Source organism: Setaria viridis, chromosome 1 (assembly GCF_005286985.2).
Source record: "Setaria viridis chromosome 1, Setaria_viridis_v4.0, whole genome shotgun sequence".
NCBI lineage: Eukaryota > Viridiplantae > Streptophyta > Magnoliopsida > Poales > Poaceae > Setaria > Setaria viridis.
The window spans coordinates 30,141,999-30,255,190 of NC_048263.2; the positions used below are offsets into that span (position 1 = coordinate 30,141,999).

At 45.1% G+C, this 113,192-nt stretch overlaps 12 protein-coding genes, 2 long non-coding RNA genes, 1 other non-coding gene and 3 pseudogenes across 21 annotated transcripts; 8 read left to right on the forward strand and 10 right to left on the reverse strand.

Moving 5' to 3' along the window:
* Window positions 1-942: 942 nt before the first annotated feature.
* LOC117843422 (uncharacterized) lies at window positions 943-1,818 on the reverse strand. Its single transcript, XR_004637725.2, has 2 exons — window positions 1,409-1,818; window positions 943-1,341 (listed from the first exon to the last, which is right to left on the reverse strand). It is a non-coding gene; the product is annotated as an uncharacterized lncRNA (long non-coding RNA).
* A 4,795-nt stretch (window positions 1,819-6,613) lies between these two features.
* Window positions 6,614-6,749, forward strand: LOC117841779 (small nucleolar RNA Z247). Its single transcript, XR_004637363.1, has one exon. It is a non-coding gene; the product is annotated as a small nucleolar RNA Z247 (small nucleolar RNA).
* A 4,586-nt stretch (window positions 6,750-11,335) lies between these two features.
* On the forward strand, window positions 11,336-15,607 carry LOC117865925 (uncharacterized). Of its 2 annotated transcripts, XM_034750452.2 has the most exons (6): window positions 11,341-11,536; window positions 12,531-12,562; window positions 14,084-14,275; window positions 14,695-14,745; window positions 15,063-15,127; window positions 15,220-15,607. In XM_034750452.2, exons 1-6 carry the CDS (start codon window positions 11,484-11,486, stop codon window positions 15,295-15,297), a joined length of 471 nt encoding a protein of 156 aa, XP_034606343.1. In that variant the 5' UTR covers window positions 11,341-11,483; the 3' UTR covers window positions 15,298-15,607. The 2 variants fall into 2 exon arrangements, with proteins under 2 accessions (XP_034607027.1, XP_034606343.1); XM_034751136.2 differs by lacking the exon at window positions 14,695-14,745 and having other exon boundaries at window positions 11,336-11,536.
* Window positions 15,608-18,599: 2,992 nt separating this feature from the next.
* LOC117861192 (uncharacterized) lies at window positions 18,600-21,091 on the forward strand. The gene is made up of 7 exons (XM_034744709.2): window positions 18,600-18,907; window positions 19,016-19,110; window positions 19,332-19,452; window positions 19,544-19,662; window positions 19,751-19,943; window positions 20,050-20,196; window positions 20,630-21,091. Exons 1-7 carry the CDS (start codon window positions 18,671-18,673, stop codon window positions 20,918-20,920), a joined length of 1,203 nt encoding a protein of 400 aa, XP_034600600.1. The 5' UTR covers window positions 18,600-18,670; the 3' UTR covers window positions 20,921-21,091.
* Window positions 21,092-22,639: 1,548 nt separating this feature from the next.
* Window positions 22,640-24,815, forward strand: LOC117861139 (uncharacterized). Its single transcript, XM_072291404.1, has 4 exons — window positions 22,640-22,654; window positions 22,713-22,832; window positions 22,976-23,041; window positions 23,118-24,815. The coding sequence occupies exons 1-4, from the start codon at window positions 22,640-22,642 to the stop codon at window positions 24,558-24,560; spliced, it is 1,644 nt and encodes a 547-aa protein (XP_072147505.1). The 3' UTR covers window positions 24,561-24,815.
* Window positions 24,816-25,473: 658 nt separating this feature from the next.
* On the reverse strand, window positions 25,474-27,064 carry LOC117861182 (protein PIN-LIKES 2). The gene has a single exon (XM_034744700.2). It carries the CDS (start codon window positions 27,062-27,064, stop codon window positions 25,709-25,711), a length of 1,356 nt encoding a protein of 451 aa, XP_034600591.1. The 3' UTR covers window positions 25,474-25,708.
* A 4,757-nt stretch (window positions 27,065-31,821) lies between these two features.
* Window positions 31,822-36,965, reverse strand: LOC117838021 (wall-associated receptor kinase 5-like; annotated as a pseudogene).
* Window positions 36,966-38,443: 1,478 nt separating this feature from the next.
* LOC117862003 (wall-associated receptor kinase 5-like) lies at window positions 38,444-42,303 on the reverse strand (annotated as a pseudogene).
* A 6,909-nt stretch (window positions 42,304-49,212) lies between these two features.
* LOC117855703 (F-box/kelch-repeat protein At2g43270-like) lies at window positions 49,213-50,779 on the reverse strand (annotated as a pseudogene).
* A 146-nt stretch (window positions 50,780-50,925) lies between these two features.
* LOC117861237 (la protein 1) lies at window positions 50,926-56,880 on the reverse strand. Its single transcript, XM_034744764.2, has 10 exons — window positions 56,669-56,880; window positions 56,488-56,566; window positions 56,234-56,386; window positions 55,548-55,690; window positions 55,024-55,172; window positions 54,172-54,252; window positions 53,722-54,085; window positions 52,516-52,663; window positions 51,814-51,892; window positions 50,926-51,279 (listed from the first exon to the last, which is right to left on the reverse strand). The coding sequence occupies exons 1-10, from the start codon at window positions 56,732-56,734 to the stop codon at window positions 51,171-51,173; spliced, it is 1,371 nt and encodes a 456-aa protein (XP_034600655.1). The 5' UTR covers window positions 56,735-56,880; the 3' UTR covers window positions 50,926-51,170.
* Window positions 56,881-61,165: 4,285 nt separating this feature from the next.
* On the forward strand, window positions 61,166-62,769 carry LOC117861258 (zinc finger protein CONSTANS-LIKE 3). The gene is made up of 2 exons (XM_034744792.2): window positions 61,166-62,002; window positions 62,145-62,769. The coding sequence occupies exons 1-2, from the start codon at window positions 61,316-61,318 to the stop codon at window positions 62,466-62,468; spliced, it is 1,011 nt and encodes a 336-aa protein (XP_034600683.1). The 5' UTR covers window positions 61,166-61,315; the 3' UTR covers window positions 62,469-62,769.
* Window positions 62,770-63,424: 655 nt separating this feature from the next.
* Window positions 63,425-68,261, reverse strand: LOC117861269 (serine/arginine-rich splicing factor RSZ23). Its single transcript, XM_034744801.2, has 5 exons — window positions 68,101-68,261; window positions 67,821-67,919; window positions 66,176-66,264; window positions 64,954-65,203; window positions 63,425-64,011 (listed from the first exon to the last, which is right to left on the reverse strand). Exons 2-5 carry the CDS (start codon window positions 67,907-67,909, stop codon window positions 63,726-63,728), a joined length of 714 nt encoding a protein of 237 aa, XP_034600692.1. The 5' UTR covers window positions 67,910-67,919; window positions 68,101-68,261; the 3' UTR covers window positions 63,425-63,725.
* Window positions 68,262-69,861: 1,600 nt separating this feature from the next.
* Window positions 69,862-73,516, forward strand: LOC117861306 (uncharacterized). Of its 4 annotated transcripts, none has more exons than XR_004641743.2 (5): window positions 69,862-70,708; window positions 70,807-71,194; window positions 71,279-71,387; window positions 72,150-73,112; window positions 73,283-73,516. It is a non-coding gene; the product is annotated as an uncharacterized lncRNA (long non-coding RNA). The 4 variants fall into 4 exon arrangements; XR_004641741.2 differs by having other exon boundaries at window positions 69,863-70,708; window positions 70,807-70,981; window positions 71,102-71,194; window positions 71,279-73,112; XR_004641742.2 differs by having other exon boundaries at window positions 69,863-70,708; window positions 71,279-73,112; window positions 73,280-73,516.
* Window positions 73,517-74,533: 1,017 nt separating this feature from the next.
* On the reverse strand, window positions 74,534-76,867 carry LOC117861289 (uncharacterized). Of its 2 annotated transcripts, XM_034744831.2 has the most exons (5): window positions 76,625-76,824; window positions 76,153-76,228; window positions 75,710-75,823; window positions 75,035-75,136; window positions 74,534-74,836 (listed from the first exon to the last, which is right to left on the reverse strand). In XM_034744831.2, the coding sequence occupies exons 1-5, from the start codon at window positions 76,744-76,746 to the stop codon at window positions 74,792-74,794; spliced, it is 459 nt and encodes a 152-aa protein (XP_034600722.1). In that variant the 5' UTR covers window positions 76,747-76,824; the 3' UTR covers window positions 74,534-74,791. The 2 variants fall into 2 exon arrangements, with proteins under 2 accessions (XP_034600722.1, XP_034600714.1); XM_034744823.2 differs by lacking the exon at window positions 76,153-76,228 and having other exon boundaries at window positions 76,625-76,867.
* An 87-nt stretch (window positions 76,868-76,954) lies between these two features.
* On the forward strand, window positions 76,955-79,128 carry LOC117861279 (protein TAB2 homolog, chloroplastic). The gene is made up of 3 exons (XM_034744812.2): window positions 76,955-77,809; window positions 77,895-78,038; window positions 78,713-79,128. Exons 1-3 carry the CDS (start codon window positions 77,017-77,019, stop codon window positions 78,970-78,972), a joined length of 1,197 nt encoding a protein of 398 aa, XP_034600703.1. The 5' UTR covers window positions 76,955-77,016; the 3' UTR covers window positions 78,973-79,128.
* Window positions 79,129-93,525: 14,397 nt separating this feature from the next.
* Window positions 93,526-97,088, reverse strand: LOC117861413 (cytochrome c oxidase subunit 6b-3). The gene is made up of 4 exons (XM_034744970.2): window positions 96,928-97,088; window positions 95,760-95,848; window positions 95,555-95,636; window positions 93,526-93,817 (listed from the first exon to the last, which is right to left on the reverse strand). Exons 1-4 carry the CDS (start codon window positions 96,934-96,936, stop codon window positions 93,764-93,766), a joined length of 234 nt encoding a protein of 77 aa, XP_034600861.1. The 5' UTR covers window positions 96,937-97,088; the 3' UTR covers window positions 93,526-93,763.
* A 1,895-nt stretch (window positions 97,089-98,983) lies between these two features.
* On the forward strand, window positions 98,984-100,660 carry LOC117861405 (S-adenosylmethionine decarboxylase proenzyme). Its single transcript, XM_034744958.2, has one exon. The coding sequence runs from the start codon at window positions 99,148-99,150 to the stop codon at window positions 100,348-100,350; it is 1,203 nt and encodes a 400-aa protein (XP_034600849.1). The 5' UTR covers window positions 98,984-99,147; the 3' UTR covers window positions 100,351-100,660.
* Window positions 100,661-101,449: 789 nt separating this feature from the next.
* On the reverse strand, window positions 101,450-110,632 carry LOC117861385 (histone-lysine N-methyltransferase ASHR3). 2 transcript variants are annotated; one of them, XM_034744932.2, is made up of 12 exons: window positions 110,032-110,625; window positions 108,436-108,582; window positions 107,836-107,997; window positions 107,451-107,477; window positions 106,370-106,487; window positions 106,136-106,235; window positions 105,860-105,907; window positions 105,113-105,206; window positions 104,274-104,352; window positions 103,195-103,366; window positions 103,039-103,119; window positions 101,450-102,041 (listed from the first exon to the last, which is right to left on the reverse strand). In XM_034744932.2, the coding sequence occupies exons 1-12, from the start codon at window positions 110,491-110,493 to the stop codon at window positions 101,696-101,698; spliced, it is 1,836 nt and encodes a 611-aa protein (XP_034600823.1). In that variant the 5' UTR covers window positions 110,494-110,625; the 3' UTR covers window positions 101,450-101,695. The 2 variants fall into 2 exon arrangements, with proteins under 2 accessions (XP_034600823.1, XP_034600830.1); XM_034744939.2 differs by lacking the exon at window positions 105,860-105,907 and having other exon boundaries at window positions 110,032-110,632.
* Window positions 110,633-113,192: the final 2,560 nt, after the last annotated feature.

Consider the following 113,192-nt stretch of genomic DNA (forward strand, 5'->3'; position numbering starts at 1 on the left):
AAACAGAGGCTTTTGCCTTACCCCACCCCTAGAGCACGCCGCCAACCTTCCAGGCCGCCACCACGCACCAAGGGTGGGCTACCCCTCGGCAGTCCCTGTTGGAGGAGAGCAGTCACCATCCACCATGTTGGACAGGTCCGTCTCCTCCAGATCCGGCAACGGCGATGCCCCACAGCGAGGGTAGCTGCCGAACCCACCGCGACGAGGTTGGGGCGCCACCGAGGCCCCTCCGTGCGAATCTAGGCACAACGACGACCGATGATCCCTCGTTGATGTGGCCACAACAGCACTTGACAGACCCACGGCGGCGGCCAGCCAAGCGGGCCAACGACGGGAGCAGCACGGACCGACGGTGCGGCGCGTGGTCGAGCGGTGCCCGCTGAGCCTCAGCCAGGGGGCAGCAGGGAGCACCACCAAGGCCGTAGCGGGGTGCGGCCGGGGCAGTGACCCGCTGGGCTAGCGTCGGATGGCCTGCCCAGGAACGCGAGGGCGGCGACAGCGCCCGGCTATGGACGGCGGGCGACCAGGCCATGACGGCGCTGGTAGCGACGCATCCATGGCGGCGGTAGGAAGGAGCAAAGACGAGGTCAGCACGTAGATATGGTGGTGGAGAAGGTAGATCCGGCCATGGGAGGCGCGGATCCAACTTCTAGCAGCCGGCGTCGGCAATCCAGCAGGGAGATGCGATCGGGGTTCACCGGGATTTAGGGTAGAGGGAAGGGGTGGAGAGGAGCAAGGAGAGTAGAGGAGAGGGGGCAGAGGGCGGGGCGCCGCCGCCGCCCGCTGGCCGGCAGCAACGGTGCCGACCGACGAGGTCTAGTGGGGGAGGGGTTGGCGGCGGCGACGCCCGGGTCACCCCCGAGTCGCCTGGGAGAGGTATATAAAGCAGTTCTTCTGTATTACTGACTGCATATGACTGTATGTAGCATGACAACATCTGCGTCATGAGCACATCAACACACGCTCGATCTGTACGTGACCAAATCTTGTTACAAAAGAGCGTGGAACCTCAAATAGGTCTCTCTGTCAATAATTTTGGGGAACAAATTAAAAGATATTCACAGTTCCAACAATATCTCAGATGATGACGATGGAGCGATGAACAATTTTCCATGGAGTGAAGAGCGTGCAAGCGACAGAATAACTCGGATCTCCGTGAAACAGACACCGCATCTGCACTGCACACACAAAACATACGCGAAACCGAGCAGCAAAAATTCAACTGATGGCAGAAGAGATTCGGTACAGCCACCTTTGCTATCTCCGGAGGAGAGTAATGCTGAAGGAGCTCGAAACACGCCATGCGTCTTCGCAAACCTTCATCGTGGCCTCTGGTAATTTCTGTTCAGTAGAGATCAGTTTGCTTTTTTGCATGTCTCGTGAACATGTTTGCTGATGGTCATCTAACCTTTGCACGATCGAGATGAGGTCATGGACATGATCCGTGCACTAACCGGAGCATGGTTAGGTGACCACCAACAAAACAAGTTCGGAGCTGCACTCGCTAGCTAGCCGAAGGAAAGAAATGGTGGATGTATAGGTATGAAAAAGGGTAGCTTCTGCTTGGAGAGAAGAAGAAGAAGAAAGCGTCGCGGTCGCGCGCCTATCTGAACCGAGGTGGAAGACGAGACCGGCGGGGGAGGATATAAGCTGCGGATGAGATGCCAGCGAAGTGAGGGCATATTCCCGAGGAATAAACCCTCCAACAATGATAGAGGGAGGGGGTCGCCGATCGAGCTGACGGGCAACAGCTTCCTTCTTCAAGTCTCCTCCTGCAGATGCAGATTAGATGGGCCAGCAAGTAACAACACTGCTTAATCTTCTGAAAAAAATAACAGGAAATAAAATAAATGGAAGCGAGTAGTACTCTTTTTTTTAAGGCCTCCCCTACTGTGTTAAATATATTTAAATAGTGTTAAAAAACTGTATAGAAAGAAAGAAAAGAGGTTAGAACCGATCTACAGAGGAAGTTAGTTAAGTGAGTTAGTTAGCATAAGAAGTCTATCCAAGCTAGCGAGTGGTGCTCTATGTCGATGGAGATGCTTTTTTTTTTAAAAAAAAATTACAATTGAGTAGTTGAACATGTTGGAGTTGCGGTGCGGCTACTGCTGGAGCACGAGGTTGGCTCTTCATTGTGAGGGCACAGGGCAGCAGCAACACTGGGCACGGGCAGCAACATCGTCTGGCCATTTATGGAACTTTGACGATCCGATCCATACAAGAGAAAACAAGTAGCAATCACCAATCAGGCTATTTCCTTTGTGTAAATCGTAAGTAATCTTGAGACCGGAGGGAGTACAATGTGATGCCTAGAACAGGACAGCATAATCCGTCGTCTAGAATTCATTGAAAGAGCTTGGAACAAAACTACGTGTAATTAAAAGGAAAGTACTCCATTCAGAATTATAGATCGATTTAGTTTTATCATAAGTCAATTTTATCGAACTTTGATTAACTTTATTAAAAATATATAATCCATGTACTAATCTACGTCTTAGGTGTAGCTACACCCAACTGAATTATTTAAGGTCCGTTTGGATGTAGGTATTGAAGCCTAAAATTCGGAATTGGTATTGAGTTCACCCAATATCTTGTTTGGATGGTTTAGGAATTGGAATTGGAATTGGAATTTTTCTCTAATACCGAGCGGTATTGAACATGCCGCTGCACCCTCTCCCGCAATACAAACCCGAAGGAGTAACTGGGTTCAGTAATTCGGAAACTATTTCACTGAACGTGTTTTAGTGGTACTAATTCACTTCAGCAATTTCTTATCAGTTTAGTCGATAATTTGGCTGCTGGTGTAGTATAACCAGCTTTCTGTTTCAGCAAGGAGTTGTCGGAAGCAACCAGCGACGCCTTACTGATTCTTGCATCAATTCTATTCTGTGTATCATCTCTCTGTGCATCGTTCTTCTGATATGAACATGACAGAATGCTAACCTCAACATTTTTATAGTGTTTGTGTGGCGACGAAAAGCTCCGTTTTTTTCTTTTCTTTTCTTTAAATGAAGTGTCTATAGAACACCCAATTGTTTGGTCGCTTAAGAAAATCCCTTGAGTGTTTTAGGGCTTTGTTACAAAGTCTACGAAGACTCAGTTTTGTTTATTCGTCTAAAGGGGTTGACCTACGTTAGGTCTGTAGAAATACGTGATGTATAGGAGTAGAAGTAGGACTCCTTTTATTTCCAACCGTACTTGATACAGTCTTTAATCTTATCTGTAACTATATAATGAAGTACCTGGTTAGAGGCGGGCACAAGATTTGGACCATGGGTATTCAAATTCCAGATCACAAGAAAAAAAAATTTGACAACCTAAATTAAAGTTTTATAACACAGAATTAAGTGGCAGCATCATTGATTAATAAAATTGATCACAACTTGAAATTGACCAGCTACTAATGATCAACATATCAAAGTGGCAACATGTGAAATAAATAGAGGATAAAACAGCAAAATGGTAACAAAGCTTACAACTTACAAGATACAGGACAACTTTTTCGACCCTTAATGCTTTAAAAAGAGTGATGATGTCCTTATCCTTAGCTTGCACGAAGAATTCCCTTTCGATCAATGTGACCAAGCAACCATTCAAATATTTCTGCCCATCTTGCTTCTTCTCTTGTTCTTTATCAAATTCATTATAGAAAAGACCCTCTCAACACCAGCAGTTGCAACAGGGAGAACAAGCACCAATTTGAGAAGTTTATAAACAATTTCATACCAAGGAACCTTTCCTTGTTTAACTAGCATCATAGACAACTTTGCTAGACTTCTCAAATTAGTTTTCATCGTTTCTGACATTATTGATATAGTGGTGCAACTGAAAATGAAGCTAGTCATTTCTTCAAATTCAAAGTCATGTGGATAGAACCCAGCAAGCTTAACCAAGTTCTCAACATTAAAAGCAGAAAAGGAATTGGCTGGACTGAATGATGCCATACATCTAAGTAGCTCTGTGTTTACCTCATCAAACCTATTATTAAGCTCTTGAACTTGCCTGTCAGTGACACCCAAAAACATATCAGCATGAAACCGGTGGTAATTAATGGCACCTCTATAGAATTGCTTTGATCTTTGCATATGAATACACTTCCCATTCATGTCAACAACTTTAACATTATGCTTCTCACAAAAAGAAGTGACCTTGGTAAGGAATTCTTGCCATCCAGAATCTTATCTCAAAACATCCAGTTCTACCTTTGTGAACTCCAGAAGATCTATTGCATTTACGATATCTTGCTCCCTCTTTTGCAAAGCATTACACAAGTCATTTGTGTATTCAAATATTTCAGTCATCAAGTGTAGCAGGAAAATAAACTCAAAGGACTTAAATACTATGAGCATAGTTTGAGCTCCATTAGCCTCAGCCCCTTTACTTTCATTCCCAATCCTAAAGAGAACTTTCTTGATTGAATGATACAAGAACATAACATGAATTACAGTTCTGTAGTGAGATCCCCATCGTGTATCACTTGGCCTTGCTAAGCCCATCTCTTGATTCAATCCTTGCCCAGTTTCAATTTCACCCAATTTCAATGCTTCAATCATGTATTCAGCTTGAGCAATGCGAAGCATGCGGATCTTTTTACAAGACATTCCTAAAACATTCAACAAATATGAAAGTTGCCCAAAGAACCAACCACAATCAGTATTCTCCTTAGCAACTGCTACAAGTGTTAGTTGAAGTTGATGGACGAAGCAATGAACATAATAAGCAGAAGGGGACTCATCCATAATTAGTTTCTTCAAACCATTAACATGACTCTTCATATTACTAACATGACTCTTCAAACCATTAACATGACTCTTCATATTACTAGCTCCATAATTTGTTTCTTTAAGAGTCAATGATGTAGTATCTTCAACTTGGACAAGACCTAGAAACCGCTCAACTGGTTCTCCTGTTTTATTGACAAAACGCAAACAAAGAGCCAATTGTTCCTGTAGGTATGCATCACTTGACTCATCAGCAAGAATTGCAAAACACCCATCACAAAGTTCATCTATGATAAATTTGGTTGTTTCATGAGCACAAGCATCAATGAGTTGTTTCTGAATCTTGTGGTCTATCATCTGACAGTTTTGTGGTGCATTATCTAGTACCACCAGATTAACCTCTTCAAAGTTTCCTGCCAACCATGCTAAAAGTTCTCGAAAATTTCCTTTGTTGAGTGAATCCTTTGTTTCATCATGACCATGAAAAGTCAACCCTTGACGCAACAGAAATCTTATGCACTTAAGTGACCATGTCAAGTGAGCTAGATACTTAGCCTTGATCTGTGCAGTGTTTGATGCAATGGATTCACGGATTGATACCTTAGGTCTCATGAACAATCTATATTTCTCTTCAGCTTCACTATGAGCACTATTGATAGCACCAGCATGCCTACGAATTCTCCTTTTCATATTCCAACTTCTAAACCCTTCATCAACAAAAGCATGTCCACCAGCAAACTTACAACTATCTTTGAATAAATAGCAAACGAAGTAATATGTAGCATCTTTTTGCACGCTATACTCAATCCACTTGAATTCAGCAAACCACTTATGTTGGAAGCGGCGCATACCTCCACACATATGTTGCGAAAAATTCATCATGTTTGGTTGACATCGCCCCATTGCAATGTATGTTCTTGTAACTGAACCTTGGTCATTGATAGGATAGCTTGGGATAGGAGCCCTCAGTCCAACCTTCCCGCCGGCCACCGCTGCCGCCTGCCGGTCTGGCGCCGTTGCCCGTTAGGGTTGCAGATGAGTGGAATCAAATGACCGGATGAGGAACAGAGGAAGAGGACTGAACAGAAGATGAGGGAGGAGTCGACCAACTAGGCCAATTGGGCTATTGGGCTAGCGGCCCAACATGGGGTACATGGAGTTGGCCAACTGGGCCAATTGAATTGAATTTCTTTTTATTTTTTGATGCATATACATAGGATACACTATATATAGAAAAAAAATTGCAAAAATAATGGGTATTCAGTTGCATACACTTGAATACATGTGGGCCTGCCCCTGTACCTGGTTCCCCTTGAGGGTTAAGCCGTTCCATTGTTCATTACATGGTATAAGAGCCTCCTTCTCCGACAAGTCATCTAGTTGGCGTATTCATTTTTTTCGTCGACGATCATGGCGTCGACAAGTTCCTTGGCGGCTTTAGCAATCTTCTCGATCCCTATCTCAGAGAAATTGAACCGAGACATTTTCTTGTGTGGCGAGCATAAGTTCTCCCGGCGATTCGCGGCTCACGATTGCTAGGAATTTTAGATGGGTCGGTGGCGGCACCCCCTGTGATCCTCCGTGTTGAAAAAGCTGACAAGATGGTGGAAGAGTCTAAAAATCCGGCGCATGCAGCGTTGCTTGCACAGGATCAACATCTCCTTTCTTACCTCTTGTCGACAATGACCAAGGAACTCTTGGTTCATGTTTCTTCACATGAACACGCCGCACAGGTGTGGGCAGCAATTACTAAGATGTTTGCTTCACAATCTCGGTCCAAGACCTTGCAACTTTGATCTCAGCTATCTCAGGAAAAGAAGGGTGACCTATCTGCATCTACATATTATAGCAAGATGAAAGGAATTGCCGATGAGATGGCGGCATCAGGGAAGAAAATTGATGACGATGACCTCATTGGTCATATTCGGAACGGGTTGGAATCTGAATACAATTCGTTTGTCTCCTCAATTTCAGTCAAAGACTCTTTATCCCTAGGTGATCTATATGCTCAGCTCCTGTCCTATGAAGCTCATCTTAATCAACAGAGGGCCGATGAGGGCCGGTTTTACTCCTCTGCCAATTCTGCTTCTAGGGGTCGTGGCCATGGTGGCGGCAATCCTCGTGGATGTGGATGTGGAAATTTCTCTAGACGTGGCAACTTCAACAACGCCCTTGAGACTTCAACTGGTCGTGGTGGTGGCGTATCTACTCCTTCTGATCTAGGTAAGGGCCCGCTTTGCCAATTGTGTGAGTGCTATGGACATACAATTCATGACTGCTGGTACCATTTTAATATGAGATATGTGCCTCCATGTAATGGTGGTGCTCGACCACTCAAATAAGGTCCACAAAAATTTGCTTCTTGTTCCTTCCTATGGGATAGACACTAATTGGTACTTTGATTCTGGCTCCACAGATCATATCACCAATACTTTGGACACTCTGACATCAAGGGAGTGCTATATTGGCCAGGATCAAATACATGATGTGAATGGCAAAGGTATGAGTATTAGTCATGTTGGTAATACTACTCTTCATACCCATCATTGTGATTTTTTGTTTAACAAAGTTCTTCATGTCCTTGCTGCCAACAAAAACCTTATTTCTGTTCACCAATTTACAGCCGATAATGATGTCTTTTTTGAATTTCATCCATCTTTCTTTTGTGTCAAGGACTTGGGTACGAAGACAACTCTTCTTCGAGGTAGCTGTCGCAATGGCCTCTACCCTATCCCGCATATCTCTGAAGTTGATCATGTTAGCCGATCCACAACTTCTAGGTGGCACCATCGCTTGGGCCACCCATCTTCTACTATAGTTAATCGAGTTCTTAGAGAAAATAAGTTGTCCTTTAGTAGTGATCCTACATATTCTATTTGTGATGCTTGTCAGAAGGCCAAGAGCCATCAGTTGCCTTATCCTAAGTCTACTAGTGTTTCTTCCTTCCCGTTGCAATTAGTGTTTTCAGATGTTTAGGGCCCTGCACCCACTTCAGTTGGTTGTTATCAATATTATGTAAGTTTTATTGATGACTATAGTAAATTTACAAGGATTTTTCTTCATAAGAGCCAATCTAATGTGTTCCAAATGTTCCTTAATTTTCAACAATTAGTTGAACGACTCTTCAATAGAAAAATTATTACTCTGCAGACCGATTGGGGTGGTGAGTACCAGCATCTCAATTCCTTTTCTCAACAAGCTGGCATCTCGCACCAAGTCTCTTGTCCTCATGCTCATCAACAAAATGGTTTCGCTGAACGCAAACATCGTCATATTGTCGAAGTTGGCCTTTCTCTTTTAGCCCAAGCCTCTATGCCTCTTAAATTTTGAGACGAAGCTTTCTTGTCAGGCACGTATCTTATAAATCGCACTCCTAGTCGTGTCCTTGATTTTTCCACTCCTTTGATGTGCCTATTTGGTGAGAAGCTCAATTATTTGTTCCTATTTGGATGTGCTTGTTGGCCTAATCTTCAACCTTATAATAAACATAAACTTGAATTTCAGTCCAAACAGTGTGCCTTCATTGGGTACAGTAATATGAGGATACAAGTGCCTAGATATTTCCCGCGACGTCGTCTTAATTTGATGAGAATATTTTTCATTTTTCTGAGCTTCGTCCTAATGCTGGCTCTTGACTACAAGAGGAAATACTTCTTTTATCCCCAAATTTACTAAATCACGATGGGGTTATGAACTCTAGTATTACTAATATCACTAACCCTCTAACCGATGCATGTGAGCAGTCTGATGTTGATCCAGGTTTAGGAACTCCAAATATGGTGTGCTTTCCTTTTGTGGTCACATATGATAATGACGCCTTCCCTTCTTCGCTTCCAGATGAGCCCGCTGCCGATCCTCATGCTGATACGTGCGTGGCTACTGATGCTGATTCGGTACCGTCGACGGCCGGGCTAGATTCTGCTTTGACCACTCCTACCGAGTCACCTATATTTGCTGCTCCGCTCCCGCCCGACACAGCTGCCGGATGTTCCCTGGCGCCGGATTCGACGACGTTGTCGCCTCTTGGCGCTGCTGCTGGATCTTCTGTGGCCTCTGGTGCTGCTGGTTCGTCTGTGCCTGCCGCTGGCTCAACTATACCAGTTGCACAACCCAACTCAAGGCGCTTGCCGCCTCCCCCACCAGGTCCTCCACGGCCTATTCATGGCCCTATTCCAGTTTCTCCTCGCGGCCTCAGGACTCGGCTGCAGAATAATATTCGCACTCCAAAGATTTACACTGATAGCACGGTTCGGTATGGTTTACTTACAGAAATTTCTGAACCAAATTCGTTACATGGTGCTCTTGCTTCTAGTAACTGGAAGGCGGCTATGGATACTGAATTTGCTGCCCTCATGAAGAATAATACTTGGCATCTTGTCTCTCCTCAGAAAGGTCAGAATGTTATTGATTGCAAATGGGTCTATAAAATTAAGCATCGTGTTGATGGCACAATTGATAGATATAAAGCTCGTCTTGTGGGTAAAGGATTTAAACAACGTTATGGTTTGGATTATGAGGACATATTTAGCCCCATGGTGAAAGCTGCCACTATTCGTCTTATTTTATCTATTATTGTCTCAAAACAATGGAGCATTCGTCAACTAGATGTTCAGAATGCATTTCTTCACGGTGTTCTGGAGAAGGATGTTTACATGAAGCAACCTCCTAGATACGAAGATAGTCATTTTCCAAATTTTGTTTGCAAACTTGATAAATCCCTCTATGGTTTAAAGCAGGCCCCACGGACATGGTATTCTCGCTTGAGCAGCAAACTTTTGGAGCTTGGTTTATCTGGTTCGAAGGCTGATACGTCTTTATTCTATTATCAACATGATGGGGTGACCATATTTTTGTTAGTATATGTTGATGACATCATTATTGTAAGTTACAGTAATCTTACGGTTGAGAAGCTTCGAAGCTTCTCTCTCAGCTACGTGCTAATTTTGCTCTTAAAGATCTCGGTCCCCTTCATTATTTTTTGGTACTGAGGTCTCTCCTTGTTTGTCTGGTGAACTTCTTCTCAGTCAGCGTAAATATGCTTAGGAGCTGATCCTTAAGGCCGGTCTTAAAGATTGCAAGGCATCTCCTACGCCCTTGCCTGTTTCTGAGAAACTTGGATCCGACATAGGTGATCTACTTGATGCTGCCACCACCACTCGTTATCGAAGTCTTGTTGGTGGACTTCAATATTTGACGCTTACATGTTCAGATATTGCTTTTGTGGTGAATAAGGTTTGTCAATATCTCAAGGCTCCTACGTCTGTACATTATACAGCTACCAAACACATTCTTCGCTATGTCAGTGGTACATTGAGTGTTGGACTGCGTATTGTTCGATCTTCTTCTTTCATTGTTAGTGCTTTTTCGGATGCTGATTGGGCAGGCTGCTCTGATGATCGCCGTTCTACAGGCGGATTTGCTATTTTTTTAAAGCTAATCTTATCTCTTGGCAAGCCAAGAAACAAGCTACCATTTCTCAGTCTAGTACTGGAGTTGAGTATAAGGCACTTGCTAATGCAACTGCTGAGATTATTTGGGTGCAATCGTTGCTTTATGAGTTGGGAATTCAACAATCTAAAGTTCCAATCTTATGGTGCGACAATATTGGTGCTACTTATTTATCAGCTAATCTGGTCTTTCATGCTCATACTAAGCATATTGAGGTGGACTATCATTTTGTTTGTGAATGAGTTGCACAGAAGCTTCTTCATATTCGCATTATATCATCAGATGATCAGGTTGCCGATGGTTTTACCAAGTCTCAACTTGTGCGCTGGCTTCATGACTTTTGTAACAATCTTAACCTTGCAAGTGGCTGATAGCTTTGCACGTTAAGATCGAGGAGGATGTAGAAATACGTGATGTGTAGGAGTAGGAGTAGGACTATTGTCCCAGTAGGACTCCTTTGTTTCCAACCGTAGTTGATACGGTCTTGTAATCATATTTGTAACTATATAATAAGTACCCAACGTCCCTTGAGGGTTAAGCCGTTCCGTTCTCAACTCTTTGAAGGTTAAGCCGTTCCGTTGTTCATTATAAGGTCCAGTGAGGCCCTCACTTAACATTTTGAAGCAAACACGACCACTATTTTTTCACCGTGTACAAGCTTAGTGAATCTAAGTTTTCTTATGTTATGTTGTGCCCCCGCACAGATCATGGCCTGGGTCCGCCCCAAGTGCTATTTGGGAGCATGAGATCGGAACATCAGAAGTGGCTCAAACTACGCTGCACGCAATAGGACCATTCCATTTGACTTTTTGGTTCTCTGGGTACGAAGTTCAATTGGATTACCTTTTGTTTTTGTTTATTATTGAGCTGCTGACTTACTGCGTACCATTTCATTTCATAAGTTGAGTGTTCACTTCCACGAAAATATTAGATACCTCACTCAAATATGTGATTAGAAGTTAAGAACATTTTGCAGCGCGATGTATGCTTGTGATTTTTTTTGTTCAGACCACCGTTAAAACTTGTTGAACTCCATGACGATGGCAGCCCTTTGGGCCCATTTGTCGGGTTCACTCGACAGTGAGTCAGTGACATCGGTGAGCAGAGCACTTCCCGGTTTCACACCCAACTCCCGGGCCCACTGATCAGCGCCCCATCTCAGCCCTTGGTCATCCTCCTGACCTCCACTTTCCTCCCTCTCGCAACTCTCATCGGGGGCAGCAGGCGAGGAGGCAGGGCAAGGAGGAAGGCGCCGCACCCACCGCCCCTCTCTCCTCCTCTACCTCCCCCCGCTAGCTCGGCGGCCTCGCTGCGATGGCGGACACCAACCCGGACGCCATCAAGAGATACACCCCGCCCGTGCACAGGTGAGCTCGCGTCGCGTCACCATGGGTTGGTTGGGTTTCCTGCAAGACGCAAGCTGAGCTGATTCGCGGGGCATTTCTTGGTAGCTTGTGATGCTTGCGGAGAGGGTAGGATCCCGTTGGATTCGACCAGTTCTTGGCATTTCTTGGGCCGTTATGCTTAGATTTGGGCGGTCAGCGGTGTTCTGGCATATCATTTTGAGCAGCTTTGATGGGCTTGATCTGAGGTAGCACCTGAGAAAGTGTGCCTTGCGAATACTTGCTGTCACATAGACTCCATAGATAAAAAAAATCCTTCTTTTTGTTTCCTTTGGCCTTTTTGTTGTTAGCACCTACCGCCCGTCTTTCTGTTAGCTCAGAGAGGATGTAGCACGAAAGGAGCTTTTGTAAACGTGCAATCTATGTCACTAGCGAGAGAGCTACCATTTTCAATTTGCTCGTTATCCTTTACCATGCTGATCTAGCCTAGCAATTGAGCATGTGAGTAGAGGAGCAGCATGCGTGACTTGTATAGTTTTATCCCCATAGGCAATTTTTTCAGCTTTGCTGAAATTTTCATGGCTCTGTTCAGTTTGTGGTTCATGCATCTATTACTTTATCAGATATCTGGCATCAAAGGCACCATCGTATATTTTATTGGTAACTGTAAACTGCTGCATGTTGTCATTGTCCTTTGTCCATGCATTTGTGATCTCGCATGGCCACAGTTAGAAGTGGAGTTCAGTGTAAACTCTAAAGAGCAAATCAATTTTTTGTAGCAATCTTGTGCATTGGCTGATCACTCTTTTTTTTTCTCTCATCAGTTGTTAATTGATATAGCAATCTCAGCATTGCTTCTCATTATCTGGATGCTGTTTGAATGTTGAAATTATCAACTAATGCTTGGAACCTTGTTTTGTTGTATAGAGATCAACATTTTCGTTAGCTTTATATCTTTGTATATGTCTCTGCTTATGATTATTTGCTTATGGCTGTCTTTATTCTCATTATTGTTCAGGAATCGCGCAAACAATCGGCGGAAGTCTGGAGGTACATCCCTTCCAATGCAAATAGTTACATTTGATTATGCTTTTTAGGAACTTGTCTGCATAATTTTCCACCAATTTAGTCGATATGATCTGATCCATTTACTGGGTTTTATGGTGCATCTGTTTAGATGCAACCAGTTGCATTTGGAGATGGCACATGCTCTTTTGCTTTGGGGTCTGTTGGTTTGATGCATAAGGTCCCACCATCGACAAATTTAGCCAATATGATCTGATTCAGTAGCTGGGTGTTCTGATATCAATTACTGTCCTAAGAGTAAATTTCACGGGCGGTCCTTAAAACTTGTCCTGAGTTCTCATCCCGGTCCCGGTACTCTCAAAATGCACATATCAGTCCTTAAACTTATCCTGAGCTCTCATCCTAGTCCTGGTATTCTTGAAATGGACATAACAGTCCCTAAACTTGTCCCGACCTCTCAACTAGCTCCATAAACTTGTCCCGAGCTCTCATCCAGGTCCATAAACTTGTCCCGAGCTCTCATTCACTAAAACTTTGAGTTGGATTTAAACTTGGTTTCAAATCTTCATGAATTTTTTTGCCAATTTTGAATGGGATTCGAACTTGGTTTCAGTTCCTCCTGAATTTTGGATCGATTTTGAGTGGGATTTGAACTTTTAGGATTTGAACCCCACTCAAATTGATCCAAAGTTCATGAGAATTTGAAACCATGTTCAAATCCCACTCAAAGTTTTAGTGGATAAGAGCTCATGACAATTTTATGGACCTAGATGAGACCTCAGGACAAGTTTAGGGACTGTTATGTACATTTTGAGAGTACCGGGACCGGGATGAGAGCTCAGGACAAGTTTAAAGACTGTCATGGGCATTTTGACAGTACCAGGACCGGGATGAGAACTCGGGACAAGTTTAAGGACCGCTGGTGAAATTTACTCCTGTCCTAACTTAGTCCAGGAATATGTTTAGAAATCTCCACATAGTCTAACATCTGTGTGACTGTGTTTTCTCTGCTGCAAATGGACAGCCATTACATAGTTTCTGCTTCCAAATTCATAAGAATGGAAGGATCCTTTAACAAACTAACATTCTTCTGTGAACCCACACACACTAACAAATTAACCAATATGTTTCTTTACAACAGTAAAAAAAGAAGTAGTAAAATTGAAGTCACCTGGAACCATAGTATCTATGGGGTTACCATTTTAAGAGTAAAGTTTATATTTTTGTCTTGTGGGAACCCTCACACACCAACAAATTAGCCAACGCATTTCTTTACGACAGTAAAAAAATGTAAAATCGAAAATTCACATGCAAACATAGCATCTGTGGCTACCATTTTAAGAGTAAAAGTTGTTATTTCTGTTCTATTGAATGATCATCACTGGTAGCTTTTGAGAAACCTTATGTTTGCATTTTGACTTTTCTGGTTCCTATAGTTTTTGTATTGGTTTCATGTCTCTTAATATGCTATTGCTCTATGTTAAGTTGTTAGGCAGTTCTGTTCAGGTTACTTATGAGACTTGTTATTGTTATTCCACCAAACAGATAGGGCCGATAAGACTAATTACTCCTACAACAATGATGGAGAGAAGAGCCATGTTCCTTCATTAAAGAACCTTCCCCCAATTGTTCACCACGAAACATTCTTCAGCAATGTTCAGAATGACTACAATCAAACACGATTAGTGCCTTTGGAGGGATGTTCTGCCAGTGAGGCTTCACAGCTTCTCAGTGACCGTATGTTTCTCTGCAAAACTGCACATTCTTACTAGAAAATTTCTTTGATACAAAGTTCTTACTTTTTGACTGCTCATAGTTGCTGCATGCTACTGCGTAATACATGTATTTAGGGTGGATACTAAGAAAGTTCAGGCGGTGTTTCATAAAAAAGAGAAAGTTTGAGCGTCTATTGTTTCCCTTTGCTTCTTTGATTACCTAGGAGGGTGCTTACCCAGTATCCATATATCCTCAAATTCGCCATATGCAAGACAACTTATGGAACACCTGTAACCTTTCACATTTCATTCTCGTTTTTCTGCTTGTGTGTTGGACATGTAACAATATCAAGTTGGGTGCTTGTCCTGTAATCCATTATTGTTTCTTTTATTAACTTAATAATTGCTACCTCATAGTAAACCTTCATTATGATTCTGTAGGTTGGACTGCTGCAATGAACTTGTACAATGATCAAACAATTGACTCCTCTGGTGAGTCCGCATGTTGCTATAAACTTTACATTTCTCCACAATAGCTGATAAAGCAAATACTTGACTCTTGATTAGGCAAAGTTGGGAACACAGTTCTTTTAGGGCATGTTACTTGCTAGTTGCTACCTGGAAAGGTTTCTCTTGATGAATTGGGAATTTAAATAGCATGTTATAAATACTATATTCTGATGAACTCAGTTTATCAACCTGACACGTCAAACACTGGTTTGTCCATGTCAGTGGTGCCGTATGAAACAACAAAACAAAAAAGGACACATGTTAATGCCGTTAACTTCGCTATCTTGATGTTTGTCCAGATAAACCAGTAATGTATTCTGGATCTACTAGCTCGTCATGGGGTCACCTGAAGCTTCCTCATCAGGTATGAATTGGAGTAAAATTCTTGCCATGATTTCCTCCTACATCTCCTTTTGCTTTATTCTAATTTCCTGCTGGGGAGTATTGGCATTATAGATGAACTTCCTTGAAGAGTTGCGGCGCGCAGTTGACGCTCATACAGATATTGCATCGCCTGTCGACACCTGGAACTAATCGAAGTCAGCATCTGCATCATTACGGGTTATGACTATTTTACGGAAGGCGGGATATCTTGCCAATTCTATTTATTCTGTATCTCATGCACGCATGCTGTGCCAAAATGCTTTCGTCTAACCTGTAGCTGCTTGGGTTTCTTCTGGAATCAGCATTTGTAAGATTGTACCAGTTTATATACTGGCCTTGTGGATGAAAAGCAGCTTGTTGCATCAGGTAAATGACACATCGGGTACTCACACAATCGAAGCAGCTTGGTTGTTGTATTCTAGTTGAAGAATCGGTGGTTATCATATGTCCATTTTCTCGACATCGAGTTTTCACACTCAGTATTAAGTTTAATGGTACTTTTCTCTGCACTTAACCACCCAATGTTCTGAACTTACGATCGGGGCATGGTTAAACAGCACTGGCAAGTGTCAGTAGGATATGTTGGTGTTAACTGAGTGGTTGTTTGGAAACGAGGAATTCATAGGAAATAGCTCGATCCTCAATACCGGCGAAAAGAGTCCTGCATCGCAACCGATTTTTAAAAAAAATCTCAACACTGTCCCAAATTGGGAACATGAGCAGTGTAATTTCCAGATATTGAGTCTAACCAGAGACGACTAACCCAGCTCTTACGAGTCGTATTTCTTTTGTCCGTCCATATGATGTTCCGAGTACCGTTGTTTCTTTCTTTTCTTTTTTTTTTTTTTTTTGGGGGGGGGGGGGGGGGGGGGGGGCATTGCTGTCTACATCCTGTCCTTCATTTGTTTGGCTAATGACTCTACTGTTGCAAAGAAACTTCTTTTTGAGTCGCTCTGGTGCTCTTGCGAGGGCAACATTAGGGGATCCTGGTCAAGCACAACAATGTATTTTTTTCTTAAAAAATAAAAAATATATCCAGCCTCTGCGATAAACCCACGTAGTTTATACTAACATCTGTTTCCAAAATACTCGTCACTTTCGACCACTTTATTTGTTTCAAAATATTTGGCACTTCATGTTTCTCAAAATACTCTTTCCCATTTTACCTTTATAAGAATATTATAGAAATGTTCTAGAAACACTAAAATAGCTTTACAAGACTATTTTGGTCATTACATCCTTAAAAAGTGAATTCCCTTGTTAATGGTGATTTAAGTAAAGTTGCCAAGTATTTAGAAACGGTGGTTGGTAGTTCATAAGGATCTCAATCAAGAACATAAAGAACATGAGACATTGTCTATAATTAGTTAGAAAATGCATGTTTTGTATTAGTGCGACATGATGCCCACCTCAATGGATGAACATTTATACGTAGTTTAACTAGGTTGCAAAAACAACCAAAACACAATACCCAAGCAATAAACTGGCATCATGTTCTATTGAAAAGTACCATCCTTCCAGAATTAAATAAGATTATTTACAATAAATCTATCAAGACTCAAGAGCACTTTTTTGAGATTGAGCTTTTCTCACAACCAAATCATCTCGAGCACATAGTGATTGTTGAGAATTGAAATGAATAAATTTCCACCTGTTTGATAAATTAATTATGAAACAAGAATTCTAAGCTTAATGGAACATGGTAAAATTGTAAGAAAACAATAGATCAAATCTCGAAAGATGGAACTTGTACTTGCGCAGTGGCCAGTGTGTTGCTACCTGACTATGTGTCTATGCGTAATGGGCATTGAGGATACAAGCAATGTGAGTTGGTCTGCCACGCCGTGCCACCGTAGCCTGTGGGAGACGGTCAGATGAACAAGTGGTATCTCAACATCTTATGCATTGTGGGGAGACGAATATGTGGACGAATGACTTCTTCTGTCGCGACTGTCACACTTACCGAGTCTAAATGCGTAAAGATGTCTAGGTCTAACCACGTAAAGATGTCTAGGTCTAACCATGCACGTACCCTATCGGCTAAAGTTGCTTGTTGTATTGGTTTTAGTGGGTCTTTCTTTTTTTTATAGCTAAGTACATAATTACCTAACCTAATTACAAGATTTGGAACCCCGTGTGGGTGCCATGCTAATATACAATCCTGAGTATAATTTAGAGTCCTGAAATTTGGAGGTCCTTTACGGTCATAAGAAAGCTTTGCCTTAGCTGAAAGAAAGAAAAATGGTGGGCGCAAGAAATCCTAATTCGTGAAGTGTTTAGTAAAATATACAAAGTCTTTGCATACAAAGTTGAATTTTGGATTTTTTTTTCTTATGAAAGAATAATTTTAGGCTGACATGAAAAATGCATTTTTGATTTTCATTGTAACTTTCACTACTCCAATTGGCGAAAATCGTTCTTTGCCTTTTCAATTGACGAAATTGGTGTATTTTTGTCGTTCATAATACCGATAATTGATTCACGCTATAACCAATTTGTATCTATGATATATTTTTTTATAATTTTATAATTTACACGAGTTTTTTTTCTACGATTGCTATATATGATGCATGACTATAGATGGTCAGACGAGCTAGACCCAACGGGCAGCTTGAAACATGGCCCTAAAAAGCACGACACTAACATGGTTCGACCCTGGGACTATATGACATAGGGTAGGGTAGTGCTTTGGCGACCATACTGGCCCATAGTGCTGGTCTAGGCACGTAACAGTTCTTGGTCAGGCATTATGTGGTACAATTACCCCGACTTATAGTGCTATAAAATAGATGTATATTACTCTGTTATGATAGATAGAATGTATATATCTCTAGATGAATTTATGATGGAATTAATCTATCTCTATATGAGTTTATGATGAAATGGATGAATCGATGTATATCTATATAAATTTATGATGAAATTGATGAAGTTTTGAGTTGAAGAAGTGTTGCATAGTGCTAGAACTGGCGCGACACTTTGAAAATGGTATAGTGCAATGTCTGGGCTGGAAGTTCAACACAACATCCCGACACGACACGGCGCGATTAGACGATAGTGTCTGATAGTCCAGTGCCTAAGAGTGCCGAGCCAAATAGTACCAGAGATGAGCTAGTGCCGGGCTACCCATCTGACCATCTGTACACACGACGTATATATATGACGATGGGGCTGACACAGATCTAGATACGGGTGATTAAATAAGCAACATATAACTATTCTTGTCTACTAAGTATATACAAGCTGCTCAATATCTATCCATTCAGTATTCGATTCATAGCCTATAATCGAAATTTGAAATTACATCTTTTATGGGAAGACGTAATCTCAATCAGGCCCCAGGAAATACGTTTTCCAAATAAAGTGGTGTACCAAGTGAAATACGTGTGCTGGGTAAACTGGCGCCTGAGCATAAAATAAAACACAACTATTTCGTCCTCATCACCCCTGGGTGGGCGATAAGGCTTAACCCGTTAACCGAACACAACAACAGAGCACTCTGCCGCTTCCCACTCCACTCGCCATGGCGGAAACCTTCGCAGGCCTCCGCATCGTCGCCTCCGCCGTCCCTCAGCCTCGAACCCTCCACTGCTGCCTCCTCCGCACAGCGCTCCGCGGCGGCCAGTTCCGGGGCGGCCGGCTGCGCGCCCGCGCCGCGGTCGCGGGGGCGCCAGAGGTGGACGACGACGATGCAATGAGCATCGACAACCTTCACAGGTTCTTCGACCTCAACGTCGGAAGATGGAACGGATCCTTCTATGTACGCCCCTCTCCCCCGTCACTCCTCTGACCATCAAGCCTGGCTTCCTGTTTCCCGATTCGTGATTGCGCTGAATGTTGCTTGCGCGTGCGACTTTGTTTTGCTTAGCAATTCGACGCGCATGGGAGGGTGCTGCAGGGCATTAGCACGCGCTTGTCCGTGAGCACGTACGGAGAGGACGACCTCATCAGCCTCCTGCAATCGTAATGCTCCCTCTCATTCTCAGTGATATTTACTACGCAATCATGTAAAAGATGTGTTTGATTCGGTTATCACACTCCGATTCAGTCTCCACATATTCATATGTAATCAGTAATGTTTTAATCTTCATTATGTGTGCTATTTTTTTGTCTATGTCCTTTGACCAACCATTATATTCTGCTCTAAGGCCCTGAATGATGTATTTTAAATTGTGTGATTGCAGGCTGTATATTAAGCAAGCTTCCTCTAGGATATCAATTGTTGACGAGGAGGATTCTGAACCAGAGTGGGTAGAGTACAAAATCAAAGAGACAAACATGTTCACTGTGGACAAGTATCAGCAGGTGCACTGAAATTTGTAGGCCTCTAATCTTCCTTGTAAAAATTCTGTACGTCTATGTGCTTAGTTAATGAGTGATATTGCTTAGTGTACAGATAGGATTCTTTCCTAAAGAGAAGGCGTTCGCACTGAGGTACCAGACTGCAGGAATGCTGGAGACTGTACTTCGGGTTGGTGTGCTTGGAGAAGATGATACTGGTGAAGACTCCCCCAAGTAAACAATACTAAGCCACAAACTTAGGAGGTTACTAATTTGTGATGCTCTTCTAGGAGGTGTGACATATCTATTTTATCTTCACCAGAAACTTGAAGATACCTTCTCGTAAGCCATCTATTGTATGCGAGAATTGTCTTTACTCCCTTGAAGCCAATGGCCGAGTGAGGGCTTTCCACATTATGGACCCGAAGGGAGTGGTCGATACCCTTCTGGTTTTCCATGAAAAGCAGGGATCTATAGTGTCACAGCCACTTTTCGACTCATCAGTTGATCCTGAGGTAAGTTCTTTTACTCAATTGCTGAAATCTGTGAAAACGATCTTATATATGAAGGGGTACAGGATCATACTGAATCAAGCCCAATGCTGTATTCCTTTGTCACCAGAGTGCCAGCAGTAATAGGATAAACGCACTACTTGGAAGATGGGAGGGGCATTCTGTGACTAAGAGGAGCGGGGTATATGGAGCAACCCTTGCTGAGGCAGATACAGTTGTTGTCCTTGAAATGGATGGCAATGGCAAGCTAATTCAGGTATGCTTCATAGTTTTGATTTGATAAATATATATACTTTGCACTTTGGAAATACTCCCATTGTTTTAGTTTATAGTTCAAACTAAAATTTGGGAAAATGGAATTAATCAACCGTCCCTGTATCACTGTGTGCACCAGAATGCTTGTGCTCTTACTGTTTCTCTGCCTTGAACTGTGCTGTACCGACCTGGTTGTTTCCATGAATGCAATATAAACGGGAGTCCCTGTTTCAAAAAAAAATCACACTCATGCTTTTTCTTTTATCTTATCCAAATTTGTTATTTACAAAAACAGAAAAACGTCTAACAAAGTTATATATGCTGCGTGCCACCTTTTATACTATAAAAAAGGACCTTAATGATCAGTTGATCACTTTCAGTATTCCTACTTTTTTCAACTAAATTTAAATATATTGCTACTCCTGTGCATATAGGATACTAAATCAACGAAATCTGGAACTAGCACAACAACAACGGTGAACTGGATAGGATCAGCAAACAACAATTTGCTTCAGTTTGATGGAGGATATGAAATCACATTGCTACCTGGTGGAATGTACATGGGATATCCATCAGACATCAGCAAATGCGTCGCCCAGTTAGATTCTTTCCACTTGGAGTTTTGTTGGATGGAATCGCCAGGAAAGAGGCAGCGGCTTGTGCGGACTTACGACTCCGCTGGTCTGGCTGTTTCGTCAACCTACTTTTTAGAGAGCAAAGTATGAACCACAGGTTCCACCCCCAAAACGTGTGGAAACGATTTTGTAAGTTTCCTGGCAACCTCACTGATTAATTTTTCTTTATATTGCTCGGTACACGATAATTGAGTATATATTGTCATCTGTCAGACATCGCTGTACATGCAAAATACAGAAATGAATCAGGTGGTTCATTAATTCTGCCGAAATTCTCGGTTGTGTTCCATTCATCCCTTTCCAGTTGGCCTCTTTTACTTCATGTTTGTGTGATCGTAGTAGATAGATTGCACGTTCGAAGTTGCAGTTTGCCTCTCCCCATTGAAGTGCTGATGTACTATAATGTATTGCCAATGACTGGACCGTGATCTGTATCTAAACCAAACGTGAAAATTATGGTCACGACTCATGATATTCCTCTCAATTTTCGTTCCAAGACATTGGGAGTCAGAATTATTGATTAAAATTGGTGGGTGTAGGTGTGGGGTGGGTCTGTATGGCCTACTCGGTGCTGATCATGCCTGTATTGCTTTCACTCTTGCTGCTCTGCACCACCGTTTGCTCAACGGTCCATGACCACATCGATGGCTTGCTCTCGCTCACTCGCTGCTTGGTTCCCGCTGCCATCCAGGACCGCGCTTCGTCTTGGATTCCTGACACGACGCTTGACACTAGCTTGCTTAGTCAGTTAGTCTGATGGTTGAGGACCCGGTTGTCGCGCTCCTTGCAAACAACATGTACTGAAGGTGACGATTCACAAATCACAACTCACAAGCAACAAGCAACTCTTGTTTGGAAGCGAAGGTGACTGCACGAGCGCGCGGCTGCGAGTGTAGGCGAGACGGGGGCGAGTAGTACGGGAGGCTAGAAAGCTGGTACAATTGAAAAATGGGTTGGAAAGCTGGGAAATCTCCAAGAGAATAATTTCATGGGGACAATTCCATCGTCGATTGGCAATCTTACTAACCTGGAGATGCTGTTTCTAGCAGAAAATGCATTTAGTGGTCACATACCGAGCACCCTGGGAAACCTTCAAAACCTCCGGAGGCTGAACCTCAGCCACAACAATCTCAAAGGTGCAATACCATCCAACTTGTGAAACCTTGGTCAACTCAACCACTTGGATCTTAGCGACGACAAACTCCAATGTATCATATGTATCTTAAGAAGTCGTTATTGTATCTGTATGTCCAATGTGTAGACCTACATCATTGTAGAATGATTTAAAGGTCCAACATGCATAGAATTAATTTCTTCCGGCGATCGTACATACCATGCATGGCTGGTCGACTTGACGCGACAAACATAATACCACAAGAAGATATGCACGCATGAGATCGATGACGGGTAACATTTAACGGATGACACCAAAAGAACTCATTCTTTATAGTATTGATTGATGATGATGACATTTAACGGATGACACCAAAAGGAACTCATTCGTTGCTAATCGAAAAAGGCACTATCCTTTGGGCTATAGAAGCTGGGCCTTTATATAGCCCAAATCGAAGAAGGTTGCCGCTTCAGCGCAGGGATCACCATCACTCCCGTCGAAAAACACAGAAAAATCATGAATCAGGTCAACTTAACATTTAAATTGCACCATCTTCCGCAAAAGATATATCTCGAATTGGACCAGTCTCTAGTATTAGTTGTGACGCCCCTACCAACTCAGAAAATTCGATGGGTCAAAGATAGTCGCTGCTTTAGCCGTCAAGAGATGCGGCGCTGCGCTAAGACTAGCAGCGGATGAATGAATTGGAGGTGTGGATGCAACGAACATAGACCTCTTTAAAGTGCAGAACAGCTGACCTCCGAGTAGCAGCTGCTCGGCTTCCATCGGCGGTCGAGGCTGGCGAAAACCGAGCACGAACGACCGGCCGAGCCGGCGTCCCTTCCTTGCCTCTTCCCTTGCGGCTGGAGATCAATTCCACCCTACCAGGTAAACAATCTACCGCTCAGATGTGGGGGATTTAGTTGGAAACGGTTGTTCAACTTAGATTCCGGCAAATCCATGAACACGCTCATATGTTTCCACTTCCCCTTCTCCTATTTGCAATTTCGCATTGACATGTTCATATATAGTACTTCGATCACCAGGCAAATGGAACATGTGGAAATGCTTTTGATCGGCAGCGGATCTTGTTGCAGGTACCGGGCTGGTGTGCCCATGTTGAGTTCCTCAAGTAGATTCTGAAGGAAACTCACCATGCTTATAACCTTGCAGCTACTACTGTTTCTACTGTGCCGAGGAATCGGGGGCACCCATGGCTCAACCGTCCATGGCAACAGCAGCGACATGCTCTCCCTTCTCGACTTCAAGAAGGCCATCGCCGGCGATCCAAACGGGGTCTTGAGGTCGTGGAACACAACCACCCCTTTCTGCCAGTGGAAGGGCGTCATGTGCTCCTGGAAGTACCCGGGGCGTGTTGTAGCGCTACACCTCGGCAGCCATGGCTTGTCAGGCTCCATTTCCCCCTCCCTCGGCAACTTGACCTTGCTCAGGGAACTCAACCTCTCCTCAAACACATTCTCTGGCCTTTTGCCTCCTCTAGGCCATCTCCACAAACTTGAGGTCCTTGATCTGGGCAATAACTCGCTGCACGATAGGATCCCGGTTGCACTCACAAACTGTTCCAGCCTGAGGACACTAATCCTCCGTTTCAATCTTATATTCGGTGAAATTCCACCTCAGCTGAGTCTCCTCTCGAATCTCTTGGTCTTAAAGCTTCGTCAGAATGATATCTCAGGAATCATCCCCCCAACCATCAGTAACATCACTCGTTTACAAATAATCTCTCTATCAATTAATCAGCTCACAGGAAGCATTCCTGAGGAGCTGGGCAAATTATCGAATTTATCTCACTTGAGTCTTGATAGAAATAGACTTTCGGGCGATTTACCGCAGTCCCTCTTTAATTTGTCCTCTCTTGGATACCTAAGCTCGGCGTTCAACCAGTTAGGGGGAGCGTTGCCACCAAACATTGGCAATGCCATCCCTAATCTCTATTATTTTTACCTGGACAACAACATGTTCCATGGGCACATCCCAGCTTCCCTGGGCAATGCTTCCAGGCTAGAGTTGATAGGTTTAGAATCTAACAATTTTGCTGGCCGAATTCCTAGTTCTCTGGGTAAGCTACCAAACCTGTATGATCTTTACCTTTGGGGTAACAGTATTGAAGCGAGCGACCAAGAAAGCTGGGCATTCTTGTATGCCTTGGCAAACTGTACTTCTTCATCGTGTAATAAGTCTACAGACCTTCGAGTTCTATATTTAGGAGAAAACCACCTATCAGGAAAAGTTCCCCCAATCATACAGAATCTTCGTGGCTTATTTGCTCTAGGGCTAGACGGAAACGATCTCACTGGTACAATTGAATGGATTGGGAAGCTGAGGAGTCTAGTGCATCTATATCTCCAAGAGAATAATTTCGTCGGGACAATTCCATCCTCTATTGGCAATCTTACTAACTTGTCGTCACTGGTTCTATCAAAGAATGCATTAAGTGGACACATACCGAGCAACTTGGGAAATCTTCGACAGCTCCAGATGCTGAACCTCAGCCACAACAATCTTGAGGGTGGTATACCATCCAACTTGGGAAACCTTGGTCAACTCGATCACTTGGATCTAAGTTCCAACATGCTCCGAGGTATCATACCTTAAGAAGCCATTACAGTATGTCTTAGAATATTGACCTGCATCATCCTATCCTACGGTGATTTTGAAGGTCCAAGCACACATATCACAAGTTTCTTGCAGAGATTGCACCATGCTTGCTGAACTTGAAGCAAACCTTCCACAAGAAGATACCACATTTACTTGTGAGCTGAGGTGTCTAATGTAAAGATTTCAGAATCCCTGGTACATTTTCCACGAATATTTTACCGTACCTGACAAAAATGTACAGATTTGCATAAACCTGTTTCTCCAGTAGCACTCATGTGTTATGTGATATTACACAAATCAGAATACCTGCACCACTGCAAAGAAATGAGGTTGGAGCCTCTTGAAGGCCGCACCTGTATGCATATGTACAATTTTCGAATTTCAATCAATTTTTCAAAGAAATAAATAAAATATATAAGAGTAAGTAACATGCTTCAAATAACCACCCCGATATTAAACAAACAAATGCAACTATCGCATGTGTTATCGCAACTTTAATCAAAAGAATGTATAGAGAAATCTTCCATGCTACAATCAATGAGATTTTTGCTTAGAGGCAAAAAGGGTAATCTATCTACAGTTGGGACGATGGCTCGCGAGAAATTCCTGTTTAACACTTGACATTCTGGATGGATATTTCAAACTTATTGCCTCAATGGACAGCACAAAAAGAGTATTTGTCCAGAAAACATGACTGCTTTGCACCAGGAGGATGAATGCACAATGATAAAAGTCAAATGCAACACATAATCAATCACACCATTGTTGTCAATAGCAAGGTCGCCTGATGATTGAGTCTTTCACAAGTGTGAACACAGATCACCTTCGTTTATTAAGCATCAGGCAACAATGTAATTCACTACCATACAGTTCAACTAATATTATCCAGGCAATAGTTTGTATCTAGCAATAGTATCATGAAACTCACAGCAATATATTGACCAAAATGAACAGACAACAAATGTATCTCCTGTTCTCAAACAACACATGTAACTGAAATATAAATAACTACCAAATTATAAACACTTATCACTGATACGAAACGAGGCCGAAAAAATCATTCTTCTAGCACTCCTTTTCCAAGCCATCGTTGCCCCAAGACAGTTGCTATATATATGCCATATTAGGATAGATGGCCATTGTCTTCAAATGAAAGACATCAACTTGAAGTATACAATCAGGTAGAGGGAAAGAGAGAACACTGCACAAATATGCTGCCAGAATAGAAGGGCAGATGCTTCCTTAACACCATATCCTCTCAGACTGGCAATTGCTGCAAGCAAGATAGCGCTTGGCGTGGAGTACTGAAGCGAAAGCACAAAGCGGTACATATGGTCTTCCTCAACAAGTAGGTGCAATTTGTCTGCTAGCGTCACAACACCAATGCCAATGCATGGGAGCACCAAAAGCCTTGCCACAATTATACCGATGGTAGTCCTGATACCCAAGGCATTATCCTTTGGGCCTTCTGCAAGCATGCCCCCTAGAATTAACATCACCGAGGGAACCACTGCAGCAGCCAGGATATCCAAACTATCAGTGAAGAACGAGAGTGGTGCATCAGCCCCAAACACAAAACCTTTCAAGACAGGAACCATGCCGATGATAATGGCAAGTAAAGAGGCGATTGTCGGTGGCTGAAGGACGTGCTGAATTGGAGTCTTTTCAGCTACAACCCTGATCCTTCTGACCACTCTTGGCTCTGCCAAACATCTGATAGACTTAGGACTGCTTGGTCCAGCACCAGAAGTACCCTCTTCAGTAAAATCAATATCAGGAAATGTATTCTGCGAGGAACCTGAAATGCTCATGAAAACTCTGGCGATGAACGGTGTCTTTGAGTGCTCTGTTACTTTATCAAACATCCCTGGCCATTCCGCCTCATGAAGCAGAGACCTGCTGTAGTTGCTGACCTGCTCAGGTTCTTCCTGTATCTCATTACCCTCACCAACAATCTCATAGAACTGCATAGGTGGCTCCATCATGTGGTAGACCAAAGTGTAGACAAGAATAACCGCAACCCACTGCGCAAATGAGACATACGCGATGCCCTTGGTGTCGCATGCAGGACCAAACGGGTGATCACTGGTATGGCAGACCGACCCGATGATCGCAATCGGGAGATTCCCTGTGTTGCCAAACCCAGTCATGATCACAGTGAACCGGAACAAGTGTGGGGGTGGGCGGCAGATCAGGGCCACTATGTACCCAAGAATGCACCCGATGACAGTGCTGACGAGAACGTTGACAGGGATGAACCACCAGTGCAGGATGTTGTCGAAGGTGACCGATTTGCCGAGGTGGACGAAAATCAGGCAGGGGAGGAAGAGGGCAAAGACGAGCTTGCTCAGGAGCTTGAAGGTGGCCCTAGGCACGACCTGGACCCGCGGGTTGGCGAGGAGCAGGCCGATGACCGTCAGGCACAGCAGCTTCAACTGCGGCGCCACGGCCGACACCCAGTCGCCATGGATGTCCACCTGCGGGTCCATTGACCAAAGCATTGCCGCTGCTAAAGCTTCTAGCCTTTCTCCCACTTCAGTTCTCAAAGCAAATATTCCCCTATTTTAAACTCTAAAACAACACTCCCTCTTTTTGTCTGTACAACCAAATTATCTTTCACGCGCAGAGACAACGCCCAATCAGATGCAAAGGTCTGATATTTCTGCACACCAATCAATGGAAATGACTCAGCAACGGAGAAAACTACGAAATGGTACTGTACAGGATTAATAGCAGGTGAGAATAAATCCAGCCAGGAACCGGTGCGGATCTTGCAAAACACTCGGTACTCAACTCGTGCTCTAAACTTCCTACTCTCAAATTTCAGGCCTCGGCAAGATTCAGGCAATCAATCAGCAAGAAAATCGGAAACGGCAAAAGATAATGGCAACGGAACCAAACTTCGCTAGATTCACGGCGATACTTACATGGAGTTTCGATCTGGGAATGAACGAGGGGGTGTCGGTGACGCCCTGTGCTCTCCCTCTCCGCGACGCGCCGAGGCAGGCTGGAGCGAGGGGAAGGAGCGAGGACGACGGCGAGGGGAGGAAGAGAGAGCAGAGCAGAGTTGCGGCGTGAAAGGAAAAGGATTAACTGAGGGGGGGCTTTGGCATTTTCCCCGTGACTTTGTGATAAACTTGGCGCGGTGGGGCCCAGGCAGATGCGTGATGTGATCTCGCGATTTTTTTATTTTTCCTCCAGAAGGCACGTGAATTTGGGGACTGTGATTGGGGCAGCAGCCCAGCATGTGGCCCTGATCAGAATCAGATCGCCAGATCGGTGATCCCATGTTCCCACGTTACTCAGCCAAGATGTTCAGCCAATAATCAGATCGGCTCTGCTGTAGGGAAAAAAAATAAATTTGGGGAGGATGGACTGAGTTGGACCTCCAATCCAAATGAAGGAGAATTGAATTGTTATCTCATTTTTTTTTTTGTTTTTGCATTTGGTAGAGGAACACTGTAACATGGAATTTGGGGTGGGGTGCACACGTCAACTGAGAATTTGACACGGCTGCTTCCTCTGCCAGCCGCCATGGCTGCCCCCAACCAAGCTCGACTGTTCTGGTCAGCATCATGGCGGACAACCTCCTGTTGATCTCTCCACCCTGAAGTCTTGAAACCGAAGCTATCAAAACAAACATGGCCCGATTCATCAAACCCAATGTTTCAATTCACCATTCCCTTGCCCAATGCGTCAAACCAAACAGTGCTCAATGATAGTTTTTTTTTAATAAAGCGCTCAATGATAGTTGGACCAGCCGTAATACTGATACATGCATGCGATTTGTATGTACCAAAAGGATTGAATATTTTTTTTGCCAGGGATAATTTCGAAGTTTCCACGTTTGACCAGACAATCACAAGCATCCGATAGGCGCTTTTGGTCTAAAACCTTGGGCGGCCTCACTCCATTGTGGTTCAAGCGACCGTGATTGATTGATAAAAATCTACATAACGCCTAAACCTATTGCATCTGGACTACGTGATGCCCCAACCTTTAAAATTGGGTATTTTACCCTTTTACCTTTGCAAAACCATTTACTTGACCCCCTCTCCTGGTTTTGCACAGTGGTTTTGCCACGTTGTCACACTAAGGTGGACTAGATTGCTAATGTGGGCTGGCTGACATGTGGGTCCCGCTAGTAAGTGGGCCTCGGCTCCACCAGGGTTTCTTTTCTTCCCCAACTTACCGCTAAGTTCGCTCGTCCATGTCCCGCGCCCGCCCACCCCCGTCAGCTTCCACTACTGGGGAATGTGCCATTAGTACCGGTTGGGAACCCCTTTAGTACCGGTTTTGCAACCGGTACTGGTAGTTCGTTACTAAAGGGGGTTCTTTAGAGAGAAATCCCCGCCCGCACTCCCCTAGCCCCCCCCCCCCCGACCGCCGGCCCCCCGCTACCCTCTGCCCCGCCTCCGCCTCTCCGCCCGCCCTGCCGCCCTCCGCCCGCCATCGCCGTCACCGCCTCACCTCGCCCCGCCGTTGCTCCTCACCGCCGGTGAGGGGCGAGCGGAGGGGGGAGGGAAGGGGAGGGAGGTAGAGGAGGAGATGAAGTGTGAGGGTGAGAGAGAGGAGATCAAGAGAGATAGAGAAGCAGACAGACGGGAGAGAGAGAAAGGAAGTGTGAGCTTGAGGGAGATGGACGGGAGCCTGAGGATAAGAAGCAGCGGAGAGAGAGGAGAGGTGTGCGTGGAAGCAGCTAAGAGAGAGAGGAGGAGGGGTGTGCATGGATGAGAGCTTTAGTACCAGGTGGGAGCTTCATCCGGTACTAAAGATCACCCTTGGCACCCGGTACTAAAGATGCTCATGGGGCCATCTGGGGCACTTTCCGTTAGACTCGGTACTAATGTGAGCATGTACCGGAACGGATCAAAATGCAACCGGTACTAAGCTTCGAGATGAGTGCTCAGTTTTCTAGTAGTATTCCGACGCCGCCGTTCCCCAAGGCCGCCATGACCCGCAAGTCCAATCGCCGCCGCACCCCCACCGGCTTGTCGGACGCATCTGCCGGTGCCGCCGCTGCGTCCCCGCAATCTACGGCATAGGAGCTAAGCTAGGGGATGTCGAAATCTGTCCAAGCTTGCTCTTTCACGCGAGGCGACTCCTAGAATTCACTGTCGTTGCCTATTTGTTAGTATTGAACGGCGACCTCGCAAGAATCGATTGGTCCTGCTACATGGTCCATCAATTTAATGATCTGGCTGCAAGATCTGTCTCATCCTCTCTTTATTGTCTTCTTCCCTCAATCTCTACCCTCTTGTTCTATTTCTGTAATTCTATTCTCTGATTTGGTTTTATATTTGCAGTTTGTATTTGTCATCTTCCAGTGGCCGTCTGTGACCATGAATGTCTTTCGCTTGAGTTCCTTTGCTGGCTATGGCTGCTATCGCATGAGGCTCACCATGCATATGCAAGTTTGTTCGCCCAACGCTGCGCCGCCAACCACCGTCTGCTGGCGCGTCATCCGAGCCAAGCAACCCCGCCCGGTGCCCGAGCTTCACGCGCTGCACCCCACCCATCCCCGCTCGCATCCTACAAGTATAATCTTTGGTTAGCTACAGAGAGCAGAGCGCAACACATGGAGGTAAGAGTTTTGTTAGTAACACATGAACTGGATCATTGATCAGTTAATGACGGTTTAATGGTACAAGCTAATCAATTAGCATGCATAGTACAATAACATTTTGTATCGAGTCATGTAAGCGGTTTTCACACATACTCCTAGTTCCATATGATTGATGTAAAACTGTAAATGGGCAGCAACAGTGAGAGGCCTGGCTTTATTTAGGATTGCAAGGACAGGCTCCAGTATTTCGCTTGTGACAATAAAACTTTGTTTATCTGCCTTCTCAAATATTATAATCCATGCAAGTTGAGATTGAAATTTGATTTAAAAATATGTTAATACAATGGTGGAACTAAATATGTTTCATAGTTGCGTTTAAAGTTAGTCAGTTATATACTTCCTCATACTGGCATTATATTTCATTATTCAGCTCTACCATTTGGAGTTTTATTTAGAATTGAAAGTGATTGTTATAACTATTTATTCACTCTTCAGTGCCTGTGTTCTAGCTTATATAATTTTTCCCCAAGCACCAATTCTTAAAATGCTAAGTACTTATACAGCCATATTGTGCCCAGTGCACAACCCAAGCGAAAAAAGGACACAATGCAATGTAACCTGCAGTAAGGCATTATATTTCAACAAGCAAAGGGTACGCATGAGGATACATTGAAATTAGAAGCAACAATACACAGCTATGAGTAGATTAAAAGGAGAATACTGATTTAGTACACACAAACACATATCACGACATGGATAATGCTAGCAGTGCAAATGAGCTTTAATTAATCGAAATAACACTCATCACCAAATCTACAATTCTACATGGAAATGATACATCAGTGAGCCAATTGTTTTCTGAGGACATGCATCTAAGTATCTAACACCTGATGTGCATACTGTGCTCTATGATGTCAGATTATCTAAGATAGCTGACCCTGACCTACGTCTAGTTACTGAAGGCAGTGGCTGGGGAATGGATCAGAGCATACAGAAACAGGTTAGGGAGCTGCGCCGTCTTCTGGGACTGCAGGGACGAGCAAGCACACCGCGAGCCGGTGTCGTGCGATGCGAGCGAATGCTCCGTCAGCGTGGTTCCGCTAGCCACGAGCAGGCGACGCGCACCGTGCGCCCAAGCTTCGAAGCGCCGCGCGCGCTCAGCCATGGCCGCACGCCTCACCCTGCAGCGCGCCGCGCCGTTCCTCTTCCTTGCCCACGTGCTGCGATGGCTGCGGCCTTGTGGGAGCAAGGAGAAGCAAGGGTGTAGCAGATAGGGTCGCATTCGCATGCAAGGTATGGGAGGGGAGGGTGGGCCGGTAGCAGCGAGGAAGTGAGGGGTGACGGAGATGGCTAGCGGGCGGAGGCAACCGGCGCGAGGACGAGCGCAAAGGCGGAAACGGCTGGTAGCAGCTGGAGACCACGCGATGTCTCTGGAACGACGACGGCCGAGAGCAACGCAATTGATCGGAGCAAGATCAAGCTCGCTAAGATCGAACGGATCTTGATCACAAATTCAAACTTGGGCAAAAGTAGCATGTTCCAAGCTCAGAAAATAGGGAGCCGATGTATGTATTGCGACCAAATAGCATACTATCGTCTAAACCGAACAATATTACAAATTTCTTTGTGGAAAATATACAGCAACTTAGGTTCACCCTAGACAGTAAGTTATTGACCATATGTTTCATATAGTTAGCGCGGCAAACTGATGGAGGATGCAAATTCTTTCTCTAGGCTGTAGCCCCGGGAGGTCTCTTCAGAAGGCAAACGGGCAGCATTGACAAGCTCAGCTCGAGCTGTGCGTCAGAGTTTCTAGCTTGTGGGCACAACAGATGCTCAATCTCTCCATTATGTCCTGGTAAATTATGTATTTTCCTTAGCCTCTTACTTCTTAGGAACTGCAGTCTCATCTCAACTTCTTTCATAGTTGGTCTCTCTGCTCCTTTTGTCTTTAGGCATGCTCGTGCTAGTGAAGCAATATCATCAATTTCTCCGCGGTCTGCCTCTTCCACAATCTGTGAATCTATAATTTCCGTAAGAGCTCCTTCTTGAAGTCCTTCAACGAAGTAATGAGACAAGCTTTGTTTCATACCAGAATCATTGATGAAAATTGGCTTCTTTCTTGTCATGAGCTCAACCAGTAGCACTCCAAAACTGTACACATCACTTTTCTCAGTGAGTTGGCCAGTATGGTAATATTCTGGATCTAAGTAACCGAATGTGCCTTGAACAATTGTCACGACGTGGGTCTCATCAAGTGAAACAGATCTTGAAGCACCAAAGTCGGAAACCTTTGTGGTGACGGTGGCATCTAAGAGTATGTTGGAAGATTTCACATCTCTATGAAAAATTGGAATAGCGGCAGCTGAATGCAGATAAGCAAGTGCTCCAGCTGCTTCTGCTGCTATCCTAATGCGATCATCCCATGACAGCAAGCAGTTAGCACTAGTACTAGCATGAAGAAGGTAATATAGTGTGCCATTGGATATAAACTCGTACACGAGCAAGGGTACCTCAGTTTCCAAGCAGCAACCGAAGAGCTTCACTACATTGCGGTGAATTATTTGAGACAAGATAGCCACCTCATTGATAAACTGGTCTATCTCATTTTGTTCTACAATTTTGGATCTTTTAATTGCTACCACATTCTGATCAGATAGAATTCCTTTATAAACTGTGCCATGTCCTCCACGACCAAGAACAAGAGTTGCATCAAAGTTGTTGGTTGCTTTCTCTAGTTCCTCTAAGGAGAATATATTTGTTTTGTTAGTGGTGCTATCATCTGAGATGAGCTGCTCCAACAGTAGGCCTTGATTTTTCTCGAAATATGCTCTTCGAATCCTCTTTTGTATCCATTGCTTCCACTTTCTGGCAAGTATAATTACACAGAGTGCAATAAGCACGGAGCCAAGGCCGCAACTAATTCCAATTGTAATACCTAGACACAAGTTTGCATAGTGAATCCAATGCCATTAATTCGACAACCAGACCGTCCTGCATTTTGAAAAATGAAATGTGGATGACTCACCTGAAAGAAGATGGTGTGTGCAATAATATCCTCCTAGAGTGTTGTGACATACTCCATTGCAACCATTTGGCAGTAAGCACTCATCAATGTCTGCAAATAAACTTGAATGAAGTGAGCCATCATCATGTTCTTTAAAATCTCTGTAATGGTAACTATTTAAATTGTTGGTTAGAGATACGTACATGCGTATATGTAATAAATTATTCATGGATATTTTTTTATATATTTTATTATTGCTTTAGCATTTGCTTAAGGAGGTAGGTATTTGATCAGGCGAAAATATACCTGTACGACAAAAGGCAGGCAGTCAGGTGTTGGTGACGGTTTCTGAAATTTAAATTGATTTTGAAAACGATGGCAGAGAGAGAGAGAGAGACCTGTACAACCGTAAAAACCTTTGACGTATGGATTACCGTCAAAGCCACTGGAGCACTTGCAACAGTACCCAATATATAGTGTGCCATGTGTGACAATAACACATTCGCTGTGATCACTTATGCACGCATAAGTTGTGCTTCTTTGCGAGGCTGATTCGCAGGTTAAATTGGTGACAGCCCACCTCATCCGAATGTTGAATTCTTGAGAGAACTCAAAACCTATCGTGATGGCATCTTTGCGGGAGCTGATATGAAAGTCGCCATTAATGGTTTGAACTATTAGCAGATCGCTGTTGCTGCTGCTTGAATCGTTCAGTATGCTGGTTACACCCAAGTATCCATCATTTACTGATAATGCGGTCACCTGATATTTTGTGCCGTCTCCTTGGTCAAGAACAGTGAACTTATCTGACACACAATGAAGCTGGAATTTCTTGTGTGCAAAACAACTTTCTTCCAACCCAAAAGGGAAAGGGATGGACATGTTTCCACATGACCTCGTACAATTTCCTCTAGGATTGGGGCCAAATCCTGCATACTCCAAGAATGAAAATGGTGTGACACAAGAAAATTATGAGGACCAGATGATATAAGGGAATAATATGAAAGTACTAGTTATATTAGCTATCAGATACTCCCTCCGTTCCAAATTATAGGTCGTTTTGGTTTTTCTAGGTATATAGGTTTTGCTATGCATTTATAATGTATGTCCAGATGCATAATAATATCTATAAATGTTGAAAAACCAAAACCACCTACAATTTGAAACGGAGGAAGTAGAGCCTAGGAGTACTATATGAATCGAGTGATGCAAAACCCTACCTATAATATTGATTAATTATTAGCTATAATCTTACTATTCTATTACTGCTTGGAGACTCTTTTTGAATCCACCACATGAAGCCAACTAAAATCCTAGGTGCACACACTAGAAAAATAGAGAAATTCTAGAAATTCACTCAAAAAAGTAAAACATCGTAGCATCAAGAATCAATTCATTGTACGTATTGGATCTATTATATTTACTAAAAAATCACCCACCTCTGTCACTATATAAAATAAACTAATATAACCCCTTAATTATGCCATTATAAAAATAATTTGAAATAACTCCTAAATTTGCATCTAAATTGCCCAAAAATACATTATAAAAAAGAAAAATAAATTAAAGTAACTCTTAAATTTGCATCTAAATGACCCGCATATATATGCTATTATTAAAAGTAACATGAGGTAATCCTAAATTTGAGTCAAAATCACCTTAATTAAAAAATTTACCCAAGGTATACCAATATATGATTCTAAATTGTCTATTTCTTACACTATCGTGGTTTGAACTCCAAAGTCATTTACACCCTGTATTTCCTTTGATTCTTATAGCCTTCACATAGAAAATAATAATCAAGTATAGACACATGATGTGTGTCACCATTTATAAATATATAGAGGAAGTGATGAGAATATTAATTTTCATGTTAAAAATATAGCTCAAACTTAGGGTCCATCAAACAAATTCAACTATGTTGCATAGTAAAAAAAGAATATAAATGTAGATGAAAATGTTATAGAGTATTAGTAATTTAAGTATATCACAATCATTAAAGGGCCTCTAGCCTAGTGGTTAGAGCACCTAAGTAGCATCTAGTAGGCCTAGGTTCAACTCTCCGTGGGAGCAAATTAAATGGATCTGGAATAAAGATTATAACAATAGGTTGGGGTTTCCCCTACTGACTTCGTTCAAAACAATATATCACAATCAGATGAAGATAATAAGTATATATTTATATAAGTATTGTGTAGGAATATCTAACAATTTTTTAGGGCTGAATATTTTAACAGTTTTGATTATTAGCTATGTGCCCTTTTTTAATTTGGGACCCTGTTTAATTCTCACGAGACGCACTAGGAAAAAAAAGATAAATCCTATAAATTCTCACGTAAATTAGAAAAATACGAGCATCAATCTTATGACTCTAATAATCATAACCATTTATTTTTTTATTTTCTAAAAGTTACCTACCACTATCATTATGAACATATTCTAAAATAAACCCCTGCACCTATATCTAAATTATCCACATATGCTATTATAAAAATAATCTAAAAAGCTTCATCTAATTACTCATACATGTCATTATAAAAACTAACTTAACATGCACTTCTAAATTTATCTAAATTATCCACGTCGTTATTAAAAATAACATAAGTAAATAGTTGCGATATTTGAAGAACAGTGGCATAAATACCTCTCAAAGTTCCAGTCCGTCGTAAGTTTGGGCACTAAAATTTCTAGCCCTTGTAATATAAATCTAATAAGTAGGGTGTCAGGACAGACGGTCGTGGCAGTGTCACGAACCTTTTTTTTATGAAACAGGAGGATTTTTATCCCTCCTGGTTATATATTAAAAGGAGACGAATACAAAGCAGTTTGTAACTAAGAGAAGAAAAAGGTTAAGAAAAGCAGTGTCACGAACCTTCGACGCAGCCATCCAAAATGTAGGGATTACTGCCACGTACGCCCGGACTGCAGTAGCAGTAGTAACCTCCCGGCTCTACAGTCTGGCATGAGCTGCCGTTGCTGCATGCGTAGGTTCCTTTATTTGTAGATGCAATTTCACAACTTGGCTGGTCTGTGGCGACAATAATAATCAGTGCCCAAGTACTTCCGTTTGTCCAGCTCAGCTCGAGTAATTGTCGCTGGTGTCAAATTGATAAGCTTGTGCTAAGAAAACCTTGACGATGGAGGGCTCTTCATCAGATCGTGCTACGATGTTGTTCCTGCGGGACAGCGTGAATCGGAAGCCTCTCATGTATTCCGGCAAATAATAGATGATACAGCAGAGCCCAACCCATTGCAGTGCCCATCGTCCCTAGCTTCCGCCTCGTCGCCCAAGCATATGCTTATGCAAGAACCGATGGTCAGGTTCGTCCCAGTATCGAACAGGACGACCTCGACGTTGCAGCCAACAACATAGATGTAGTTGTTTCTAGAATCGATCAAGAGGCTCTTGGCAGGCGGCTCCCATGTCCTGGTGTAGGTGCTCGCGCCTGGTGTCATGGTGATGCCGAAGCCGATCCAACCATAAAAGGCGAATGGCATGTACCTCGTGTCAAGGATCTGAACGGTGCTATTGGGCCAGAAGAGCCTGGGAGGTCGAGTGCTGTCGTCGCAGGTGAGCTCGAAGCCTTGCCGGTAGCAGCCGGGCTCGGTCCCGAACGGGTAGGAGAAGCTGACGTTTCCGCAGCTGGTGGGGCAGTGAGCCAGGGAGGCATTGGAAGGGACAGACAAGATCCCCCCTCCGGCGGCGACTCGCGGCAACAGCAAGCACATCAGTAGGAGCTTGATGCCGGTGAGTATTGCTGCGACGACAGAGCTCATCGTCGCTGCGTAGCTGTGGTTCTTCTTGGTGTTTCTGGAGTTCAAAGATGGTTAGTACGGTACACCGTTGCTGCTACTGGATGCATATAGCAGATCAAATGTTCAGGTCGTTGCCAGAGTCATAGCCCTCTATTTTGATTGCATGATCTAGTCTCTATTTTTGGCTGTAGACATCCAATTGAGGGTGATCGAGGCCGGACAATGTTCCTTAATCTAAAAAAATGATCTAGTCTCTATTTTGATGCTAGTAGTGGAAGCTATAGGCTAAAAATTTTAAGTTAGCCTAATTCACCCCCTCCCCCTACTAGGCTACGAGCACCAATTCCTTACAGATGGTGAATGAACTTGCGTTCCGTGTGCAAGCCAAACCGACAACACTCCAGCGATCTGCAAGAGCTGATGATGCGATCTGCTTGTTTTGTCGGACAGGGAACAGAAGAGCGAGGCAGAGGCGGGGATCAAGCAAATGTGTGGGAGAGTAAAGCTCAGTCAAACCACGTGCAGAATACATTACAGCGTCATCCAACAGTCACGAACCTCTAAATGCAGCCATCCGAAACGTAGGGATTTCCACCTCGGAGGTACTCCGGCAAGGTGACGTTGCAGCATCCCAACCCATCGCAAAAGTTCCAGCCAAAGCAACCGACTCGTTGCGTTACCCATGGTCGCTCTGCCGCCCGGGCATGAACTCACGCAAGAACCGATGGTCAGGTTCCCCTGCATCGAACAGAACGACCTTGACGTCGCAGCCAAGAGCCAACAACGCCATTGCTTGGATCGATCTGCGCCCAGGGTTTAACCGGGAAAGGACTGTATGGCTGTTCGGTCCAATTTAGATCCCGGCACCGGCAGTCGTCTAAAGACTCATCATACTGAATCAGAGCTAGTCTCCTGGTGGATTCAGAACAGGAAGGAAGTAACCAAGGACTTACAGAGTTATGGTGTGGCTTCGACTTGCCGGTGATCTTGACTTCCTGATGCATGTGGAAGTAGCGAAACCGGTGTGTGTTCCAACATTCAGCAGCGCAATTCCTCAAAGAAAAATTCAGCAGCACAGCCAGTCTTTCTCTCGCGTATGGTTCAGAAGGAAATAGCTAGGTTCAGCTGGAAAACCACCAGTTCATGTCTCAGTAGCATGATAGGGAGTTGCAGGGCGTTGTTTTCATTTGAGTAAAACGTTCCTTTGTCAGCCGTTTAGGTTAGCCTGGATGATTTTGGGTCGCTTGTATGTTTTTCTCCTCTTAATAATAAAAAACTTGCCCATGCACGTTCTCGAAATAAAAGCCCTGAATGGTTTGCCAAGGGGAAATACTAAGCAGGTCAATGGAAACTTGACGAATAGAATTTATACGGCTGCCCTGTTAATTCGGCCCGGTTCAGCTCAAACCAGTTTGAAATCCCTTCAAACACTGGAACTGTTCATGTGAGATTGTTTTACCATGCAAATGTCCAAACAAAACTAGCTAACCTGCAAGCTAGCATATCCATCACAGATTCTAAATTTGAAAGGTAGTGCTGTCTAGTCTAATATAAGCTCTAACCATATATGTATTGACCAAATGTATATGTACATTGCATTGGCATATTGCAACCAAATAGCAAATACTCTCTTCTGATGGGAGCAATATTACACAATCTTTTGTTAAAAGATATACAGATCGGGTGGGTCCTAGAAGTACTGATTTTCTTTTATTGACCATTTGTATCATATAGTTAGCGTGGCAAACTGATTGAGGATGCAAATTCTTTCTCTAGGCTGTAGCCCCGAGTGTCTTCGGAGGGCAAACGGGCAGCATTGACAAGATCGAGCCGTGTGTGGGAGTTTGTATCTTGTGGGCAGAACAAATGCCCAATCTCACCATTGGTTCCCGGTAAATCATGTACTTTCCTTGGCCTCCTAGTTCTTAGGAACTGCAACTTCATCTCTACTTCTTTCATAGTTAGTCTCTCTCCTCCTTTGGTCCTCAAGCATGCTTGTGCAAGTGAAATAAGATCACCAATCTCTCCTTGGTCTGCTTCTTCGACAATCTGAGAATCTATTATCTCCATGATAGCTCCTTCTTGAAGTTTTTCACTAAAGTAATGAGACAAGCTTTGTTTCATACCAGAATCATTTATAAATATTGGCTTCTTTCTTGTCAGAAGCTCCACAAGTATCACTCCAAAACTATACACATCACTCTTCCCGGTTAATTGGCCAGTATGGTAATACTCTGGATCCAAGTAACCGAATGTTCCTTGGACAATGGTCACCACATGAGTCTCATCAAGTGAAACAGATCTTGAAGCACCAAAGTCAGAAACCTTCGTGCTGAAGGTGGCATCCAAGAGTATGTTTGAAGATTTCACGTCTCTATGAAAAATTGGTATTGCAGCAGCGGAATACAGATAAGCAAGTGCTCCTGATGATTCTACAGCGATCCTAATGCGATCATCCCACGACAACAAGCATTTGGCACTAGCATTAGAATGGAGAAGGCTGTATAGCGTGCCATTGGATATAAACTCATATACGAGCAAGGGCTCCTCCGTTTCCAAGCAGCAACCAAAAAGTTTGAACACATTGCGGTGAATGATTTGAGATAAGATAGCAACCTCGTTGATAAATTGATCTATCTCGATTTGCTCCGCAAATTTTGGATATTTTAATGGCAACCACATTTTGATCAGATAGAATACCTTTATAAACTGTTCCATGTCCTCCACGGCCAAGAACACGAGCAGCATCAAAGTTGTTGGTCGCTTTCTCTAGTTCCTCTAAGGAGAATATCTTTGTTTTGTTAGTGGTGCTTTCATCAGATATTAGTTGCTCCAATAATAGGCCTTGATTCTTCTTAAAGTATGCTCTTCGCATTCTTTTTCGTCTGCCTTGTTTCCACTTTCTAGCGATTATAGTTGCACAGAGTGCCAAAATTATGGAGCTAAGGCCACAACCAATTCCAATTGCAATACCTACACAGTCGATTGTTTTGCATATCAAATGCCATTAATTCCACAACCAGATCATTTTGTATTTTTGTAGCTGAAATATAGACAAGTAGGGTATAACTCACCAAAAAGAAGATTGTGCTGCTTAGCTGATGTAACACATTTCCTTTTTGTTGGTACAAACACTTTACCATGAGGACAACTTGAGCAATAATATCCTCCAGGTGTATTATGACATAACCCATTGCAGTTATTTGGCTCTAAGCACTCATCAATGTCTGCAAATAAACTAGAATGAAGTAAGCCATCATCAAGTTATCTGAAATCACTATGATGGGGCTATACAGATCATTGTTAGATGGTTGGAGGTACTGGTACAAAAATGTAGGAAATGGATCAGGTGGGATGGTCTCTAAATCCGAAATATAGGCTCAAATTCATGAATTCACTCTCCATCAGCAGTCATTAACGTTAGCTAGTGATGCAGCCTTTGGTTGTTAATGGTCCAAATGCTTACCCCTATATCCTTTCTCAAAATTTGAAATATCAATAACTTCTAACCTACATCCTCATGCATGAATACGGATTCAAACCTTGATGAAATGTCAAGTTAGTTAGGGTGCTACTTTTAACATTAAACTTCATATGATTTCTATAAGTTTTAGTAAGTCCTATGAAACTCATATGTTACAAAGATCTTAAAGAGACTGACCTTTACAACCATCTTGGACATATGGATTCCCATAAAAGCCAGGCAAGCATTTACAACGATATCCTAGGTATAGTGTTCCATGTGTGACATTAACGCATTGGCTGTGGGCGCTGATACATGCATAAGTTGTACTTCTTTGCGAGGCTGTTCCGCATGTTAAGTTGGACACAGCCCACCTCATCCTGATGTCAAATTCTTGGGAGAACTCAATAAGATTCCTCATGGCTTCTCTTGGTACCCTGTAATCGAAGTCACCATCGGTGGTATGAACTACTACCACCTCGTCGTCGCTGCTGCTCGAATCATTCAGCATGCTGGTTACACCCAGGTATCCATCATCTACTTGCAATGTGGTCACCTTATATTTTGTGCCATCTTCTCGATCAAGAACAACGAACTTATCTGACACACAACTAAGTCGAAATTTCTGGTGTGCAAAGCAACCTTCTTCTAACCCAAAAGGGAAAGGGATGGACATGTTTCCACATGACCTCTTACAATTTCCTTTAGGATGGGGGTTGTAACCTGCTCCACAAAGGAGTGACACGGGAAAATTATGAGCGTACACATGTAAATACAGCAGAAAGAAGTAGTACAGTAATTAGATGGTTAGATCTTAGTGAAATAAAGAGGGAACAAGCAATGTTCTATATTTTTTAAGCATTTATAAGGATTATATAAGTTGTTCCAAAAATATAAATTCCTTACTTGCAACTGCAATTTTGGTGGAAAAAAACTAGTTGTGTCACTGACAATTAGTAACAACGAACCTTCGATGCAGCCATCCAAAATGTAGGGACTGTTGCCATTAACACCAGGGTTGCAGTAACAGAAGTAACCTCCCCACTTTCCAGTTTGGCATGAGCTGCCGGGGCTACATGCGTAGGTTTCCTTGTTTGCAGACGCAATTTCACAACTCGGCTGGTCCGTGGCGAAAATTTCCAGGCTTGTATGAACACTTCTGTTAATCCAGCTCGAGTAAAGGTCGCTCGTCTCAAATTCATAATCCTCTGTTAGAAAGACCTTGACATTAATGGAGGCCTGCGCATCTGATCGTGCTCTGATGACTCCATCCCTTCTGGACAGTATGAACCGGAAGCCTTGGAGGTAATCCGGCAAGGCGATGCTGCAGCAGCCCAACCCATTGCAATTCCCGGCGATAGCTACCGACTCGTTACCCATGGTCGCCCTGTCGCCCGGGCACGAACTCGTGCAAGAACCGATGGTCAGGTTCGTCCCGGTATCGAACAGGAGGACCTCGACGTCGCAGCCAACAACGTACATGTGGGTGTCGGAGTTGATGATGAAGCCCCTGGCAGGCGACTCCCAGGACCTGGTGTAGGTGCTCGTACCTGGGGTCATGGTGATGATGAAGCCGATGGAGGCGTAGGCGAACCAGTGGTCTGTCCTATCGGTGCCGACCATCTGGTATGGTGTGTTGGCCCAGAAGAGCTTGGGAGGCTGGGTGGTGGTGTCGCAGGTGAGCTCGAAGCCCTGGCGAAAGCAGCCGGGCTCGGTGCCGAACGGGTAGAGGAACTCGGCGTCCCCGCAGCGGGTGGGGCAGTGCGCAAGGGAGGTGGCGGAAGGGACCGACAGGATCCCGCCACCGGCGCCGGCGACTCCAGGCGCTCGCGGCGCGCCCTGCAGGCACAGCAGCAGCAGAAGCTGCACGATGCAGATGAGCTTTTCGGCGGCAGAGCACATCGTTGAGTTGCTATGTGCATGCGTCATGTGTGTGTGATCTTTTTGCTGTGTTCTTGGTGTTTGGAGTTCGTTGCTGTCATGATGCAGTTCACTAGATGCCGGAGTCGTCACGCATTCTGTTGATAGCTGATGGCGACACAAAACGGGCGTATATGTATTAAGATCTAGTTTATCAGCGCACAATTTTGAGTGACATAAGTTTCCGAACTTTAATTAAAAAATTAGAACACACTATATCTATAAAAATCAAGATTGTTTATCTTTCTACCCTCTCTCTAAATATTCTAACACAACGCTCGTATAAAATATCCACTTATCTTTATCTTTATCATCTTGCAGTTGAATCTAGTGCGCAATTGCTAGTGTATCCAATTTTTCATCCACATTTGTGGTTTTCACTTAGGATGCACCTTCATATTTTTATATGTGCTTAATTCAATCCTTAGTCTGAGATATGTGTTTAACATGGAACTCTAACACAATACTCATACAGATTTAACATGGAACTCTAACACAATACTCATACAGATTTGTGCTTATCTTTAATTTATCCGGTTGCTATAGACTTTAGGTAGCCATTAGTATTCTATACACTTTTTCGTCTGTATTGACGTGTTTGACATATGTTTAATTGAATCTTTAATTTAAGCTAAAGTTTGACATGAAAATTGTTAACACACATCATTTATGTACACCTTAAACTAGTATTTTTCATGTTAGCAATGCATAAATATGTAATTTAGAATTATATATTGGTGTATTTTAGAATATTTTATTATAATGATATATGTAGGTAATTTAGGTTCATATGTTATTTTAGATTATTTTTAATAATAGCATAATTTTGATGCAAATTTAGTGTGTTACTTTAGATTATTTTTGTACAATAGTATAGGTGGGTAATTTAGATCGATATCAGAAGGCTACTTTAGATATATTTTATTTATAATAGCAGATGTATGTAATTTAGATATGGATCCGTTTATGACACATATACTCCTATATCAAGGACCCGTTTGTAGCGAACATGGCCCCATTAGACCATAGTTTGTGATTTTGGTGATTGAGTGACAACATAGTCATTGGGACTAATACTTTGTCTAGCATGTACCTTGCAGGTTTTCTAGATCCCAAGTATGCAAACCAAACCATGGCAAGGTCCAAATCATGGTGTTTAAGTATCCAAGCTATGGTGTTCTTGATATCCAAGCTATGGTATTCAAGTGACCAAGCCATGGTATCTAGGATTATTCTATGGTATTCAAGCATCCAAACGACGGTATCTTTGGTGCTTCCATTGGACAAGTTGGTCAGAAAAATGCACCATCGGATGTTCCGATGGTCACCAGAGAAGTGTCGGAGCAACCATCAGAGCAATTGGTACGCTGTGAAGAAGTCAAGTCAAAGTCAGACCATCGGATGTTCCGATGGCCCCTTTTCGAGTAGCTTCGGACAAATAACGGGGAGAAGGATTTGAAGACAAAGAAAACCCAGTAGCACTGGATGATCCGATGGTAGGCTAAGGGGAGCGTCGGACGAAGCATATATACTTTGCGAAGTTCCAGAGAGATTTTGGGCAAAAACCCTTCAGCACCAGATGTTCCGACAGTACCATCGGATGAAGCGTCAGATGAATTTTGAATGAGCCAGTGAAGAACTTGGGCGCAGGAAGGTCAACGGCTAGTAGCACCAGATGTTCCGATGATACCCAAATTGATACCATTGGAACATCCGATGGTCTACTTTAACTAGCCGTTGGAACAATGGCTCTTTGAGTCCTTAGGCTATTTATACCCCCTCCACTCACCCATTTGAAGTTGCTGGAGTGTGCAGAAGTCTATTGGAGATCAAGACTCATCAAGAACATATCCAAGCCACCAAAAGTGTTTAAGTGATTATTCAAAGGCTTAGCACAATCTTGGAAGAGTGATTAGTGATAGGATAGGCTTAGAGAAAGGGAGAGTGCAAGGTGTGCCTACCTTGTGATCGGTCTAGGAGTGAACCACAGTTGTACAAGGTGTGCTGGCGCCTTGGAGCTTTGGTGGCTCGCCAGCAAATCTTCGACCCTCCGGCTTGGTGTGGAGCTGCGTCGACGACCGTGTGCGGGGGGACGTGGAGACCGCCTTCCTTCATGGAGAAGCTCCTTAGTGGAGACGGCATCAAGGTGACCGGGGAACTTGGCATGAGCCTTAGTGGCCAAGCCTTTGTGGCAAGTTAAGGGGTGTCCGGGAAGAGACTTGGTGACCGGAAAGCAATACTCTTGCGTGAGTGCTTCAACAACGTGCACTGGTGGTGGCTTAGCACCTACCGATACCACGGGATAAATCATCGTGTCAAGAGTTCGTTTCCCTTCATCCTCACATCTTACGTTTCCGCATTTCATACTTGCAATTTGTGTGCCTTTACTTTCTTAGTGTAGTATCTTGCTAGGATTGGCTCTAGGTTGCAAAACTTATTTTGGATAAGGATTTCACATTAGATCAACCTTAGTTGCACATCTTGATAGTATGATCTAATATATGTTTTATGCAAAAGTAGTGGAAGCCATAGGCTAAGGTTTTAAGTTTGCCTAATTCATCCTTCCCCTTTTAGACTACGAGCACCGGTTCCTTACGCCGTTTTGTAAGGGTTTATACTAACTTCAACTTTACCTAGTTTGGGCACTTTAGCACGAGCTATTTTGCAAATCGAGGTAAAAAATGGAACTCCGCTGAAGCCGATTTTTAATCTTTATTAGTTTTACCGGTAAGGCCGTTTGAAAGAAACACTCGCAACCTACTCTAACTGATGCGTTCGTCAATGTCGGTGATTGTGTTGGGTCTTGTATCCTTTGACCTTTCTTCCTGTTTTTAATTTATATTTTCACCTATTCTGAACGATATTTTTTTAAAAAAAATATTATATTTTTGCATCACAAGCTCATTTGAGTTTCAGTTACTTGGAACTTGATCTTTTATCACAGTCAACTTTGTACTGCAAGATCAGGTGCCAAAAAGATACTCGCGAATTCTAACTTTGAGTAGTTGTCACGGTATGCATGCACTCCGCGTGTCCTGTGGCTTAGTCCAGAGACCGGGATGCATCGCGGGAGCCGGGAAGCGAAACGCCGGTGAGTATATATGCCCGACCCGGATGTGTCGTCGATCGGGTCGGAAAGTTTGACGCATTGCAGACAACGACGGCACACCGCTGCGTTTGACGCGTTCCGAGGTCACCGGCTCGCCGCCGTATGCAACGTAGCAGCGGCCGATGAGCTAGCCGTGGAATGAACGACGGGGAATCGACACGCAGAAGCCACGTAGTCCTCTCCACCGACGACCCGGCCGGTCACCGTCCACGCCTGGACAGGTCGCGCCTGCGTCTCCTCTCCCCCTGGTCCCGCGCCCCTTCCGCCGGTCACGCCAGCGCCAGGACTCGTTGCACGTCCTGCTCCAGGGACCAGGGCCACACCTCACGACGTGGTGATTGGTGACTTGAACTCGCTCCGGCATACAGTCTCAGTTGAACCTGCGCTGGGAACTCGTGTCTCAGTTGACACCTCTCCGTTCCTCGTGTCTAGTTTCTCTGTTCCTAGGCCAGGGAATCACCGCAAATGTCTCATTTTCTAGGGAATCAGCGCAGCGCGTTGGCTAGCACCAACTGGCGTGCTTGGTCAACGACGGCAAGTCTCGGGTCTCGACTCCCAGCCGGCGGTGCCAACGTCATGATGGCAAGTGTATATTCAAGCATATAAAGTCCACTGTGATGAACCCCACAGCTTGTCAGCGTGTTGGGTCGTCCAAGCTACTCGCAGCAGCATGGTAATTCTCATCGAATGAACGTGTAGGTCAATTTCAATGGAAGTTTCATGTAAAGTTTTATGGGGCATTAAATTTTATGCCACATCAACAATTTTGTTGACTTGGCAAGATTTTTATGAGGAGAGAGAATGCGAGGTTTCATCATGTGTGAGGAATTTCATCCCCATAACACTCAACAGGCACAGTTACCTAGTTCACAATCTTAACAGGTAACAGTGTAATGAAACTGTACAGAGACTCCTATCATCTCATGAAGACCGTCTCGGATTTTGTAAACCTCTCCTCTCCTGACAATGTCGGTTTGTTAAAAAAAAAAAACCCTTTAGAGTAGGCACCTCGGGCATGGTAGTGATGTTTTGCTATGTGCATTTGTCATCTGAGCTTTCACAGCATCGTTGCTCTCAAAGATGGAGATCGTCTCGCCTACCTCTTACCATGTGTTGATGTCACTTCATGTTCCGCTGATCTTCTTCGTGCATCAATGAATGAGATCCTAAATTCAGAGTTCTCGCAATGACGAACCTAAGTGACTTGGACTTCTTCCTTAAGCTTACGCGTCCCTTTGATGTGCTTATTTTACTCTACCTGATTCATTTGGTACTGTAATAGCTTTTGAAGGAAACATAGAATTCAGATGTAATATTTTTCCTTATTGTTTCCCCTCCCCTCCTTACTGCGGCAAATCGGCAAACGACCCGGCCTGAACAGCACTACACAAGTGATGAAACGGGCTCCTGCCGTTCTAGTACATGGATTGAAACTTCAACTCATTTGAGGTAAATTAGAAAAATAAAAAATAAAATTGGATTCCCTTCCCATGGATCGATGGGATATCTGATTTAGCCGCTTCCTGTTGCACGGTATCACGTTCAGTAACAGCTCAAAAGAAAGAAGCAAAAAGGAGCTGCAAAATAGGTTGAACGAATCAAGAGGTGCCATCCATGGTTCTGAATTCTGATCAGACTATACCATATGGTTCAAGATGAAAGTACCGTACAGAGATTGACATTCACTAGCCAAGCATAAAATTTTTAACTCATTCCATATAATATGGTTCAAAAGGTACAACACGTGCAAATAGCGTTTGGCAACAATTTCCAATACATAGCCGATCATTTGCAATGGTGAATGCACAAAAGAAGATACACGCAGCACAAGCTGCTTATTCTCATGCCATCAAAGCTATGATCAACTGTTGGTGATCCGAACGAGACTTTCCGGGCCTGACGTTGAAGCCAAAGAGATTCTTCCACTTGCGTACCCGCTGGTACCTCATGCGATCTAATTCACATATTGTTGTCAGCTTGGAAGTTACCGGATCGTAGCAGTAGACAGTACCACACTACGGGACACAGAAAAATTACCGAGTGCCAAGGGCACTCGGCGAAGGGCAAAATACACTCGGCGAACCGTTTGCCGAGTGTAACACTCGGCAACGGTACACGGTAAAAATTCACTCGGCAAACACGGATTTGCCGAGTGTTTTGTGTCGCACACTCGGCAAAGTCTTTGCCGAGTACCCAGAAAACACTCGGCATCCAACTTTTGAAAAAAAAAATCATGTTCCGCCGCCACCACCACCACCGGCCGCCAGCTCCGCCAGCACCACCTCCCATGCCGCCATCACCACCGACCACCACCAGCACACCCCCACGCCGTCGCGGATCCGGCGAGGGAAGGGCCGGCGCCGCCGGATCCGCCGGAGAGGGTGGGGGAGGGGCAGGGGTGCGCCGCCGCCAGGCCCCCTCCCCTCGATCCGCGGCCGCCGCCCGGATCTGGCCGCCTCCGGAGCCCCCTCCCCTCGAGCCGCCCGGATCTGATCGGCGGCGGAGGGAGGAAGGGAGGAGGCCGTCCCGGCCGCCAGATCTCACCGGTGGGGAGTGGGGCCGGGAGGGGGCGCCGCCTGCCGGAGAGGGAGGGGAAGGGACGCCGCCCGGCCGGGAGAGGAAGGGCCGGAGGAGGGGCGCCGCCCGCAGGAGAGGGAGGGGAGGGGCGCCGCCCGCCGGAGAGGGAGGGGAGGGGGCATCGCCGGCCGGGAGAGGGAGGGGAAGGGGCGGCGCGTGGGTGCGGTGGGGTGCGGCGCGTGGGTGCGGTGGGGTGCGGCGCGTGGGTGCGGGTGGGGGGCCGAGGGCGCCGGGTGTTTATGTGGCCGGCCGGGCGGGCCGCGTCCGTGGTGTGGAGTTTGCCGAGTGTGAAAAGAATAACACTTGGCAAACTCCTTTGCCGAGTGTCCCAGATTTAAGCACTCGGCAAAGATTTTTTTTTCATTTTCCCACATTTTCCATAACAGTTTCTACTGATATTATTTGATTATATTATGCGGTGATAGGTAAAATTCACTCAACAATATATATTTGATTATTCTACTCATATTATTCCATTATTTTATGCGGTTATAATTCAAATTAAATTTCTATCAATTGAATTCTATAATTGCACTTAATACATTAAAAGTATCTGACGGTTCCAAAAAATTACAAAAATTTCACATGAAATAATATATGTTCTCTATTGCCTATACAAAATTTTTTGTAGTCAAAATAAAACTCGACCGTCACTCTAACTCTAATTCTTATCGAATCCTTCTCAACGCTACTATTCTTCTTCTGAGATGTTTCAGTTTGTAAACATCGTACGTGACGACATGTGCGAAATCTTCTTAATTTTTTACCGCAGCCTCCACGTATGATATCATCACATCATGACAAATCTCATGATTTTCAGACTTCGCATGCTTTTTTTACAATTAAAAAATCATTTGGCCACACATTAATGGTCGTGTTTCCTGAACAAAATGTTCAAAATTTCTTTTCATTTCATGGGTAAGGCCTCAAACTTGGCTAAATAATATGAATATCATTTTTCTACTCATTTTATTCTATAGTTTGAATCACTTGCAGTTCAAATTTGACATATACAAAAAATTTCCTTAAAATGCAATTAATTAATTAAATATAGCAAACAAATCCAAAAATGTACCAAATTTTAACATGGAGTACCAAATGTTGTATGTGGGGAGTAGAAAAATTTTTAAGGTGAAAAGAGAAAAAAAAACTTATTGTTTTGCCGAGTGTCATAAAAATACTAGGCAAACCCCCCTCTTTGCCGAGTGATTTTTTTGACACTCAGCAAACCCCCCTCTTTGCCGCAAAGAGGCGGGTTTGCCGAGTATTTTTTTTCTTGACACTCGGCAAAGACCCGATTTGCGAGTGTTTTTTCTTTGCCGAGTGTTTTTGGCTTGGCACTCGGCAAAGAGCTTATTTGCCGAGTGTTCGAAAAAAACACTCTGCAAAGAAAAAACACTCGGCAATTTTTAGTTTTTCCGTAGTTTCAGTTTCCCACAAGATATGATCCCATTGCTGAAAGGAGGAAGAGACATCGTATGGCAAGGGAACGAGCTCGAGAGCTCGATGGAGTACCGCCGCTGCCATAGCGAGTTCATCAAAGCCCTCACCCGCTACGGCCAACGTCCATATGGTCAGCATCGTCTCGCTGGTGCAGGCCGCGTCACGCACAGATCCCGGCCGTACAGCACGTCCAATATGAAATCATCGTCAAGCGAAGGGTCCAGAGAATCCGGCAGCTTGGTGATGCCGAACTCCTCTTCTCCCAGACTAAGATGCAGGATACCACGCGGAGGCTCTGGGCACCACTTGGCGATGCGCCAGAACAAGAACCCGTTAATAGTCACGGCAGCCCTGAAATTTCTCGACAGGGTACGGAGGATCATTCCTGATCTCCCTCCAATCTTCACCGTCCTCGCCGGCGATGGTGAGCACCTCCATCCCCATGACTGTCCGCAGGTTCGTGTCAGGCTCCCATGACCGGTAGAAGCCCTGGACTGCCTTGTACTTGCCGGTGCGCGGATCCAGCCCTAGACCGCCGCAGTAGCAGCAGCCTCTTCCACCTACTCGCAGGAAGTTCCGGTAACCGTCCGGCAGTGTGATGGCCTCCCTGGTGGCTGGGTTGAAGACGTAGAGCCTGGTGTCGGTGGGGGCGAACACCAGGCCATCGCAGTGCGAGAAGTAGCGCAGCGAGTTGAACTCGCCGCCGAAGTCCTACGCGTGCAAGAACGTCGCCGCATTATTCTTCTTGGGGGAGTTGCCGCCATTGCCGCGTTGCTGCAGCTGCCACTGGTAGAAGCGGAGGTGGTTGGAGAAGGTGCTCAGCCAGCGCTCGTCGGGGATGACTTCGTCCAGGGTGTGCGGGCTGATGATGAAGCGAGGGCTCCGCTCCCAGTTGGAGGCGGGGCGGCGGAGGTGTGCTCGGATGAAGACGGGGTCGGAGATGATGGCTCGCCAGGCCTTGCACACGGACATGAACCGCAGGAGTGGCTTCACGGGCAGGCGCGCCAGGATCTCCGTAACGATTTCTTCCATCAGCTGTGCGGCGGAGTTCGCCTTGGCGCGCTGCTCTTCTTCGTCTTCGTGCTCGTCTTCTGCGCTTTCATGGCGTACGTGCAGTCGAAAGAGGAAGACTCGTGACTAATGACGACTCGACACGTGTGAGCGCATAGATACAGGTATATAAATAATATGGGCAACAGTCGCGATGTTCCACTCCGAGTCCGAGGAAGACACGGCGACCGTGTCCTTCTAAGGAAACTCTCGTCTATGATTTCTTTGTAAATATCAGACGAAACGAAGCCGTGTCTGATGACGCTTGGGTGCAGGGCAGCAGGGCGACATCCATTTTGTGAAGGCTCATTCTGATGACGGTGTGATCCGATTACTTGGGACCCAAAAAAAAAAACAGCAGGTCACGAGATCTATTTACCCTCTGTAAACAAGTCACGTACAATCAAACACTATTTCTGTGTTTCTTTGTTTACAATCTGCAAAACCCAGCGAGCATTGAGGACGGTATCAGAAACAGAACACCTGCAACAGGAGCTCATGAGGCCAGTTTTGATTTTATACACGATATTAGTTGACCACTCGTATCACAATAAACTCAACCAAATGTTCAGAATTTGTGCAAGTAAACATCGCAACAAACCACCAAAAGAACCAAAATGGTAAGAACAAGTCTCTGATGCTTGGAGACTAGAGGAGATAAGCAGCATGGTGCATGTTACTTCCTAGTCGAGGTACTACCGGTAGCTAAATTAGTCTCACGCGGCAGCTTCAACCTTCTGGGCCTTATTAGAATTCTTCTCAGCATCAGGGTTTCTACCTCGCTTCCCATTGAACTGCTTTCCTCCCCTGTAGTTCTTTCCGGCCCTACAAAAGTTACAAAAGGAAAGTGAGTAAGCCCAGTTAACTTCTGCATAACAATGAGGATAGCTTGTGCGGAAGAGCACCTGATGAGAAAGAATCTTTTCAACATAATCAAATAAGAAATTGCAGCATCAACAACTTGTCTATCCAAAACCGTCAGATTGCATCATTTTGCACATTAAAATTACCGTGCAGTTTGTATTTATTGTTGAATCCACACCAGATATAAAAACAGAGCTAAAAGGTAGGGAGTTTTCAATTAAAAAGTGGTAAGAACTGTTACATTAACAAGACTGCAAATTACTATATTAATTTTATTGGGTAAAAAAGCGCTTTGGTGTTATCACAACAGTTGGCATGGGCACCAGTTAAATTAGTGTCAGATTCCACAAGAGGATTTTTAGAAATAGCATAGCATACAGCGTGTGGTGGATTTTATTTTATTTTATTTTTTGTAAACTTTCTCATATAATACAGTGCAGAACAAGATATAAACAGATAAAATAGAAACAGAGTCAACCAAGAACAAAATATTACCTTCCTTTGTAGCTTCTATTGTCCTTGTAATTTTCTTGAATGCCACGAATTTTGCTCCAGTAATCCTTCTCTGCTTCACCTGCAGAAACACGAGTAAGAGCCAGTTTATGGACACAGTGCACTGTGCTGTGCTGCACTAAGGAATTTGTATGGGAATATCAACTAGTAAGATATTTCATTATGGATCTAAAAGAACATGTTCTGAAAGTAGCTCTCACATGACACACCACAATGCCAACAGAGGCTAATACCACAAAATATAATTCCTATCTGGTGAATTACACTGAAAATTAATGAAAAACTGATCCCACCAAATATTGCAACATCAAATGGAACTACAACTTCTACAGCAAGCATGATATTCGTTAAATAGCTATGAGAATAGAACCACCCATCAAAATCATAAACAATTATGTAGCTGAGTCAAACATAAGTGTGTTCAGCCAAATTATTTGAACTCTTACAGATAATATCTTTATGAATATCAAGATCAGCCATACAAAAATGATTTTAGCCTGTCCGGAAAATACTTTCACAATATCACAATTTTATTAGCTTTACAAACACAATAGGCTACTTTCTCGAGCCTCATCAATGACCAAATAAACACTCGTTTCTTACTAAAGCAAAAAAAAAGGGGTAAAAAAACACATTCAAGCTTCAAGAAATCAATGAGAAATAAAGGAAAGCTAAAATTCTTACCAGTCACAGCCTCCAAAGTAATGATGTGGTCTTTTATTATCAAGCCACCTTCATCAGCTAGTACAGCAGCCACGCGAGCCTTTTCAGCTGCCTTAGAATCTTCAAAACGAAGGTATCCTGAATCATCCCCGATGCTGAAGTCCACATACTAAGAGGAAAAACATGGTAAGGAAATATATTGCGCCGACAGGTTCAAACTAATAAGAAAAACAATTCACCATGCAGGAATCTATGCTCTTTCCAAGATACAGTGAAATATAAATTTTCATTCAGTACCAGTGTGGCCATAAATTGTCAGGTTAACGAATTTCAGAAGCATTTCCCAGTAAATAGTCAACTGGTCTGAAGGAAGTACATCTTGAAAGGAAAAAGAAAGTATATGGAAAACATAAACAGTCTATTATTTGGCACCAAATAACTCAGTTCCATGACCTGCCACTAAACAAGTGCCTACTCATTGCACTCCAACCGTTTTCCAAAGTTTCTTCCTCCACGCTATTGGTATCATCTTATTGTTCGACTGCAGCTGTTAAAAATTATCCTCATTGGTCTCCAGCCATTACCATGATGAGCAAACCATGTCAGCAAGGGCAATGGTGAGGTAGCCAGTACGACACCACCTATCAGTCAGCAGGAGCTACCAGTCCGAGAATAACAGAAGTGCAAGAGAAAAGGAATACGGGGAGGGAGAAGAGAGATTCAAGCAGCACCAAGACAGCAGTCACAGATTGAGTAAGACGGTCTATATATTAACTTGTGGTGCATTCATTAGTCCCAACAAAAATAGATAGAGCTGGACGAAAGAATAGCATGTAGGGGTATGGCTGTTATTCACATGTTAATGGCAAACTGTTGACCAGATGGCTGGTAGCGAGACATGAATTGAACAGATTTCCTAAATGAATGGCGTCGGATGAAGCACTTTATTAGAGGTGGAACACAATCACATAAGAGGGAATTATTCAGTGGCAAACAAAGATTTTTCCTGCAGTGTAAGTTTGTAACCCATGAACTGAACTTTGAGCTATCGGCTTCATTTGTGGAGCATATATGAATTTGAATAACTGGTATACTTGCAACTTATATTATAGGCTACAGGAAAGCGAAAAGAGACCCAAACTATTTCATTTAAAGGTAATAAAATAAAACTACCACTGATGTTATAAAAACAAAAGCAAAATCCTGAAAGTTGTGGATTATTATTACCCGAACATTTCCAAATTTCTTGAGTGCTTCTTTTAGATCCTCCCTCGAGATTGGGTTCTTCACATTGCCAGAAACACTATTGCCATCCCTGCTCAATGATTCACTATCTCCACGCTTTTCGCAGTCTTCCAAGGCATCACCAGTGCACTTCTCAGATTCTGTAGCTTCCTTAATGTTTACCTCTGTCTCCTTGGTCATGTTGTCCGAGGACTTGTCATCCTTTGAATCAGTATTATCTGGGATCCTCTCAGATGCCTCGCCTGATGGATTCTCCACAGAATTGGAAGTTTCGTTAGTTTGTTGAACCGCAGACTCAGCCATATCCTTCTTCAATTTGAAGGCCACAATTAGGCCTTTTGGAAAGCTGCAATTAAATTTCAGGGACTCTTAATTTTTATTTGAACTAAAGAACACAACACCAGTAGTCTAGAAAGGATGTAAGAAACTCACCCTTCATCCTGACTATCCTTGACAGGGTGCGCCTTTTCGTATTCTTCTCTTTTAGATTCCTGTTCAGCGTCAAATTCCTTCCTTCATAATTCAGGCAAAGATTTACATGTTACAAAATGAAAGATATAGGTTAATTTGTATATCATGAAAACATGTAAACAATTCGGATGAACAATCTGGAAAAAATGTTTTCGAATTCAAAATAGGTAAAAAAATGGTAGTATCAAGATACTTTGGATTATTTAGCACAATTCATCCAGAAACTTGCACTTGTCAACTCTTGGCTAGACAGTGGTATTGTATTTATGGCTATTGCACACGTTGGAAAACTTTGTGCTGATTCTTCTGGTGCATCACAGTCCACTTTACAAATGCCTGAAAGGATTTGTCTGGCTTATGATTGGTCAACACTGATAAATTTCTCTCTTGAAAACTCAAACAACCCCAACATTAAAGATGGCTCCTAGTTGGCAGATCTTTAACGATAATTATACTGCAGCAACCTTATAATATTTCACTTGATCAACGTAAATTAACCTGCCTTGCGTAGACTTTCATGGTGAGAAAGAACCAAGAAAACACTTAGTCCTTTTAGGTACAGTAAATATCAAAGTGCCTTATAGTCTATGACTAAAAAAATACATGTGAATGCAGCTCATTTCACATATTTTCATACCAGTAGCACTCAAAAGAAAGGAAGGCAAGTTCCTAACAGCAGCTACAGGAGGTTTGATCATTAGTCAACAGAGGGGACAAAGATCAAAACTTAACAAATTTGATGAAGGTACTGATAAAACATGCATTTTGTGCACATAAAGGAAACCATGCACCATGATAAGCTAGTGGGCTTACTTTGGTCTTATTTCCAGGTTTACCCCAGCAAAAACCAAACTATTCTCTGAAACTTTTTTTGCTTCCTCTTCTTCAGAAAACTCGACTAGAGCAGTGCCACAGAAGTGCTTTTTGTTTGCAATATGACGTGGTAGTCTCACACTGTTCACCTATGAGTTTAGACAGAAGCACATAAAAGAAATGTTACCATAATAGTTATTTGTGTTACATGTACTGCAGTATAATAGCTTCAAAAGTACATCATAACATCTAAAAAACTCCAGATAACTATATCAGTTCATAAGCTAACAGTAGGGGGGAAATCCTAATAGAATTGAATGCATTCACTCCGTTTGAGGACCTGAATATCAAATAATACAACGGCAATCTGACCGGATACTGGTATTGATTGTATGCTAAAGCAGTCAGTCATGCTTAACAACATTTTGGCACTAGAAGTTAAAAAATCTTGTCGTATTTCAGTACATTTTTTTTACCAATCACTAGCAGATTGACTGCAGTATTTGAATGAAAAAAGAACACACCTTTGCATATTGTGCAAAGAAAGATTGGACATCTTCCAGCTTTACATTGTAAGGCAGTGGCGATGCAGCAACTGTCCTAGAATCTACTTGCTCTATGACCTCATCTGGCTTCAACAACTCACTTGCTCTACCAATCTTCTTTCCTGCATTTGAAAAATATTGCAACAAAGTTACTATACATATTATGTCAGATACTCAGATGAAAGTTAAAGAGTGCAATTCATCCCAGTTCACATCTGAAAGCAATTACCGCTCTGTGGCATCATGTCCCATGACATAATGAGACATCATAAGTAGTTTTGTCTCTATCAGTAAGTTTGATGTCATGAGCTATTCCTTTAACACTATAATATAAAAAATACAGAATAAATGACATGGCTGTCCACACTGAATAGCTGCTGTTACAAGTGCAGCTTATCAATACAGCTATAAACTTTGCATTAAAGCATTTGAAGCTAAAATTAAGCAACAGACAAGAAGGTACAATGATCTTAAGCAATCCAAAGGCACATCGCCTTATTAGATGTACATGTACTATAAGGTGATAGCCACAAGCTTTATGTTCCCATATTTAGCTCCAGAAATCTATCTCCTTGCTACTGTTATCAAGAGTATAACGAGGAAACACCACCACTGAATTGCGAAGCACCAAGTTTTAAAGAGGAAAGGGGAAGGGATTGGATTACCGTCCTCTGATACGCGGAGCACAGGAGAACGTCGCAGCACCTCAGCCACCGCGAGCACAGTCTCCTCCGGCACAGTCTCAGGCTTCACCGCGGCGTCGAGCCCCAGGTGGGACTTCATCCGCGAGAACGAACATATCAAGGCCAAGCTCACCACTGCACAGTTCCCCAAAAAAATTTAAAAAATCAGCAGATTGCCGACAAAACAAACAAAATACTAATCAACGAGGAGATGAAGCGGCGCGAGAGATCGTTACGGCCATCGTCGCTCTGCTCGACCGTCTCCCTCAAGAACTTGTCGCGGGGGAGGTTGCTGTCGCTGAAGTAGAACTCCACCTGCATCAACGAACCGAAAACTTCTCAGAACAGTTGCTCAAAAAAATGACCAAAAAAGAGGATAAAAAACCGCAGCGGGGGCAGCAAGGCTGGATCGCGGACCTGGCGAAGGACGCTCTTCGCCTTGGCCTCGTCGAGCGGCGCGGCGGCGGGGGCGGCGGCGGCCATGGATGGCTGGGCTCCGACTGCGATCGAGCTGGAGATTGGTGGAGTCCGGAGAGGAATCGGGGGTTAGGGTTTACGTGGTTTTAGGAGCGGCGCCGGTTGCGTCGGCGAGGAGCTGCGGCGGCGGCGGCTGTTCTCACGCCTCTCAGCAGCAGAGTCCAGTCCACAATGTTCTTCTAACGGGCCCGGCCCATAAACCAAGGCGACATTTCGAACCAATGGGCTGGCTGGCTTACAAAAACGGGCCGAGACCAAAGGCACTTGGGCTGTGAGAGAGGCCTCCGCGCGAATTCAGCGGCGCCCCCTTCGGCCACTCGCTTCCCCTCTGTGTTTTCAGTCGCAGAGCCGTGGGAGAACTGAAGTGCTCAAGCACTGCTCAGTCGCCAGTCGCCACTCAACACCGACGCGTGACGTCGACGTGCCAACTTGTCCTGATCCGTACGTGTGTTATCTCTCTCTCGCCGTGTCCGTGTGATCCGGATTGAGGATGCGGTCTCCACTTACGTGGAGGACCGACCGTCGCCGGGGCAGGCTCGCTGCAATCCAAGAGCAATCCTTTTTCCCATTTTTTCTTTCCCCATTTTATCCATAAAAAAATTTAGGGGAGAAAAACCTCCTCCAACATATCCACTTTCCATTTCCTCTTTATTTTTTCTCAATCCTCTTTTATCTTCCTCCCTCAACCCTCTAAGGAGATTTGCCCCTCCATTTCCTTCACCCCTTCCTACTATCTCTCCCAAGCCACACGATCTGTTGCCCCAGGCCGTTTCCTGGCCGCCTGCATGTGGGCCAGCCTTGCCTTGGCTATCTTGCTGCCCTCATTCGCCCAGGTAAGAAAGGGGAAAGGGAAACATCAATCCATCCATTGGAATTGCTCTAATCTCCGTGCCAGTACTTCCTTCCTCGGCGTCCAGTCTTTACCATCTCAGCAGCTTATCTGGATTTCTGAAAGGAACGGCCGGCCGGGGCGTTCTTCTTTCCCAAAACAGACAGGAACCGGATATCGTATCTTTTGGGATAAGCTGGTGACTGCTGCTTGCTCGATCGGAGCTGAGAGCCGTCACGCTCACGCTCCGTCGATGTTTAAGTCATCCGTTGGTTTATTGGCTTCGGTTATTAGTCTATTCGACTTGCTTACGTCTCTTGTTTCCGCACTCGACGGTCGTCATCATGCTTTGTGGAAATCCAAAAGCTGTCCTTTTTGCCTGGGATGATAGTGGAATATAGTAGTATTAGTACCAGAATTTCCAGTAGTTTGGTCTTCTAGACTTGCCAAGATTGGCCATCCGCCCATCTCGTGTGCTGCCCCAGAGCAAGAGCACAACGCATGCTTTCAGTACTTGCTAGTGGCACACGTGCGTCTGGTGCAGACATTTTTCTATGCCGAGCAATGTCCGTATTTGCTTAGGCTAGTGGCGCGCGCACTTGTGTTTTCGTGAAGCCATTTTTAAAAGCACTTTTTTGTGCTAGCGTAGAGAGACAGGGACAGGCGGCAGAGAAAGAGACGGGTGTTGGGCCCATCGGTACGCCAAATGGGCTGGCCTGGACGGACAGCGTTGCACAAGCGCGCTGGCGCGCTGCGAGAGTGCGAACCCGAGGGCCCAGGCCCTAGCCGAAGGATCTAGATCTCGCCTGTGATTCGCCGGCTGGCGGGGGGGCCACCGTGCTGACATGTCACCCGCGTATCCGCAGGGGATAAGCGCGATCGCGCCGGCGGCCAACCACGACGCGCCAGCTGGCATGGGGCGACCGCCCACGGGTGAAGGGGACGGTCGGACAGGGAGGGCCCCGGACGCTGTCCCCGACTCCCCGTCGCGGTCGCATCCGGCATCGGGGTCGCGCGCTCTCGTGTCGCACAGCGGCGCGACGGCGAGTGACACCAACCGCCTGTATCCAAAGCTTTTTCCGAGGGGAAAGAAAAGGACGTCCAAGTGTGAAGGGTATCTGCGTGTGCACAGGTAGCGTGAGCGCACACAACTTGTCACCGGACGAAAACTTGGGCCCCAGACCCACTACTGTTTGTTTGTTGAAGTTTACTGTGGTGGAAAGTGAATCTAATAAATCCCTCGAGTGTTTATAACATGCAGCTCTCCACCCGTTTGCTCAAAAGTAAGACCCTATTTGGATAGTCTGGAACTAAAATAGGACTAAAAATTAGCTGGCTAGTAGTTAAAAATTAGTCCAACTTGTTTAGATACGTGGACTAAGGCTCCGTTTGGAGATAGGGATTAAAGTTTAGTCCCTATCCTATTGAATGTTTAGATACTAATTAGAAGTATTAAATATAAATTAATTACAAAATTAATTGTATAAATGAAGACTAATTCGCGAGACGAATCTATTAAGCCTAATTAGTTCATGGTTAAATATGTGCTAATCATGGATTAATTAGGTTTAATAGATTTGTCTCGCGAATTAGCCACGGCTCATGCCATTAGTTTTATAATTAGTCCTTCCAATTGGTATACAAACATCCGATGTGACCCCGGACTAAAAATTAGTCCATGGATCCAAATACCCCCTAAACATTAGCCGGGTACAAAGCAAAGACTATCATGCCCTTCCTTTTGGAATGGTCCCACAGCTATGGATAGGGTTGGAGGTGGGATGTTTGGATCATTTTCCATCCTTTGGCTACTTTTAGTTGCTTTTAGCAACTTTTAGCTGCAGTGAAAGAGCTAATTGACTAATATCTAGCTAATCTTTAGTCTACCTTTTTAGCCCTCCCATTTGGAGCACCTAGAGTTAATTTTTAGTAGCTAAAAATTAGTTGGGATCTCCATACAGGCTCTAAATCTCTTAGAGTGCTGAGAGCCCGAAACACTTGGCTAATTGGGGAAAAAGAGATGTCGTTTGGCGAGGCTTCTTCAAATTACTAGGCTCAGAGAAAAAGTTATAGTGGCCACAAGATCGTGTTGGATGTGGAGTGGACAACGAGGTTGTTGAAATACCATCAACTACAAGATCTGGCTACGCTAGAGTAGAGGTGGTTACACATCTCAGCAAGTTAGCACGGTGATAAATCTAATTATATATAAAATTATCTCTTATGATGAATCTAGAAATAGAGATGTACCAGAGAGAACTGAAGCAGGAGGGTTTCAGAGAAACCACTTGAGTTAAGAAAGAAGATGATAAAGATACAAAGAAGAAGAAGTGGTGAAAGGATGAATAAGCCGGCTGAAAAGCTGAAACGGCTGATTTATTGTGAGATAGAGATGTACCTCAGGGTCTGTTCGCTTCAGCTTATAAGCCGGCTGAAAAGCTGAAACGGCTGATTTATTGTGAGAGAAAAACACTGTTTGGTGGCTGATAAGCCGGCTGAATAAGCTGAAGCGAACAGGCCATTTGGAGTTGGATTGAGGTTGAAGAGGGCCAGGACAACAAGAAAATTTGTGTGCACTCAGAGAAAAACTCAAAGTCTCTATGGACGAACACTAACAGCCTGTTAGGCGGTGCTGCAGTTGCAGCAGCAGCAGCCGAGTTGCAGCTGCTGCAGTAAAATGTGTACAGATGCAAAATGCTCAAACTGAATGTGAAGAAAAAAAAAAGGAGTACTTGGCTGCAGCCGAGCGGCTGGCATGCAGCAGCTGCTGCAGCCACAAACATGGAAAAAGTAGAAGCGAGCGGGGATGTTTATTTTAACAGCATCAAATTTACTTTCAAGAAAGATCAAATTACATCTCTTTCTATTGAAAATACCTTTAAAATTAGGTTCATCATGTAGGAATAAATAATTTATTGCAAAGTTCAAATTACATGGAATTTATTCAAAATACCTTTTAAAATAATGTTGATTTTAATGACAATTAATAATTTATTGAGAAGAGAAACTTTGATCATAATATACTTTTGAAGATTTCCTCCTTTCGAAATATACTTTACATGCAGTGGATGTGCTGTTCAACCAATGACTTAATGTGAAACATGAATTAAGAGGAACATAGATTAAGAGGAAAAATCTTTAATAGGTGTTGATACTTCCCCGGCGTTGGAGCTGCTCTTAGATTGAAGGCGTCTTACGTTGGTATCGAATTTAAGGTCAGTTTGGTGCGGCTCCAAACAACTCCAACTCCTTCTACATTACATTGTCCACACACTGTAGCAGCAACACTATTCATAGGAGCTATTCTTCTCTCTCCTCTCCTTCCCTCTCACGGATCAAGGAGGAGCCGATGGAACCAGTTTTTTCCTTCTTCAGCTCTAACGCTACAGGAGCCTGACAGTGGAGGCGGAGGAGGAGCCGCTTACCTTAGAGGTCATTTTACAGTGACGATTAGCAACTCCGCTAATCTAGTTGCTAGCGAAGTACTCGTATCTAGCACCATCGGACAAACGAACAAAGGTGGGTGGCCCGGCGAGACAGCGACGGGACGCCGGTCCACTGGCCGCCCAGCTCGTGGCCGCCAGCACCTCCACGTGCCGGCCGACCCCTCAAAACGCCCGCTGCGCCGGGCGGGCACCTAACGCCCCCGAGACCAACCATTTCCGACGCAAAACCCCCCCAAGACTCCGTGACACCCGCAGCAGTGTCTCGCTCGTGACGCACCCGGAGCGGAGAAGAGCAGAACCGTGAGCAGAGGCATGGACGCCGCGGCGGAGCTGGAGCTGGAGCTGGAGCTGGAGCAGAAGCCGGCGGTGGGGTACTGGGGCGTGGTTGGCGCGCGGCCCTGCGACGCGTGCGCGGCGGAGCCGGCGCGGCTGCACTGCCGCGCGGACGGTGCGTTCCTGTGCCCCGGGTGCGACGCCCGCGCGCACGGCGCCGGGTCGCGCCACGCGCGCGTCTGGCTCTGCGAGGTCTGCGAGCACGCCCCCGCCGCCGTCACGTGCCGCGCCGACGCCGCCGCGCTCTGCGCCGCCTGCGACGCCGACATCCACTCGGCGAACCCGCTCGCGCGCCGACACGAGCGGGTCCCCGTCGCGCCCTTCTTCGGCGCGCTCGCCGACGCGCCGCAGCCGTTCCCGTCCCCGGCCTTCGCCGCCGCGGCCGCCGCGGGGGCCCATGCACAGGGGGAGGTGGGGGCGGACGACGACGGGAGCAACGAGGCCGAGGCCGCCTCCTGGCTCCTCCCCGAGCCCGACAACAGCCACGAGGACAGCGCCGCCGCCACCGATGCGTTCTTCGCGGACTCCGACGGGTACCTCGGCGTCGACCTGGACTTCGCCCGGTCCATGGACGGCATCAAGGCCATCGGCGTGCCGGTCGCGCCGCCCGAGCTGGACATCGCCGCCGGCGGCTTCTTCTACCCCGACCACTCCATGAACCACAGCGTAAGCCTCGCGGCTGTGCTATGATTTCTAGATCCTCAGCAAACACCGCGAAATGGTTCAATTCGAGATTCGTCCTCCCAAAAAAGTGGCTTCTTTGAGTGGACTTGGGGATAATGTGGACGCCTTCAACCGCTTATTGCAGGTCTCGTCGTCGGAGGTGGCGGTTGTGCCGGACGCGCTGGCGGCGGGCGGGCCGGCGGTGCCGGTGGTGAGCAGGGGGAAGGAGCGGGAGGCGCGTCTGATGCGGTACCGTGAGAAGCGCAAGAACCGGCGGTTCGACAAGACCATCCGGTACGCGTCCCGCAAGGCCTACGCCGAGACGCGGCCGCGCATCAAGGGCCGCTTCGCCAAGCGCTGCTCCGCGGAGGCCGAGGACGAGGCGCTGGAGCACGAGGAGGGGGCGTGCTTCTCCCCCGCGGTGTCGGCGCCCGCGGCGTCCGACGGCGTCGTCCCGTCCTTCTGCTGAGGGAGAGACGGACGGCGACCCGGCGGCGGCCGCCCCGACCCCTCTCTTCCGCTCCCCGGCGACGACCTCGCTAATTTTGCCGACTCTGAATGGATCTGAACGCATGCGACGCGCGCGCTCCGTGTAGCATGAATAATTGTACAGTAGTTCGATGCACTGCACGAACTCAATCGCATTCGCACGGAACGCATGCAATCCTCCTCACCGTCTCTGTAATCCAGCCTTGTACATTATCCATCTAGAGGTGTTTGTGTTTCTCTTTTGCATGAGTGCATCTTCAACCTGAAAACTTCGTTGTTCATGCGTCAGTGCCCCCAACAGTGCAGCAATTTGACCTCTCATTAGGAAGATTGTTCAGTTTCTTGCGAACAAGGGGGAAGGTGGAGCAATGAATCGACACGTCAGAGCACGTGAAGTGAAACGGTGAGGTGCGGAGCAGTTACCTTTCCCAAACGAGATCGCAGGTAAACTTCTGATTTGGGCAATGGAATTAGGCTGGATGAATGGATCCTTTTCAGCCGTCAGTTGGTGCCTGTGAAGTTGCGGCTAGCCGCCGAGCCGGGGTTAGGACAACCACTGTGCTGGACTTTTCCTTAACAAGTGGCACGCTCGACACGGGCGCACATCCAAAGTCCTCCAATGCGGGTGCGGCAACCTTTTGGCAACTTGCAGATGGAGAAGGGCCATGGGCTGATGGGGCAGAGTCCTGGAGCGCCACCCGTGACTGAAAGATCTGCTTGTTCCCCGTGACTGCTGGTGCCATGCCGAACGGCGACACCGGTGTCTCGTCGCTGCCACCGCTAGCTACCGGTACCTGCCGTGAGCAGCGTCAGTTTTGACACAATCTCCCGCTGTTCCTGCCTTGCTAGTTTGCTACCACATGGCAGTGACCCTCTGAAATCACGAGCCAACTGCTGGGCTTCAGCTCCAAACATTTGTTAACACATCGCACAAGATAAGCAATTTGTCCAAATTCCAAGCAATCTAGGAATACAAATCTCATAGGAACCAGATCTTTGTCTTGACAACTACAAGCGGCCAGAGTCATGCAGTCAAAACTCGAAACAGAAACGTTATAGGCTCCTGCCTCCACAATTGTATCAGCAGCGGTGTCCTCCCAGGAAACGAAAAACACTGAAACGATAAAAATGCAAGACTTTGAATCCTATAGAATTACATAAGTTGTACCGATGCGCCCGGGCAAAAACATGCTGGGGCCCCTAACATTTTCCCAGCATCTTGGAGCAGCTAAGGATCTCACGCATCATTGCCATTGCCGTATGGGGACTCATCGCGCTGGGGCTGCTGGCCTGGGGACCTGCTATAGCTCCTCCTGGCAGGAGGTGGTGGTGGCGACCTGCTCAGGTCACGGGCTGGCGGTGGCGATCTGCTGTTGTTCCGCGGAGGTGGTGGAGGTGGCGACTTGCTGTAGCTGCGCGCTCGAGCTGGTGGAGGTGACCTGCTGAGACTCCGTGCACGAGGTGGCGGTGGAGACCTGCTGTCACTCCGCCTCCTAGGAGAACGATCCCGTGGGCTGTAGCTCCTGAAACATGCAAGTTTCTTTTTCAGATATGACCACAAAATTAACTCGTTGAAAAGGCAGGTAATGTGGCAACAAGACATCGTGCAATACAACGTTACGACATTGGCCAGCGTAACAGCTGCAAGAGTACCAATGCATGATAAAGAACCAAACTAAGAATGCATTGTTGAACATGATACAGCAAGTCAGGCTCTGTATTGAAGTTAACAGAGCAAAGAAGCAGCCTTTGAAGCTTTGGATCAACATCATGGTAGCCTTATGAAAGAATGTGACGAATACATCTAGTCTAGTCTAGTCATTTAAATTCAGAAGCAACAGTATCCCTAGACATACACTTTTCTAATCTCCATGCTTCTTCCCACATGCCATTTTTATTTTTCCTACTATCTTATTAAAATATCAGTGAGTACAAGGGGCTAGTTGAATCGCTAAGCAAATTGCAAAAAGCGAAAACATAGCTACGACTAGGCTGGTCAGAAAACACAAAACCGGAGATGTGCAGAAAACCCTTGCACATCTCCACACAAATTGTATTAGTTGAATTGCTAAGCAAATTGCAAAAAGGGGAAGCATAGCTATGACTAGACTGGTCAACAAACACAAAACCGGAGATGTGCAGAAAACCCTTGCACATCTCCACACAAATTGTATTAGTTGAATTGCTAAGCAAATTGCACAAAGCGAAAGCATAGCTATGACTAGACTGGTCAACAAACACAAAACCGGAGATGTGCAGAAAACCCTTGCACATCTCCACACAAATTGTATTTGAAGCCATTACCTCATATTCCCTCCGTTATTAAACAGATGCCGTTTAGGAATTGGGTTTTGTGCTCAAATAGACATCGTTTTAGATTTTCTAGGTGGTGTTTTTCTGAAGAATCCTTATCAAAAGCTATTGAATAGTAGAATGAATGCATAAGGTGGGATTGGTGTTATGACCTTCTGCCGTAGCTTGGGCTCCTCCGATATCTTGGGCTGCGGCTGCGGCTGCGGCTACGACTGCGATATCTAGGACTTCGGCTGCGGCGCCTTCCAGTACCCAAGCCTCCGGAACCAATCCGTAAGCGACATTCGCGAGCAAAGTGACCAGTTTCACCACACTCATAGCACTTCATATCAGAACCATTACGGTCCCGGCCACGTCCACCACCAGCTTTGGTTGACAGCTCAACCCTCCATCCATTCTTACCTATCAAACACGAATTGACAAAAGTATATGCACAAAATCATGAATTGTTGAAATATATGACTATAACAGTAGCTAAAGGGTAAAAACTAGTTCAATCACTAACAGAAATGAAAATGGTTGAAACATTCTTCTCAAGAGTAGTAGATTAGCAATTTAAGATAACTCAAGCAGCTTTTAGAGTCACGCAATTGTATTCATTTTGCAGGACAGGACATGAGTGTCACTAGTAAACACATGCATTGGTAATATAGGCAGCACCAAGATATAAAACATCCCACTCATGCTATAAGTTTGGCTTGTTATCACTATGTTTTTCACTAAGTTCATATAATGGATACCAGTACATTTCCTGGTAGAAATATAACTGCCAGGTATCATAATGCAGGCACAAATATTGCCAAAGACAATTTCCTCCCATGTCATGACATGAGCAACAATTAACTTCTTAGAAGGCAACAAAGCAGAAATACATATGGGACCATCAAGTATAGATGTATAGTAACTGAACAGTACAGATTAAATTTTGTAACAATACTATTTACTTGCTAGCTGTTAGAAGAAGCAAGGAACCAAAGGACCCAACGAAAAAATCACTTGCTAGAAGAAAAGACTATACAAGCAAATTTATTGTAGCACCCCAATGCCATTAGAACCCACAAAAGCAGGTGCACTCAGTATTTTTTCAGAACTTGACCTTGCATAAGCTACCACTTTATTGGAGATGCAACTTCCTACCAAAGAGTGATAAGTGCTGGAAATCACATGCAGTTACCCTATTGTCTAAGTTTTATCATATACTACAAATAAGTGAGGAGATAAAGGAAAACATTTTAATTAAAATTAAAAAGTGTTCTTCATAACAAAACTACCTGCTGCCAGAAAAATGGAATAAATTAACCATGAGAAAGATGTACAGCAAAGGGCAAGGTCTTTATAAAATACAAATAACAAATAGACATCCTTGATTATTACCATCCAATTCACGAATGGCATCTTGTGCATCCCTACGGTCATCAAAGTCAATGAAGGCAAATCCTGGTGGTTTTCTAGCAACCCATACACTGCATTGAAAAAAAATCAGTACAAGTGAATTCCTCTAATCATGTAACGTACAAAATATCTAATACTGAATTAAGATAAAAAATGGCATACAAACAAAAAATCTTTACAATCGAAGTTTTTGACTTAGTATACTCTCAATCAACAGCAACCAAGAAATAACACTTCGGCATGCAAATGCAAGAAAAACTACCTGATACATTTAACAAGACATACATAACCCTTTCATGGAATCCTCCCACTCTGAATATATACCTATCGTTGCATAAGTCAACATATAACCCATCTGCACAGAGGTACATATCACTCTGTATAATCATAAGTAACTATTTTCTAATATGAATCTAATGACATCAATTCTGTGTCACAAAAACTATCAATTAATAGAGTAATTGTTGGTCAATGGCTTGCCCTAACTAAATGAAATAAGTCTTGTAATTTCAAGTGGAGGGAGTATTGAGGAAATGTGATTCTGGATTAATTTCATGAGAGGAGTATCATCTATTATTACATCAACTGCAGTTTACTTTTATTTATAAATTGTAGGCATAAATTCCTAGGTCAAAAGATAATGTTGTTATGTTGCCATGTTGGATGCACTCCAGAACTACTAGCCTACTTGCACAGTTCCAACTTTTGCCCTATCATCGTAATTCAAGTTCATTCCACCTTACTCGTAATGTTCACCTAGTACTTTCTACTATGTTCTTTTTATTCACATGCAGCATAACAATAACTTTAATGCTAGCTCACTGAATGAGCAAAAGGTGCCCTCTAATCTTTAAAAAGGAGCCCTAGCATTACATAAAAGGACAATCACAAGCCTCTTAAAAGAAAAGAAGCTCAAGTACGTCTGCAACTCAGTAACTGACTAAGGAAGCAGCAAACATGAAGTGGGTTTGCAAGTCTGCACTGAAAGTTCGTCTTAAGCTTAGTACAACCTGAACGGAGCTACTAGCGAGGCTAAATAGATAAGGCCAAGCCCCATATGTACTGATAAGTTAAAACCGCACTTGCTAACTTATCATGCAGAACCCTCAAAACACCAAGCCCTAACAAACTAGGCCTTACAGGTGCTCCATGTGCTTCACATGTGCACATAGTAATCCCACTTTTCCCTTCTATTTCTCAAACAGTAGATATGCATTACTGAAAAAAGGTTCATAAGAAACAGCCTCAACTCTACTAAAACATGTTCTACTCAACAAACTAAATACATACGCAACTGGTGTTGAATCACTCCACCACATTAGCCTTACTTATTTCTATATCACATAAGTGGGCAACTGGCTGCTGTATTGCTGTTGTACCACTGGCACCCTCGGTGCAAAACTATATAATACCCAAAGCCACAAACTACTTATCATCCTTGTAAGGCAAAGGAAAGAACAAGGAAGCTCATACAGTCCTATAGGCTATTAACAGTACTACAGTAGTACAGTACCATATAGACGACTCGGGAAAACCATATGCGCAGTAGCACTAGCTTAGCACTTCCGCCATCCAAAATTTAAGAAAAAGAAGCTTAGCACTTTCGAGCAAAGGCACTGCATCTCACCTCCTCAGAACCCCGAACGTGCGGAACTCGTCCTCGATCTCCCGCGCCGTGACGCGCGGATCCAGGTTCCCCACGTAGACGCGAGCCATGAGCGAAACCCTGCAGGGGCAAAGAAATTTCAACAAAAAATCTCTCAAATCCGCTCCAAGGCGCAGCAGCAACCACTAAGCTCCACCGAGGAAACCCCCAAATTTCTCATGGATTAGGTCGAAACGGAGACGAAAATCGAGAGGCGCTCGCCTAGGAAGCAGAAGCAATGGGGGATCTGAAGCATACTTGCCTTCGAGCGCGTGCTCCCTCCGGGTGATTTGAGATTTGGGGTCGCGAGGGCGGCCGGGGGAGCGGCTCTAGGGTTTAAGTTCGAGCCGCAGCCAGAGGAGAAGAGGGGAGGGCAGGGAAGCGTAATTTTAGGTGGATTCGGGTTGACGAGTCAGGGTCATTTTCGGAATTCTGGGTTTGGTGGGAAAAGATGATTTCCTTAGCCTTTTTCACTTTTGCCAGCAGAAAAAGGAGAGTAAGTACAAGGGCTGATCTGCATTTCAACGAGAATATAAAAGTTCAAAGTGTATTATAACAATTAGCAATTGTACATTTTTCATTTAAAAACTATACAGACATTTAGCAGTAACCAATTCATATTGAAGGATCGTGGAAAAACTTATCCATTTTATTATTAAATAAGTGATAATATTGATCAAACCCTTGATTTCACCTCCATTTAGTCAATAAAAACATTTAAATTCACTGGAGTTACTTTTTTCTTTCATCTTTCTTTTTCTATTGTGCGCCACTAATGCTTATTCTCGAAACACCAGTATGAATCACAATCGGTCGTGAGTTTGCAGTGGACCACTAGTTGGATGGTGCCATGGAGTGAGAAGGTTAGCCAAGATCTGTGTTGGGAGCGTCATAGTAGGATTAGTTACTGAGTAGTAGGATTAGTGACGAGCAGACGACCTTTGCCACCTTGCCTTGCGGTTGTCTTGTCATAATACCCTCTCTAAACTCAACAAAGTCCTAAACCCCATTTTTAACATGCCACTCATTCCTCTTCTTTGTGTGTTAATTGAGCAAGGGATATCCAATTGCTTGAACACATGTTAGAGTTTATCAAGAATTTAACATCAAAGTTCCTCTAAATTTCAAAATTTCATGCAGGTGATGTTTTAGGAAAAGCTCCATACTACGGAACTAAGATAGAGATATCAATCTCGAAGCAGAAGGAACAACGAACCATGTGCTAATTTAGATTAGCAGCAATATTTTATCTGTGTTTAGTATGTAATATTTTCTAGTAAAAGTGCTGCCCTGTGCCCACTTAGACTTGGTCTTGCTAGAGTTCGCGGGTTGACGTGACATCCCTAATTGAAATTTTCCGAAACAAGTTGTTTAGCACCCTCATTGCTCTTGCTTACACAATATATGCATTCCTTCCAAAATATTTCAAACTCTAGTCTTGAAACGTAACCCTCGTAATGATACGCAAACCTATTACTAGGTATGTTTCAAAGAAATCTTTTCTAATTCTGGATGAGTGGGATCATTATCTAGGGGTGATTGGTTGGCTTCCCCAGTGAGCCTGGCTTGCACGAGAGAGCCAGGCCATGGTTGGCCAGTTCCGGCGCATGCAATACCAGCGTGATTGGTTTGCTGGTTCGTTTCAACTGGATGAAAGGAGACATTGATTGGTTGCCTTCATATATGTACGACGAGTTAGTTTTTACACAGGTCCATGCGCCCGCTGCTCTCGCGCGAGCCTGGGTGACAAAAACGCTCATTTCTCTTGTATCTGCGGAGCCGCTGGGAGATCCTTTTTACACCCCATGAGCTAGACCAAAGACCAGTCCGGACAACCAATCATCAACACCTTGCATCTGGAGAACCAAAGGCCAATACGAACAAACAATCATCAACACCTTGCATCTGAAGAACCTGGTTGGCCTAGATACATGGAACCAATCACACTCCTAATGGATTCATTTTCCCTGCAGCTTAAAAACCTGGTAAGGCGACAAAACATCGCAGTATCACGTTTCGGTCCGCCAAAACGAGATCGTGAGCCGTCCGATACGCTCCTCCCTCCGCTCGCTTCCTCTCCTCCCCTCTCCGCCTCACCCACGCCCCAAACTAGCCGCCGCACCCGCCGCCCTCCAGTACCCAGGTCCACCCATCCGCCACCGGCCCCGCCCCCCGCCGGCCGCCGCTCCTCCTCCTTGCCGTGACCTCCCCCGACCTTCTGCAAGCGCGCGCGGACCCGCACCACGCACTCGCTCGACGCGCCGCCGGCTCCCTCGCCATCTCCCCCGACGGCTCCATCTCCGCCGAGCTCTCCCACCCATCCCGCCCGCGGCCTCTCGTGCTCCTCCTCTCCATACTGCCCCTGCACGCGCTGCATCTCCAGATCCCGAACGTCCTCCTCGCCCCACCAGGCAGGCGCGCTGCGTGGCCGGACGGAGCGAGGCGGCGCAGCAGTGCCGGTTCGCCCCGAGGAGGCGGCACGGCTGGGACAAAGCGCGTCCGCGACCATGCCAGGTTGTTGGAGCAAGGCTGCGCGGGGCGACCTCTATGCGCTAGCCTCCCTCCAGCTGCATCGGCTTAGTGGCGGCGGCGACACACGGGGCCAAGAGGAGGCGGGGCGGCCGCTAGGCCTTGGCGATGTGGCCTCTTCACGCCGGCCCCTTCCGATGTCCCCTAGATCCTCTTGCTGTCGGCGGCGTTCATGGCGGAAGGGCACGGCCGCGCGGTCGGTGATGCACCAAGAGGATGCGACTGTGGCAGTGTGGCCCGCCTCGGTGCATCGCCATCCCCGTCCCCATCTCATCTACGATGCTACTACTACCGCAGGAGACAGTCATCCAGTCGGCAACAACAACCTCTCCTCGATTAAGGTACAATCTTCTCACTGTTCTAAATATTCCCTAATGATTTTATTGGAATTTGCCTCTCCCCCATGGGACCTGACAACAGTCTCCGTGATGCTGCATAGCTGATGCTTCACCTCCGACACATCCGGCGGCTTGGGCCATCGGAGTGGAGCTTCGACTTAGGGGCCGACGACATGGCGTATCCCCTGGGGGGTTCCTGCTCCACAATCTCACCTGCACAAACCCAGCCACCACCCATGTATTCATAGGAGGTGCCGCCTTCCGTTTTCTTCAAAGGTTTCCCCTTCTAGATCTTATCAATCTGGTGACTGGCTGTAGGAAGAGCATTGCCTTGCTACCCTTTTAAACCTTTGCCTTTGCAACATCTCTGTATGCTGACAAGGAAGAGAGTTTCAGGAGGAGATTGTGAAGCCTTAGCAGTTTTTTCCATCTAGGGATAGAAGTGCAGTTGCATCTCCTCTTCGATTATTTCTGCAACAATACTAGCAGGTTGTCTGATCATTGTATCCTGCTAATGTTTTATTGCAAATCATCTTCTTTTATTCCTCACAACAATGCTCTATTTCGTTGCAGGGACTGTTCATATGGAAGAGGATTCATTTGCAATGTTTGGCATGAATGTCTCGGTGGGATATATTTTAGTAATGCAGCAAGCTGGTAGAGATGTGCAGGCTGCAAACTGGTATTTGATTCATTTACCTCTTGCAGGTTTGATAAGTGCTAAATCATATGTAGAGTACTTTAAATTCTAGAGCTGTCAGCAATAGAATATATGGCCCCAGTTAGATGATTTTAGCACCTACTATGGATTGTTAGAAATTTGTCAGGTTGAGAGCTTGTAAATGTTACTGAACTTTCTCTTCAGCTGCACAATTATGGAAAAAAAGATGTATGGAAAGTTCCTCAAGTAAATAACTGGCATGTTCCTGATTAGGATGGACCTCTAAATTGTTCTTGTTCTAGCGTTCTGCCTACCTGTGCTATTCTTCTATACATCATCTTTGTTGCTGCCCTGTCTGATCATTCCATCTTTGCAACTGCAATTAAGATACAAGGATAAACTAGCATGGCAAATAATCATGGCAGGATGCTGAAAGTGGGGGTTCTTCTATAGATATGCATTAGTGACATAGTTTACTTGGGTTGCAATTATTGCTCTTGAACATTTATCCTTTTCTCTGAGTGGTGTGAAATGCCGTGGCTTGGGCTGTAGGCATCGATTTGGGCAGCATTTCTGACAACACGTGAGAACAGTCCTTGAAACTTTCCTGGTAATTGTCGAATTGGCATGATGCTTTTACCTGTTCGATGTGTACTTGATGAGTGCAATTCAAGGTTGGTTTTAGTCTTGGTCAGGGTTAGTTGAGAACTAGAAAGAAGAAATTGTTGATGAGTAATACTTCCTCTGATTTTGCATGCTTTCTGTTTGTACTTGTCATTTCAGGCACCATCATATGTGTCCAACTTGCTTGAAAGGTCTTGGTGCTTTGAGTTTCTTTTAGTAATCTCTAGCTCATCAGGAATTATTGTGCATGCATGCGTTGGAAACTTCAACCTGAACCGATGATCTTGGCAATCAACTGAAGCTTCTTTAATTTATTTGGTAATCAATTGAAGCTTCTTGATTGGTTTGGAATATAATAATGGCTGCAGAGTTAACTTGGAATAGTAAAGCTACGGATCAATCTATGTTTGAGTGTTACTGTTTGCCATAGATTGCCTGCAAGGCTGCAAGTTCTAGCGCTAAAAGCATGATACATTCTGCTGCATTTCTGTGATAGTGCCTTGCTAGCGCTAAAAGCATGATACATTCTGCTCCTCACACATTTGAAGAGATGATGCAAGTTTCAGAAGCAACATGATGTGCCCTTGAAAATTGCAAATAAGTTTTGACTTTCAGCAATATCCTTAGGAAACCAGGCTAAATTTAACCAAAAATCTTATGAACAGTAGGTATTGACTAGGCTGCATTTGTCCCGTCAAGGATGTCATGGACATGCTGGAAGAGTATGAGTGGCTAGCTTAATCTAGGTAAGAGGAAAAGGCTCAAGGTTCCCAAGAAAAGGTAACATGAATATCCAGCGGGTCCTCTCACCGCATTTGCAGTCTCAGATCAAACAGATGTGATCAAAAGAGATGAGTGGAATGCTTGGAGGCATGGGCCCATGAGCGGTAATTTTACATGTTCAAGTCTTGTTTTAGTGCATACTCCATGTGACTCTGTTAATGTGCTTTTGAGAAGGCGAACTTTTGGAAGCATTCTGGTCTTATGTGTGCATTTCCTTTATGGTGAGGGTATCATGATATTAGAGCACAACATCATTGGTCATTGCATGTTTGTTAGCAGTGCTCTAAGCTGGTTGGTTGGAGTGTTGGACCCTAGCAGAGCACGCCTATTTGTTCGGAGGTTAGTCATAGCTTATCTTGGTGGACTTTTTTTTTTTGTTTTTGAATGCAATATGTATCTTTTGAACTGAAATTGTACCATCCCTCATTTTCAGAAAGTCAAGCTCTCCCTTTTTCATGTCTTCCAAGTTTCAGTTGCTTACATTTCCTTTTTTGAACTTTGCATAGCAGGAAGCCCAGATGGTATGGATGCGAAACGTGGGGCTCCAATCTTCTGGAAGTTGTATGGGGGGATTGAGTTTCGATAAAGCGTTTGTCATTGAGTTTTGATGTACATTCATACAAATGAGTGCTTCAAATATTTTTGTCTTGAAATACGTGCATGTATGTGCTGTGGAAATTGTCACCGGAACGTTGGGCTCTCCTACATTTAACGGTGAACTTGATATCATTAACGTTCTAGAATTCTGTTTTCCTGTTCTTTATTCGTGCAAGTTTAAGATAACATCACGTTTTTCCATGCTCCATGTATTGTGTTAAAAGAATTATTTTGCTCACTTGGTTAAAGGTGAGCACAACAAACCGGCTAATTGCGCATGCTGAGCCTTCTAAAGCACGTAATCTCGTGAATCTGTACCACACATGCTCAGCTCTTTCTGCCAGTAAAAACAGATCCTCAAAGATGTGCCACTGCCATGTTTCATTGACGGATCCTAAAGCGATCGATGTGAGGGACATATACATGCTCATCAAATGTATACCTGTTTTTAGCTTGCAGTTACAAACACAACTATTATGGATGGCAAATCAGATATTCAGTTTCATATTCATTTAAAAGGTGCAAGCAGTGAAGGAATGAACCAGTAAACATCAAATCATGAGTCATGAGCATGACCACATAGTATGGAAGTACTTTGCTCTAGATGGTATTCTTGTTTATAATAACAATTCCAGATGTAGATAAACACATGAGACCAAAGTGATAAAATGAAACTTTCTTACAACCATCATTTTGTCAACGTATAAGATATTCAGATGAATTTGTTCAAACCAAATTCACCGAAGTACGGAAAAAAGAACTCGCAAGTCATCAATCTCAAATTAAAGTGCTTCCCTCTTGGATAAAACATTTAAAAGAAATTCATCAAAAAAAAATGTAGCAGGTAGCATGCAAAAATAATCTGCACCAATAGCCTCCATTGGGACAATAACTTCACAACATAATACGGACACTCGAACACAACCAACAAGAAGACATACCAAAATAACACTTGAACTACCCACACCTTGAAAATGAGACCAAGTCACGCGTAGGCAATAGATTCATCACTCCCATCGCAGATGTCATAAGCACAGTATATACAAGCAACCAATCATAACTTTCTAATTACAAGCCACATCTCCACTACAACCTCAATGGTTTGGGTAAAAGAAGAAAAATAGTTCTCGATGACATGAACATTTCACATTGAAGCATGAGTCTGAAGCAAGAGTAGGACTGCTCTTTAGCAGCTGCTAAATATCATCATCAGAAATTGTTGGGGTACATTGAATAAATCTGTTATACTGTATATTAATGTTCAGCCCATGCTATAGCGCTTGATAAACATACAAATCTGGGTGTGTTATTGCACAGCCAGCTAGGATTAACTCCCAAAAAAATTGGATGGATCCAGTAAATAGATTCAGACGAGCTGTTGTGTCCAAGGAATGTGAAAATAAATCTCCAAACATGATCCTCTATTGCTCAAATAAACTAGAAATAGCCGCCAAATATCCAGCTAGCTGCAGGGATTGATGAGCACGAAGTCACATATCAGTAGTGTACAACTGTGATTAACATTCTAATTTCTAAGTAATTAACCATTTAGCATCACATATCACATTTATCCATTATAATATTTCTCAAATTAAGTTATCTGTTATGATAAAAAAAACTTGCATATACTACAAACCGAGTTCCTCATACAGTCAGCTTAATACCTGGCCCAAGATACCCTTTCCTGTCTGACCTTCCAGTACCAATCCAGCAGTCAGTCCTATCATTGCCAACGCGCCGTTAATCGCTTCTGCTTGACGTCGCCTCTGCAAAAACAGACCACAGTTGAAATTTGAAGAGTAACAAAACACAATGAAGTAATATAGAATATAGACCGATCTTGGAATTCAGAAGGGAAGTGCAACATATGGGTTTTCAAGGACAAACTAAGACTAATTAGTGATATTGTATGAGAAAATGGCTATTTGTTAACAGAAAGTGGAACTACTATCTTAGGAAATAATAAACACATATCTATCTTGTATCACAAAGGATTTTCAACATCTCTGATATAAGTTATAACACATATGGCATATCCATGTGAATACTGCAACTGACAGTCCACTAGGTAAATCATGTTGCATATCTTTTTACAATTAGGTTAGGTGCCTCAACTGCACAATATGCAATGACATTTTCGCCTGCTCAAAGAATTAAATCAGGAATGGGGAAATTGCAGGACCACATGAACAGGGAAAAGGCTAGCTTCACCATTTTATCACCAACTATTGGTGCAAACAAAAGAGAGATATTTTCCCTTATCCTGAAGATTCCTTCCTTTAGCAGATACGATTGATTTAATCTAAAGAATGATACAGTCTAATATAGCAACAATGCACCTTCAGCTTTTCTTTGGCCCTAATTTCTTGCATCTGTTTAGCAGCTAGACGCTTAGCTTCCAGTGGATCAACCATCACAACATTAGCACCTGAGTTTCTTTTGCCTTGTGGTGCCTGATCCATTTGGACAAAAGCAGTTGAGCAACCAAGAAAGAATATACTATAGAATAAGGATGCAGCAACTGGCACTAAAAAAAGTTGAATAACTTTCCCCAGGGTTAGTATGCCATAATGAAATCAAGAGTGCTAAGGCATTATGGCATCCTGATTAGGATAGTAGGCCTTAACAGAACTAAACCTTGATCTAATAACTAAAAAAAATCAAAATCACATAAAGAGTTCAGGAAACATTATTTGTACTATTAATGTCATAGCCCTACAAACCCTGAGCGTACTCCAACACTCAAAAATAGATTGGCCTACTCAAAAAGCCTGATGCATACATCTGCACTAGCAAAGGCCAGCACGTGGCTTCTCCGATGTAATGTATGCCCCGATTGCTTGTATTGGATTGCCCATCTATGAGAGAAAAAACATATAACTCAGAGGTCAGTTAAGCCAATGCAAGTACTAATGATGTTACACTAAACCACAGCCAGAGCATAGCCATCAGCACAGCACACAAGTCAAACCAACTGATACAATTTAAAAGTACTATTCTCCTGGACACTTGCCAACCCCAGTGAGAAAGTTCAACTGCTCAACCAGCGTGCAAAAATGAAATTCCTAAGTTCGTGTGGCCCTGTGGGCTAGCATAAGAAAGTAAGAAACAAATACAAGTATACAACATCCTGATCACTAGAAAGAATAACATCTGAAACCATGTAGCACCTTAATTTGGGATTTGGAGCAATGAATTGATTAAGAGCAAATACTGCATCAATGGGGACATGGCAACAAGAAACCAGAGCATACCTGAACAAGGACGGGGCAGAGGAGACATGCTGGATTGCGAGGAAGCGGGAGGAGCCGGAAGAGCAAGAGGCTGGAGGAGGAGGAATCGACGCCGAGAAGCAGAGACTGGTGGAGCACGCCATTCTTGGTGCTGCCCGCCTCCACCTCTCCTCTCCCCTCCTCTCTATTTCTATGGTGTCCGGACGCCGTCGTCTTCCACCCTCTAGTTTTTTTCCCTTTCCGTTCCATGAGGTCGTCGTCGTTATCCTGTTCGGCTTCTTCGTGGGCTTGGGCCGGCCCACGGCCCAAACGGAAGAGAACAGATCACACTGCTTGGTGGGTGGCACGCCGCGCGGCGCGACGCCACCAGCAACGTTAGCTTCTGCGTGTGGCCGTGGGCGCCCGCGCGCGGCATGACGACCGCCACCGCCATCGTCGCCGGGCACGGCCTCGCCCTGCGCCGGAGCCTCCCGCTCCCTAACCCTCCAGGGAGACCCACCTCGGTCTCCCTCTCTGCGCGGTCCCTCCCGCACGCACGCCGCCGCACGATTGTTCCGGTCAGCCCATCGCCGCGGCGGCCGTGCCGGTGCCGGTCCATCTCCTCCGAGAGCTCCACCGCCGCCTCCGCCGCGTCCGACACCGTCGAAGAAGAGGCGGAGCCCGCTGAGACCTACGACGAGGACGAGGATGAGGAGCTGGACCCGCAGGCGGAGGTGTGCTACCTGGACCCCGACGCGGACCCGGAGGCGATCCGGGAGTGGGAGCTGGACTTCTGCTCGCGTCCCATCCTCGACGCGCGCGGCAAGAAGGTGTGGGAGCTCGTGGTCTGCGACGCCACGCTCTCGCTCCAGTTCACCCGCTACTTCCCCAACAACGCCATCAACAGCGTGACGCTCCGCGACGCGCTGGCCTCCGTGCCGGAGGCGCTGGGCGTGCCGCTCCCCGACCGCGTCCGCTTCTTCCGGTCGCAGATGCAGACCATCATCACCCGCGCGTGCGGCGAGCTGGGCCTGAAGGCCGTGCCGAGCCGGCGGTGCGTGTCGCTGCTGCTGTGGCTGGACGAGCGGTACGAGGCCGTGTACAGCCGCCACCCGGGGTTCCAGGCCGGAACCAGGCCGCTGCTCGCGCTCGACAACCCGTTCCCCACCACGCTCCCGGAGAACCTCGTCGGGGACAAGTGGGCGTTCGTGCAGCTCCCCTTCTCCGGTCGGCAGCTCGATTTAAATTTTCACCGTGCTTAGCCTTGATCATTAGACCATGATTGTGATTGTTCTTCTTCTTCGATCTGCAGCTGTAAGAGAGGAGGTGGAATCACTGGAGAGGAGGTACGCATTTGGTGCGGGGCTCGATTTGGACCTGCTGGGGTTTGAGCTTGATGACAGCACGTTGGTCCCTGGTGTAGCCGTGGAATCGTCTCGCGCCAAGCCTCTAGCTGGTAAGTTCGTACCGAATATTCAGCCAACGCCAAATGCCACATTCTTTGTTTAGAAGATGACAATGTGCTGCCAAGGTACACAGAAATTAACAAGCAATCTGGAGCTCCCAGCGCAGTCGAAATGCTGTAGCAAACTGACATTGATTTTTTATTTTCATGATCAATGCTTGATTGCAAATACATATGATCCGTAAAATTTATAGTCATAACTCATACATAGACTATAAGATTATGATGTGTATAACTTTTCTCTGTCAGTAAAAAGCCTGAAGTCTTCTAAGTAGCACTCATGTATCAGCTGGTCACTTCGATTGCTATGATCTTGTTGAACTATGCAATGCAGCTGGGTAACTTTCTGCGATGTTGAGCGTTCAAATGGAGATTAGTTTTTGTACACCTAGGCAAGTTTTGGCATGGCATATGAGATGGTCTCACATGTTTATATTTCCAAGTTTTGGCATGTCATATGTACAACCTTTTTACTTGATTTTGCACTAGGATGCATCAATTCTTGGTTAAGTGGTAAACTATATACATGTATCTGATTCTGGAGAAGTAATAAACTGCACTTGAACTGCATTCTGGAAAGTTGAAGAGGGATAATGTCGAAGAATTACACCTGCGCTCTAGCTAGTTCGCTGTGTCATCTTTTTTGTTTTCTCATACATTTTCAGCGTGGATGAACGGTCTGGAGATCTGCGCGATGGAGGTGGACACGGGCAGGGGGAGCCTGATCCTGTCGGCGGGGGTGTCGACGCGGTACATCTACTCCGGGTACGAGAAGACCCCCGCGGCGACGCAGGAGGCGGAGGCCTGGGAGGCGGCCAAGAAGGCCTGCGGCGGCCTCCACTTCCTGGCCATCCAGGAGAACCTCAACTCCGACGGCTGCGTCGGGTTCTGGCTCCTCCTCGACCTGCCGCCGCCGCCTGTATGATGCATCCATCATCCTTCAGGATGCTGTTACCCTGAATTTTGCAAGAAAATGGCTGTAGCATGTGTAGTGCCAGTACAAGATTTTTGGGATCGGTGTACAAGATTTCGCTTCCCATTTGCTCGTGTGTTACGTCATCGGGGTTTCTTGCCATTGCCACTTGACAGGTTGCTCGTCACGTTTTTTCTTTTCCCTCAATGGAATGGCCTGATGGCCCGATGGCACCATCAGCCCGCAACCCCCCTCGTGGCAGTCCAGTGTACTGTCAGCCCTGTTCTTTTGCCGGGCCGTGCGTGCGTGGCGGCCTTCCTCCATCCACTCGATTCTTTTGCTTCCCGCACGCCTCTATCCACACCGCGACGACGCTAGGAAGAAGCGCGCCAGCACTTCACCTTCACCAGGCAGCTCCGAGAGCGTGTCACACACTCACAGTCTTGCACGGCACGACGCGCGTCGCGCTCAAAAGAACTCCACCTTCTCGACCGGGCGCGGCACGCTGCTGCCTTGAGGAGCCGGTGACGGCGGAGGACGGATGCCGCACGCACCCACCGCGCTGTGCTGTGGGCATGTGGCCATCGCCCGTAACGAGAGGAGCCCAAAGTTTTTTTTAAGGGTCTACGGCAGATAAGGAGCCGACCTGAACATTATGTTGATATGCCAAGTTGTTGCATACAAGTTTTGTAAAGGTACGACAAAGAGAGTAGGAGAGGTGTTAGCTAAGCTGTACTACAAAGCAACGAGCTCCACATGTTGAGCTAGGCAATGTCCGCCGCGCGTCTTGGTGCGGTGAATCCAGAGGTCGAGGTCTGCTGCAATGGCGCCAATACAAGCACATGTCGTGTTGATCTTCCCGTTGAACACCAAGCCATTTCGGGACTTTCAGATGTTCCAAGCGGCTGGCCGCCATCTCGCGCGTCGTTTCGGTTCCAGCCTCGTATTTTCATACCCAACCATAGTTGGCAAGCAAATTGATAGTTGGTTAATTACCACGCCTCTGAAAAAAAAAAGCTTTGCATGAAACATGAGTGGGTAGGAGACTACGTAGTTATAGAGTAAACCAAATGCATGCCTAAAAAATTGTGGCACGAGCAAAGTGTGGCATGGCAAGATACGGTTAGCAACTAAACAGGCTCAAACTACAGCTATTGTTTATTTATCGGGCTTTGCTATTGGCGATTAAAGGTTGGTGGTCGTTGCTGTGTGACCGCTCCACCTCTTCCGGGATGGGCTCCAGCTGTCCTCTCCTGCGAGCGGCCCTCGTCAGTTATGGGTAAATCGCGGTGAAAAGGGTTGGGATGCCTGCGCCGACCTCGAGTGTCTCCTTGGTTGCCATTGTCACTGCCGTTTGGTGCCGGCAGGACGCGAGGTGCGCCCCCCTGTCGTGCCTGTTCCTATTGCCGCGTCTGCCACGGTCTCGGTTCCTTTCGTTGCACCCTTCCTCCTGAGAGGAGGTTTCACTGTTATGGTAAGGTTCGTCAGCGGAGACGGCGAAGACTTCCCGATCCAGTGACGTAGAGCTTCCGTCGTCGCCCTCGCCGTAAGGGTTTAGTGTTAAGGCGAAGCGAGGGACCTGGAACTCGCCGTAGTCCACAAATTGTGTCGGTTTTGTTGGGTCAGCATATTGGATCTGAAACGACTGCGTGAGTTCTTGGAAAAACACAGCAGCCGAGTTCTTGAGGCCGAAAGGGGCACGGGAGGGGCCCTGGCCCAACCTTCCGGGGCGTAATGCCGCCTCGAAGAGATTGATGCACTCAGCAATGGTGCTACTGATGCGATCTAGCCCCACGACGAGATCGGAGGTTCATGGGTGGGCGGGTAGCCATGAGGGTGTGCTGGACCCTCTCTGAGAGAGAGAGAGAGAGAGAGAGATTGTCGACCTACAGAGTGAGCGGCGTGATGATCCTCAGGTGAAGACCTTGCTCCGTCAATGTAGATCCGACGGATGCCGAGCTGGTGGAGTTGGCAGTGGAGTCGGAATCCACGACATGCTTCCAAAGCGACGCTGGATCGGGTTGGCGAGGAAGTCCTTCATGCTCTCAGGAAAGATGATGCCGGAGCGGGATGCCATCGAGCTCGCTAGGGAGGATCTCATGATCACCCCTACCTGGCGTGCCAACTCTCAGATTTAGTGACCGGCAGTCCACCAAGAGGGTGCCTAGGTGGTAGATTTGTAGGCGAGGGAGATCGCAAGACCAATAACTCGAATGGTAACACAGAGATGCAAGATTTAGACAGGTTCAGGCCTCCAGAGAGTAATACCTTACGTCCTATGTTCTGGTGGATTGTATTGCTGGTATGTGCCGTGAAGAATTGAGGTGTGTTACCATCGGGGGGTGTCTCTGGCCGCCTTATATAGGCTGACGACCTAGGGTTACAAGTCGGATAGGATGTAATTCTAGTCGGTTGTTACATGGAAAGCAATCTTAGTCGGACTACAACAAGTATCCTGCGATATCCGGGTAGAATCCGTTCGCCCGGCCTCTAAGCTTGTGCTCCACGTATCTTCGTGACTTAGCCCGCACGACACGGCATGGTCGGGCGGGTCCACCTATCAGGGCTGACCAGTAACCTGGTCGGTGAGAACCCGTGGGTACCCTTATCCCTCCGTTGGGTACTTAACTTTCAGTCAAAATGAGTGTCCTCGTTTGTACGGTGTGATGGAAAAAAAAGTCTATACAAGCATAATTAAATAAAATGTAAAATGAAACTTTGTCGAAAATTCGTAACTTGATTTCTATCTTACTTAATGAAATACCTAAATATAGAGTCTACGAAATATTTGTTTAATAAATAAACAAGGGTACACACCATGGGCGAATGAAGGTCAAAAGTAAAACAAACAAATAATGATTCTGTGCTGACTATCGAGCAGGCTGAATAGTAACACGATCCCTATAAGAATTATAAGCAACGATCTTACTATTACTAATTGAAGACTGATGAAGCCATCTACTAGGATCCTAGGGAGACACTCTAAAAAAAGAGAAATCCTAGAAATTCTAAAAAAAAAGCAAAACATGTGGCCATCAATCATCAATCAGTTGGATCTATTATATTTTCTAAAAAATTACCCACCTATATCATTATAAAAATAGCCTAAAGTAACCCCCTAAATCTATATCTAAATTACCCACCTCTACCATTATATAAATAAACTAAAGTAACCTCCTGATTTTTATCAAAATTATCCACTTATATCATTATAAAAATAATTTAAAATAACCCCTTAAATGTGAAATTAAATTGCCCACTACTGATACTTACAAAAAACTTAATATGGTGTTTGGTTTGGTAACAAATCCCGTTACGGATGTTTGTTTGCGGTGATTTGTAATCAATTGACACTGTAATCGAATCTCTTACCTATACAAGATTGTTATCCTTCCTCCCTCACCGTAATCAAATACAACACCTCACCATAATATGATAACATTACCAGAGTGCAACCAAAGAAAGAGGGTAATCACCCATTTCGCCACCAAATATACTATAATCTGATTCTCTTTGCATTTACGTTACCTTAGCATGAACCAAACACTATCTTAAAGTAACCCCATAAATTTGCATCTATTATTAAAATAACATGAGGTAAGCTTAAATTTTAATCCAAAGCACCTTAATTAAAAATATACACAAATATATTATTCTAAATTTTTCTCTTTCTTACGCTATTCATATATGATATAATAATTAAGTAATATACGTATGGTGTGTCACTATTTATAAAAATATAGAGGAAGTAATGAGAATATAGATTTCTATGTTAAAATTATAGCTCAAACTTAGAGTCCATTAAACAAATCCAAGCGCATATTTGCGATGCAAAGTGAAAACTTAAAAATTATAAATATGGATGAAAATGTTACATAGTAATTACTAACTAAAATCTATCACAATCGGATGATGATAATAAGTATATATCTATATATGTATTGAATACTTAATAAATGAGAGGTAGCTTAATATAATAGTTTTTAGCAGTGTGGTCATATATCCATTGGAGACTCCGCATTGGTTCTTAAAGTATATATCCATATATAAATTATGTTTGAATATTTAATATATGTATTGTGTTTGAATATTTAATAAATGAGAGGTAGCTTAAGATAATAGTTTTTAGCAATGTGGTCATATTTTTTTTCCATTGGAAACTCCACATTGGTTCTCACAACACGCTAGAACCAGAAAAGATAAATCTTAGAAATTCTCACAAAAATCAGAAACATCAATCATATAAACTCAAATAACCATAGTCACTAGTCCATTATATTTTCTAAAAAGTTAGCCACCACTATCATTATGAAGATATTCTAAAATAAACCCTAAACCTATATTTAAATTAACAAGATCTGCAATTATAAAAAATAATATAAAGTAATCCCGTAATCTTCATCCAATTTACTCATGCACATCATTATAAAGCATAACTTAAAATGTCATTCTAATTTGTATCAATGTTACCCATGTATATGTTGTTATCTTCATGTGCATCATACAGAAATGTTCAAAAATAAACTAATATATGATTCTAAATTACCTATTTATGTCATTGTTAATATAGAAATACTAAGTTAAGGTATACATGCATGATGAGTGTCATCATGTAGACCATTTATATATGTATGTGAGGAAGTGATGAAAAATATTAATTTTATGCTAAACACAATGCATGGAGGTGCGATACTAAATGAAAAAAAGTGTGAATGTGGATGAAAAAGTGTATAGAGTAATTACTAATTAAAAATCAATCACCACTTGACAAAGATAAGTACACGTCTATATGAGTATTATGTTGAAGTATTGAAAAATGAGAGAGTAGTAGGTAATTAATTTTGGTTATTAGCTAGGGGTTTAATTTTTAAATAATTTCAAATAGAATAGTTCCAAACAATAAGCGTTGCATGTTTTGTGAGAACTGGATATAGGATTGAGTAGTAAACTACGGGACTCATCTCCCTTCTTCATTCTACCCCTCCTCTTCTTCCACTTCCTCTCCCTAGCTCCTCCCGCTTTCTTTCTCTCCATTGAGATTCAGCGGGTACAGGTGTAGGGGGCTTAGCCCCCCCCCCCTCCCCAATCCACCATGCCATAGCCCATATGCAACCTTGTTATCCATAAAAATCGTATTTGTCATAGTAAATGTAAAAAAAATATAAATGCATAATTTTGTCAGGATAAATTTAACCCTATCAAATAGTTGATTGGTGCGATTTTAGCCACATCAAAACTTGATGGTGCGATTTGCGCATCCCACGCCCTAATTTAATTTATCAGTACACTGGAGACATGTCCTCTCGGTTGAGAAATATATATCCCGCATTACACGTCCCTTTTGGGGTAAAAAAAGAGAGCACAGATAAAACATTATGATCGAGGACCATTTTAACGACAAAAATATTATCAGTCCACACAATAAAATCCGACCGCCAGCAGAGCGTAGCTATTACGTTCCGGTATACGTAGGAGTGCGCGCACCACGCTAGCAAAGAATACTCGTGATGGATCGGACCTCACGATCGACCCAAAGGGAAGTGAATATCCCCTGGTCCCGCCATGCGGTGTTGTCAAGGAAGTGACGTTGCAAGGAAGGAGATCGATCCATCGAGAACTTCGAGAGCGCCGCGACGCGATAGGGTAGGGCGTGTCCTTGCAACCCCGGCCAGCAAACGCACGGCACGCACGCTCGCGCTCGCACTAGCTCCATTACTCCAGCATGCACTGTTCGATCTGTTCGTCCCAACACGAACGCATGTACCGGGCCATCTCGAGCAGCTAGCAACCGCCCAACAAACAAAACGGCCGGCCGTGCCCGTGCAGATCGACGTGCTTCCCTGCTTGCGTTGCGGCGTACGTAGGCACGTGCAGTAATGAGGCGCAACCGCCCTCTGATCGGCATCGGCTGATCGCGCGCGCACACGCCGGAGCTTGCACAACAGCACAAGCATAGTCTAGCTCCTAGCTGTAGCTAGGCTAGACTAGCTAGCGGCCATAGCTTTGCAGGAGCAAAGCGCATGCAGCCATGCACTGCACCCCGATCGAGGAGTTGCATGCGTACAGCGTTACGTGGTGCACCTGCACGCACGATCTTTTCCCAGTCTAGGAAGCCGCGGCCAGCACTGGGATCTGTCGCCACTCACACACACCTGGGCACCTGGCGGTGTACACGGGTATGCTATGCTAGAGCACTGCATGCTACACGTACTCTAGAGAAGCCTAGAGCAGTGAGCGGAGCAGGAGGCGAGAGAGCTAGGTAGGAGTACGTAGGCGCAGCGCAGCAGGTCCTTCTGGTTCTTCTGGAGCTGGTTGGCGTTTGCGCCGATCTCTGGATCGCGATATGTATCCTCCTTGGCTGCGTCGCGCCGAATCGAAGAACCATCCGATCGATCCGATCCATGCATGCATGCATGAAGCATCCAATCCATCCACCAATCCACCGATCCGTCAGGCGTGCGTGCGTGCAGATCAGCAGATGCGTCGTGTGTTGTCACGTCGTGGCCGGCGGTGGCCGGCGCGCGCGCGCAGCAGGCCGGCCGGCAGGGAGAGAAGAAGCTACTAGTAGTAGCTTTTCTGCCGCCTGCTGCATGGAAGAAGCCGAAAGGCATGCCGGCGCTCGTGCGTACGGCGAGGCGCCGAAGCGTGCATAATGCAGCAGGCGCAGCGCTAGCGGCGATGCGATGTGAGAGGAGCGAGGGATCGAGGCCCGGGAAAAGAGAGCTGCGGCGACGACGATGGGCCATGGCCCGCCTGGATGATCTCGCTCGTTTTTTCTCTGACAGCGAGAAGGAAGTGCGATGCACAGTGGCACGTACGTAGCACGATCGACGACTAGTGCGCGCATGCATACACAGGTGGTATGTCGAGCTCTCAGATCATACACAGGTGGTATGTCGAGCAGCTTTGGTATCTGCATCTCACTCAAATTATGGATGGAACTACGTCTACATGTGTGCGCGGCATGCATTTTGTGATCTTCAAATATTATATTTTTTTCTTAACGAACGACAAGATTTTTACCGAATTTTTATTAGAAGAGGATAAATAAAAACTTAAAATACAACTTAAAACAGCCTGGTAAAGACGCACGGCTGGAGAAAAAAAAAGTAAAAAGCTCCCCCCGGACAGCAAAGAAAAACCAATATTGCTTACGTACAGGGGGACAAAATGAACGCTAAGCTTCTTGTCGTAGGTCTTCCTAAATGAGCTTAATTAAAGTGACAAGTATGTACGGACGACATTGTTCTTGGTGCTGCGCAGGACAGGATCGGAGCTATATCTACTGCGGCATCTAGGAATTACTAGAAAGGTCAAATGTTGACGATCGCTGATGAGCGAGCACTCAAGCACATGCAAGAATGGCAGCAATATGGCAATGGCATGTCCTGCTTTTGAGATCAAATTATTGCTGCATCATGTGTCTTTCGCTGCATGCAGCACCGGGCACCGGCCTAGCTAAACATGCATGATTGGCACATAATGAGAAACTTTTCATGAGGCCGGCCTTAAGCTGTAGCTAGGTCCTATAGTATGCACGTCGTACGTGCTCATCAAGCAGGATCGGCCTCGGTCACAGTTAGCATGCGTCCATGCATGGCCAGCTGGTACGGCAAAAGCCATGCACGTACGGTCTGGAAAGGGAGCAATTGACCACGGACCAGATGACCAAATGAATGAGCACGCAGGTACCAGGCATGCACACGCAGTACCCCGGCCGGCCCGTAAAATCTCATGCCAACCCTTCAGCGTCGGGCATTCAATGCAATTTGGCCGGCAGAGATTGCGATCGGCGTCGTTGTTCGCAACGCTCCCTACTAGCTTGCTCGCTGCGTGCCCGTATATCCCTGTTACTGTGACTCTGTAAATGCAAGATCATCACTGCCAGCAGGTCCCCATGGATTCGATGATCGGTTTTGAAAGCCAAGGTAATTAAACGCAGCAGACAATGCAATGAGAGTCACACCACGCTGCAACTTGGATGGATGGCATGGCTGTGCCTGGGCTAGCGAGCTCTGTGCGTGCATGTGTATGGGTGTGTGTGTCTGACTGCTGAGAGGGAGTGAGAGTGAGCAAGACACTCTCTCTTGGAACGGGCAATGGCCGGTCCTGTGTGTCTGTGTCTGTGGGTGTGCATGAGAGAGACCAGCGGGCGCGTAAATGCAAGGCAGCGCAGTGCATGCAATGCATGCAGTCGCGCACACAGGATGGGGGTGGGGGAGGGGCATGCATTGAAGGAGGGGCTCACCGCTCTCATCATAGCTATCCGATGGGCAATGGCGCCCCGGCCGGCCATCCATCGACGGTCGCATTTACTTTTGCACGGAGCGCAGGGCGCTGTGTATACTTGCAGCAGTAGACGCTGCTAGTGCGTGTTGCTTGGTTGTGTAACTTTTGCGAACCCTATGCATGCTGCCAGCAGAAAGGTGCAAGTCAAAATGCAGGCGATCCACGCTCACATCTACCCCTACCCCCCAAACTTGGGGGCCTCTTCATTACTCATTAGCTCATCGATCGATTCTCACCCCCTATCCATCTACATTAGTGCTGTCACTGGCATGCATGCACTGAGATCGACTCACTCCCTCTCCCTCTCCCTCTCCCTCTCCCTCTCCCTCTCTCCCTCCCCCTCTCTCTCTCTCCTGCCTGCTCCGGTTGCTGTAGTTGCGTGAGTTTGTAGCAAATAGATGTGATGTGATGCACCAGCTAGTATGTACTAGCTAGCCAGTAGCTAGCTAGCTGAGTGGTAGAGAGGGAGTAGCTTTCCAAGGCAGCATCCTACTATAGCTCTGAGCCTCCGATCCTGGTGGCCTGATGTGTGACCATGCATATACGACTGCAGGCAGTACCGGCCTTTACCGGACGCTGTAACCACACTGCTTCAAGGTTCAAACCCCTGAAGAGTCACAACTCACAAGTCACGGCAGCTGGATCGCAGCAGACAATCCTTTTCTTTTCCATACGGCCCATCGCCCATGCTCACACACCTCTTCCAGTAGACCAGTAGTACTCTACAGCTATGAACTTGCAATGATACGATCCAACGCTGTTACTCGATCTCGTACCAGTCATGCACACAGTAATTCAGCAAGATATGGAGATTGGTCCGGTACCCTAGAGTCCCGTGTTGGGCATGGCCGATTTGGCAACCACCGTCCGCGAGCGGTTGCATGGTGCCGAGTACAGCAACATTTTCTGGCTGGTCTGCAAGGCTTTTCTGCTACGACTACTGCCAGAAATGGTGCGTGGATGGCCACTCCCTAGTTGGCAAGATCTCATCATGGCAGCCCCAACAAGATGCATGTGGCCACCGTTCGTTGTGCATGTTGGTGCAAGCACGCGCACGCACAATAATGCAAACTAGCCGTGCAACAGCTATCTGTTATATCTGCTCAACGTTCCCCCAACGTACGCGCGAAAAACCACGGGGAAGAGGAGGGGGATTCGAAATTAAAACACGCGGCAGATCCGCTCGTTGTTGCTGCACGTAAATGGAGAGCAGCAGGGACCCTGCTGGGTCCTGGGACCCCATGAATTGAAACGCTCCCATTTGCCTGTTTCATTCGCCATAACTCGAACGCGCAGGGTGCCGGCCGGTGTACAGTGCAGTCACGCTAGCTATAATCCTCCTCCGATCCGGCTGGCGACGGCGCGTGCGAGTCCAAGCGGCTCGAACGGCGTCGCCGTCCGGCCGGCCCGGCCGGGATGAAAGGCGTTTTGTTGCCGTGCCCATAAAGAGGCACAGGCACGCAGGGCTGCTAGCTTCACATCCTGCCAGCAGGCCGCTCTGTTCCACCTTTACGTACGCGATCCAAGTGAGGAATTAAGGGCTGTCTCGACGATTCAACAACTTATTGGCGTTCCTTCTGTTTTGCGTTTGGTTTGGAGACGGGATAGGATGGGATGATTCCATCCTCATTTTTAGGGACATGACGGTTCCATTTCGTGTTTGATTGAGAAGGATGAGTGCATTCCAATTCTTTGTTTGGTACGAGGGATTGAGAGGTTGGGATGGATGATGATTTTGACATCGTTAGCGACAGTAAATAGGCCCCACCTGTCATCTAGAAGTGGACCCCATTTGTTATTGTCTATCTATTTTTTTCAATTATCTTCTTCCATCCCTATCTTCTCCATCCAGCCTCCAGCTCGCCCGCGCTGGCCGTGGCAGAGCTCCAGCTCGCTCGCGCTGGCACGCCCGTGGCCGCCTCCACCTTTCATGGCCGCCGCCGCCGCCAACTCGATTCACTCCGCTGTCGTCGAGATCAAGCTCGCCGGAGCTCGCTGCCATGGGCCTCTGCTCGCCCGGAGCTCGCCCCCGCCGGCCATGGAGGGCACCGTGGAGCTCGCCCGCCGCCGGCCCTTCACGCTCGCCCTTGTCTCTCGCCTGTCCGACGGGAGGTGACGGCGTTGAAGTGGGACGAGCCCGTCCCAAATCTTTGGGGTATATTCCCTCGTAGGGATGTTCTCGTCTCACCTGTCTCCAAATCAAATGCGGGATGAAGTGGAATTCCCAATTCGTCCCTGGAACCAAACGCACCCTTAGCTTGTGCTTGGTACTAATAGCCATGTACCATGCAATAGCTGAATCGAAGATAGATCATGTAACTGTGCAGGGTACTGATGGTCATTTAGCTCAACGACCTCCCACCTCTTTCGTTCCACATTATATTGCTAGAACAGTCGCACAGTCCAGCTCTTGATTAAGACCTCCCAATCAGCTAGCTCTACCATTTGGAGATATACGATCCGTTTCTCTCAATGCAGGCAATAACTAAGATTCTCACCACAATCTATATTATAGTAAGAAAGAAAAAAAGAGAGAGAAAAGCTTGTAAATAGCAATGGTGAGCACTATCAGACCCATGCATGATCTACACAACCTTTGCATCCACTACCTGTTTTCTTTTCATGTTTGATTTCTCTTTTTTATTTCTCCCTGCACAGGTATTTGTTCAAGCTCAAAATTTGCTTGGTGGTAGATGGTAACATGCAGTATATATCTGTGATATTAGTAGAATCTGTTTATGCTTTTGAAGGTGCAACTGTGGGTTGTGCATGCAGTAACAGGGTAACATCCTCCACGGGATTTCAAGACAGTAAAAAGGACTGAAGAATCACATGATTCTTTTACCCGTCCTGAACTTTGGTTGTAGGCCAGTGCCGTGGACCATTTCTCCTCCTTTTTTTCTTTCAAGAAAAGACAGGGAGAGAACTAGTGCAGGGAGGCATTTCTTAACCGGACGCCTGCTTCCTCCCTTTTGCCTCCCTCCCCGTCCCCGGCCATTACTCCTCCCTCTCTTCCTCGCTATATAAAGGGAGGCCAGCCCTTCTTCTCCACCGTTCTTGCCACACCTCTTCTTCTCCCCTCTCCCTCTCCTCTCCTCTAGCCACCAAAATGCCTGGCCCCAACCACCGCCACCGCTTCCTCCCGGTCTGCTGCCCAAGCTTCCCGGCCGCCGGCGATCCGTCTCCGGCTGCTGCAGCCTCCACGGGGCGCCTGAGGGCGACCAGCAGCAGGAAGAAGCGGAAGCGGCTGAAGCCTCGCCCCAGCTGCGAGCGCCGCGGCGCTGCTGTTCTGTGACGGCGCTATCCTCACCGAGCTTCTTCTACCACACCCTATGCCCTCCGCTCTCTTCCATAGCTGTTCGCCTCTCTTTGCTCCGGTGGGTATTTCTCATCCAGCTAAAAGCCAAGTCTTCTTGACCTTGCAAGACTTTTCGCTTGAAGATGAATTCCTACCTCGCAATATTCTTTCCTTCGCGCCTATCTCTCCTCATCTCACACCTATCAATCCTCCCATCCCTCCTGTCCCCGTCTATCCCTCTTGAGCTTGGAACACTTGCAGCTAGCTAGCCACTACTTTCGTGCGAACTCCGCTGTTCAGTGTACTGGAAAAGAAGTTAAAGTTTCTGATGTATCCCCGTGTCGTGCTGCCGTGCGTTGTTGCCTTTCAGCTACGTGCTTCCGCATGAACTCTGCTATTTGGTGTAATAAAGTTAGTCGCCTGATGTATTTCCTAGTCGTGTGTTTGCCTTCCAGCTACTGTACTTTAGCATGGACACTTTGGTAGTACTGGGTGTGTAGTGGAACTGAAGTCTCTGGTGTATTCTATATTGTCATGCATTGCCTTGTTATTTTTTGCATTCCTCTCATGCTGATGTAGTCTTGTTGACCCAACTGGGGAGGAAGGACGATATATACGGTTGGCTTGTTGACACACTGCGGCATATCTCAGCTGGCATCTAGCTCCTGCTGTTAGTTCATGTGATCACGCTAATAACATGCAAAAACTCTCTTGTTCAAACGGAGCAGGAAAATGCAGAGAGGACGACGACGACGTCACCCGCCGGCCCGCGCGCCCCGGCACTCTCTTGTGCGCCGTACGTGCCCTCGTGTGCTGCACCATGCATCTCATGTACCGTGTCCCTAGACCCCATCTACCGTACGTCGTCGCTGATTCGGCAACGTGCGCAGTCGCTGATTCGGCAGCACCGATACCGAATCGATCCACACACCGAACCCACCACTGAGAACAACGCACGCCGGTTCCCCTCGATCCCGTCGCGCACAACCCCTGGCCATGCAGGCAGGACGCGCGGTTCCAAACGGCGGCGGCTTTGAGTGCGAGAAGCTCCTGCATCGGGTGCGTAGCAGGAAGGGGCGAGAGCGAGACCCCCCCCCCCCCCCCCCCCCCCCCCCCCCCGGGGCATGGTGTACGCGCGCGCGCGTGCGCGGGAGCCTCCCCGTGTCCCTCGCCATGCCACGCAATAACTTGCGCTCTGAATGCGATGCCCCAAGCATGGTGGCGCCACCGCACGACGACCGACCGCCGGCCGTCGTGCCGAGCTGCACGCTCGACCGGCGTTCCGATCGATGCCTGCCTAGAACGAGCCAGGCACAGCGCGTGACCGGCCGCCCCCATTAATGCCAGCTCTGAATGCCGCATGGGCGTAGTGAAGCGTTCAAGGCCTGAAGCTTTGCAACTGCACCAGCACCACGAAGAGGCCGGGTCGTGTCAGCTTGCGCGCGCGTGCGTGACCGATGGTGCAGCAGCGACGGCCCATGCCGTCGACCAAGCTGGTGATCGATCCCTCGGCGCAGGCATGGCCGTGGCGCGCCGGGCGCCGCGCTGCTCGCGGGCTCGGAATACTGGCTGGCCCGGCATGGCGCGGCGACGTCGGCGTGGAGCCTACACGGGAATTGAATGGCGCCTGTTGCCGTCGCAGCGCGCGCCAGCGGCAGAAGGGATGATTGAGGCGGGCGGAGCCGGGCATTTTGCATGCGACTGTGCACGCTTTGCTGCGAGTCTGAAACCCGGCCGGCAGCGCCAGAGCGAGACTTCACGTCAAGTCGCCAAGAGCGGCAGTCAGGCGTAAATGCCAGAACAGTTAGCCAAGCCAGAGAGACGTTCCTAGCTACGTGACAGGACGGATCCACTGTGCAATCCTTTTTGCAGATGGCAAAAACTTGTTAAACCAAAAAAAAAAGGTTGTACCGGTGCACGTAAGCATCTGGACGAGCGAGGTGATGAGGGGATCAAACAATCGAGACAGCGCCAGTAGGGACTAATCACCAACAGTGACTCCATTGCTGAGCAGACACTAAAGGCTGGGAATGTTTTCGGACACAGCCAACAAAAGTGTCGCTATCATACACGGTTCTCATTGCGAGGGCCGGGGCGGCAGATCGCACCGGATTCCAAACTACTACCGGCGCATCTCCGGCTAGTGAAATAACGCAGCAGCCCGACAGCGAGTGAAGAGGTAACAGGGCGTTCACCTGGCGTTTTCATCCCCCGGTCAAATTTGCGCGCCTGCGGTTTGCAGGGCACAGCGATACTTTACCCTAGGAATCGCTTTTTCGCAGTACGGCACAGCTGAACAATCCGGACAATCACAGAAACCAGGCAGCAAATGGCAGCTACCATTATCTTGAAAGACTACTTAAACTTTGGAGTCCAGTTACAGATGTAGTAGCATACCAGGGCCTAAACGGAGCTTCCAAAGGGGTAATGTAAAGAGGAAGAGGCCTAAACTGATCATTACGTTACGTGCTTCAACATTCAGTAACATTCAGTATCAGATTTAGCACACTAGGGCCTAAGCTGATCTTCCAAATTGATGAACAGCTTCAGAAGAGGTAATGTAAAGAGGAACATACTGATCAGTGCTACGCTGCTAGTCTGCTACCGATATAGTAACACAAAGTGATCATTACGTGCTTGAACATAAGGAACAAAACTATCAAGATTTGATGGAAATGAGAACTGGTTACGATCCGATCGAGGCAAGAACTGTCTAAACTAAATGAACATTCAACCTTGAATTCTCATTGACATGTGCTACTCCTACACTTTCCAGCACACACAGAAGGTTGGACCTCAGCAGGTAAAAAAGCTTTGATTTTGAAATCTTACCCCGGGAAAAGTACACGGTACACCCACATTCATGGGCAGTATGTAATCATTGTCCTACCCTGATTCCCAGCCATTACTACAATTCCAGCATGTTGAAGACACAAAAGGCGGCAGTACAGGGAGGTACAGTCACAGGCACGAAAGGATGCAAGTTCCAATTCAGACGTTTATACGCGAATAAAATGAGGTCCACACAACACAAGGCAGCATGTGAGGTCACTGTAGCCAATTATTAGAACAGCATAAGGAGGGCATCACTAACAGTTTTGTAGCGACTGGTTGAAGGACAAAGGCATTGACGATTCTGAAAGCAGGAATGCAGAATGGAACAGTGCGACTGGCCAACGTGTTGACTAGTCCAAGGGCATGTCTGAGGCAGTAGATTCAGAGAGGTCCTGGAAACGTCCCGTTCTCCCTCTGCTCATTCCATTTCTCAACCTGGTTCAGCAAACAGTCAGCTGGTGACGATTCCAAAGAAAGCAGACATAACAGTTCTAATTGAAAAATAACAACGTAATACAAAAAATAAGCAAATCGGCAAACACAAGAAAAGCATCACAGGTTACATTACGGGGCTGGAAGGTAGAAGGAACAATAGGAAAAATTAATGTTGAAAACTAGATCAGAGCCAATATGACATGTGTTTGAAACCTTTGGATATTCAGTATCCATATAGTATCATATAAACTGGATTTCTAACATGGACAAAATATGATTGCTTCAGTATGGCCTCAGGGTGGAGTAAATCTGTGGTAGCTTCTGAAATCCAGCTAATGTATCTGATGCACCAAATGAAGGGCTGACCGCCAGTAACAGCAATAGTAAATCTACTGACGAATAATATTAAAAAGCTTCAGTACAAGAAGGTGAAGTAATACGCTCTTTCCTATAGTAATTCGGAGGTAAAGTTTAGTTTAGCTGGCACAGATATTTTCATCTTCCGTCATCAAGAAACAGCACATGTTATGCTATAATGACACTCCATCGAGGTATCGACAACAACTAAGTCCACTTTTATCTTCCGACATCCATTGTCTACTAGATGCAAGTAAGCAAAGTAATCATTCAAAACACAGAACCATTTTTGCCTAAGACAAACAGCCACTGTTTATCATCAAAAACAGGGACCCTCAGAATGTATCGTTCAAGAGCTGCACACATCATGAATTCTTGCATGCATCTTTACTGGCAACAAACAGAAGTGGAGGGGCTGAGAAGATACAAAGCAAGTCAAGGTAAATGTGTAACACCTCCTCTTGATGTGAATTGGACGTTAAAACAAGTCAAGGTAAATGTGAGACCATCTCTTCATGATACGCATTTGATAACAAAGCAAGTGAGTGTAAATGCGCAAGTGCTACTTGTGACGTGCAAATTCGCATGCCCATGCCACTATTTGCATGTGCAAGCATATCCATGGCCATACGTACAGCCTACTACATGACACCTAAAGGTTACAGTCACTGGGAAGGGAGAATATTATTGAAAAGCTAGCTCAAGAAGAGCCGGTTGACAACAAACCCCTGGCTGAGTCAGGACACTGAACAAAGACAAAGATAACTAACTTAACTCAGGTTACAAGAAAAAACTATTAGCTGAATGAAGATTATTTAAAATGTATTACTCAAGGCAAGGGCTTCAACGTAGTTAGATTAGATCAATCACAAATGGTACGTCCACTGAAGCATACTGATAACTTCATGATTTTCGAGTCCAAAAGAAAAAGAAAAAAAAATGGTGGTTGCAAATTCAATTATCATTTGTATATTACTCCCTCCGGTCCCTTTTCTAAGGCATCACCGGAGCAAAGCCACATACCAAGACAAAGGGTGGGAGCATGCGCACGAGATTAATCAGCATGCATGCAAGTTAAAAGCTGAACCGTCCATCAATGATATGCAGTGGAAAAAAAAAGAAAAAGCTGGACAGACGGATGACTAACTTGCCATAAGCGGATGCTTTAATCATCCCATGCGTATGCAAAAATGCATCAACTTCCTCCCATCTACTTAATCGCCTGCACCGGTAACTACGAGCGCCTAACATACCGGCCAAAAGCAAAAATCGTGGTATGCCTTAGAAAGGGGCTAGAGGGTTGAGGGAGCACTTCATTCAAAAAGATATGTTCCCCAGAAGCATGGTTAACAATGGCAGCAGTAAGGAAAATGCACTCACCCATTCTCCGGGGCAAAGAGACCTGTAGTACTTGGCAAATTTGTCACAGTCGCCAGCATCGTCCCCTTTGGCATTCACGCACCTGAATTCCATGAAAGTTGGAGAAACTAGTAACAAAAATATGATTGTGCACTGCCTAAAAAGTTGAAGAAGAAAATGCTGACAAAGTATAAAAGTTACAGTTACACAAAGTATATGGTTATACCTGTGGTACTCAACATAGCGAGTAAAACAATGCCTTGTCTGGTTTGTTGTAGGGAAGCGGAAGTCCGCAGGTGCTGTTTTTATCTCAATCTGGCATATATAAGCAAATGAATAAACTTGCGACGGACAATAAACAACACACAAAACACTTCTACAGAGGCTGGAATAAAAAGGAAAGAAAAAACAAAGAAGCATAGTGAAAAGCAAAGTTGACAAGATCGGCCTATTTGGCTATTTGTATAGCTAAACTGAAATGCCAGAATGCCATGATCATCTCCAAAAGAACAACTGGACTTTTCACAAAGCATAGCAGCATAGGAAAGGTAAGTTTTTCATCAATGTGAGGTGTGCAGGAAAGACTGTAGATGCTAAATGATGAAATGGGTAATACAGGTAGGCGGCAGCAGTCATGACAGAATCAAACTATTATAAATTACGGTCAGCAATATAACACAACAAAAATTGTAGAGGAACATATTGTGGAAACCAGCAAGACAGCGACAAAATGCAGTTTAATAAAAAACATACACAGATTAGAGAATACATATAGCACTACTGTAATACTATCTTGCTGCAACACTGCATGGGCCAAGGATGACTCCAGGAGTGGAAATATCATTATTTCATTCTGACATGTACCAAATCTATGACCGGGATCGTGCAACTCTGATGTCCGAAGTCCCGTGCAAATTACATTGTCTCTCCTCTACTTTTTCCTCTATCTAAGACACGTTTTGTTCCCTTCCACTTCCACCGATTCCTGTAATATACCGAGAAAAAGCGAATGTTTTGACATAGTTTCGGTGGTTCAAAATCGATACAATCCCTCAATGAGTAATCGACACTCTGGGGGCAGGCACGAGTGAAGAATTCCTCGATGAAGCCCCGAAATGCGTTTGCGAACCCTACCCTGATACCCGCCGAATCTGCAACCGCGGATGAGGAGATACAGCCCCGCATTTCTGAACCGATGAGGGATCAGAAGCCATCATCATGTTCCCGCACGATCCTAGGATCTCCTGCGTCGCCGCTACCTATTCGTCCGATCAGACTGGATGAATCTACCGGCGGCGACGTAACGGCGGGTACGCAGAGCTTGTTCAGGAAGGATCAGGAGGGAAGAGATCCGGCAGATGGCGCGGAAGGGGCTAAGAGGATCGCGATCTCACCTCGGCCATCGTGGTGCGGAGGGGGGCTGGAGACGGCGGCGGGTTCCCGGCGGCGCGCGGTGGGCGGGGAAGGTGGTGGCCACTTGGCTTCCGGACTCCGGTCGGGTCAACCTCGATGGCTTTTGCGAGCCGGAACCGAGAGGAGGAGGGAGAAGAGAAGATCGAGCCCACCAGGTACAGCCGAAAATGTCGCGGCCCTTTCGGTCCATCCAGTTAGCTGCCAACACAAGAAGCCGGGCCGTTCAGCCCACTTGGTCCATGGGCATGGCCCATCAAGCAGGCTGCACGAAACCGGGCCGGTTGACGCCAAATTCCTTGGGCCGGGCCTATCAGGCCCGTTGTCGTTGGGAAATCGCACGCGCAGGAATTCTGGACTCCGACGAGTCGATCTTGTTGAGCATCAGCCAGCTTTCAGTGAACGCTGATTTGTAGCATACGCGACGACTACTATGAGCCTGTGACGTGTGAGCGAGGCAAGTGACTGGATCCACCCCGCGCCGGCCGCCCATCCTGATCGCCTCGGAGTCCAGCGGCACGAGTCCAAAAGCGGCTTTCAAGTTTCAACGAGAAGGGACGGAAGCCCTTTTGACATTCGGCGGCGCAAAAGACAAAGGATAAGGACGCCGTGGAATCGCGGTGAGCGGGCACGTCTCCGCCACCGTCCAGCTGCACGGCCCTGGGCGCCCCCCGCGCTCGCCAGCCGCTGCCCAGCGGCGACGCGAAGCCACCAGTCGCCGCCACCTCCTGCTGTCCACGGCGGCGATGCCGCGACGAATCCAGGAGGGACGGACCCCCAACAACCACGCGCCAAGGACAAGCAAAAGGGCGACGCGTCGCCGCGTAGGGCCCACCTGTCACCCTCCCGCGCGCCCTCACGGTGACAGCCTGACCGGGATGGGGAAGGTGGGCGCGGGCGATTGGCACTACGTGAGCGCGGTCCACGGCATCCGCGGCCGATGCCGTGCCGAATCCGCGCCCCGTGCGGTCCAGTGGACCAGGTGCCTCCTCCTCCACTCGATCCGGGCGCTATAAATACACGGCCAGGCCCGTGTCCTCCGTTCTCATCTTCAGCCCCCACCGCGTTGTTGGCTAGGAATCGATCCATTTAGCCGTCCCCAATCCCCATCTCTTCGGTGTGCCTGCTTTCTCGGAGAGGAGAAGAGGGAGATTTCTTTTTCCGTCCCCCACCCGCCGATCGGGATTTGAGATTGTCCAGGCCGCTGGTTTCGCAGCGAGGTTCGGGCCTTCGTCGTGGGATTGTAAGATCCATTTCCCCCGTATGCTGTTGTTCTTCGATCTAATCTAGTGCTATGATGTTTGTTTGATCTGGTATTTGATGGTGCTGGGTTTACTGAGGTTCCTCTTCTAGATGTTGGTGGTTAGGAAATTATTTGCCTTTGACGAAGAATTAGATAGATAGATGATGGTGATCGTATTTCTTTGCTGCGATGTTAAGGATATCAAATTGCCTGAATTAATTATTCGTGGGAGAATATTGCCCATAATTTTGGATAGGGTCTCTGTTCAGCTCAGAATTTTGTGTAGATTGTGTCTATATATGTTCCAATTATCTTGAACTATCTGTTTCGCCCGTTGTGAGTATCAATTTATTCTTTTCTGTTATGCTCCCAAATTACCAGGATTTGGATAGTTTTGAACTAACTACAATAGGAATATAGTTCAACAAAGAAATTAGTGAAGTCTTTCTCTGATTTTTATGGTTTGCAATCCCTGATCTGTTACATATCTCTGTAGTTTCTCACCAGTTGATCATTCGGTTCTTCTCTGCAGTGAAAATTTGATGTGCTAATGGAGTCCAAGGGTGGCAAAAAGAAGGCTAGCAGTAGTCGTTCCTCCCTGATGTACGAAGCTCCCCTCGGCTACAGCATTGAAGACCTCCGCCCTGCCGGCGGCATCAAGAAGTTCTCTGCTGCTTACTCGAACGTATGTACAAGACGATTTTCCTTCATTTTATCTATATAATTGCAGCTCTTGTATGATTTGGTGCTTACAGTGTGGATTGTTTCATCTCTTGCAGTGCACGAGGAAGCCATCCTGATAGCCCTCTCGTCGATCCCGTCCTAGTAGCTTAGAAACCACCTGCAATCATTTTGATCTTCCTAAATCTCTCTGGCTAGCTGCTTTCTGGTGACCAAAGGGATTTCTAGAAACTGCTTCCTGTCTTCCTCCCTCGGCTGTCTGTCATCTTGCTTTGAAACAATGGCAGTCCCGCAAGGTGCTGCTGCTGCCCCTCTCCCAGTCTCTGCAATTGGGTTTGAGGGATATGAGAAGCGCCTTGAGATCAGCTTCTCTGAGGCATCTGTCTTCGCTGACCCCAACGGAAGGGGACTGCGCGCGCTCTCGCGCGCCCAGATTGACTCTGTTCTTGACCTTGCACGGTGCACCATTGTGTCTGAGCTCTCAAACGAGGACTTTGACTCTTATGTCTTATCTGAGTCAAGCCTGTTTGTGTACCCATACAAGGTTGTCATCAAGACCTGCGGGACTACCAAGCTTCTGCTTGCCATTCCGAGGATTCTTGAGCTTGCTGAGGAGCTCTCGCTGCCGCTTGCTGCTGTTAAATACTCCCGTGGGACATTCATATTCCCTGATGCACAACCTTCCCCACACAAGAACTTCGCCGATGAAGTTGCCTTCCTCAACCGCTACTTCGGTGGTCTCAAGTCCGGTGGGAATGCTTATGTGATTGGAGATCCTGTAAAGCCTGGGCAGAAATGGCACATCTACTACGCCACTGAGCACCCCGAGGAGCCTGTTGTTACTCTGGAGATGTGCATGACTGGGCTCGATAAGAAGAAAGCTTCTGTATTCTTCAAGACCTCTGCAGATGGCCACATCTCCTGTGCTAAGGAGATGACCAAGCTTTCTGGCATCTCGGACATCATCCCGGAGATGGAGATCTGCGACTTTGACTTTGAGCCCTGCGGCTACTCCATGAACGCCATCCATGGCCCTGCATTCTCCACCATCCATGTGACCCCAGAGGATGGCTTCAGCTATGCAAGCTATGAGGTCATGGGTTTCAACCCAGCCTCCTTCGACTATGATGACCTGGTTAAGAGGGTGCTGAGGTGCTTTGGCCCATCTGAGTTCTCTGTTGCTGTGACCATCTTCGGTGAGCGGGACAACGCAAAGACCTGGGGTAAGAAGCTGGATGTAGAGGCCTATGCCTGCAGCAACATGGTTGAGCAGGAGCTGCCTGCTGGTGGCTTGCTCATTTACCAGAGCTTCACTGCTACTGGCAAAGCTGCAGTTGGGTCGCCGAGGTCTGTCCTGCATGGCTTTGGTTGTGACAGTGTTGAGAATGGATCTGAGAATGGTGAGCTCGATGCCCCCCTGTGCTGGGAAGAGGATGCGGCGGATGAGACTGAGGAAAGGGTAGCCAAGAAGCTGAAATGCTGATGCTGATGTGAAATGCTGATGCTGATGTGCTACTTTGGAGATCGAAGAGAAGACCTGAGAGTTCTGTCAAGCATATTTGCTGCCCTTGGTTATCTTGTGAAGCAGCCAAGCCAGATTGTTTATGCTATATAATTTGTGTAATGGTGCTGTGACGGCGCATGCTTGTTATGAATAATAAAATGCTCTAGGTGGCCAGCTCTGTCTGCCACAGTGAGCCGATGTGCCGGTATTGTTTGTGATAAACTTTATGACTCGATAAAGCCTCTGTTTGATGAAAATCTGAAATATGAATAAAGTGTTTTTTATGTGATTTCAGTGTCACTTACATATCTTATTCAAGTTATAATGGCCGATTCGGGAGGCATATCATCAATCGTATATTGCCTTCGTTCATGTTGAGTATTTCATTCCAAGGAGCATGTTCTCTCTGGTCCGCGCAATGTGAAGAGAATGTATGTATGGCTGCGCCAATGTTACGGGGCCGTTACGAACCTGATGACTGACGTCTTTGGAACTGGATTCGACCATGGCCGCTGGTCGTGGTTGGGACGTTGGCATCTGCTCACACTCAGACAGCATCGTCTCGTAGCCACTAGCTTGCGAGAATCTAGTTCTTGATTAAGATGGGCACTTCTCGTGGTTGCTGGAGATCGGGGGCAACCGTTAACCGGTCCGGCAAAGTCGACTGGATTACTATGATGGCATTGCCAAATGAGACTTCTCTTCCGGGCGTGAGGTACGTGGAGCTTGTCTGAACCGAGCAGCGCGAGGCACATGTTCTGCAACCGTCTTCTCCACGTCCATCTGGAATCTTACGTCATTACTAGGAGATGACCAATAAACTCAGCACATGCCAAATCATGGAACCGATGCAGACAGTGATGCAAACAAAAGAAGACAGGAGGAATGAAGTTGATCGAGACAGTAGGATTTAGCTAGGTCGTCTTTGCAGGGATGATCTTTTGCTTCAAGTAGTCTGTCTGGCTGTGTTGCGTTTGTCATGCCTAGGCTGCTGGGACTTTTGCTCTTTTCCAACTCAAAAGGGTGACATTCTTTTTTTTAAAAAAAAGCACTCAGCAAATTTATTCTCACATACATGGACAGCAAAAAACATCACATGAAACTTAACATTAGTTGCATCAGAAAATCTGGGTACATGGTTTCCACAAACCACCAACTGTAAACTGAATGAATTCCCTATGAGATCAAATAAAGAATGTGGTAGGTTACAACACAGATGAGCAATGTGAAAGAATTGTTTCCAACCAATGCATATAAAGAATGTACCATGAAATTATTGTACAGGACGAGCATATGCCTGCTGTTTCAGCAGGAGCTCGGGCAATCAGATATCCGCAGCAGGAACTTCACTCACCAATGTTGGCATGCTTGTTGAAGATACCGCGAGGGATGTTCTCTTCCTCTTGCCGGCCCAGCATAGCCGGATTATTTTGCCTTTACTTCTCAGGTTAAAAGCCTCTGTACAGTTGGCCCAGGGTAACAAATGAGCCATTGACTCCAATATTGGAGCAGAGCTGCGTCGTTGTGTGGGCGAATGTTCCCTCAACTGTTCTTGCTCTGCTACAATTGCAAGATAGTTTTGAGTTGGGTTCTTTATTTGACTGCCCAGGTATCCCTGGCAGTTTAGTGCCTGGCAATGGCACTTCACTTTCTCTCCAAAATGCACAAACCTACAGAAAAACAAGCAAATTATTGTTGCTCAAAGCAAAGAGGATAAAATATACACAGTTCAGTTTCAGAAAACGTTGTGTCCCCTCTGAATTTAATCCTGGTCTTTCAAAAACACAAGAAAAGTGTGCCAATGTTTGGGTTAGCAAACTAAGGGTAAGGGCAGTAGTAGACTAGTAGTTGAGACTTGAGACCAGGAACCAACAGAATAGTTATGTTGATTTCAGGGGGAAAACGTGGCAACAATGTCTACTGCAACCATTTAGCCATATGAAATGGGCTGTCTATGGCATCTTTGAAAAACATAAAAGCAGTTTGAACTTGTAACACCCTGTCCTCCAAACTGCACCACCCAACCCTTCCGAGGAGCGGGCACACGTACACATAGCATCCTACTTACACTTTTGTTCTCGCTTCGTGTAAAAAGTTTAACCCGAAGGTTCTATGGCTGGAGGATAAAGGCTTATGAGTTGGCTTCACCCTTGCTCAACTAGTAAGGTGGTACTAAACATGCGCACCTGCGCTCATGGGCCACTACTAGGCCCAAATTTGGGCCGGATGTCACAGAACTAAAGCTAAGCTAATCTCCCATCCTGGCCTATGTTTGTAAGCTTCAAGATGCATGCAAGTCAGAGAGCAAAAGAACATTAAAAAAGCTAAATAAATAAGTATCATAGTCTCTGGTACGAAAGTTTGCACTTGTGATTCACCACACAGAAAGGTAAAGAAATGGTTCTTAGATCTAAGATTTTAGACTGGTAAATAATTGATCACATCAAAACACTACAAGGGGATGCAGATGCTAGTTTGATCACTTTGGCGCCACCTTACCAAACTAGATTTCACAAATTTCTTTTGGTGTCACTGCAATCAGCAGACTGCAGGGAGGCGTTTTCTTGTTATCAAATATGCAGTGCAAGAAAATATATATTAGCCTTTTTAATTAAGAATGCATGTCCTTTCATAAGTGCAATAGAACAAAATATTTGGTTGAAATACCTGTAGTCATAGGTTAAGGGATCTCCAACTTTGACGGAACGAGAGGCGAAGACACCGACTCTTGTCTCACCGTCAACCTGCCTGGCAAAGCCATAGAAACAATCAGGAACGTGATATAACATGATTTCTTTTTCTTGTTCAAGAACACAGTATTACCATTTCTCGAGTTTACAGTTGGGGTCACAGCTGTGGTTTAGAAAACGTGATACATTTCCTTTAAATGTCGCATCTATTGTAAAATCTTTGCTGATTTCGCACATGTAGAAGTTTTTGTCACCACGCGTTCTTATATCCCAAAGCCTTTGTTCACATATGGCGTCGTCAATGACTGAAAAAATGTTTTAAACAAAGAGAGGAAAAAAATGCATGAGGCGAAGCTGTGCAACACAATAAGCTTCACAAGGATTAGCTCATAAATCAGAAGCAAAGCAGCAAAATTTCAGTAAACCGATTTCTCCATTGACCAAAGGGTGAATGGTCCCAGTATGATGGTAGCATGAAGTTCAGAGAGGAAAAGCTGAACCATAAACAAAAAGGGAATGATAAGAGAAACGTTTTAACACAATGTACAGTGCTATACTACAGAAGACTGAGGCACAAATGATGAGTAAGTGTCCCTGTTTTTAGTTGTAGCTGAACGTTTTTTTTTTCAAAAATAATGCTAAGTCCCCAGTTGGGAAAAAGCATCAGGCAGCATATACTTTCAGGTTAGCCATGATAGCTATGTGCTACCTTCAGTATATCTTTACAACTTGCATAAGGCAACTTGCAAGATTTACCTTGGCAAAATTATTATTCAACTAAAAGAACCCTTGCAACTTTTGACCAACAATTAGTTAACTGCATCGATAGATTTGCATTCAAATGAATTTTGATATCAATTTTGTAGTTTTCGACAATGTATTGCAAGAGAAATTAAAGGTCAAAATCTACTTTTGAGAACTCCTAAAAAATGCCTTCATGTTGATGAACAGATGGAGTACTAACTTATTAAGGGTACATGGACAATGATAATGGAAAGTTTGAGTAATTTTTTTGGAGAGACAGAGCGCATTAAAATTTGCATGGACAACTGCATATTTGAGAACATAGCAAAAATGTGACCATATTTGAGAACATAGCAAAATGTGACCCCACCACCACAAATGTTGCGCGGAAGGGTCATCTATCAAGAGCTTACTATTTCTGTTGGTTCTATTTTTAACTAAAATTATAGCAGGAAAATAAAACCTTACCTTCACCAACATACTCAATTACAAAATCACCTTTCTCCAATGGCTCCAATGCAACAGCACCCCATCCACAATGCTCTGTCTGTAAAGGGAAAATGCTGCTGTGGTCATAATCAAATGAAAACTAATGCTAAGTAAAATTGCACTCAGAAAAAGAATTATTCTGGCAGCGCTAAACCACGCTACCTCTATTGCCCATATGGAGGTGCAAACATGCAGATGTGTCTGATTTTTTTTTCATAGAAACAATTGGCCTCTATTGCCAATATGGAGATGCAAACATACAGGTGTGTGTGATTTTTCTTTTTATCGAACCAAGTGAACTCTATCATACATGATGCCAGGTCAATTTCACTGAGCACCCTATCATTGGCACATGTTTTGCATCACATACAAGGGGATATTCAGGTCTGAATGTACAGGGTTTACTATGGCAGCAGTAGATAGTAAGAAACCTAAAGGCCTGATGGATGAGGGAATCTGGATCCACACACTTCTATCCATGGTGCATTTAGCGACGTTTAAAAAGATATGTTGGATGTTTTTGTAACTCGCACTAACTAAAAGTCTAACACTAAGGTAACAGTAACACTCCTGATCATATTACCTTTAATACCACTCCTAAACAAATCAGTGTTTCAAAGATTAGGCAACACCAACCTATCACTTTGATGCACAAACTCTTGAGAAAGTATAAACTTACAAACTTAAAAAGTTTGAAAACTTTAAGTAAAACCAAAACATGCAACGCTATTATGTACTAAAAGGAAATAAGGAGTGAATAAATTGGTGGCATAAGTTCCTAGAAAAGCAAGTAAGCACATCATGGACAAGAAAGCTACCTTAACAATTTTAATTTTCTTATCCTTGCGGAATGGCCTGTTGGTACATAGATCTGAGCAGCGGCAATTCTTGGAACAACTCATCGAAAGACCCCTGATAAGTCAAAATCAAATTTCATTGGAGGAAAGTAAACATGTATGGATTCTATACACATCATACAGAACTTCCTAAACGATTATGCCAACTTATTCATCAAATATTAGTAATACATGAGTGCAAACATCCATAATATGCACAAGTACCAGTGCCACTGTTCAGTGAATATGGTACTGCATTTGCTTAGCTTATAATGCAGAAAACAATATGAATAATTGCTAAGAAGTAGGTGCTCAAACGTTTAAACTTAGGCCCAGGTTAAAATGCAGGAATATTATAAAAGTCCAAGTGGAGTGAAAACCATAGGATTAAAACCACATGAAACATGTGGGTAACAGGATATATTAAGGGCAAGATAGACAATGAGGTTGGAATGAGGGTTCATTACTGTGGAATTCCTCTAAAATCAAAGAGAAAGGAATCCTATCTACCGAAATTCTTTATCATTATGATGTTTCAAGCGCTCGATAGTGCTCATTAAAATGAATGGAAAATCCTACATTTTCCAGTGAACATCCTATTCCAAACAGCTTTTGCATGGTCAGAGCAGCACTATAACATGGGAGTGAACATCCTCTAAAGTGCGAGACAGCTTATACACTAAGACTTTCCACAAAACACATAGTACCAAATAGCATACATAACAGAACCTTTTAATTGAGGTGACAGATGTGGATTTTGTGCAAGTCTCTTGCAACCTGTAGACACAATACCAAAACTATAGAAGTGCACTATAGGGGAAGACAACGATATAGACTATATCTTTACTTTAAAACAGCGCTATAACATGGTAGTGTTGATACAATCAGATAACACATGTTTATGCCTTCTCTTTGCTAAAATAATTCTGGTTCCATGTTTAGAACGCATATTTAAATAGCAATTCACATGTCTTTGGCAAGCTTCAATAGAGCAAGAACAAATACCTGCATTCACAATCTTCTTTGCAAGTAGAATCAGCTCTGCAGTTCGTGCACCCAGTATCCACATGAACACTAGTGCGCTTCTTTTTTATCAAATATACATCTTTTACAAATGAAGGAAATAACCATGGTGTACTTGTGCAAGAATGAAAAGCAGACAAACAAAAAGCTCATCTAACTATATAGCTCCAGAAAGAATAGAAATCTTCACTACTGACAAGTAACGCTTTAGGATACTGCGCCTGATGGACGTATAGGGGGGTGGCTTGTAAACAGCCTCAGAAAAATCCCTAATGGTTGAATCAATATTGAATTCTTCGTTAACATATGGAAGAGGTAGCCGGCGAAACACTTCCTATGAAATAAGCATGTTAGTGTAGCCATGAATAACTATCGCATACGAAATGCACTTCATCGTGATGAGACAGTAGTACTTCTACAGTTGTACTAGACAAAGTAATCTTTTTTTCCTGAGGCTTTACATCATTAGAAACTTAACCATGTTCCTCATCAAATCTTTATTTTACTACACATTCCAGTTGCATCACTAGTACTAAAAACTACCAAAGTACAAATAAAAAAAATAGCCATTAATTCCAAAAATGTGGTGTTTTCGACTTCCCAGTCCCCAAGATGCAACATGGCCATAAGTTTTTATAAAAGCATAATAGCAAAGATCGTAACTAAAAGACGTAATCATATATGCTAATATGCCAACACTCTTGTAGTGTAGTGGTAAGCTCCCCAGTTGAGGGAGACATCAACGAGGGTTCAAATCCTGGTGGCAGCATAAAAAACTCCTCGCCGCCAGGCTGTGGCACCTGTGGTTGGTTTGGGCCCTCCTACCAGGTGTAGTTGTAGTGGTTGCCAACCCAATGGGTCATGGTTGCGCCAGGTTATGGTGCGGCCCTATAGGGTGAAGCCGGGGTTCAAGGGTTTTCTCGGCCGGCTTGGCTGAGATTTCTTTCTTCGTGTAATGCCGTGGGGGTAGTCTTTCCCCCGCTGGTAGAGTTTTTTTATATGCTAATACCATTTCTATGCGGCCATTCAAATACTTATACACATATTAGTGGTCAACCATGCAAACAAATAGTGGAAAAAGTACTAAAACATTAGTTTACACTAACTATTTTTTTTCTTCTTTAAGAGTAGTAAAAGCACATTCTGAAACCTACCCAGCAATGCCATTATAAAGATAGGCTGCTAAAGAAGCTCTGAAAATGGTTTATTCAAGAAAACAACATGCACACTTTATATGAATGAAATAATCATAAAAGAAAAGATAGCAAAGGTGCAGTTATGTCATGCTTGCACTCACCTCTATGCTGTTGGTAAAGTCAGCATTCTGTCACCAGCAAACAAAGTATTCCTGTCAGCCACCTCAACCATTACAAATATTAACAAAAGGGTGTGTGGGATGCATTGTCATAATATTGTCCAAGCTAAACCTCAAAGGTAACATATTCTTGTTTGGTATTAATCTTCCAAGGATCTAGAGATGAAACAAAAAGATAGTTGGAATGTAATGGAGGAATCAGCACTGTGCTTGGAGAAAACACAATGAATATGCATGCAACTTTTTAAAAACTCATACTAGAAAGTTTCCCTCTTGCCTGTTTATCAAATTAGATTGGATAAGCTGTTATTGTTTCTTTCATATATGACAACATGAAGTGAGCAATTTTAAGGAAAAAAGGATAGACCTCATTTTGCAGAAGCCAATCGGAAGGATGCCTCCAGCAAATTGCACTTCCTCGATTGTCTTTTAGATGAATCACTGGCCATGGTGCACATTTCGTATGTGCTGCAACTGTACAACGCCCACAGCGCCAAAAGAACATCTTTTGCTTACAAACCATACAGGCCTAAGAAGCAGAAAGTTAAACAGATGTCCCTAATGATCAAGTAATGTAACCAATCCAAGGACAGGAACTGAAATAAAACATAATTTGAAAAACAAAATACAGGTGCATCTACTGCAATAGCAAAACCCAAGTTTATTGCAGATAAATCTCTATATTATTGTTGCATTTACGATATCTACAATGCACACTGCATGCCTTGCCTTCCGACCGTCAAATCTTGCAATCATATATTGAACGTATCATCCACTAATATGAAAAAAGGAATAGCTAGAGAAGAGCATAATATAAAAAATAATGACACTGGAGTATGATAATCAGAGAAGTTTGAAATTAATATTATATCTATAGTTCTGACTTGTATATTTGGTAAAATGTTACATCCCCAATGCAAAGTTGCACAAATTGAAAAGCGCCCCATGCCATAAAATTGGAACTTACATGTTGAGGGCACCTGAAGCTTTCAGCGGTGAAGTTTGAAGTACCTTTCACAACACAGTTAAGATGGAACACCTTTGGACAGCGAGCAACCGAACATTTTATTTCTTCTCCAGCATAAATAGTCTTGGAGCACAAACAGCATTCGACCTTTGCACAAACGAAGAAGGTATGAGATGCTAACCAGATGAAAGGAACAGAGAATGGATCCTAAGTCAACGAATAAGACTAATTACTCCTGCTGATCAAAATTATAATCCGTTTTAGGATTCCTAACAATCAAACTTTTCAACTTTGATCATCAATATAATAATTAATAATGTAAGATTGATCTCAGTAGATTCATCAAGAAAGCATTTCCATAGCACGCAATCCTTTTTTTATTTTAGGTATAATATTTTAATAGAAATTGCTAGTGAAAGTTCCACCCTATAGATCACATCAATGTCCTAAACAACTTAGATTTATGACAGGAGGGATAACTTCAGAATTAATGTATTGCAGTTACAAATTTTAACTGATAGATAGGCATACTAAGTATGATGGGTTTAAGTTATGGGACAATAAGCAATTCAGAGGTAGAAATCTTTATAAAATGGTTGCAGGCTTTGTATCTAGGGGATCGTCTCCATTAAAGGATTCAGAATGTTGCAACGTTTCAAAAAAAATTGCATATAGTATTTTACATACAGATAAGTTAACTGTTAACCTGTAAAAAAATAAATGTCAAATCCATCCTAGATGCCAATAAACAAAATAGACAAGCATTGCTCATCATGTGCTAACAGTACCACTTGTGTTTCATCAACTGTGATATTACAGATGAATCTGAAATTGAATTTTTGCTAGTTTCTTTGACTTCATAAAGTATGTACATGATTTTTCAGATTTTTTTAAGAAACCACAGAATGTTGCATTAATAGTATTTTCACTAGGGGCATGCACTAGAACCCTGGTCACCATCACAATTTCGATACATTTTTACACATATCATATTATCTTTTTGCCTGTCCTTGGGTTTCATCTTTAGCCTATCCCAGTTTGCTTGGGACCAAAGGCAATGTTAACCCACCATATTTTCTACTATCTGCCCAAAGCTATTTGGATATTGTGGCTTTTCGGAGTCTCTTATTCTTGGAGGAAACTTTGAGCATTAGCTCCCGACCTCCCATGGTGACAGAGCTGTAAAGCTATTAAGTTTAAATTTGATATCATTTTAACAACAAACATACTAGCACTATTTTGATATTACCAATGCACATAATTGAAAGTATGTCACAGTTAAAGGAAAACTGATTGCAAACTGTCAAGAAAGTCTTAAATCTCAAATAATAAGTGACTAAAAGGAGTGAAACACAGAAACAGACACGCACGCACACAATGATTACATATTAACAATGCTCAGGCGTAGATGTAATTGTCACCACAATGCTAAAGAATTCCCCGGATGGACCTGAATTGCAAGAACGAATAAGCGTTCTAGCTGCGTTTTGCTTGATCCGCCCAGACATAAAGAGTCTTGAGTTAAATGGGAATTCGAAGTGAGCTGAAACAAACATTGGTCCGACAACGCGAAGCACTTCGAGCAAAAATCCTTACCGCCTTTGGCGCGCCGGTGAGGAAAGGCAGCACGCAGTGGTGGGCAGGGACGCCGGCCGCTGTCTTCCTAGCCACCCACTCGCTCACGCGTTTCTCGAGCATCGGACCCCGAGCTGGAGCCTGCGCCCGAGACGTCCCGGGTGACGGAGCAAGTGACGGCTTCTTCCCACCGCCACCGCCACCGCCACCGCCGCCGCGCCGCGCGGCCGGGCAGGTGGTCGCAGCGTCCGCGCCCCCCATGTCGAAGGTGCGGACACGGCCGCTCCATCGACATTCCATTGGAAGCATGAGGGGGCCGCCGCCGCCGTCCACAGAGGCAGGCGAAGACGCGGACGCGGGCGCCGCGTCGATCGATGCGGCGGCGGCGGCGGCATCCCCGGCGTGGTCGTCGGCGAGGTCCCCCGCGGCGTCGACGGAGAGTTCGGGGAAAGGAGGGAGGTAGACTGTGCTCAGATCCGGCATGGCCGCCAGCGGGGAGGGGCTGTGTGCTAGGGTTTGGAGGGCATTGGGTATGGGGTTGGTCGGAGACGTGGAAATGGACGGAAGACGTGAGCACCGGGGAAGAAGAGGACTCCTCACTCCCGTGTCTCGCCAGATTTGGGAGCCATTTTTTCTGAATTTTTATTGACTTTTTCTCACACTTTTTTGCTTCATCCGTAGTATTTGCTTCAATATTATTAGAGTAGTGGAAATCGTTTTTTGCTTCGACAGCTGCTAATTTTTTTTTCTTGTGGTGCCAGTTGAATTGCAGGGCTTGCTCATTTTTCACTTTCAGGCAGTATAAAGATTCCACGTTACTTAACTAAAATTGTGCTTGCAATATAATATACAATTTCGGGATGCGTTTATCGTATTCTTTTCGTCCGCTAAGTTCTATGAAAAAAATACTATTGAACATGGGGGATTGAAATTGATTCCAGATAACTTTGAATTTTAGGATAGTAATTTTATTTATTCAATAAAAGGGCAAAAATATTCAAAATAAATGATAGATATACAGGGAAAAAAGGGCAGCTATAGGTAATATATTGAATCAACCTTAAGTTTTTGAGGCTTTCAAATTCTTTTACTTCGAGGCAGTATAAACATTCCACGATACTGAACTAAAATTGTGCTTACAATAATATGCATTTTCGGATGCATTTATCATATTCTTTTAGTTTCTAAAAGAAGCCATGGCTCATGTGAAAAGCTGAATCAAAATCCGAAGGCAATAACTTGTGTGTTGTTGATGCCCGATTAGTTTGAATAATGATTGTCTATCAATGATTATCGTAATGATAAAAAAAAAGTTGAGTTGGCAAAGATTCCCTCGTGCTACTATGTTGTAGCGTATTTTGTCAAGGATCCACACCATTATAGAAAAAAACACGGGGACTGGAAACATGATTCCAGATAACTTTGAATCTATTGAATCAAACCTTAAAATTTTCAGACTTTCAAATTATTTTACCCAATTATTAATCAGTCTGATAAATCAATTTTCTAGAAAAGTGGATCTAAAAAAAACCCATGGGCCATGGCATATATGCCAGGGCGGCTTGTAATAATGCCAAGTCGAGAAAGAGTGGAGGCTGGGCCCGCTTGGGCGGGCCACGCAGGGAGCGCGGCAAGGCTGCGCGGGAAAACTAGCCTGTGCTAGTGAGGCATTTACGAACGGAAGAACTGGCGCGGCCGCACCAAATGGCAAATGGGCCCATGATTCAGCCATGAGGCAAAGGCAAGACGACGCGCGCGCGCGCGCGCGCGGAAGTGATGTGCCGCTGCCGGCCGACCCGCGTCAGATTTTTTTCGGTGGCTCCCGTTGGATTTTTTTTTCTCCCTCCCTCCGCGGAGGTACGAGGTGGTCTTTTCTTTTCCCTGCTGCTCCCACGGTGTCGCACGTCCCGCGAGGCGTCCGACGAGAGGAAGAATGAACAAGAAGCAGGCCACAAACAGGAGCACACACTGATGATTTGACGATCGCATTACATGCAATTTCGTCCCGATGAATGCAGAAGCTTTAAGGCTTACGCGGAGGCAGATAGGCGAGTGTTTTTCCCCACCCAAACTCAAAGACACATCCCGTATTCCCCGTACCCGATTGGCCGATCACAGAACTGATCTCCTGATGAGCCATGGAGCTAGTCACTTTTGCAATAGAATAAGGTTATGCTACCCATCATGCTAACATTACAATGCAGGGACATAAAGAACCGGATGTCAGCACGATGCAAATATATGCCGAATGCTCCAGGTATCAGCAAGAGTATCTGTAAATTAGCTAGTCAACTTGACGATTGCATCACAAGCAACTTTTGGAAAACTGTAAATTGGGCGTGTTGATCGGCATCATTAGCTGAGGCATTCAATGATTCGTCACGGAGATCTTGCTCAAGTTCATAGTCCAAACCTTGCCTCCCAAAGTCAACCATTTTTTTTGCAGGGAATTCATATTATTTTCCGGTGAGAAATAAGTGCAAAATGATTAAATGAACTCGAAAATAGAGAATAAGGCATTGTAGCGGGAGATCCCAGTTTCATAATGACTTTTTGGCAAATCCATTTGCGGGATGGCTTGAGATAAGTTTTACCTCCGTGATACCAACCACATTATACTATGATGTTTGAATCCCTGGCAAAAGAGCTTGTAACATACAGAGCAAAGACGTTTGAAACCTAAAATTCTTCTTGTTGTCAATGAAAAAAGCAAGTCCATATTAATCACTAAGTAAGCACTCTTTGCACACTTGATGATACAAATGAATTGGAACTCCACTTTATTTTGGTTCCATGTTTTTTGCTTGGGCACCATGTAGATTTTTAAAACAGCAATACACAATACGTAGAATAACCATATTTTATAGAAAGATTTTAACCACCTGGTAATCACAAGACTCGGGTGTCTAAATTAATACTAAATCCGTATGAAAATGTAGTTGATCTTCTGCCATGGTACAAGCTAGAGGCAGCATGCGAAAGCAACCGTCAGATCGAACGACCAACGGTGCGTATCGAGGCGCGGTTCTCTTGACAACCATCTGGCACGAGGATTACAGTTTTTGATGATTTGACGATTGCATTTCCAGGAAATTTTGTATTGATAAAACTGTAAACTAGTTCTTTTGTTAAGAAGCTGAACTAGTTCTGCTAGCTGCACAGGATAAATGCGACGCAAACAA

What these genes read in the sequence shown, in the direction of transcription:
- LOC117865925 (XM_034750452.2), top strand. Translation starts at nt 11,484, where the DNA reads ATGGCGGACACCAACCCGGACGCCATCAAGAGATACACCCCGCCCGTG. An exon ending in CAATCGGCGGAAGTCTGGAG is followed by an intron (nt 12,563 to 14,083) that starts GTACATCCCTTC and finishes TCCACCAAACAG; the next exon opens with ATAGGGCCGATAAGACTAAT. An exon ending in TTCACAGCTTCTCAGTGACC is followed by an intron (nt 14,276 to 14,694) that starts GTATGTTTCTCT and finishes ATGATTCTGTAG; the next exon opens with GTTGGACTGCTGCAATGAAC.
- LOC117861192 (XM_034744709.2), top strand. Translation starts at nt 18,671, where the DNA reads ATGGCGGAAACCTTCGCAGGCCTCCGCATCGTCGCCTCCGCCGTCCCT. An exon ending in ACTGGTGAAGACTCCCCCAA is followed by an intron (nt 19,663 to 19,750) that starts GTAAACAATACT and finishes TATCTTCACCAG; the next exon opens with AAACTTGAAGATACCTTCTC. An exon ending in GCAATGGCAAGCTAATTCAG is followed by an intron (nt 20,197 to 20,629) that starts GTATGCTTCATA and finishes CTGTGCATATAG; the next exon opens with GATACTAAATCAACGAAATC.
- LOC117861139 (XM_072291404.1), top strand. An exon ending in GATCAATTCCACCCTACCAG is followed by an intron (nt 22,833 to 22,975) that starts GTAAACAATCTA and finishes GTTCATATATAG; the next exon opens with TACTTCGATCACCAGGCAAA. An exon ending in GGCAGCGGATCTTGTTGCAG is followed by an intron (nt 23,042 to 23,117) that starts GTACCGGGCTGG and finishes ATAACCTTGCAG; the next exon opens with CTACTACTGTTTCTACTGTG.
- LOC117861182 (XM_034744700.2), bottom strand. Translation starts at nt 27,064, where the DNA reads ATGCTTTGGTCAATGGACCCGCAGGTGGACATCCATGGCGACTGGGTG.
- LOC117861237 (XM_034744764.2), bottom strand. Translation starts at nt 56,734, where the DNA reads ATGGCCGCCGCCGCCCCCGCCGCCGCGCCGCTCGACGAGGCCAAGGCG. An exon ending in AGAAATTTGGAAATGTTCGG is followed by an intron (nt 52,664 to 53,721) that starts GTAATAATAATC and finishes TTTTCCTCTTAG; the next exon opens with TATGTGGACTTCAGCATCGG. An exon ending in TACTTTGGAGGCTGTGACTG is followed by an intron (nt 51,893 to 52,515) that starts GTAAGAATTTTA and finishes GTGTTTCTGCAG; the next exon opens with GTGAAGCAGAGAAGGATTAC.
- LOC117861258 (XM_034744792.2), top strand. Translation starts at nt 61,316, where the DNA reads ATGGACGCCGCGGCGGAGCTGGAGCTGGAGCTGGAGCTGGAGCAGAAG. An exon ending in ACCACTCCATGAACCACAGC is followed by an intron (nt 62,003 to 62,144) that starts GTAAGCCTCGCG and finishes CGCTTATTGCAG; the next exon opens with GTCTCGTCGTCGGAGGTGGC.
- LOC117861269 (XM_034744801.2), bottom strand. Translation starts at nt 67,909, where the DNA reads ATGGCTCGCGTCTACGTGGGGAACCTGGATCCGCGCGTCACGGCGCGG. An exon ending in ACGTTCGGGGTTCTGAGGAG is followed by an intron (nt 66,265 to 67,820) that starts GTGAGATGCAGT and finishes TTTTCAATGCAG; the next exon opens with TGTATGGGTTGCTAGAAAAC. An exon ending in AGCCCAAGCTACGGCAGAAG is followed by an intron (nt 64,012 to 64,953) that starts GTCATAACACCA and finishes TGCATGTTTCAG; the next exon opens with GAGCTACAGCCCACGGGATC.
- LOC117861289 (XM_034744823.2), bottom strand. Translation starts at nt 76,852, where the DNA reads ATGGAACGGAAAGGGAAAAAAACTAGAGGGTGGAAGACGACGGCGTCC. An exon ending in TCTGCCCCGTCCTTGTTCAG is followed by an intron (nt 75,824 to 76,624) that starts GTATGCTCTGGT and finishes CAAATGGATCAG; the next exon opens with GCACCACAAGGCAAAAGAAA. An exon ending in GGGCCAAAGAAAAGCTGAAG is followed by an intron (nt 75,137 to 75,709) that starts GTGCATTGTTGC and finishes CTGTTTTTGCAG; the next exon opens with AGGCGACGTCAAGCAGAAGC.
- LOC117861279 (XM_034744812.2), top strand. Translation starts at nt 77,017, where the DNA reads ATGACGACCGCCACCGCCATCGTCGCCGGGCACGGCCTCGCCCTGCGC. An exon ending in CGTGCAGCTCCCCTTCTCCG is followed by an intron (nt 77,810 to 77,894) that starts GTCGGCAGCTCG and finishes TTCGATCTGCAG; the next exon opens with CTGTAAGAGAGGAGGTGGAA. An exon ending in TCGCGCCAAGCCTCTAGCTG is followed by an intron (nt 78,039 to 78,712) that starts GTAAGTTCGTAC and finishes ATACATTTTCAG; the next exon opens with CGTGGATGAACGGTCTGGAG.
- LOC117861413 (XM_034744970.2), bottom strand. An exon ending in CGCTATGTTGAGTACCACAG is followed by an intron (nt 95,637 to 95,759) that starts GTATAACCATAT and finishes CATGGAATTCAG; the next exon opens with GTGCGTGAATGCCAAAGGGG. An exon ending in CTCTTTGCCCCGGAGAATGG is followed by an intron (nt 93,818 to 95,554) that starts GTGAGTGCATTT and finishes TTGCTGAACCAG; the next exon opens with GTTGAGAAATGGAATGAGCA.
- LOC117861405 (XM_034744958.2), top strand. Translation starts at nt 99,148, where the DNA reads ATGGCAGTCCCGCAAGGTGCTGCTGCTGCCCCTCTCCCAGTCTCTGCA.
- LOC117861385 (XM_034744932.2), bottom strand. Translation starts at nt 110,493, where the DNA reads ATGCCGGATCTGAGCACAGTCTACCTCCCTCCTTTCCCCGAACTCTCC. An exon ending in ACTTTACCAACAGCATAGAG is followed by an intron (nt 106,488 to 107,450) that starts GTGAGTGCAAGC and finishes CTTATTTCATAG; the next exon opens with GAAGTGTTTCGCCGGCTACC. An exon ending in CCCTTAACCTATGACTACAG is followed by an intron (nt 102,042 to 103,038) that starts GTATTTCAACCA and finishes GTTTTTCTGTAG; the next exon opens with GTTTGTGCATTTTGGAGAGA.